At 40.9% G+C, this 144179-nt stretch overlaps 1 protein-coding gene across 1 annotated transcript; it reads right to left on the reverse strand.

Moving 5' to 3' along the window:
- Positions 1-34601: 34601 nt before the first annotated feature.
- On the reverse strand, positions 34602-116770 carry LOC136884838 (uncharacterized). Its single transcript, XM_068230151.1, has 6 exons — positions 116676-116770; positions 114419-114546; positions 86769-86849; positions 80906-80988; positions 55204-55310; positions 34602-34624 (listed from the first exon to the last, which is right to left on the reverse strand). Exons 2-6 carry the CDS (start codon positions 114482-114484, stop codon positions 34602-34604), a joined length of 360 nt encoding a protein of 119 aa, XP_068086252.1. The 5' UTR covers positions 114485-114546; positions 116676-116770.
- Between the last annotated feature and the right edge of the window lie 27409 nt (positions 116771-144179).

The raw sequence follows: 144179 nt of genomic DNA on the forward strand, positions 1-144179 counted from the left end.
GTGTCCTCTTCAGTGTTCTATGTGGCAGGTAATAGAACAAAAACCTAGTCCTATACAGCGTCCTCTTCAGTGTTGTATATGGCAGGTAATAGTACAAAAACCTAGTCCTATATCGTGTCCTCTTCAGTGTTCTATATGGCAGGTAATAGTACACAAACCTAGTCCTATATAGTGTCCTCTTCAGTGTTCTATGTGGCAGGTAGTACACAAACCTAGTCCTATATAGTGTCCTCTTCAGTGTTGTATATGGCAGGTAATAGTACAAAACCCTTGTCCTATATAGCGTGCTCTTCAGTGTTCAATGTGGCAGGTAATAGTACAAAAACCTAGTCCTATATCGTGTCCTCTTCAGTGTTCTATGTGGCAGGTAATAGTACAAAAAACTAGTCCTATATCGTGTCCTCTTCAGTGTTCTATGTGGCAGGTAATAGTACAAAAAACTAGTTCTATATCGTGTCCTCTTCAGTGTTCTATATGGCAGGTAATAGTACAAAAAGCCTAGTTCTATATCGTGTCCTCTTCAGTATTCTGTATGGCAGGTAATAGTAAAAAAAAACCTAGTTCTATATCGTGTCTTCTTCAGTGTTCTATGTGGCAGGTAATAGTACAAAAAACTAGTTCAATATAGCGTCCTCTTCAGTGTTCTATATGGCAGGTAGTACACAAACCTAGTCCTATATAGTGTCCTCTTCAGTGTTCTATATGGCAGGTAATAGTACAAAACCTAGTGCTATATAGTGTCCTCTTCAGTGTTCTATATGGCAGGTAATAGTACAAAACCTAGTCCTATATAGTGTCCTCTTCAGTGTTCTATATGGCAGGTAATAGTACAAAAAGCCTAGTTCTATATCGTTTCCTCTTCAGTGTTCTATATGGCAGGTAATAGTACAAAACCTAGTCCTATATAGTGTCCTCTTCAGTGTTCTATATGGCAGGTAATAGTACAAAACCTAGTGCTATATAGTGTCCTCTTCAGTGTTCTATATGGCAGGTAATAGTACAAAACCTAGTCCTATATAGTGTCCTCTTCAGTGTTCTATATGGCAGGTAATAGTACAAAAAGCCTAGTTCTATATCGTGTCCTCTTCAGTGTTCTATATGGCAGGTAATAGTACAAAACCTAGTCCTATATAGTGTCCTCTTCAGTGTTCTATATGGCAGGTAATAGTACAAAAAGCCTAGTTCTATATCGTGTCCTCTTCAGTGTTCTATATGGCAGGTAATAGTACAAAAAGCCTAGTTCTATATCGTGTCCTCTTCAGTATTCTGTATGGCAGGTAATAGTAAAAAAAACCTAGTTCTATATAGTGTCCTCTTCAGTGTTCTATATGGCAGGTATTAGTAAAAAAAAACCTAGTTCTATATCGTGTCTTCTTCAGTGTTCTATATGGCAGGTAATAGTAAAAAAGCCTAGTCCTATATAATGTCCCCTTCAGTGTTCTATATGACAAGTAATAGTACAAAAATCTCGTATATTCACACCTCTACTCCTTCCTTGTACTCTAGTGAACATATCTAATAGCATATGACGGCGCCTACAAGTGAACTGGAAATAGCGGGCTTGTGTACCGTAACCCTGATTAGCGCTTGTCTTCAAGGAAACTGACTTGAGTTTCACTCGCGATGTCTTTATTTGTTCGACATTTGTAGAAACATTAGGTTTGCTTTATTAAAACGTTACGAAGTCTTACTTGACATTTATGTAGAGGAGGATGCGATTTGATTGAGTCCATAGTACTCACTGGTCAAGCGAATTTATAGGTTAATATTACAGTTAACGAAAAATTCTTGAATTGCGACGACAATTGATGGTGTAGGGTTTTGAACTAGAATAGCTACAGTTGTTGGGACTTGTAGTTTTTGCGATTTGAGGTTGTGTAAAAATATTTTTCTATGTGGGGTGAAATGGTAACATTGAAAAATATATGATTGACGTCGGCCATGCTATTATTACATGAACACATGAGTGAATACGTCAGTTTCGATTTGAATTTATAAGCAAAGTTAAGAGCGTGATTAAATCTTAATCTTATGATAGTAGTATTCGTGATATTTTGTTTTAGAAAACCATGGGTGACTAGGAATGCTCGATTGAATTTGATAGAAATATTTTCCCTTTATTTTTGCCCGTTGTGTCGAGTTGTGCTGCCACTTTTAATAGCAAATTTATTATATCGTGGTGTAATCTCTGAAAGGGAGGGCAATTGAAGCGTTGATACCTGTTCCATATGCAGCTTTTTACCATTTTATCAGCCTGATCATTTCGGGTCTTGCTCGAATGGCCGTTCAATCAATCAATCAATCAATCAATCAATCAATCAATCAATCAATCAATCAATCAATCAATCAATCAATCAATCAATCAATCAATCAATCAATCAATCAATCAATCAATCAATCAATCAATCAATCAATCAATCAATCAATCAATCAATCAATCAATCAATCAATCAATCAATCAATCAATCAATCAATCAATCAATCAATCAATCAATCAATCAATCAATCAATCAATCAATCAATCAATCAATCAATCAATCAATCAATCAATCAATCAATCAATCAATCAATCAATCAATCAATCAATCAATCAATCAATCAATCAATCAATCAATCAATCAATCAATCAATCAATCAATCAATCAATCAATCAATCAATCAATCAATCAATCAATCAATCAATCAATCAATCAATCAATCAATCAATCAATCAATCAATCAATCAATCAATCAATCAATCAATCAATCAATCAATCAATCAATCAATCAATCAATCAATCAATCAATCAATCAATCAATCAATCAATCAATCAATCAATCAATCAATCAATCAATCAATCAATCAATCAATCAATCAATCAATCAATCAATCAATCAATCAATCAATCAATCAATCAATCAATCAATACTGATCTGCATTTAGGGCAGTCGCCCAGGTGGCAGATTGCCTATCTGTTGCTTTCCTAGCCTTTTCCTAAATGATTTCAAAGAAATTGGAAATTTATTGAACATCTCCCTTGGTAAGTTATTCCAATCCCTAACTCTTCTTCCTATAAATGAATATTTGCCCCAGTTTGTCCTCTTGAATTCCAACTTTATCTTCATATTGTGATCTTTCCTGCTTTTATAAACGCCATTCAAAATTATTCGTCTACTAATGTCATTCCACGCCATCTCTCTGCTGACAGCCGGGAACATACCACTTAGTCGAGCAGCTCTTCTTCTTTCTCTCAATTCTTCCCAACCCAAACATTGCAACATTTTCGTAACGCTACTCTTTTGTCGGAAATCACTCAGAACAAATCGAGCTGCTTTTCTTTGGATTTCTTCCAGTTCTCGAATCAGGTAATCCTGGTGGGGGTCCCATACACTGGAACCATACTCTAGTTGGGGTCTCCTTTACATCCTTACTACAACCCCTAAACACCCTCAAAACCATGTGCAGATCTGTACCCTTTATTTACAATCCCATTTATGTGATTACCCCAATGAAGATCTTTCCTTATATTAACACCTAGATACTTACAATGATCCCCAAAAGGAACTTTCACCCCATCAACGCAGTAATTAAAACTGAGAGGACTTTTCCTATTTGTGAAACTCACAACATGACTTTTAACCCCGTTTATCAACATACCATTGCCTGCTGTCCATCTCACAACATTTTCGAGTTGCAGTTGCTACGTGTCTACAAACAGTGGTGTACTGCACGTGGTTCAACGTGTCTACAAACAGTGGTGTACTGCACGTGGTTCAACGTGTCTACAAACAGTGGTGTACTGCACGTGGCCACGTGTCTACAAACAGTGGTGTACTGCACTTGGCCACGTGTCTACAAACAGTGGTGTACTGCACGTGGCTCACAGTGTCTACAAACAGTGGTGTACTGCACTTGGCCACGTGTCTACAAACAGTGGTGTATTGCACGTGGTTCAACGTGTCTACAAACAGTGGTGTACTGCACGTGGCCACGTGTCTACAAACAGTGGTGCACTGCACGTGGCTCAACGTGTCTACAAACAGTGGTGTACTGCACGTGGTTCAACGTGTCTACAAACAGTGGTGTACTGCACTTGGCCACGTGTCTACAAACAGTGGTGTACTGTACTTGGCCACGTGTCTACAAACAGTGGTGTACTGCACGTGGCCACGAGTCTACAAACAGTGGTGTACTGCACTTGGCCACGTGTCTACAAACAGTGGTGTACTGCACGTGGTTCAACGTGTCTACAAACAGTGGTGTACTGCACGTGGTTCAACGTGTCTACAAACAGTGGTGTACTGCACGTGGCCACGTGTCTACAAACAGTGGTGTACTGCACGTGGTTCAACGTGTCTACAAACAGTGGTGTACTGCACGTGGCCACGTGTCTACAAACAGTGGTGTACTGCACGTGGTTCAATGTGTCTACAAACAGTGGTGTACTGCACGTGGTTCAACGTGTCTACAAACAGTGGTGTACTGCACGTGGTTCAACGTGTCTACAAACAGTGGTGTACTGCACGTGGTTCAACGTGTCTACAAACAGTGGTGTACTGCACTTGGCCACGTGTCTACAAACAGTGGTGTACTGCACTTGGCCACGTGTCTACAAACAGTGGTGTACTGCACGTGGTTCAACGTGTCTACAAACAGTGGTGTACTGCACGTGGCCACGTGTCTACAAACAGTGGTGTACTGCACTTGGCCACGTGTCTACAAACAGTGGTGTACTGCACTTGGCCACGTGTCTACAAACAGTGGTGTACTGCACGTGGTTCAACGTGTCTACAAACAGTGGTGTACTGCACGTGGTTCAACGTGTCTACAAACAGTGGTGTACTGTACGTGGTTCAACGTGTCTACAAACAGTGGTGCACTGCCCGTGGCTCAACGTGTCTACAAACAGTGGTGTACTGTACTTGGCCACGTGTCTACAAACAGTGGTGTACTGCACTTGGCCACGTGTCTACAAACAGTGGTGTACTGCACTTGGCCACGTGTCTACAAACAGTGGTGTACTGCACTTGGCCACGTGTCTACAAACAGTGGTGTACTGCACTTGGCCACGTGTCTACAAACAGAGGTGCATTGCACTTGGCCACGTGTCTACAAACAGTGGTGTACTGCACTTGGCCACGTGTCTACAAACAGTGGTGTACTGCACTTGGCCACGTGTCTACAAACAGTGGTGTACTGCACGTGGCTCACCGTGTCTACAAACAGTGGTGTACTGCACTTGGCCACGTGTCTACAAACAGTGGTGTACTGCACGTGGTTCAACGTGTCTACAAACAGTGGTGTACTGCACGTGGCCACGTGTCTACAAACAGTGGTGTACTGCACTTGGCCACGTGTCTACAAACAGTGGTGTACTGCACTTGGCCACGTGTCTACAAACAGTGGTGTACTGCACTTGGCCACGTGTCTACAAACAGTGGTGTACTGCACTTGGCCACGTGTCTACAAACAGTGGTGTACTGCACTTGGCCACGTGTCTACAAACAGTGGTGTACTGCACTTGGCCACGTGTCTACAAACAGTGGTGTACTGCACTTGGCCACGTGTCTACAAACAGTGGTGTACTGCACGTGGCCACGTGTCTACAAACAGTGGTGGACTGCACTTGGCCACGTGTCTACAAACAGTGGTGCACTGCACTTGGCCACGTGTCTACAAACAGTGGTGTACTGCACTTGGCCACGTGTCTACAAACAGTGGTGTACTGCACTTGGCCACGTGTCTACAAACAGTGGTGTACTGCACTTGGCCACGTGTCTACAAACAGTGGTGTACTGCACTTGGCCACGTGTCTACAAACAGTGGTGTACTGCACTTGGCCACGTGTCTACAAACAGTGGTGTACTGCACTTGGCCACGTGTCTACAAACAGTGGTGTACTGCACGTGGCCACGTGTCTACAAACAGTGGTGGACTGCACTTGGCCACGTGTCTACAAACAGTGGTGCACTGCACTTGGCCACGTGTCTACAAACAGTGGTGTACTGCACTTGGCCACGTGTCTACAAACAGTGGTGTACTGCACTTGGCCACGTGTCTACAAACAGTGGTGCACTGCACTTGGCCACGTGTCTACAAACAGTGGTGTACTGCACGTGGTTCAACGTGTCTACAAACAGTGGTGCACTGCCCGTGGCTCAACGTGTCTACAAACAGTGGTGTACTGTACTTGGCCACGTGTCTACAAACAGTGGTGTACTGCACTTGGCCACGTGTCTACAAACAGTGGTGTACTGCACTTGGCCACGTGTCTACAAACAGTGGTGTACTGCACTTGGCCACGTGTCTACAAACAGTGGTGTACTGCACGTGGTTCAACGTGTCTACAAACAGTGGTGTACTGCACGTGGTTCAACGTGTCTACAAACAGTGGTGCACTGCCCGTGGCTCAACGTGTCTACAAACAGTGGTGTACTGTACTTGGCCACGTGTCTACAAACAGTGGTGTACTGCACTTGGCCACGTGTCTACAAACAGTGGTGTACTGCACTTGGCCACGTGTCTACAAACAGTGGTGTACTGCACTTGGCCACGTGTCTACAAACAGAGGTGCATTGCACTTGGCCACGTGTCTACAAACAGTGGTGTACTGCACTTGGCCACGTGTCTACAAACAGTGGTGTACTGCACTTGGCCACGTGTCTACAAACAGTGGTGTACTGCACGTGGTTCAACGTGTCTACAAACAGTGGTGTACTGCACGTGGCCACGTGTCTACAAACAGTGGTGGACTGCACGTGGCTCAACGTGTCACAAACAGTGGTGTACTGCACGTGGTTCAACGTGTCTACAAACAGTGGTGTACTGCACGTGGCTCAACGTGTCTACAAACAGTGGTGTACTGCACTTGGCCATGTGTCTACAAACAGTGGTGTACTGCACTTGGCCACGTGTCTACAAACAGTGGTGCACTGCACTTGGCCACGTGTCTACAAACAGTGGTGTACTGCACTTGGCCACGTGTCTACAAACAGTGGTGTACTGCACTTGGCCACGTGTCTACAAACAGTGGTGTACTGCACTTGGCCACGTGTCTACAAACAGTGGTGTACTGCACACGTGTCTACAAAGAGTGGTGCACTGCACTTGGCCACGTGTCTACAAACAGTGGTGTACTGCACTTGGCCACGTGTCTACAAACAGTGGTGTACTGCACTTGGCCACGTCTCTACAAACAGTGGTGTACTGCACGTGGCTCAACGTGTCTACAAACAGTGGTGTACTGCACCTGGCTCAACGTGTCTACAAACAGTGGTGTACTGCACTTGGCCACGTGTCTACAAACAGTGGTGCACTGTACTTGGCCACGTGTCTACAAACAGTGGTGTACTGCACGTTGCTCAACGTGTCTACAAACAGTGGTGTACTGTACTTGGCCACGTGTCTACAAACAGTGGTGTACTGCACGTTGCTCAACGTGTCTACAAAGAGTGGTGCACTGCACTTGGCCACGTGTCTACAAACAGTGGTGTACTGCACTTGGCCACGTGTCTACAAACAGTGGTGTACTGCACTTGGCCACGTCTCTACAAACAGTGGTGTACTGCACGTGGCTCAACGTGTCTACAAACAGTGGTGTACTGCACCTGGCTCAACGTGTCTACAAACAGTGGTGCACTGCCCGTGGCTCAACGTGTCTACAAACAGTGGTGTACTGTACTTGGCCACGTGTCTACAAACAGTGGTGTACTGCACTTGGCCACGTGTCTACAAACAGTGGTGTACTGCACTTGGCCACGTGTCTACAAACAGTGGTGTACTGCACTTGGCCACGTGTCTACAAACAGAGGTGCATTGCACTTGGCCACGTGTCTACAAACAGTGGTGTACTGCACTTGGCCACGTGTCTACAAACAGTGGTGTACTGCACTTGGCCACGTGTCTACAAACAGTGGTGTACTGCACGTGGTTCAACGTGTCTACAAACAGTGGTGTACTGCACGTGGCCACGTGTCTACAAACAGTGGTGTACTGCACTTGGCCACGTGTCTACAAACAGTGGTGTACTGCACGTGGCTCAACGTGTCACAAACAGTGGTGTACTGCACGTGGTTCAACGTGTCTACAAACAGTGGTGTACTGCACGTGGCTCAACGTGTCTACAAACAGTGGTGTACTGCACTTGGCCATGTGTCTACAAACAGTGGTGTACTGCACTTGGCCACGTGTCTACAAACAGTGGTGCACTGCACTTGGCCACGTGTCTACAAACAGTGGTGTACTGCACTTGGCCACGTGTCTACAAACAGTGGTGTACTGCACTTGGCCACGTGTCTACAAACAGTGGTGTACTGCACTTGGCCACGTGTCTACAAACAGTGGTGTACTGCACGTGGTTCAACGTGTCTACAAAGAGTGGTGCACTGCACTTGGCCACGTGTCTACAAACAGTGGTGTACTGCACTTGGCCACGTGTCTACAAACAGTGGTGTACTGCACTTGGCCACGTCTCTACAAACAGTGGTGTACTGCACGTGGCTCAACGTGTCTACAAACAGTGGTGTACTGCACCTGGCTCAACGTGTCTACAAACAGTGGTGTACTGCACGTTGCTCAACGTGTCTACAAACAGTGGTGTACTGTACTTGGCCACGTGTCTACAAACAGTGGTGTACTGCACGTGGTTCAACGTGTCTACAAACAGTGGTGTACTGCACGTGGCTCAACGTGTCTACAAACAGTGGTGTACTGCACTTGGCCACGTGTCTACAAACAGTGGTGTACTGCACGTGGCTCAACGTGTCTACAAACAGTGGTGTACTGCACTTGGCCACGTGTCTACAAACAGTGTTGTACTGCACTTGGTTCAACGTGTCTACAAACAGTGGTGTACTGCACGTGGCTCAACGTGTCTACAGACAGTGGTGTACTGCACTTGGCCACGTGTCTACAAACAGTGGTGTACTGCACTTGGCCACGTGTCTACAAACAGTGGTGTACTGCACGTGGCTCAACGTGTCTACAAACAGTGGTGCACTGCACTTGGCCACGTGTCTACAAACAGTGGTGTACTGCACTTGGCCACGTGTCTACAAACAGTGGTGCACTGCACTTGGCCACGTGTCTACAAACAGTGGTGTACTGCACTTGGCCACGTGTCTACAAACAGTGGTGTACTGCACTTGGCCACGTGTCTACAAACAGTGGTGTACTGCACTTGGCCACGTGTCTACAAACAGAGGTGCATTGCACTTGGCCACGTGTCTACATACAGTGGTGTACTGCACTTGGCCACGTGTCTACAAACAATGGTGTACTGCACTTGGCCACGTGTCTACAAACAGTGGTGTACTGCACGTGGTTCAACGTGTCTACAAACAGTGGTGTACTGCACGTGGCCACGTGTCTACAAACAGTGGTGGACTGCACGTGGCTCAACGTGTCACAAACAGTGGTGTACTGCACGTGGTTCAACGTGTCTACAAACAGTGGTGTACTGCACGTGGCTCAACGTGTCTACAAACAGTGGTGTACTGCACTTGGCCATGTGTCTACAAACAGTGGTGTACTGCACTTGGCCACGTGTCTACAAACAGTGGTGCACTGCACTTGGCCACGTGTCTACAAACAGTGGTGTACTGCACTTGGCCACGTGTCTACAAACAGTGGTGTACTGCACTTGGCCACGTGTCTACAAACAGTGGTGTACTGCACTTAGCCACGTGTCTACAAACAGTGGTGTACTGCACGTGGTTCAACGTGTCTACAAAGAGTGGTGCACTGCACTTGGCCACGTGTCTACAAACAGTGGTGTACTGCACTTGGCCACGTGTCTACAAACAGTGGTGTACTGCACTTGGCCACGTCTCTACAAACAGTGGTGTACTGCACGTGGCTCAACGTGTCTACAAACAGTGGTGTACTGCACCTGGCTCAACGTGTCTACAAACAGTGGTGTACTGCACGTGGCTCAACGTGTCTACAAACAGTGGTGTACTGCACTTGGCCACGTGTCTACAAACAGTGGTGTACTGCACGTGGCTCAACGTGTCTACAAACAGTGGTGCACTGCACTTGGCCACGTGTCTACAAACAGTGGTGTACTGCACGTGGTTCAACGTGTCTACAAACAGTGGTGTACTGTACTTGGCCACGTGTCTACAAACAGTGGTGTACTGTACTTGGCCACGTGTCTACAAACAGTGGTGTACTGCACTTGGCCACGTGTCTACAAACAGTGGTGCACTGCACTTGGCCACGTGTCTACAAACAGTGGTGTACTGCACTTGGCCACGTGTCTACAAACAGTGGTGCACTGCACTTGGGCACGTGTCTACAAACAGTGGTGTACTGCACTTGGCCACGTGTCTACAAACAGTGGTGCACTGCACTTGGCCACGTGTCTACAAACAGTGGTGTACTGCACGTGGCTCAACGTGTCTACAAACAGTGGTGCACTGCACTTGGCCACGTGTCTACAAACAGTGGTGTACTGCACTTGGCCACGTGTCTACAAACAGTGGTGCACTGCACTTGGCCACGTGTCTACAAACAGTGGTGTACTGCACGTGGCTCAACGTGTCTACAAACAGTGGTGTACTGTACTTGGCCACGTGTCTACAAACAGTGGTGTACTGCACGTGGTTCAACGTGTCTACAAACAGTGGTGTACTGCACGTGGCTCAACGTGTCTACAAACAGTGGTGTACTGCACTTGGCCACGTGTCTACAAACAGTGGTGTACTGCACTTGGTTCAACGTGTCTACAAACAGTGGTGTACTGCACGTGGCTCAACGTGTCTACAGACAGTGGTGTACTGCACTTGGCCACGTGTCTACAAACAGTGGTGTACTGCACTTGGCCACGTGTCTACAAACAGTGGTGTACTGCACGTGGCTCAACGTGTCTACAAACAGTGGTGCACTGCACTTGGCCACGTGTCTACAAACAGTGGTGTACTGCACTTGGCCACGTGTCTACAAACAGTGGTGCACTGCACTTGGCCACGTGTCTACAAACAGTGGTGTACTGCACTTAGCCACGTGTCTACAAACAGTGGTGTACTGTACTTGGCCACGTGTCTACAAACAGTGGTGTACTGCACGTGGCTCACCGTGTCTACAAACAGTGGTGTACTGCACGTGGCTCAACGTGTCTACAAACAGTGGTGCACTGCACTTGGCCACGTGTCTACAAACAGTGGTGTACTGCACTTGGCCACGTGTCTACAAACAGTGGTGTACTGCACGTGGCTCAACGTGTCTACAAACAGTGGTGTACTGCACTTGGTCACGTGTCTACAAACAGTGGTGTACTGCACGTGGCTCAACGTGTCTACAAACAGTGGTGTACTGCACTTGGCCACGTGTCTACAAACAGTGGTGCACTGCACTTGGCCACGTGTCTACAAACAGTGGTGTACTGCACGTGGCTCAACGTGTCTACAAACAGTGGTGCACTGCACTTGGCCACGTGTCTACAAACAGTGGTGTACTGCACTTGGCCACGTGTCTACAAACAGTGGTGCACTGCACTTGGCCACGTGTCTACAAACAGTGGTGTACTGCACGTGGTTCAACGTGTCTACAAACAGTGGTGCACTGCCCGTGGCTCAACGTGTCTACAAACAGTGGTGCACTGCCCGTAGCTAAACGTGTCTACAAACAGTGGTGTACTGCACGTGGTTCAACGTGTCTACAAACAGTGGTGCACTGCCCGTGGCTCAACGTGTCTACAAACAGTGGTGTACTGTACTTGGCCACGTGTCTACAAACAGTGGTGTACTGCACTTGGCCACGTGTCTACAAACAGTGGTGTACTGCACTTGGCCACGTGTCTACAAACAGTGGTGTACTGCACGTGGTTCAACGTGTCTACAAACAGTGGTGCACTGCCCGTGGCTCAACGTGTCTACAAACAGTGGTGTACTGTACTTGGCCACGTGTCTACAAACAGTGGTGCACTGCACTTGGCCACGTGTCTACAAACAGTGGTGTACTGCACTTGGCCACGTGTCTACAAACAGTGGTGTACTGCACTTGGCCACGTTCTACAAACAGTGGTGTACTGCACGTGGTTCAACGTGTCTACAAACAGTGGTGTACTGCACGTGGTTCAACGTGTCTACAAACAGTGGTGTACTGCACGTGGTTCAACGTGTCTACAAACAGTGGTGCACTGCCCGTGGCTCAACGTGTCTACAAACAGTGGTGTACTGTACTTGGCCACGTGTCTACAAACAGTGGTGTACTGCACTTGGCCACGTGTCTACAAACAGTGGTGTACTGCACTTGGCCACGTGTCTACAAACAGTGGTGTACTGCACTTGGCCACGTGTCTACAAACAGTGGTGTACTGCACTTGGCCACGGGTCTACAAACAGAGGTGCATTGCACTTGGCCACGTGTCTACAAACAGTGGTGTACCGCACTTGGCCACGTGTCTACAAACAGTGGTGTACTGCACTTGGCCACGTGTCTACAAACAGTGGTGTACTGCACGTGGTTCAACGTGTCTACAAACAGTGGTGTACTGCACGTGGCCACGTGTCTACAAACAGTGGTGGACTGCACGGTGCTCAACGTGTCACAAACAGTGTTGTACTGCACGTGGTTCAACGTGTCTACAAACAGTGGTGTACTGCACGTGGCTCAACGTGTCTACAAACAGTGGTGTACTGCACTTGGCCATGTGTCTACAAACAGTGTTGTACTGCACTTGGCCACGTGTCTACAAACAGTGGTGCACTGCACTTGGCCACGTGTCTACAAACAGTGGTGTACTGCACTTGGCCACGTGTCTACAAACAGTGGTGTACTGCACTTGGCCACGTGTCTACAAACAGTGGTGTACTGCACTTGGCCACGTGTCTACAAACAGTGGTGTACTGCACGTGGTTCAACGTGTCTACAAAGAGTGGTGCACTGCACTTGGCCACGTGTCTGCAAACAGTGGTGTACTGCACTTGGCCACGTGTCTACAAACAGTGGTGTACTGCACTTGGCCACGTCTCTACAAACAGTGGTATACTGCACGTGGTTCAACGTGTCTACAAACAGTGGTGTACTGCACGTGGTTCAACGTGTCTACAACCAGTGGTGCACTGCCCGTGGCTCAACGTGTCTACAAACAGTGGTGTACTGTACTTGGCCACGTGTCTACAAACAGTGGTGTACTGCACTTGGCCACGTGTCTACAAACAGTGGTGTACTGCACTTGGCCACGTGTCTACAAACAGTGGTGTACTGCACTTGGCCACGTGTCTACAAACAGAGGTGCATTGCACTTGGCCACGTGTCTACAAACAGTGGTGTACTGCACTTGGCCACGTGTCTACAAACAGTGGTGTACTGCACTTGGCCACGTGTCTACAAACAGTGGTGTACTGCACGTGGTTCAACGTGTCTACAAACAGTGGTGTACTGCACGTGGCCACGTGTCTACAAACAGTGGTGGACTGCACGTGGCTCAACGTGTCACAAACAGTGGTGTACTGCACGTGGTTCAACGTGTCTACAAACAGTGGTGTACTGCACGTGGCTCAACGTGTCTACAAACAGTGGTGTACTGCACTTGGCCATGTGTCTACAAACAGTGGTGTACTGCACTTGGCCACGTGTCTACAAACAGTGGTGCACTGCACTTGGCCACGTGTCTACAAACAGTGGTGTACTGCATTTGGCCACGTGTCTACAAACAGTGGTGTACTGCACTTGGCCACGTGTCTACAAACAGTGGTGTACTGCACTTGGCCACGTGTCTACAAACAGTGGTGTACTGCACGTGGTTCAACGTGTCTACAAAGAGTGGTGCACTGCACTTGGCCACGTGTCTACAAACAGTGGTGTACTGCACTTGGCCACGTGTCTACAAACAGTGGTGTACTGCACTTGGCCACGTCTCTACAAACAGTGGTGTACTGCACGTGGCTCAACGTGTCTACAAACAGTGGTGTACTGCACCTGGCTCAACGTGTCTACAAACAGTGGTGTACTGCACGTTGCTCAACGTGTCTACAAACAGTGGTGTACTGTACTTGGCCACGTGTCTACAAACAGTGGTGTACTGCACGTGGTTCAACGTGTCTACAAACAGTGGTGTACTGCACGTGGCTCAACGTGTCTACAAACAGTGGTGTACTGCACTTGGCCACGTGTCTACAAACAGTGGTGTACTGCACGTGGCTCAACGTGTCTACAAACAGTGGTGTACTGCACTTGGCCACGTGTCTACAAACAGTGGTGTACTGCACTTGGTTCAACGTGTCTACAAACAGTGGTGTACTGCACGTGGCTCAACGTGTCTACAAACAGTGGTGTACTGCACTTGGCCACGTGTCTACAAACAGTGGTGTACTGCACTTGGCCACGTGTCTACAAACAGTGGTGTACTGCACGTGGCTCAACGTGTCTACAAACAGTGGTGCACTGCACTTGGCCACGTGTCTACAAACAGTGGTGTACTGCACTTGGCCACGTGTCTACAAACAGTGGTGCACTGCACTTGGCCACGTGTCTACAAACAGTGGTGTACTGCACTTGGCCACGTGTCTACAAACAGTGGTGTACTGTACTTGGCCACGTGTCTACAAACAGTGGTGTACTGCACGTGGCTCACCGTGTCTACAAACAGTGGTGTACTGCACGTGGCTCAACGTGTCTACAAACAGTGGTGCACTGCACTTGGCCACGTGTCTACAAACAGTGGTGTACTGCACTTGGCCACGTGTCTACAAACAGTGGTGTACTGCACGTGGCTCAACGTGTCTACAAACAGTGGTGTACTGCACTTGGCCACGTGTCTACAAACAGTGGTGCACTGCCCGTAGCTAAACGTGCCTACAAACAGTGGTGCACTGCACTTGGCCACGTGTCTACAAACAGTGGTGTACTGCACTTGGCCACGTGTCTACAAACAGTGGTGTACTGCACTTGGCCACGTGTCTACAAACAGTGGTGTACTGCACGTGGCTCAACGTGTCTACAAACAGTGGTGTACTGCACTTGGCCACGTGTCTACAAACAGTGTTGTACTGCACTTGGCCACGTGTCTACAAACAGTGGTGTACTGCACGTGGCTCACCGTGTCTACAAACAGTGGTGTACTGCACGTGGTTCAACGTGTCTACAAACAGTGGTGTACTGCACTTGGCCACGTGTCTACAAACAGTGGTGTACTGCACTTGGCCACGTGTCTACAAACAGTGGTGTACTGCACGTGGCTCAACGTGTCTACAAACAGTGGTGTACTGCACTTGGCCACGTGTCTACAAACAGTGGTGTACTGCACTTGGCCACGTGTCTACAAACAGTAATGCACTGCACTTGGCCACGTGTCTACAAACAGTGGTGTACTGCACTTGGCCACGTGTCTACAAACAGTTGTGTACTGCACGTGGTTCAACGTGTCTACAAACAGTGGTGCACTGCCCGTGGCTCAACGTGTCTACAAACAGTGGTGCACTGCCCGTAGCTAAACGTGTCTACAAACAGTGGTGTACTGCACGTGGTTCAACGTGTCTACAAACAGTGGTGCACTGCCCGTGGCTCAACGTGTCTACAAACAGTGGTGTACTGTACTTGTCCACGTGTCTACAAACAGTGGTGTACTGCACTTGGCCACGTGTCTACAAACAGTGGTGTACTGCACTTGGCCACGTGTCTACAAACAGTGGTGTACTGCACGTGGTTCAACGTGTCTACAAACAGTGGTGCACTGCCCGTGGCTCAACGTGTCTACAAACAGTGGTGTACTGTTCTTGGCCACGTGTCTACAAACAGTGGTGCACTGCACTTGGCCACGTGTCTACAAACAGTGGTGTACTGCACTTGGCCACGTGTCTACAAACAGTGGTGTACTGCACGTGGTTCAACGTGTCTACAAACAGTGGTGTACTGCACTTGGCCACGTGTCTACAAACAGTGGTGTACTGCACGTGGTTCAACGTGTCTACAAACAGTGGTGCACTGCCCGTAGCTAAACGTGTCTACAAACAGTGGTGTACTGCACTTGGCCACGTCTCTACAAACAGTGGTGTACTGCACGTGGTTCAACGTGTCTACAAACAGTGGTGCACTGCCCGTGGCTCAACGTGTCTACAAACAGTGGTGTACTGCACGTGGTTCAACGTGTCTACAAACAGTGGTGCACTGCACGTGGCTCAACGTGTCTACAAACAGTGGTGTACTGCACGTAGTTCAACGTGTCTACAAACAGTGGTGCACTGCCCGTGGCTCAACGTGTCTACAAACAGTGGTGCACTGCACGTGGCTCAACGTGTCTACAAACAGTGGTGTACTGCACTTGGCCACGTGTCTACAAACACCCTACCAGACAAGGATCCTAGGACCTAATACAGAGTGCTTTTATCACACCGATTACGTTTAACGATCCGTGAACGAGTAGCCAACAACGAGGGAAGGCTTGGTTTGGTTTCTCAAGCGACGTAGACAAAAAGCAGAGAGAAACGCGCAAGCGAGACAGTCATAGAAATTTATCAACCAAAGCTTGTTCAAATTGTTCGGGGAAATACAATTACCAAAAGTGGGGGGGGGGGGAAATATGATATGCTTCAACGCTGGAAAACCCAACGAACTGATTTCTATGTACCACCGGTACCCGATAAGGGCGGAAAAAGGGCAAAACAGGCAAGTTATAATTACAGTGGTTGAGAACGAAAGAGTTTCAATTCAAACAATGAATTTTTGTGAATTTTCTGTGAATGTTTACCATATGCCGACCTATACAACCTCCGAAACGATAACAACGCAAAATCTTATGCATTCATTTTAGCAAACACTTCAAACAGTTTTCATTGTTCTGAAGTATGTCGCTTTTCTTACTTCAAGAGTCTAGCATTATGAGTTGTAACTCTTTTCCAGATTATAACAACCACGAAAGATCCGCGTACTCATCAGTTTTCTTAAAAAAAAAAAAAAAATTAACACTTAAAATTTTGAGCGGCATTGATGTAAACTGCTAAACTCTAAACTCTTCTCTTGGAAAGCATTGATTTTGAATTGTATCTCTTTCGTTCTGGGTCATCGAATTATACAGCCATGCCCAATCATGCATTAATTCGTCATTCTGGTAGAAGGTAGGATATTACAGCGAACCAATAACAGAAATTCGGTTGCCCAAAGAAAGAAATGTTTGTTAGACGGGCATATACCCCGCGTCGGTTGAGCGGGCCGTGACTTCAAAACATGAGGTTGCGTTGCTTCCCCTTTCTTGTGTCCAGAGCTGTTGCTAGAAGTGCGTGTCGCCTGTCGAGAAGTCCGAGCTGAAAACAAAGCTCTTTGTGTGTTGTACATTTTGCTCTTCGTTCAGAGTGCCTAGATAATAGAATCCAGTAATTAATGTGGAAAAATTTAAGAGGTGTGAACGGTGCATTTGTAAATAAATTCCTTAATAATTGCAACCGTTAATGTGGGCGCTGAACTTGATCAGCTTATAAAATTTGTACTAAAGAATATATACGTACGATTAGACGAACTAAGACCCTGATGATGATGATGATGATGATGATGATGATGATGATGATGATGATGATGATGTTCTTTAAAGGAGCTTAACATGTAATATAATCGGCCCCAACTAAGACCAACAGACTGGGGGGACGCGCATGAAATACATGTGCAAATAAAATAATTCACCAAACCACAATTTGTAAGGTACATAACTGAAATTTAGTACAGAGGTTAAGAATGGTTAAGTGGATCTCATCACTATTTTTGGTAACTTTAGAAAAGAAATTTAAGTGTTTTGCAATTTATTAATTTCATGGCCCCGTGATCAACAAAGGTACCAGTTCTCATAAACTTTTCAGCAAATTGTACAGTGTAACCTCAATAGGTATAGAAACAACTCCACAGAAGCATTTTAAGTACAATTATATTGAATTAATTTTATGTTTAATTATTTTGTAAACTGAAACGATATCCATAAAAATCTATATTATTTCTTGTATATCTCGGCGCACAGGAATGGTATTTAAATTTGGCCCTGTATATATGTTTGTTATACACACAGCAATGGGGATACCAAAAATAATGGCTCTGTCTTTTCCAGTTTCTGCGAAAGGTGTACTTTAATAATGAAAATGGTGATTCTGAGAAAAGGCAGTTTAAAGTTGAACTTACTTTTTCCGTGCAATTCTGGTTATTAAAAGGCTCCAACTCTGTAATGTGTCTCCTTCTTTCCTTGAAAACTTCTCTTTGGTCTTGTGTTCTTTAAAAGGTCCTCAATGGATTTCTTAGCTGCAGTTATACGTTGTGTGTCAATCCTTTTCAAGATGTCTCGAGTGGATGCTCCAATCTTGAAGCCCATTCTCTGCAAGGCCTTCATCCTTTCTGAGTTGCCACCATTAAACACAAGAACTGCTTCATAAACTGCAATTCTAAACAGTCGCTGTGGAAAATGTTGTTTTGGGGCAACGTTTCCATATAAGGGCATTCAGTAAATTCACTTATCATACTTCACACGCCATATAGAGGTGTGCCATCACATGAAACAACCAGGTCTGTTTTCACATCACTGTCATTATCATCATCTAAGGGATCATTCTATCTCACTGCCTCTAATGCTGCTGCAGACAAACATAATAAAGAATCTTCTCCAGCTCAGTATTTCTCTTTGTAAACCTAACACATTGTGCTGGCATATTAATCACCCCACACAGTAAATTTACTCTTTCCCTTCCTACACCAGTGCAACTTACACCATATGTAAACCTCATGTTAGCTTCATAATACCAATTATTTGATTTTGAATTTTGAAATGACGTATCAGCATCACAGTCCTTGCATAAAATGTGCAAATAACACACCACGCCTACTCTATTACCATCATCGAAGAATTCCAGATTCTTGCTGCCACATTTCTTACAGACACACGCCGAATTCTCTTCACTAGACTACAACTCAGTGTCAACCAACCTTTATCCAGTGCTATTCTCACATTCGTCAATATTATCCCTAATACATACACTTCTAATCTTCCGTCTTGAGCTTCTGGGTGGTGAGTGCACATGTTCAAAACACGTGGTCTCTTCAGACCTAACCCCGTTTCTATTACGGTACTGGTATTATTAGCGTGCCTAGAATGTATTAGATCACGCATACACTTACACAGCTTTTTATACACTTTTCGTGGTCATGGCATGATTTAAATAAATTGAAACAAACGGAATCAATACAACGAGAAGTTATTGAAAGAACTCGCGCAAATACAAGTAATCACACTTTGTAGACAAAGATTACGATTGTCTATTGTTTCCAAAGAGAGTATCCAGCAGTCACTGATGATACAAGTAGCAAAGAAAATGTACTTCATAGCCTTGCTGATGTTTCCACAGTGCGTTTGCTTGAAGGAAGTGCTCAGAAACACTGATTATATGATCAACACTGAAGGGTCTCTGGGCCAAGTGGGCGTGGAGGATGAACACGTTAGGGATCTAATGTTTTATGGCACTTGGATTATGAACCTATTGACAATGAGTTGTACCAATGAATAAAAAATAAATCGAAAAATGACAACTTCGGCCAATTTCATGTAACTCTTTTCCAGATTATAACAACCACGTAAGTTTCGCGTACACAACAATTTTCTCAAAAATTATTTAACACGTCAAATGTTTAAAAGGCAACGATGTAAACTGCTTAAACTCTTCTCTACAAACTCATAGATTTTGACCTCTAACTATTTCGTTCTTGGGCATCGATTTATACAGCTATGCCAAATCATACATTAATTCGTCATTCTAGTAGAAGCTAGGAAATTACAGCGAACCAATAATAGAAAGTCGGTTGACCAAAGAAAGAAATGTTTGTTAGCGGGGGATGTACCCCGCGTCGGTTGTGAGGACCGCGACTTCAAACATGAGGGTACGATGCTTCCCCTTTCTTGAGTCCAGAGCTGTTGCTAGAAGTGAATGTCGTCTGAAGAGAATTCGGAGCTGCAAACAAAGCTCTTTGTGAGTTGTACAGTTTGCTCTTCGTTCAGAGCGGTTAAATAATAAAATCCAGTAATTAATATGGAAAACTTAAAAACGTGCTAACAGTGCATTTGTAAATAGATTCAATAATAATTGCAACAGTTAATGTGGGCGCCGAACTAGACCAGCTTATAAGTACTAAGGAATATGTACCTACGATTTGACGAACTAAGACCATGATGATGATGATGATGATGATGGTAATTATTTAAAGGGGCTTAACATCTAAGATCATCGGCACCAACTAAGACCAATAGGTGTTATCTAATATCTGCTTAAGGATGGACGGACTAATATAAGACAGGCATGTAAGCACACCTAACACTTACTGGTACTTTTTCAAAGCTAGAGCCCTTGAGTTCGAGTTTCGCGCGTGGTAAACGCGTACCATAACTTTCGTGCGGCCCACTAGTCCGGAGAAGGGTCAAGTGAACAATTACTAAATAGCCCAATGTTTTATGTAGCAGTGACGCATTTTCCAACCCATCAAGAGTAATGCCTGGCTAGTTTCGTGGTGAATATCACGAAGGGACAAATGAACTTCCCTGAAGTCAAATTTATCGCCATGAAACACTAATCACTAATGGTGGACTCTACGAGGCTGATGTTCATCACAAGATCGAAACCAGGTAAGCAGCCACCATTTTCATTATTTTATTTAGTAGAGTAGCAACCGCACACGGTCATCTACATAAATATGTAAATATCATTCATTAACGACTATTTGTGGTGATTTTAATATCCCTAATCACTTTGGATATAATTGGCTTAATGCATTACTTTTTATGTTTGATGGATTGCCTAAAGGAGTATTAGTTAATGCCGTGTACATATTAGTAATCGCGAGTTTACAGATGTATTTTCTTAATATTCAGTCGACCGTAAATTACATTAGTTCAGAAAATATTATAACTAATGTAGAAAAATTCTGTTTATATTGTCATAGACTATTCATTGCCTGATCATAAACGTCTCTGGCTTCAACTATCATGGGAAAACTATCAGCATGGTAACACTAACCGAATCAAACATTCCATGATGATCAGGCAGAAAAATATAAGAGCTTTAAAGTATAATCTCAGTGGAAGAAGGAAACTCAGGAACACTTTAATATTTTAAGACTGAGTTATTTAAAGTTAATTTAAGCTCTTCCCCAAAGGAAAGCTGCCCAGAAAAACTAAGGTATTAAATATACCCATAGTAATAGAGTAAAAAAGCTAAATTCCTGATCTTGCAAGTAATCAGAAAGGAAACTGTTTAATTGCATAGCTAAGCAGGATATTTATGAAGGAAAAGGGCATTAGAAATCTAGCAAAATGTTATATGGACGGGAAATATAAAAATAAATGCCAACGACAAAATTACTCGAGATCTAAAATTAATGTAACACTGCTTGTGAAATAATAAATAATGAAACTGCTAGGAAGGTAATAAAAGGGTCAACAGCCATTCACCAGACATCCTGAATTACTTCTTTGTAAACAAGTTCAAACTGGAAAATAATTAGATATTCTTGAGGAGAATTACAATTTACCTCCTGATATTTTGAGTTACCATCAATTACAGATGTAATTATATACATTTTTTTGTGTAATGAAATTACATTTAAGATGCCTGTCCAGGATAACTGGTATATTCATGAATTGTGTAAGACTAGTGGCAAGTAAATATTAATAATATCCTTGTGTTTAATTTCTATTGCTCATTTAACTCAAGTTGACATCGCATTTGTGTTGCTTTTCTGCACATGAATTCCAATTCTCTAATATGATGAGACTTCAGACATGAACATATCTGCACATTGAATACAAGGGTGTAGGCATTCTATAAAATCCTTTCTATGATTTAGAATTCCAGAAAATAACGTTGAAAAATACCATATAACAACGTGGGCGTTACCGATAGTGTCTAAATATGTGTTCTTTACGACTGTACGTACAGAAAGTACAAATAACCAATGATACATAACATCAGTGTAGATGTTTAGTAAGGTGAGCTACCAGGTCTTGTGGGAAAACGTTTTCAATTCATTTATTAAAATGGCTTCATCGATCTGCAGTGATAGCGGGCGAGGAAACCTACTAGCGCACTTATTACACAGACGCAGCTATTCTGCAAACTAAGTGAGCGGGTGTTTGCAAAAATTACCACATAAGTCACATGACTGAGAGAGGTACCACAATATTCTTCAGAAGAACGTCCCAGTTCGACACCACAAGTCAGCACATATAGTTTGATTGCATGCTTGAGAAATTTTACAATCATATTGACATCAACAGTATGACCGTAGATTGGCAATATGTTTTCCAAGACTAGCCTTTTCCCTAAAGCTTTTATCTCATTAGTAATAACAGTGTGAACATTTTCCGTTATAAGTAACCTGGTGCATGCGAATATTCGATTTCTTGAATAACTTACTACCGCATTCTTTACAAATGTTTAGGCGCCCAGCAGTATGCATGGGCAGATGTGGTTGAAGAAGAGATATCAGAGGAAAAGCTCGCCACATATATCCGGAAACTCCACAATATCTTCAAGCGATCGCTCAATAAGCATGCACTTTTCACGAAACCTTTTACCACATTAGTTACGGGAGTATGGGCGAAATTTCAATATGGATGAGCAGGTGTTTCAGGAAACTATATTTGCAGAAAGCGCACTAAGACCGTCGAGGAAGGAGTTATATCAGGCGAAACGTTCACCACAGGACTACGGAGGCTTATAAATTTCTTTCAGTAGTTACCTATTAGGTGTGTTCTTTCCCCGGAACATTTTACCACATTACTTTCGACAGTTTGGGCGACAGATCTTTCCGAAAAACACATTGACGGAGAACGCACTACAACATTCAACACGGGAGTGTGACCAATATCCAGTGTGTGTGTTCGGTGATAGTACATATATCACACTCTCGCACTGTATTCAGAAGTCTGAGATATTATAATGTCAGTATTCGAATTATTATTATTTCACTTGCATATTTATTCCTAATATTTTAATTTGGAAGTTATCCATTTGTGATACGAGTAATTAGTTTTGTACAAACGGGTGGGAAACAGTGCTAATTACAACTTGGAAATTTGTATGAGTCATGCGGTCATCCCAGAGTCCGATGAGGTGGCCTTGTTGATGTGTAGTCGGAAAGTTTCTATGAGTCATGAGAATAGCCCAGAGTCTGATGAGGTGGCCTTCTTGATGTTGTCATGAGATCCGGAGGGGATTAAGGGCTTTGCGTTGACAGGATCTTCTACTCATGATTGGTTGGCCAGAATCAATCTAGACGGATCATGTAAGAAAACGGGGAAGCTGAGGTCTATATAAGCATGTTATTGTAATGGTATGACAACTGCCATCCATGACTGTTAATATGTGCGGAATTTAAAATGTATCATTTATCAATGCCCCATGAACTGCTAGACAGCAATTGGCTGCAATTTGTTGACTGTAGAACGTCTAATAACTTGATTGGACGACGTGGAGTAATTTCTACGCTTTTATTCCTTGAATCCGCTTCGCGTTTGTCAACTGTCGACCTGCCTAGACCTCTGTGAACAGGCGGTCGGAATCTGACCGTCCCAAGGTTGCTATATTTGAAGAGACACTCTGTCTAGCAATTATTGCTAAGGGAAATGATTACCGTCCACCCTAGTTAAGGGACTGAATTGGCTGTGGAGTCTCTTACTTATCAGATCCTATCATGATAATTCATCTGGTTGTTTCAATTTACTCATAAAATGGCTGACTAATGCTGTGTAACACAAATTCTTTCTGTAAACTAACAGTGTGTGGTAATACTATTTTATAATACGTGCCGAAGACGATTACTACCGACCTCTTTGTGGACAAGGTAGCTCGTCTACCGTGACTGTGTTAGCACAAGGAGTTTCCACATGTCTAACTGAAATATTTGCTATAAAGCGCAAAGGCGATGCGTTGATAGTTCCTGTAATATATTTTTGAAAATGCCTCAAATTTGGTATTCATCGGTCGAAATTATATTCGAAGCAGTTTAAATGTGTTCCCTCTAAATTTCAAGGTGATATCCGGTATGTAATTTGGTGGCCTTAAAACCAAAACGAGCCTGTGGTCTCCGTAATTAAATGTTCTAGTATTATATTTAGGCTCAGCTAAGGCCTAGTAGCATATTTTTATCATTGTTGATATTTAAATTTGTCGTTCGCAGATGTGTTCTACTTAACTTAATTTTCTTGATTTATTATTGTTATTATTATTATTATTATTATTATTTATATTAATAAGATTTCTGGGTAGCTAAGCCATTAATTTTCTATGTAATATTGAGGTATGTATTAACCTTTTTTGGAGTTACTCTTTTCTTAACGTTATAGTTTTATTCTGTTCCTTGTAACCTTAATTCTTGCTATTGTTGTTGATGTTCCATCTTACAACGGGTATGCCATTGTTTTGTACAGATCATAGGTATTGATGAGGGATGATATTATTTGATAAGAATTGCCTCACCGTCACGAGTTCATTCTTTCTCGAGTAGCGCTGAGGATCAGACGATTCTGTGGTGTAATGGTCAGTCAAGACCTGGTTGAAAATTACTGTATATTAAGTAACAGTGGCGATGAGATTTAAGGAATGTGAACGCTACGATATTTCTTCGATTTAACATGAGATGTGATTTTGTGAATTTAATTATTTTGGTGTGAATTTTTCGTGTTTTGACATGTCGCCGACTTGTAAATTTTACATCGCCTTCTACCACTTTTGGTATTTTGAATTTGTTGGATGGGATGTATTTTCATCCCCTCTAGTTTATCTTCTAAATTTTATTTCTTGTGTATTGATATTTTCAATGCTCTGGTAGAAAAAGTTTGTCCAGTAAAACGGGTACCCCGTTCTTTTAAAATAGGTTAATTAAGAGCTCTCAAACCTGTATAGTCATATGACCATTGATTTAAAGTGTTTCGTCTTACCATTCAAGGAACTATATTTCGCGTGCAAAATATTTTTTAAATTAAAAGAATTGTGATTTAATATGGTTCCAGTGAATGAATTGATACCTTCCTATATTTTATTTAACATATTATTCAAAATTTCTTGTTTTTAACATTTTAAGAATTATTTATGGGTGTTAGGCTACTCTCATTTTAAATTATTATTATTTATTAAATACGTTTGTGGTTAAAACGATTAAGTGTTTCATGATAATTCACATGAAGCGTTCTTGTCGATTCCCCTCGATCCACCCTCTGTTGAGGCTTTTTTTACTTTTGGTTATGCCCAGATTCCATCGTTTCCCAGTCCTGTGTCTTGTATTTTGATCGAGGCGTACCCTAAGTATTTGGCGTGATTTCGCGCTGAGATGGCCTCTTGTCTCTCTTGTGGTAGTACTGGCAATCGAACTGAGTTTTTGCGGTCTTATGCCGTCAGTTAATTCGCCGTTCTTGTGTTCGATTGTTGGTACGTCACAGAGAGTAGTTGTAAGCAGTGATAGCGTAATTTTGACTACGTTCGTTGCTATGACTACCAAAGATAACAATATATCAGTTGATAAATGAATATCACTAAAATTCCGTAAATGGTGGTATGCTCCTCATTCCTCTGTATCGTGTGATTTCCTCGCCCATATCCTTTGTAGAGAAATTTATTGTGGGTAAATATGTATATTTGTATAATATTCATTTACTGGCCATGTTCACTCATTTATATTCTGGTAACATATGTAGCGTATTCATCCACGATGCCTGCCAGACCAGTACCCGAACCTCGTATGCTGAGGCATGCTGAGCTCGATCACGAGCTGAAGATTCGCAATTTCAGCAGCACGGGTACCAATTCTTCTGATGTTGTATTGCTGCCCGGTGTCGGGCATACGCATATTGATATTACTTAACTTAGCCCCGAGGATAACATGAAGATGTTTTTAGATTCCCTAGTGTCTCTGTTGATTTAACTCGAACGGCCAGTGTGTTTGACATGGACCATAAGGGTACCTTGTATACAAATATTCTTGGTGCATTCAAACATGAAACTCAACTTCTACCAATAAATTTCACGATGTGATTCTGCGAAATTACATTCCAGTTGAGGCGTTAAGAACCTTGATTCCTAAGTACTGCTTCTGGTTCCAAGCGATAAATGAGACAATTTCAACCTATATCCCCGATTTGTGTTTTTATTGTGAAGTGTTCAAGGTGTATTTTCCGGAGTCTGCAATAGTTGATGTAATTTTAGAAGGTATATCTCCCCAATATAGGTCGTATTTGTCCGTCCTGAAACTATTGCTGAACGTAGAGCTTTGTGCATTAAGTGTGCAGACGCCTCACGTGTAATTTATGTACCACCTCCTACCCTTGCTGAAACCAGTCATGACCGTCTTCTGATTTTATTCCAGCCTAACCCTGCATATGAAGTGTTATGCATATGGTGCGCCGGGCAACTTGCGCAGTGATTGCTCTAATGATCGGCGACAATTCTAAAAGATATCATTGATGACATGCTCCGCGATGGCATTATTCGACCCTCCAATTTAACATGTGCCTCCCCAATATTTTTGGTACCGAAACCCTCTAGCGGTTTTCGCCCGATCATTGTTTATATACAGTTGAACAGAAAGGTAATGATTAATCTGTACCCCTTCTTGACCTACACTCATATTTCGCATGGTTTCATGGTGCTAAATTTTGAGCGCGTTTGATTTGAATAAAGCCTATCATCTGACTCTCCTCGACGAACAAAGCAAGCATCTCACAGCCTTCTGTGTGGATTGGAACTTGTATGAATTCAATCGTTTGCCCTTTGAGCAATGTTGAAAATGGCTTTGTCTAACGCTCCAGTTTTGGCTATTCCTGACATTTCCAAAACATATGTTATTCAAACTGATCCCTTTTCAGATAAAGTAGTTGCCGCTGTACTATCTGGATGATGTCATTATGTAGAGTGAAACCTTTGAAGATTATCTCTTACATATCAAAGAATGTTAGAGCGATTCACGAAGGCTGGATTAACTGTGAACATTTCCAAGGTTAACTTCTCTCGTAGTCAAATATCATCTCTAGGTCACATTGTATCACAAAACTGTGTTGTCAGTCGATCACTCTATAACAAAAGCTATTCAGTATTTCAAGCCTCGTAAAGATGCAAAAGGTGTAAGAAGATTTATTGGCATGGCTGGATTTTTCCGAAAGTTCACCCCTGAATTTGCGGATATTGTTGCAACCTTAAATTTACTTCGTAAGGAGAACCAAAAATTAATCTGGGAGGAACCCCATCATCTCGGACATCTCAAGGAAGTGTTACAGCGATTCAGCAAGGCTGGATTACCTGTCAAACTTTCCAAGATTAACTTCGCTCGTAGTCATACCTCATTTTAGGCCACAAAGTAACAAAAAACTGTGTCTCAATCGATCATGCTAGAACAATGTTGAAAATTGCTTTATCTAACGCTCCAGTTTTGGCTACTCCTGACTTTTCCAAAACATACATTATTCAAACTGATCTCTTTTCAGATAAAGTAGTTGCCGCTGTACTATTGCAAGACTCCGATCTCGGTGGTAGAGTAATCGCGTATGCTTCTCGATGCTTGTCATCGTTGGAAAGTAAATATTCCATCTATGAATTGGAGGGATGTGCAGTCCCTTTCGCCCTGGAATGTTTCGGATGTATGTCGAACAAGTCCACTTAGAGGTTGAAACCGACAGTATAGCATTTCATGGGTTCTCAGTCGACCACGTAGTTCCGGTAGGTTGATTCTATGGGCTATTAGGATCTCTTATTGTAAATTCACTGTCCGGCAAATCAGAGGATCATAAAGCATTGTTGCCGATGGCTTGAGCCGCATGTTTGTCGTTCATCGCGATAAACCTGATTCAATTCCAAGTTTCCTAAATTTTCCTCAAACTTGTGCAGGCACAACTGTCCCTATGAATGCCATTCTCACTGATTTTCCGGCTCTGTATCAGAACATTAGTAAGTGTCAGGCTAGTGATCCAGAGATCAAGAATATGATTGATCTAAATTCCACTGGTACTATCGTCAAACCCTATTCTCTTGCCAATGGTGTTCTGTTTTGCAAGTCACGTAGGGACATGAAGTTCAAAATTGTTGTTCCACCTGATCACATTCCAACTACCTTCAAATATTACCATGAATATGTTGGTGGAGGATACCTTGGTGTATTTAAAACCCGTCAAAGTACCAGATCCTGTTTCATTTGGTAGGGAATGGATGTTGAATTTCGTGAAAGGGTTAAATCTTGCAAAATTTGTGCAATAAGCAAACCTAATCTGAATATTCGTGTTGGTTTCCTGTCTTCTTCACCTGCTATACGCACTATATAGAGGTTATACATCGATTACGTGGGTCCATTCCCAAATTAAATATTGGGTCACCAGTACACTCTCGTGTGGGTAGACAGCTACACTCGCTTTTGCTGGATCTTCCCAACTCACCTTGCTAACGATCAGACCACTATATCTAAGTTGGCGTCCTTGTAAGTTCATTAATTCTGATAACGCTAGAGCCTTTCGGTGCAATACATGTAAGAAATTCTGTTTCGACCTGTCAATCTCCCACGTCACGACTACCGCCTACTAGCCTTGTCCCTCCCTTGCGGAGAGAGAGAATCACAATTTAAGGTCAGCACTCATTGTAAACTATCACTCCGATGAATCTAAGTTGGACACCATTCTTCACTGGTTGCAGTATGCCTTCAGCACCGCTGTTCATGAATCCCACATGCAATCTCCTGTTACCATGATGTTGAGTTACGAACCATATTCACCATTTTCCAAAGCATTGAAACTCGATGAGATTCTTCCAGAAAATATGTGCGCTCATAACATGCGCAAAGTGTGGGATAGTGCCAAGGCTAGATTAGCTGTGTCATATGAGAATGTGCGTAAATAATATGGTAAAGGTCGTAAGCCATGTGGTATATCCGTAAGTGATCAAGTCTTTGTTAAGGCTCATCCTTATAGCAAAAAAATTGAAAAGTTTCCGGCCAAATTAGCGCCTCGGTTCAACGGTCCTTGCACCGCGTTACAATTTTTGATCGCTGTCCCTTTGTCAGTGATCCTGTTGCTAGAAGAATAAAGACTGTTCATCTGAGCCAGGTGAGTACTATGTAAACTCATCAGCAGTTTAAACTTCATGTAACTTAAGTCATGTTATATTTCCCACTGTATAAGTGTCAGGGAATATCGGAACTACAGTGTTTTCAAAGATTCATTTCTCAAAGGTCTAATACTACAGTGGTGAAATGACATTAATGTAAAGTAACCGTATGGCACACATATCTTTTAACGGATTGATGTTCCCCAGTGCAAAGTACCCATGTTACCCCTGGTACTTCTGCTCTCATAAAAATGCTTCTGCAACGTGCGTACGTGACTCGATGGTTTCGAGGAAATCTCCATCATCTATGCTGTAATGTGAGCGAGGTAACCCTTCTACTGTGCTGTGTGATGATAGCCATTGTCTGTGCTCCCATCGACTAAGTGAGAACAGCATACGAATGGCAGTGTGAATACAATGCTGGCCACGCTGTGCCCCTACTACTTCTGTCGACGAAATTGACTCTGTGCTGTTGCCATTACATCATTAAGCAAAAGACTGTGAGAAACCTCCACCTCAATGAGTATTTGCCCTGTGACACTTTTATTCATTCTCGACAATATGTGTGAAATGCCATGCTTCGCCAGTAACTAACTGTATTAACCCATATACTCAAACTGTACTTATCGCGCTACCCTGGTGTGTTCTTTCGGAGGGTGAGGCTGTAGCGGTATAATTTCAAGGGGCTTTGTGTAACTACTGCCGTCTATAACTGTTAGTAGGTTGTAATTCAAAATGTATCATTTAAGAATGTCGCATGAACTGCTAGACAACAATTGGTTGATATTTGTTAATTTGGTATATCTTATACCTTGATTTGACGACATTCAGTAATTTCTACACTTTGTTCCTTGACACCGCTGCGCGTTTGTCAACTGTTGCCCTGCGCTGACTTGTGGTCCTACTCTGTGAACAGGGAGTCGGCATCTCATCGTCTCCAAGATGGCTGTATTTGAACAGACACTCTCTCTAGCCATTATGTCCAAGGGAAGTGATTACCATACACCCTAGTTAAGGGATTGAAGTGGCTGTGGGGCCTACCACATATAAGTATCTACCATGATACGTCATCTGGTGTTTTAAATTTACTCTTACAGTGTCTGACTAGTGCTGTGTAATATCGGTTCCTTCTTAAACTAAAAGTGTGTGGTAATACTATTATATAATATGTGCCGAAAACGATTATTACGGGCCTAATCTTCGGTAAGTTTCGTAAACTTCATACCTTGGACAAGGTAGCTCGTCTATCTTGGTTGTGTTAGAACAAGGAGTTTCAATGAATTCATGAATGTCTGAGTGAAATATTAGCTACAGAGCGCAGAGGCGATGCGTTGAAAATTTCTGACGTATTGCGTGAAAATGCCTCAAATTTGGTATTCATCAGTTTAAGAGTGTCCCCCTCTAAATTTCAAGGTGATATCCAGTGTGTAGTTTGACGGGCTTAAAACCAAAACAAACCTGTGGTGTCCGTAATAAACTGTTCGAGTATTATAGTTAGGCTCAGCTAAGGCCTAGTAGCATATTTTTATCACTGATGATATTTAAACTTGTTGTTCTCAAATGTGTTCTACCTAACTTAATTTTCTTGGATTATTATTATTATTATTATTATTATTATTATTATTATTATTATTATTATTATTATTAAGTTTTCTGGGCAGCTAACTGATTCGTTCTCTATGTAATATTGAGGTGCTCTTATTCTTTTGTGGAGTTCCTCTTTTCTTAACGTTATAGTTTTATTCTGTTTCTTGTAACCCTAATTCTTGCTATTCTTTACTTGTTCCATCTTACAACGGTTACGTCATTGTTACGTCAAGATGATGGATATTGATAAGATATAATTTGTTAAGCAATGCGTCACTGTTACGAGTTCATTGTGTCTCCGGTGACGCTGTGGATCAGACGCTTGTGTGGAGTAATGGTTAGTCAAGACCTGTTTGATAATGACTGTGGTTTACTCTACTCACATTGGCGACCAGATTTAAGGAATGTGACCGCTACGATATTTCTTCGGTTAAACGTGTGATGCGAATATGTTGTGTTTTAACATGTCGCCGACTTGTAGTTTCCTACTTCGCCTTGTATCACTTGTGGTATTTTGTATATGTTGGTTGGGATGTGTCTTCTTCCCTTCTGGTTTATCTTAATTATATTTCTCGTGTTACCTTTAAATAGTTTCGTTATTTTCAATAATCTTCAATATTCTAGAAGAAAACATTTCTCTACTGAACAGGGGTACCTCGTTCTTTTAAAAGTGGTTAATTGAGAGCGATCACTCTAGGATAATCATATAACCATTGATTTAAAGGGTTTCCTCTTATCACAAGGGAACTGCATTTCGCGCGCATGTTTTTTAAAATGAAATGATTTTTGTTTTAATAATGTTCCAATGAATGAGTTGATTTCTTCTTACTCTTAAATTTTGTTTTTAATGTTATGAATTATATATGGGTGTTACCCTCCATTCTTTTAATATTAATTTCTATAAAATGTTTACGTGGTTAAAAAGATGTAGCATCCCAAGGTATTTCACATGAATTGCTCTATCCTATTCCATCATCTGTTGGGGTTCTCTTTGAGCTTTGGTTCTGCCCAGATTCCATCGCTACCTAGTCCTGTGCCTTGTGTTTATATCGAGGCCTACCCTAAGTAGTTGGCGTGATTTCGCCTTGGGATGGCCTCTTTTTTCTCTTATGGTAGTACTGGTAATCGAACTGAGTTATTGCCCTCCTGTGCCGTCAGTTGTTTCGTCGTCCTTGCGTTCGATTTTCGGTAAGTCACATGATCAAACGGCGAGAAGTTTACGGGTCTTGGCTACATACTGGAATGGACTTAAAAGTTTGGTGGAGAAAACTTGACTTGATATAACAGAGAAGAAGTAATGTAATTATTGTGGAACCTGGTCTTATTGTGTTTGTGAAGTATTAACCTACAACAGAGAAGTGCTTAGACACATCGTCTTGTACCACTTGTGGCGGCTTGGTATTATATGTTGGTGAGGGCTACGGAGTGCTGTATTTCAGACTTTCCATAATTTATGTTCCAGAATAATAAGTGTGTGTTGCACGAGTAATGTACCTTTCAACCAAATGTTAGAGTCAAGTGTCAATAGTTAGAATAAGCTAGTTGTGTTGATACACAGTGACAATGAAGGGTACTTATCTGCATATATGTACCTTGATCACCAGGCTGAGAGCAAATGGTGGCTTTTGGTTTCCCACTGTTTTTGTTGTTGTCGATTATTGTGTAAATATGGATTCTTCCAGCAATATTTTGTGAGTATATTTTTATGCATATTTTGGTGTGTTGATTAGGTGCCAACGCACGGATATCGCTCGGAATACCGTTGATTATTTACAATCAGTGGGGTTATTGATGAACCTAGGTGCAATTCCTACCTATTTAGTCGTTTTCGGGTTAGGTAAGGTCTGATGATGTACAAGGACTCAAACGTTTTGTACACGCCTTGGGATAGAAAGAAGCATCACGCTTTACCCAAATTTGAGGGATCCCTTGTGGTGAACTCTGGAGTAGATACTACGGACATTTCGGAATTTTATTTTATTAGTTTATTTTTGTTAGTTATCCAAATAGATTTCATTTGACGCCAAAGCGTGAAGAGATTAGGTATTTTATTCATATTTGATAATACTTTCACCATATTGGAATTGTTAATTATTAACATTATGTTACAAATGGCGCACAGCGTGAGGCAATCAAGTATTTTTTATTCATATTTGTTTGTTTTAATCATATGGCAATGGTTATTAATTATTTTAATTGTTATTCACACATTTTACAGTCTGTAAGATTCTGTATATCCAGTTTATACCCTTCATGAAACTTCTTCTCACATTAATTACAACAATCCAGGCGGCATCCATTAATGGTAAAAATGTGTTGCCAAATATTAAATATTGAAATATTACCGCAGTGAACACAATGATGCGGAAGTGTCTAACAAGCGCTGTCTTTCTTCACACGCTACGATATATATCCAACTCAGACTTTTGAGCAACATTGTTACACACATCGATCTCAAAATGTGGGCGAGCTGAACAATATCTTACTTGTGTTCTCAAAGATTAGACTTGGTAAAATGCTAATTATCGCACTCATTACCGAAATGAAGACGTTCCCCTGTAACGGTAGCATGCGTTGTCGAAGAACTTCTTTCCCTATGAAATTCTACCCACAGTCATCAGAAGAATATCGACACTCACCAGCATGTGCAGCCAGGTGGTGAGAGAGACTGTACATATGAGATAAAGCTATAACCGCAATGATCAAACGAATGTATGTTGTCGAAGAACTTGTTCCTCAGAAGACTTCTACCCACAGTCATCACAAGAAAGTGGATGGGTACCAGTAGAAATAAGCAGCTGTTGCCGGATATTCGACTTACGAGAAAACTTAGTTCGACAGCGATCACAGGAATTGGGACGCACACCAGCATGTGAAAGCTGGTGTTGCCAGAGAAGCGACTTGTGAGAAAACTGTTTACCACATTGATCAACGTAATGTCGACGCCCTCCAGTATGCATACCAGGTGATGTTGAAGAGTGGATTAAAAGAAAAACAACCACAATAATCACAAGAATATGCACGCATACTAGTATGGGTAAGCAGGTGCCTCCGTAGATCAGACTTTTGAGGAAAGGAATTACCAAATTGAATGCCAGAATGAGTAGTATGCAGATGTTGCAGAAGATCCCACCTCGGGGAAAAATAATTATCACATTCATGTCAAGAACATGCAAGCTCGCCAGTATGTGTACGCAGGTGTCGCCGAAGTTGTGATCTGTTAAAAAACTTCTTACTACACTGATCACAGGAATGGCGACGCTCATCAGTATGTGTAAGAAGGTGTTGTCGAAGATTCGAATTCCGAGAAAATTTGTTACCACAACCAAGACAGGAATATGGGCGTTCGCCAGTATGTACAAGTAGGTGACGCCGAAGATGTGACCTGTTAACAAACTTCTTACCACATTGATCACAGGAAAAACGACGCTCATTAGTATGTGTAAGTAGGTGTTCTCGAAGATTCGACTCCCTAGAAAATGTATTACCACATTCATGACATGAAAATGGACGCTCACCAGAATGTATAAGTAGGTGTCGCCGAAGATCGGTCACTAAGGTAAACGTCATACCACATTGATCACACATATGTTGTCGATGACCAGTATGCGAAAGCAGGTGCCGTGTAAGATGCGACTTCTGGTAAAACTTCTTACCACATTGACCACAAGCATGTCTACGTTCACTGGTATGTGTAAGCATGTGTTGGCGATAATTCGATTTCCGAGAAAATTTTCTACCACATGTATGACAGGAATAGGGACGCTCACCAGTGTGTATACGGAGGTGTTCCTGAAGAGTCGACTTCCGAGAAAATTTATAACCACATTCATTACAACAGAGTGTTTGTTCTCTAATGTGATGGATTGGGCTTGCTTCAGAGTCAGAGAAAACTTGTATGTTGCATTCATTATGAGTGGGCAAAATGCACATTACGTCACTCCCTTTTTTCAATATCTTGCAATTACTGTTGCATGTACCTACCGGACCTCCCCTTAATAATGCAACGTTCCCAAACCTAGAAAACAGAATACAAAAGGTTATTAGTTTTTACGAGTAAACTAACGAAATCAAACACAATATCCAAAAGCAAACGCAATATATGTCCCAAAATTACTTCCTATCGCATTACGTTGCACTCCAAATCCCAATAATTTTATGAAAAGGATCTGACAAATAAGCCTATATAATTTCCAATTGCGACATAGAATACATGACAAGTTTACATTCAACAAGAGCACATTAAAGCAATTCAAGAGGAACCAATATGGAAACAATGATTGTGAATGCTTCCCTTAGTGATATCCTTATGTGCATTAATCACGTTTATTTGCAACTGAAACTCATCACATTTAGGATGCCGAATAATCTCTAATAGCTTCATCCTAAGTAGGTTACATGTTGACAAGGTTTCTCTGTCACCCATAGGGACTTTGGCAAGGGCTACCAGACAATTTGACGTCCTATTTCTGATACACATGTATGTTATAAAGCCGGGAAGTAATTCCTGACTGAAGCTATTGAGCTACTTCAGCTGAGCTAGTACATGTCATCTCGTCGTCCACATAAAAACAAGAAGACGCAATAGGGAGAGATTCTGTGTACTCGTCAGCAAGTTGAACTAAAAATCTCGGAGCAAGATATGGGCAGAACTTATAAGAGTAGTGGAGTGGCAGTCCTTGATCTCTTCATCAGAGGATTCATGCCTCCCAACATTCAGAAGACTCCTGTGGTCGAGATGTATTAATACACATTTTTACATCTTAGCAATATCAGCTAAAGGAGTAACAATATATGTTTTGAAACTTGAAAGAATAGACAGGAAGTCAGGTTGAATTTGAGAGTCAACCATTGACGAGTTCAAAGCTAACCCATTTCAAGATTCACATCTGTCAAACTGAATTCTTGGCTTGATTGTCATGCTAGAATCTTTGAACACACAATGATGGGGCATACAAAAGCGTAAAGAGTTAGAAGCCTCAAGGGGTGCAATTTTCATGTGTCCCATTCCATTGTATTCACGCATGAAAATTAGATACAGCTGTTTCCAGTCTGGAAATGTAGCGAACGTATTTTCAATGGGTTTAAGCGTTTTAACAGCATTATGCCTAGGCTGACCTACAGGTGACACTTCACGACGAATAAGAAATTTGTCAACAAACCTGTAAGAATCGTCCATCTGACCATTATTCAAGAAAATATTCTTCAAATGCTCTTTCTTCAGGAGTAAGAAATGGATGATAGAGTTCTTCGAGCTTTTTTGTGTAAAGAGAATCAAGATTTATAAGCCTCGCACACCGAACCTTAACAAAAATCTCCGGGATAGTGCCTGAGAATTCCCTAGCAAATTCAGTCACCTAAAAAGTTGGGATAACGGAGCTCGATAGCTGCAGTCGCATAAGTGCGGCCAGTATCCATTAATCTGGAGATAGTGGGTTCTTGGTAGACTTCAGCTATTTTTTTTTGCTAGGGGCTTTACGTCGCACCGACACAGATAGGTCTTATGGCGACGATGGGATAGGAAAGGCCTAGGAGTTGGAAGGAAGCGGCCGTGGCCTTAATTAAGGTACAGCCCCAGCATATGCCTGGTGCGAAAATGGGAAACCACGGAAAACCATTTTCAGGGCTGCCGATAGTGGGATTCGAACCTACTATCTCCCGGATGCAAGCTCACAGCCGCGCGCCTCTACGCGCACGGCCAACTCGCCCGGTAGACTTCAGCTATTAGCATGATACAAATAGAAGAATGCTGCTTAAATATACTAACACATAAAATGACGTCACAAGCAATATATCAACTGGGACAATCAATTTGGTGTCCAGGAAGTTACCTGGTGGTTGTATTCACGACTGAACAGTTCAACCTCAATGTACAATCTGACATTATAGCGTAAGAACCAAGGTTGCATTTGGATCTTCCAGGCGATACAACAGTATTGCCTATACCAAATATAGGTAGCGAACAAATCTTAGTACAAATGCCAAGATTCATGACAAAACTACAAGACACAAGACACTAAGAATAAATGATTCCCCCAGTTCAAAAAATCTTTATCCAGTACAATGACTCCGGAACTTCTTCAATGCTTCACAAGCTGTGCTTAGCTAAATATTTCAGTGGGTGACACAATTGCAGTACTTCTAACATTTATATCATTATTGAGAATTGCTTGTTCTTTACAAACCAAGAAGGTGTGGGGTCCAGTGAACCGGGGGCACTTGTGTCGCTTACACTATTGAGGTACATGAGAAGCAAAAATATAGACACCAAAGGTTACTTTCTCTCACAAACTTGGGCGATAAACAATGTTGTTTGTTTGTTTGTTCGCTTGAACTTAGTACAATCAGAATTGCTATGATTATCAAATTTGCAAGACAGTAGTATAATTGGACAGTTCTGCGGCACCTCCGCCGCCGCACGCCTCCGCCCGCCTCCTCCTCCGCCGCCTCCGCCGCCGCCTCCGCCGCCCGCGGGAAATTTGAATTTTGGCGGGAAATTTGAATTTTGGCGCGAGATTTGAATTTGTAAACAAAGCCACGTGCTTTTTGACAGCTGTCATCGACAACAACGCATCGCTAACCTCACTGCTGCCATCTTGACGGGCCTAAACCTCACTAGTGCCAACTTAACCTAACTAGCATGAGGTAAACAAAGCCACGTGTTTTCTGACAGCCACGTGCTTTTTGACAGACAACAACGCATCGCTAACCTCAGTACTGCCATCTTGACGGGCCTAAACCTCAGTAGTGCCAACTTAACCTAACTAGCGCGAGGTAAACAAAGCCACGTGCTTTTTGACAGCCACGTGCTTTTTGAGAGATTTATAAACAAAGCCACGTGCTTTTTGACAGACAACAACGCATCGCTAACCTCAGTACTGCCATCTTGACGGGCCTAAACCTTAGTGGTACCAACTTAACCTAACTAGCGCGTGGTAAACAAAGCCACGTGTTTTTTGACAGCCACGTGGTTTTTTGACAGCTGTCATCCGCCATCTTTGAGCACTGTGCTGCCCTCTATATCGCAGTAGCTGCAAAATTCGTCACCTGTCATCGGCAGTGCTGCCATCTTGACGGGTCTAAACCTTAGTGCTACCAACTTAACCTAACTAGCGCGAGGTAAACAAAGCCACGTGTTTTTTGACAGCTGCCATCCGCCATCTTTAATCTATTGAGCACAGTGCTGCCCTCTTTAGCTACTTACCTTTGAAATGTGGTGGCGGATAATTTGAAAAATGCTTTTTTGACAGCAGCCATCTTGCATCGCAAACCTCAGTGCTGCCCTCTTTAGCTAGATACCTGTGGTGGCAGACAATTCCACGTGACAGCAGCCATCAAAGCCACGTGTTTTTTGACAGCCACGTGCTTTTTTGACAGCTGTCATCCGCCATCTTTGAGCACTGTGCTGCCCTCTATATCGCAGTAGCTGCAAAATTCGTCACCTGTCATCGGCAGTGCTGCCATCTTGACGGGTCTAAACCTTAGTGCTACCAACTTAACCTAACTAGCGCGAGGTAAACAAAGCCACGTGTTTTTTGACAGCTGCCATCCGCCATCTTTAATCTATTGAGCACAGTGCTGCCCTCTTTAGCTACTTACCTTTGAAATGTGGTGGCGGATAATTTGAAAAATGCTTTTTTGACAGCAGCCATCTTGCATCGCAAACCTCAGTGCTGCCCTCTTTAGCTAGATACCTGTGGTGGCAGACAATTCCACGTGACAGCAGCCATCTTTAATCAAGAGAGCACCGTGCTGCCCTCTATGTGGTGGCGGTAAATTGAAAAATTCCACGTGCTCTTGTTTGGAAACAAACTCACGTGCTTTTTTGACAGCTGTCATCTGCCATCTTTAATCAACAGAGCTGCACTCTATGTGGTGGCGGCAATTTGAAAAATTCTATGTGCTCTTGTTGGGAAACAAAGCCACGTGCTTTTTTGACAGCTGTCATCCGCCATCTTTAACCAACAGAGCACTATGCTGCGGGCAATTTCGTCAGCTGTCATCCGCCATCTTTAATCCAGAGAGAACAGTGCTGCACTCTATGTGGTGGCGGTACATTCTACGTGCTTTACAAACCTATGCGCTTTTCTGTCATCCACCATCTTTAATCCAGAGAGAACAGTGCCGCACTCTATGTGGTGGCGGCAAATTCTACGTGGAAACAAATTCTACTCGCTCTTCAGCTATCATCCACCATCTTTAATCAAAAGAGCACCGTGCTGCCCTCTTTGTGGTGGCGGATAATTTGAAAAAAATTCAGCAGCCATCTTTAATCCAGAGAGAACAGTGCTGCCCTCTTTAGCTACTTACCTTTGAGGCGGTTAATTTGAAAAATTCTTTTCGACAAGCAGCCATCTTTAATCCAGAGAGAACAGTGCTGCCCTCTTTAGCTACTTGCCTTTGAGGCGGTTAATTTGAAAAAAATTCAGCAGCCATCTTTAATCCAGAGAGAACAGTGCTGCCCTCTTTAGCTACTTACCTTCGAGGCGGTTAATTTGAAAAATTCTAGCTGCCATCTTTCATGAAAAGAGCATCGTAGTGCTATCTTGCGAGTAATATTTTACGTCACAGCTGTCATCCACCATCTTGCATTGCTAACCTTAGTGCTGCCCTCTTTAGCTACTTACCTTTGACAAGCTGTCACCCGCCATCTTGCATCGCAAACCTCAGTGCTGCACTCTATGTGGTGGCGGATAATTTAAAAAAATCTTTTTGACAAGCAGCCATCTTTAATCAACAGAGCACCGTGCTGCCATCTTTAGCTACTGCCATCTTACATCGCTTACCTCGCTGCTGCACTCTATGTGGTGGCGGCTAATTCGAACAAGTTTAATCACGCATCGGGCAAGCTAGAGTAAGCACGTGCTGTTGTGATGACGTCATCATGCATGTTTAGACCTGATCGTTTTTCTTAAGAGTAAGTCGGAGTAAACCAATGCAATAAGTACAACATTTTTGAATGCGATCAAATATTTATTTACAAATGTACTACAACAGTGTTCGTTTTTTGCTGCTGACAAGGTTGGTGTGCTTCTTAACAACGTATGCTTCTGAAATGCCTCCTGCAACATTCAAATTAAACAAAGCATTTAGAAATATATTATACTAAGTATGTTATGCTTTACAGAGAAGATCATGTACTTCTTACCTTGCTGTTATCCCTTTTCGGAATCATCATCATCATCATCATGAAGTACTAGAGAAAGTTCATTCATACACTGTGTACAGTGTTCAATCCTCGGATTTGGTCCATCCCAATCATCATCACCATTTTCTCCTCGATGCTTGTTCACAAGTTCTGCATAAAGCTACTTCGATTGACATCTTACTGTGTAGAGGAAGGATGTCCCAAGAATTATGTACGTAAGAGGCAGCGTACGTATATAAAAATCCTGGTGGTAAGTATTGAATAAGATGTTTCGGCATCGACGATCTACGTTTATAGAACATCTTAATAGCCTCACTCACTCGTGAAACATAAATAAGATGTTGCGTATGAGCATGCAAACAGCATGCACATTTACAGTTTTGTTCCATAGCGTACGATGTCGAAGCACACACTAATGAAAATGATAAAGATCTATTCTTATTGATAGTCTCGTAACAATATTCGTTAGCGGATGGTAAGTAACATCGCTCATATGAATAATAAGACAATAGGCTGCTGTGTTAGCAGGAATGTTTTCAGATGTTTCAAATTCTAAACGAATATCAACTGGAGATTCTTTTATAGATTCTTCATGATAAGAGCAGTCTATAACTACAATCGGTGCTTTATTTTTAAATTCTTGAGGTGTAAATAGCGGACGATCTTCTTTCTGATAATACGATGATTGAAATTTACAAAACATGTCATAGAGCATCCCAAACTTATTTTTCTCAAAGTTAATGTCGATGTTTTCGTAGGGATACGTAATTCCATTGAGATATAGTCTAACGTGTCTTAATTTGCAGTGATCAAACAGTGAGCTATCTTTTTCGTGATTGAATTTACGATTAGTTTGAAATCCAAAAATAATGTACAAGGGCTTCTCAGTAAAACGTGATGTTTTAACAGCCCAGCTATGCTTGTTTGTAGGTGGTAACATAGGATATTCATGCAGCTCCCAACTTCTAAAACGTATAGGTAATGGTGTATCATTTTCTACAATCTTGAGCAATCGAAGTTTTTCACGATCAGATAAGGTTACATGTGGGATCCGCCACAGTATACGATGCAGTGTTATTTTCGATTCTACAGGTGTTTCTACTGCTTTAAGAGAATTGTAATCACTTCGATCACGGATTAGAATAAGCTCTTGTTTTACGTTGATTATAATACGTGTAAAGTCTTCTGCGAATCCAAAAATATGTTTCAGTGATAACATACCCGTAAAAGTTCCATCCTCATTAATCATCCAGTTGTTAGTAGCTTTTGGACACCATCCAGCCATCCGCAAAAGATTACTTTCTTCATCACAGAAAGAAGGGTAGAGTTTAATTGCGCTTGTAATACCAACATTCTTCGTTCGATCTATTTCAACATTCTTTACTTCATATCGCGCTTCAGAAAAGAGAAAAGCTAGAGCATGGTTGTTTAGTTGTGAAGTGCTTGGTCCACTTCCATCAGACTTTTCTAATCGTCCTTCAATATAGAGGTAGCTTTCGTGTGGTAAGGTGTAAACATCTTGTTGATTAATAATAAAATGAATTTCATCATTGTTATTTAATCCAAACGTAAAAGGTTGATAGGAATGAAGCTCACTTCGTACTACACCTTCACGACTTTCTACTGTATTCGTAATGTCTAGCATTTCTTCCATTCTGTTGTAGTAGTGTATATCCTAAATCTTGGAGTATCTGCTTATGGGTATCTGTTAACTCGATGAGTCTCTGCACACATGTAGTATGTCTTCGGAATGTACACCGTGTTTTATAGATGGTTTTCATACTGGTTTAAGATGTAGTTTGCAAGCTACGTACGCGTGCTGATCTAAATGAATAAGCTGATTATGTTTATTTACAAGTCTAAGAGTAATGTTGCTAATGTGTTTTACAGACACAGGATGATAAAGAACTACTGCTGGTTTCTCACAAATAGTATATCCACGTTCCTCTGTAACAATAAAGTCGTGCAGGACGTGCGAAGGTTGTAGATTACTATTCAAGTCTGTAATAATATTACAAGTAATGTTCACATTATAATCATCGAAGAGTTTTATAGGTTGATCAGACTCGTAACGTACCTTCGGTAGGAGCTCCCTCGATGAAAATCCAAGCAGTGATCCAATCGAATCAGGTTGTGATTTGAAGTCAATCTTAAATGATGATTCAATAACACATTTATGCGTAATGTTGCTTATAGTGATTGAGAACTTGTAATTATGATTACTAAAACTATCTTCCCCAAACTGATCAATTAACGTACTTTCAATATAGTCGTGAATATCATCTACTGTATAACTACCTGAGGGTAGTGTTAGCACATACTCATCGTAATAGAACTTGTTTAAACCATCACGCACATTATAGATTTTATTGTAGCTTTCAAACGATACTAGTCCAAGACTATGCGGCTGATAAGCAAGTTCGATTGGCGGATTAAAATAGATGGTTGTTTCAGGTCCTTCTCCACGTACAGCAAACGTTCTTTCACTGTTCGTCATCACGTAGATACTAATACACTTTCTCTACTGTCTGGGTTTGATATAAGAACATAAGACATAATCGTCCGCACATGCGTGTATTAAAGTTTTGCACACGGTTTTTATTGTAAACAATGTCTGCACTGCTTCCGAAATAACGTATGAGCTCAAAAGGAGGAGGTAAATCTCCACAGCTATCAAAATACCATACTTTAGATTTACGTTTTACATAAGCAACGTAATGAGTTCCAGGTCCACGACTGTCGTCCAAGTTAATTACGGCACTTTCACGTTCACGTGGACGTGCTGGTAGTTGATCGCGCATATACACTCCTCGAAAATAATGAATTCCTAGTTGTTTAGCAAACGTAAAAACTTCATCATGCGTTACAGCTCGATATGGCAGTGCATTCAGTAGACGTTTTTTGGAGAAATGTAGATACCAAGCCCTTTCTTGTATGGCGCTAGCTTCATGTTCACACCTTTGCCTCGTAACGCAATTGCCTCCATCGTCTTGTTATGACGTTCACTCTCTTTCAACTGTTGTTTCGCTTCTTCTACAGCTTTGACAGTTCTCGCTACAGCACTAGCACCACCTAGCAATGACCCTAAAGCTGCTAAGCCAGCAAACAGCGCAGGAAGAAATCCTCCTCGTTTTGGTACAGGAATAATTCGCGCACGTTTACTAAATATTGCTCTGCACTTTGGAGAAATTCTCGCTCTTGCTGCGCGTAACGCCTTAGTAATAGCTACACGAGGATTGTATTCCCCTCGAATAGCTTTTTGCGCAGCCTTTATAACATCTTTCCATCCAACAGTTTTTACTTTCTTCTTCTTCTTCATGTCGTTTGGATATCGTTGTTTCACCATGCTGGACACGACTTTACTAGTCAAGAGCAAATCATAAACTAACCGTTGCCTCTTGTTTCGTTTAATATATATATATATTACTATTACGTACTTTATGATTCAGTTATCATGAAGATTATAAAGCAGCAAGACACACTACCTGTTACCGACATTGTACCACATCTCTTACCTAGTTCTAGTACAACTACAAGAAAACGTCATGGAACGTTGTTTCCTTTTACTGTTCGATGTATTATATCAGGTCCGTCGGGATGCGGTAAAACAAATCTTTTACTCACACTTATTACTTCTGTAAATGGTGTACGCTTCGAGAATATTTACGTTTTCGCAAAGTCACTCTATCAGCCGCTATATACTATTCTACAAACTGTAATGCACGATCTAGTTAAAGATGGAATAAGATATTTTAAATTTAATTCACATGAGCAAGTACCATCACCAGACGATGTGCTTCCTAATTCTCTAATGATCTTTGATGATGTCGCAACAGAACAGCAAAACGTTATTCGTGCATTCTTTAGTATGGGTGGACATAAATATGTTGACTGCATCTATTTGTGCCAAACCTATTCTCGTGTGCCCAAGCAGTTGATACGCGACAACGCAAATGTTATTGTGCTTTTTCGGCAAGATGAGCGCAACATGCGACATGTGTATAACGATCATGTTAACACTGATATGACATTCGATGACTTTAAACGTATGTGTGCTAAATGTTGGTCATTACACCGTTACAGCTTTTTAGTTATTGATAAAGAAAGTGATGTACAGCATGGACGATATCGCATGGGTTTCGATCATTTTATATGCATTAACACAGAATTACAGTAACTACTTGATTAAAAACCACCATCATGTTAACATCTAGCAAGGAGATCACAAAACATATCATCCAAGCTCGAAACAATATTCGACGGAAATTTAAAGAGCTTAAACGTATTCAAGCAGACACGGATTTATTTTTAAAAACACAACTAAGTACACCCCTCAAAGAAATTTTTTATTCTACTTCATTACCGCAGTCTACTTCAAGTTTTGCTTCTATGCAAACATCATATCATAAAGAGAAGCATGAAGAAGAAAAGCATGAAGAAGATACGGAAGAGAAGAAGCAGGATGTAGATCAAGAAGAGGAAGATAAGGAAGAAGAAGAAGAAGAACTTAATGATGCATCACCATCTAAGCGTGTTGAGTTTTTAACTACAGATGTTATTGCAGAAACACCTACTACATCGACGCAAAATCTACCATCTTTGTCTGAGGTTATGATTACACCAGAGTATCGCAATCAGTTTAGAACTTTTATTCAAGATACCTATGGATCTCTCTTTGCACCTTATATAGAAAAACTTTTTACAGGACAAACTGACACTACCTATGGTATTCGCTACGAAGATGACTGTTTCCGGATAGGAAATTCAAATGTTAAGATTAATAGCAACAAACTCATTGTAAAAGGTGTCACCTATAAACCTACGAAAGGACTCTTAGAACTTCTTTTCTCACGAATACCTGACAAGGATATAATTTTACAAGATGATCTTAAAAAGTATAAAGCAATACTTTTTGCTACCGATGCAACACGACGTAATTACAAGAGAACAGAAGCTGTAAATGCGAATAAGAGTTACAAGTATCGTGAGTTTATTTCTAAGCTGTTTCCGACTGCACGTAGTCTAGACGTTATCTACAAGCCTTTGTTGCCGTATGTGGATGTAAGATACTGGAATGACCCAAACTTACTCGTTGAACGATTACAACTTTTAAGAGCATCGCAAGAGGCTGGTCACACTGGTCACGGATCAGAAATTCTAGAAATAGAAAGAGAACTACGTTATGCCGGTATTATTTTGTAATGGCTCGTCAAGAGAAGATCTCACCTGTAAAGGTAAACATCGCACATGAGTTACATAAACCAGCACGTCGCACCTACTGTCGCAGACGCGTTATTACACGAGGAAAAGATGATCTCTGGCAAGCAGACTTAGTAGAAATGATTCCATATGCTTCTAGTAATAAGGGCTATAAGTATCTACTTACTGTTATCGATGTGTACTCAAAGTTTGCTTTTGCACAACCCGTGCGTTCTAAAACAGCAGCTCAAGTTAAAGAAGCATTTAAACATATTGTTGAAGAATCGAAACGCTGCCCAAGGCTTCTTCAAACTGATCAAGGTAAAGAGTTTTACAACAAGGATTTTTCTTCTTACCTCAAGTTACTTGGCATTCAACACTACTCTACGTTCAGTAATCTCAAGGCAAGTGTTGTAGAACGCTTTAATCGTACACTCAAAACAATGATGTGGCAAGAATTTACAGCGCAAGGTTCATATCGTTGGATTGATCTGCTACCTAGACTTTTATCTACCTACAACGATACACCTCATCGCACTATCGGAACAAAGCCACGTCTTGTTACAAAGAATACACCTCGTCTAGATGCTATTCATCTTGTAATCAAAACAGCTGATCCACGTCGCTATCGCTTTAAAGAAGGTGATTTCGTTCGCATCAGCAAACACAAGTCTATCTTTGCAAAAGGATACACACCTAACTGGAGCACTGAAATTTTTCAAATCAGAAGTGTTAAGCTTACTAATCCAGTTACGTATTTACTTCGCGATCTCAGAGGACAGCCTATTGAAGGAGGATTCTACATCGAAGAACTGCAGAAAACAAAATATCCTGATCACTATTTAGTTGAACGTGTTATTCGACGTCGTGGTAATAAACTGTATGTTAAATGGCTTGGTTTTAATAACAGCTTTAATTCATGGATTAATAAAGAGGATGTACTTTAAATATTATGTGTGTTTTCTTTTAATCCTCTACGTTTCCTTTCTTCTAAGTCACTAGGACATGCTGTAGGATTAAACAACACCTGTAATATGTTTTGACAATTCATATTTATTTTAGAATATATATACATACATTTTTATCCTTTGTTTATGTTACGGTCTTTGACACTCAGTTTTCGTTTTATTGCACCAACAACGACAAGTGCTGCTATATTCTTCTGAGCAGCTAAAGCACTAGGTAATAACACACACACACACACACAGCATAACTTTACGAAGCAGATTTTAACAGCTACACTCTATGCAGGCAGCATGTAACTACGTATCAGGCGAATGTGTTCTAGGGCTGCAGGGGAGATGAAGCACGAAGAAAAGAAGATCAATCACTCTATTGATGAGTCCACGCCCAACATGCTTCCTCATCTTTCTCCCAGCACGTTTCTTCACCTTTTCCTTGTTTACTCTCTCCACAGCCATGATAAGTGTTTATAAGCGAAGACAACTCGTTAGTTTTAGGTCCGTGATACAGTTTAATTAGTTGACATGTACGGCACTGTCTCACAGAAGGTCTTCTAGCTAAACTCACGTGTTCATGATGTAAACTACACGTTTGAAGCTCTGACAAAACAGGATCTTGAGTCCACTCACGGGGCACCTTTTCCCAAATCTTCTTTACAGCATTCGCAGCTACATTAACCAAAAATGCCTTTGGTAATGCATTTAACTCTTCTTCAGTAAAAGTGTTTAGTTTCTTTTTGCATGCATAAAACTTTACGATCGCCTTTTCAACTGCGTTACACTTAGTATCTGTTAGAAATGACATGATGTCTTTACTCTACAAATGTTTCTTTTACACTAAGGTTATTTCGACACTGCACTTTACATATGTTGTTCACTTCCCGGCATGCACTGCGACACAACCAATCAAAGAGCATACCTACATGTTGTAAAGACTGTTTACTTGTTTCTCTGCTATGCTCTTTCGGAAGAGTTTTAAATGATGGGCACCCCAATTCATGCATGTCGATAACTTCACATGATGATGGTAGAAAATCACGCAATCATTCTTTCTTTTCACAACCCTTTAAAAGAACAAGATCTGCTCTTGACAAATGTGTATTCATCATTAAAGGTAGAAAACGATAAGGTATTCCTTTTTCTTCCCACTTCAAACCTAAATTGTTTTCAATCCACTGAGTCTGCTTTTTATCTTCATCTGTTTGCAAACAGTAAGGGAACGGTGGACTAAATACTAAACTAACAAGTTTTGGTGCCCACAACACACTGCAATCTAACACAGCCACCTCTTTAAACACAAATTTGTTTCCGTTTACTTTAAAGCCTTGCACATCAACTATTAATGTTTTCGTCATGTTTGCACTCTACACTCTATCACTGTTTCTCGAAGACTAAAGCTTTTAGTCAACGAACTGGTTTAAACATGCACAATGACGTCATCACAACAGCACGTGCTTACTCTAGCTTGCCCGATGCGTGATTAAACTTGTTCGAATTAGCCGCCACCACATAGAGTGCAGCAGCGAGGTAAGCGATGTAAGATGGCAGTAGCGAAAGATGGCAGCACGGTGCTCTGTTGATTAAAGATGGCTGCTTGTCAAAAAGATTTTTTAAATGATCCGCCACCACATAGAGTGCAGCACTGAGGTTTGCGATGCAAGATGGCGGGTGACAGCTTGTCAAAGGTAAGTAGCTAAAGAGGGCAGCACTAAGGTTAGCAATGCAAGATGGTGGATGACAGCTGTGACGTAAAATATTACTCGCAAGATAGCACCACGATGCTCTTTTCATTAAAGATGGCAGCTAGAATTTTTCAAATTAACCGCCTCGAAGGTAAGTAGCTAAAGAGGGCAGCACTGTTCTCTCTGGATTAAAGATGGCTGCTGAATTTTTTCAAATTAACCACCTCAAAGGCAAGTAGCTAAAGAGGGCAGCACTGTTCTCTCTGGATTAAAGATGGCTGCTTGTCGAAAAGAATTTTTCAAATTAACCGCCTCAAAGGTAAGTAGCTAAAGAGGGCAGCACTGTTCTCTCTGGATTAAAGATGGCTGCTGAATTTTTTTCAAATTATCCGCCACCACAAAGAGGGCAGCACGGTGCTCTTTTGATTAAAGATGGTGGATGACAGCTGAAGAGCGAGTAGAATTTGTTTCCACGTAGAATTTGCCACCACCACATAGAGTGCGGCACTGTTCTCTCTGGATTAAAGATGGTGGATGACAGAAAAGCGCATAGGTTTGTAAAGCACGTAGAATGTACCGCCACCACATAGAGTGCAGCACTGTTCTCTCTGGATTAAAGATGGCGGATGACAGCTGACGAAATTGCCCGCAGCATAGTGCTCTGTTGGTTAAAGATGGCGGATGACAGCTGTCAAAAAAGCACGTGGCTTTGTTTCCCAACAAGAGCACATAGAATTTTTCAAATTGCCGCCACCACATAGAGTGCAGCTCTGTTGATTAAAGATGGCAGATGACAGCTGTCAAAAAAGCACGTGAGTTTGTTTCCAAACAAGAGCACGTGGAATTTTTCAATTTACCGCCACCACATAGAGGGCAGCACGGTGCTCTCTTGATTAAAGATGGCTGCTGTCACGTGGAATTGTCTGCCACCACAGGTATCTAGCTAAAGAGGGCAGCACTGAGGTTTGCGATGCAAGATGGCTGCTGTCAAAAAAGCATTTTTCAAATTATCCGCCACCACATTTCAAAGGTAAGTAGCTAAAGAGGGCAGCACTGTGCTCAATAGATTAATGATGGCGGATGGCAGCTGTCAAAAAACACGTGGCTTTGTTTACCTCGCGCTAGTTAGGTTAAGTTGGTAGCACTAAGGTTTAGACCCGTCAAGATGGCAGCACTGCCGATGACAGGTGACGAATTTTGCAGCTACTGCGATATAGAGGGCAGCACAGTGCTCAAAGATGGCGGATGACAGCTGTCAAAAAAGCACGTGGCTGTCAAAAAACACGTGGCTTTGATGGCTGCTGTCACGTGGAATTGTCTGCCACCACAGGTATCTAGCTAAAGAGGGCAGCACTGAGGTTTGCGATGCAAGATGGCTGCTGTCAAAAAAGCATTTTTCAAATTATCCGCCACCACATTTCAAAGGTAAGTAGCTAAAGAGGGCAGCACTGTGCTCAATAGATTAAAGATGGCGGATGGCAGCTGTCAAAAAACACGTGGCTTTGTTTACCTCGCGCTAGTTAGGTTAAGTTGGTAGCACTAAGGTTTAGACCCGTCAAGATGGCAGCACTGCCGATGACAGGTGACGAATTTTGCAGCTACTGCGATATAGAGGGCAGCACAGTGCTCAAAGATGGCGGATGACAGCTGTCAAAAAAGCACGTGGCTGTCAAAAAACACGTGGCTTTGTTTACCACGCGCTAGTTAGGTTAAGTTGGTACCACTAAGGTTTAGGCCCGTCAAGATGGCAGTACTGAGGTTAGCGATGCGTTGTTGTCTGTCAAAAAGCACGTGGCTTTGTTTATAAATCTCTCAAAAAGCACTTGGCTGTCAAAAAGCACGTGGCTTTGTTTACCTCGCGCTAGTTAGGTTAAGTTGGCACTACTGAGGTTTAGGCCCGTCAAGATGGCAGTACTGAGGTTAGCGATGCGTTGTTGTCTGTCAAAAAGCACGTGGCTGTCAGAAAACACGTGGCTTTGTTTACCTCATGCTAGTTAGGTTAAGTTGGCACTAGTGAGGTTTAGGCCCGTCAAGATGGCAGCAGTGAGGTTAGCGATGCGTTGTTGTCGATGACAGCTGTCAAAAAGCACGTGGCTTTGTTTACAAATTCAAATCTCGCGCCAAAATTCAAATTTCCCGCCAAAATTCAAATTTCCCGCGGGCGGCGTCGGCGGAGGCGTGCGGCGGCGGAGGTGCCGCAGAACTGTCCAATTATACTACTCAAGACTTAAAATTAAAGGAAGTGCCCTTGTTGGTATTGTGAGGTAAAACCTAAAACGAATGACAGTGACAAAATGACCGTGAATCCAAAACAATCAGTGGATCCAATTCACAATGCCTTATTTTCTGAGATAATGCTCGTTGTTCGAAAGGGTCCAAAATCCATGTCACTCCCCCTTGCAATAGTACTAATTACTGGTAAAGCAGAACCATGGCAATCCTACACCGGTAATAATCACAGATATTATAGGCACATGGCATGTCACACATAATGGCACCAATCACAGGTGACACAGACCAATGGTGTTCTGCACATTAGAGTACTACTCACAAGCAATGCAGACTAATGGTGTTCGTGACACAGTGGGACTAAACACGGTCACCGACTACATGATATTTCTTGTTACAAAGGCTACTACCCGCTAGGTAACCAGACCCTATTGGTACGGGGTGCAACAAAATGAAATGATAATTAAAACTTCAACATGTATTCATTGACAAGAATCTAAAATGATTGATGATTACAATTTGTATGGGATCTGATTGACAATGCTTTAATGTCTTCACTAGGCAGGGTAAGATTTGAAAGAACTTTAGGATAAAACACACAACTTAGCTTGGAGTTCCAATGCTCGAAGCATCATCAGCCTGTGTGCATCCCGGAGTTGGCGTGCTTTCCTCCTCAACAGAGCGAATTTGCTGCATGGTTTTTAGTTCCTATGGCCAAGAACATCCACTTAAGGGATGGTATGTTTGAATCCGCAGCTTAGAGGATAGTTTTAAAGTGGTTTCACATTGCAATACATAGTTAACATAACTTTACTGCAATGCGAAACTCGTTCTCCTCAAAGACTTAGTAGCACATGACCTCCTCTTTATAGACAGAGTAGTTTATGACTTTCTTCCTACTCAGTACTCATTTCTGTTACAAAGTTGAGTAAACCTCAGATATATATCTCGGACCTCTTAGCAGACTATAACAATTACACCTGTATCGAATAGACCTAAATGAAATGCTGTTAAAATTTGTACGTCATCCATTCAGACTAAAATAAACGCCTTCCTCACCACCACCATTAAGAATTAAACCCTGAATCTCTCAGTTCTGAGATAGAGGCTTGAAACCAAAAAACTACAAATTTCATAGCAGATAAATGTGTTAACACCCGTATTCACGTAGCAAACTGGTATTCATATAATCTTTTGACCGGGAATCGGTTCATCACAAGATGTGACAATTGAGCGGTACGAATTAAAACCTCCAACCTGTTTTCCAGTCATTGACACGATCAGGAATGGAATGAATGAAGGCCCATCATGCGGCAAGGATAGGAATTGTGCCGCCTGCTGAGGCCTGTCGCACTCCTGTGGGGCAATGATTAATGACTGACAGGTGATATTAGTGAGTGTTGCTGGAATGTAAGATGACAGGGAAAACCTGACGCCCCTCCACGTTGTCCAGAACAAATCTCACATGAAATGACCGGGATCTGAACCACGGAACCCAGCGGTGAGGGGCAGACATGCTGCTGCCTGAGCCACAGAGGCTACTAATGAGTAGTATCACTCCTATAATTAAACTTATGTTTTAATGGTGCACCATTTGAATCCTATATTATGTAATGTGCATAGACTATATAGTATTGAAAAGGTGGACAATTAAAACATAAGTTTAATTATTATTGTAATCACAATTAAATACGGATCATAACCATGAATTTTCATCCTATGATATTGAGTAATATGGCAAGGCAACTATGAGCTGCGACATGACAACTTGAACAGAAACCAACAGAGAGCACCATCAGTAAGAAATATACCACCTGCACGAATAGCGTCTATGGTGTCTGGAAATTCTACACCACCACCTCCACCATGGGGACAACAAACTGCGATAGAGGAGAATGCAGCGAAGCAGGCTAGGAGCCTAGAAGACAGTGATTCTCCAAGCCCAAATCATTGCATGTAGCTTGCTGTTGCTCCTGAGGAATAAATCTCACTTGCATTGACTGGCAGAACACACACACACCACTCTCAATCAGGCGGCACATCACCTCTCAACATCAGAGTGATATTCTAGCACAGCTCCATTTACCAGCTGCGAACCGCTCGTTACATATCAGGAGCCAAGCAGTGGCACGGCAATAAACACTGGTCTTTCTTCCCGATTCTAGGTAGTGAAGATGAGAAACCTGAACCCGGATGTCAACAACTCGCTCCCAATCTACAATATAATTACCAAGCTTCTGCCCAATGCAACACGAGATTATCTCCTAGAAATTGAGTAGAGCCACATTATCACAACTTCTAGAAATGTTTACACAGATCTAGTCAACAAAATAAGACTGGCGCATTTTGAACACATGCCGCAGCACAGAACCTGGCTCAACAACGCAGCGCAACTAACCGCTTTTGCGTTCAGACTCAACCTGATCAGTGGTGGCACATGGAGTTGATAGCAGTACACGGAGGACGTTTTCGCTGGCCATCTTCAGAAACAAAGACATCAATTACTCCGGGCCATTCAGATTCGAATTACTAACGTACACACCTCGCTGATGCGTATCCTTTCCCGGAATATGGCAGCAATGAACCAGCTTCTGAGGGATGGCTTGATGATCTACGTGAAGCGACATCATGTGGAGGCCTCTTGGTCATCTTGACAACAACGCAGACACTGCGATCGCTACCAATTCTATGATCATCCTGCTATTGCTTCCTTCAAAATATATGTGCGATTTGTAGTGGTCAACACACCTCAAGTGCTTGCAGGAAAATGGAATCACACAAATGAAATACCTGCAGTGAAGATCATCCACATTTCTCAGTTAAATGCAAGGGCAAACGTCAACCTTCTCCCACCCAGCCAGAAAAAGTGTTACCTATCACACCAACTGACATCGCTACCCCACTGTCCCCTTCCACTCTACCACTCCAACTGAAAATATTCTGACAATCATCACTACTTAGCTCCAGAATATTCTCCCATTCCAACGTCCTGATGTTCTGTACCATATCTAGCTAGCGGCGCGGTTGATCATCCAGACTCACTTTGACGGAACGTTCTCTGGGATGTGAAAGGAGTGTGCATTATTTGTCCTTGATCCTAGTCTACTGTTGTAGTAAATGAAAGTTTATTACGATAATGTGTGCATTTTAAGGGTCAACAGATGTCGGGGAGGGTTAGCATTTAGTATTCATAAATCCACCCTTCCAGAACATTATCATTCTTTAAATGAATGTCTATCTGAAAACATAAAAATAGAAATTACAATTTGAAATAAAATAAGAGCTTTAGCAACTATTTATATACCTCAGAAATTTGTACAATATACCAATCATAAATACAGGACTTATATCATGATCTCAGATTTTTAAAATGACGTCATATACACAACAACAAGCTATTTACGATCAACTATCACATGATATCCAAAGTGTTGAATTATCCTTCCCTACCCCCAACCCGCCCCACATCAAATACGAGCCCTGAATTTCTGATCCTCAGCCTAACCTAGCAACGATCTGTGACACCACCATGCTACCTCCTATGGGAAATGACCATGTCCCTGCCCTACTAACCATAAACATGACCAACTTTCACCAACAGTCATACGGTATACACGAACCTATTGGGTAGCATACAAACCATATCAGACATAACAAGCAATACTGAACCACCTACATCACAGCAAGAATTACAAGATAAAGTTAAGAAACTAGAATTCCCACTAACTACTGTCAACCGACTCCATATTCCTCACCACACCTTCCATCCTCCAAAACCTCCCCAAACACCCTAGGCACTCCAAATATTCAAATATTCCCATGAACATTACAAGGCATACCTTCGAACCTGTGACCCAAAGAATTAGAAATACCGTTAGAGATGCTTGATCATTCATCAAGGGCATTAAAAGAAAAGCATGGGCAAATACCTGCGCTGAATTATCTAACACAACCGACTCTCGCAAATACCAGATCCAAGTTAAAGCAACTGGCAGACATAAAGCAATCTATCCCTATTATCTAATAATACATAACAAACCTGCACTCAGTGATAATAAAACAATGACTGACATTTCTGCAGATCATTATTAAGTAATTTTCTCACCATCTTCCGATCCCAATATCTACCATCCTGACCACGATGCAATATCGGAATATTTGGGTATCACGAAAAATCCTCTTTGCCCCACCTTTAAATCCACTCAAGCTCTTGACTCTCAACATCTCCTAAATGCTCCTCTTACAGTCTAACCGAGCTCGATAGCTGCAGTCGCTTAAGTGCGGCCAGTATGCAGTAATCAGGAGATGGTGGGTTGGTACCCCACTGTCGGCAGCCCTGAAGATGGTTTTCTGTGGTTTCCCATTTTCACGCCAGGCAAATGCCGGGGCTGTACCTTAATTAAAGCCGCGGTCACTTCTTTCCCATTCCTAGGCCTTTCCTTTCCCATCGTCGTCATACCACCTTTCTGTGTCGGTGCGACGTAAAGCAAATAACATTATAGTCTAAGATATAAAAGACACAATCAGGACTAAAACGAACACAGCACCTGGACTCGATCAAATGACTTATCGACACATAAAAGAAGCTCCATATCCCTTCCTACAACTCCGAACAAAGTGTAAACCATAATTCTCCATACTGGATTCTTCCCCTCCCCACACCCCAAACTGGGTACATGCCAAAATGTTATTTTGAAAACCCCCAAAACTACCATCCCATTTAACTTCATATCGTCCCCCACAAGTCTTCTAACAGAGTGTTCTAAAATCTTAGAAATCATCTTAGCTTACTGTATATTCACTTATCTCGACTACCTCCACCTCATGACACAGTAACACGCCAATTTTTGTCCTCAGCACTCCATTCATGACCATGTCTTTCATATCTCTGTATCCATCACAAAATATTTACCTACAAAAATATGTGCAGCCCTTACCAGTCTCAAATGTTGAGAATGCCTTTCAACGGACTCATATATAAACTACATCGCCTCCCAGTTCCAATGATAATCACACATTTCCTATCCAAAATCAGTATCCATCACACATTTACCTACACCTTTCCAAATAAAGTAGGAGTACCACAAGGTACCACCATTTTTGCATGTCCTGTTTAGTATCAATATCACCCAACCTATACCCCCACCCTGATTGTGTCAGTTTGCCAAACACACAGCAATACTGGCTGTGGATTTCAATACCCGAACCTTGAAATACAATCTCCAAACCAATTTAAATGAACTCGAACAATGACTCAATCTTTGACAAATCATTATTAATGTAAGCAAAACATTTTTCCTAATCGTATATGTAGACGCCGTCTCACGAACAAACTCTAAATAATCAACCACTTGCTGTAACGACCACACTTACCTACCTAGGCCTGATGTTTCAAAATATTTTTCAACGGAATGTACATTTGGACCAAATTTATAAAATGGCACCCCACAGGATTCACCTTCTCCCCTGGCTGTTAGTTCAAACCTGGGGATTAAAAGCCATACAAATCAAACCTCCTACAAAGCATCGCTTACAAATTTCAAGTCAGAGAATAAAGAAATTTAAACTCAAAATGGAATTAGAACAAATACAAAGCTCTCTGGGTGAGGTTCTTTTTCTTATTTTTCTTTTCCTCAGAAATTATGACAACTTGGCTTATTCACATGGACAAGAATTGCTTAATAATTTTATGTCATCAATTGTATACTTAAATTTTAAAAATATATAAATATACCTAAGTAAAAATATAAAACAAAAATACTTAACATGGTTTTACTTCGAGAAAAACAATATTTTCCGTTCTGTCATTATGTTTGTAGTGATACTTTAATAAGAAAGCTAGTTTAATTGCTGACAACGTGTTTCACAAAAAAGAAGATTTTTAAAATTTACTTCCACAAAACGTGCGAAATTGGTACAAAACCATAACTAAAACAACTACATCTACGTGTAATTGGCCAAAGAGTCCATTTGTTAGACTGATGGCTCATTCCCGTAGTGGGGAGAATTAAATAATTATTAAACTAAAGAGATTCATCTTCCCTCTTTGCCTCTCTCTGCTATTAGGAAAATATCTACCATGATACTACCTACCCCGAGTTCTATTTGCAAAGATTGTGGAAGAACCTTCCTCTGGGGATACAACAAACACGTCATAAGATATCGTGTAGTGCAATTTTTCGCTGCAAACAATGTAAGAGTCTGTTCAAGAACCCTTCCAATGGCAAACATCATGAAGAAGCTTGTAGTGCAGCTTCATCGAGAAAGAAGTTTAAAGAGCTCAAACGTAATCTACCAGATAATAATTTATTTATGAATAGTAAAGCTTTACAAAACATTTCAAACTCTACTTCACTGTCTAGATTTACAACAAGTTCTCTTCCTATGCTCACATCTCAAGAGAAAGAGAAGCAAGATAAAGAAGAGGAAGAAAAAGAAGATCTCAATTGTAATTACCATCACAGTTTTCAATTTTATTTCATTGCCTAAGCCTACTAAATGTTCTTTCGCAGTCCAAACATCTAAAGAAGAAGAGCAGCAAGATGAGGTACAAATTGAAGAAGGCGACGAAAAAGAAGACGACCGAGAAGGTCTCGACGCCCTTTTACCAACAAAGGAGGTTAAATACAGTTTTTACATATCAACTGTCTTATTGTAGCCCGAAATGTTAACAACAAGCCTTTTACCGTATGTAGATGTAAGAGCCCAACCTACTCACAGAACGCTTGTAACAGATAAGAGCCGATCAAGATTGTCGTTACACAAAGTATGAAGCAGAGATTCTAGAAATAGGCCATAACTAAAGATGTAAAACATGAGGTATCTAATAATTTTTGGCCAACTTGAGTTTTCGTACAGGCTATATTAACACAGATATTCATTAATATAAACTTAATTGAGTTCCATAAAATGTAAAAATAAATGATGTAATGCTCACCTCATTAATTCACACTAGTCACTGCTCATTAGCCCGCACTCATTAGTAACTGCTAATAAGCCCTTGCTCAATTGCCCCCTGATCGTTTGCAATTGCTTCTTATACATTGCTCATTAAGTCATGCTTAATTGACACTTGCTGATTACTGACTGCTCATTGCCGATGACAACACAGTTTTCAACAGTCTTACCCCTCATCTAGGCAGTTAACTAAACAGGGAAGATGGATGGGTGTTTGTATCATATTTAGAATTAGATGGCATCTTCTCTGCCTAAGTTAGTCTATATAAACTTCATATGCTACTAAGTTTTTAAATTCACTTCTATCATTCTTAGATCAGCCTTTGTAACCTGAGCTACTCAGCCTAAATTAGTCTACAAAGACGTGAAATGCTGCTATATTTCAACATCACCTCTGTCCAGTGATCCTTAGTTCAGCCTTTTAGGCTGACGACACTGCATATTCAAGACTCGAAAAGCTACACAGACATGGTAGCTATTTTCAACACAGTTCTGAACACGAAGCCTTAATCACTAAGTAATGTAAACATTATGGTATGCGATTAGAAGTCTCTAGAGTTCAAAACTGTAAGCTCAAAATGCTAAATCAACAAGCGAGTGACTCCGTACTCGCTCAGCTCTGCGACCCTGAGATCGACCTCCATTACGTCCATATAAGAATTTCAAATGTGTTAAGCCTTCCACCATCTCCTTAGCCCCATATAAAGAATGTATAATCACTATTTTATGTAGAACTACAAGTTCAACTACAAGTCCCTCAGGTCGCCTTCCATTACGCCGTTATCAGTATCAAAATTTACACCATCTCCCTAGTCCCATTAGCAAAATGCGTAGCCACTATCTTGTTCCAAGTCCAGCACAGAGTCCCGAATACACCCTCCAATATTTCCCCACTAAGAGTAAAGCATACGAATTGAGGCTTACACCATGTCCCTAGTCTCGTTAGTACAATGTGTAGGTGCCATTTTATTCCAAGGTCTGCTCCGAGGGAGCTAGAGCTTCTACACATTGCACAAAGATAACTGGAGGTATGTTGTCAAGGTCGGAAGCACCATCTGGTCGAATATTTTGAAGGCTGTTAATTAACTCGATCTCTGTGAAGAAAGGATGGAGGGGGAGAGTGGTAATGGCTTAGCTGTGTTTGGGTACATATTTGTACTTTTCCCTGGCTCATTATTGCCCCCTTTGAATTTCTCACTGAACGTCGAGGCAATGGCCTCGGGGGGGCAACTATTGTCATCAGAGTAGAATGCACTTTGTGCTGATTTCGCGTGTTTACTATCCAGGTATTAACACATGCCTTTGCTGTTGTTACTTGTCATGTTTATGTAGTATTGGTATGCTTCGTGGATGAGTTCCTTGGCATTCCCCACGCATTTTTATTTGCCTCACATAACATTGCTTTTATCCTGTTTCCGTTTCCTGTAAACCATATTCTTTTGGGTATCATTTGGACTATTTTTTGTGATCCATGGAGAGGTTTTCTTGGTGGTGATGGCTGTTTAGAAGTTATGATACCAGTTCCCAGCCAGATTTTTGTAGTAACAGACTTCTCTATTACTTTCCTTTACTGGTGGTTCCTTGTATTTTGTGGCTAGGTGTTTGGAGGAACCGAGGATTACTTTTCATTTCAGTACTGCGGATGGAGGGTTAGTAACGACAAGAGTTTCCATTATACGTGTTCAAGGAACAACAAATGTTGCTGCTGATGGGAAGGAGCAGGGTGTAAGGGCGAACATTTCCAAAATAAAATCAACAGCCTTCTACATAGTTTTCAATCAATGTTGTATATTTTGTACAAGGCTTAGAGACAGCAGTAATTCACCGGGGCGGGGAGGGTTGGAGCTCGCTACATGGATACCAAAAGGAACTTGCTTCCAGTGCATGTCAATTCCACCCACACAAATTGTCTTTGTTTCCAGCTGCGCAAAGCGCACAGTTGTTGAATTCGAGTTTCATTGCGATAAGTGTTCCTCCCCCGGAGGTTTCCTGAACACTGTGTATGACTGAGGTACCACTTGTGTCATAGAGTGACGAATTTACTCAGGATTCACTAGCTCACACAATTAGCAGCAAGAGTGGCCAAAACTGCCTGTTTACGCTTCACATATTTTAGGCTGTGAGCATTAAATCAATATAAAGTAAATGTTCTGTTATGTGCAGTCAAATATTCTGAATTGCTAACATCACTATTTGCACTACTTGATGTCATATTAAAAATGATTCTAAGACTGAGGACTACATTTCCAACACGACCATGTCTGCACCCCGAGTTAATTTTCTGCAGAAGAGATGCATTAATTATTGCGCATATTCTCAAGGACTGGTGAGAAAAAAATGTACACATCACAAATAGTTGATCCACATGATGTTTAGAAGTACACACGTTACACAGGCATTTGAATTAGACTTCAGAGTTTTGTGGTGGGTTCAATTCCACATCTCCACTAAGAGCAACTGAACACATCAAAAAGTGGAGAAATGATATGGGCGGTTTGGCAACCTTGCTCCCTCCAGCAACCTGCCAACCCCCAGACGTCCAATACCCATTCCTGCAGTAGACTGCAGACCTTCACTTCTATTGCATACCCAAGAATTAATCTCACATTTAGATACTCTAATAAGCGCTTATTAATTTCTAAATCTCCATACAATTCTCTGTTTGTCAATGAGTACTTTGATACTAATTTTTCAGATGTTACTACATTTTATACCATTAAAAACAAGACACAATCTCCGATAAATCGTATCACTAAGGAGATGCTTGCCACCATCATGAAGTATTTTCTGGTTATATTGTTGTGATGAGCTGCAGATTTAAATATTCGAGAATAGCAGTCTTGCAAAACCAAACCTATCATTCCTCCACTTTTATCCAACAATGCCAGACAAGAGGCAGTGTTGCCAAAAATTCCTATCACAGAATATACTTTCCACCTGCCTGAACACTGAGGATGCCAACGCCAAACTCTCGCTATGAATCAACCCCCACTTATACCTTTGTTTACTCAATTTAACCATACCAGGATGCATTTCTCAAATAGGTTGCTTACCAGTTGCTCATGACCATATTTCAGTTTTATTGATTTGATAGTACTCGGAATATTTTGATGAGTGAGTCAGTGGTGTTTTGCATTTCTACCATACATTGCCCGTGATCACCAGATTGTGAAGAAATCAGCTGCTACTTACGCTGTCAGATGTAAGAACAAAGATTGGGAAAGAGCAAGTTGAATGTCGGACCGCAATAAAGATTTGACGTTTAGGCAATTAAATTCTTGCAAATTGCATACAGCAGTGTTTATAATGAGGTGATAGAGGTGAAGAAGAATAAACGAAATACAGATGACGGAATATAACACACCAGCCCCTGTGGATCATTGCTGGATTTTCAGCCTGTCTGTCCCAAGATCAAATTTTCAAAGGAGAGAATAAATTCTGGTTATGGAAAGCAAATTGAGTACATCAGAACATGGTTATCTAACTGCAAATAATTAGGCCTTGAAATATTAAAAAAAAAATCCAGGCAAGTATCTGATGTTATTCTTCCATCTGGAACAACATTAAAAATATGTACCTAACAACAAGATAAAAATCTGCAATGCCATCATAGGAGCTAGAGTATTCTATGGCTTCAGCGACAGTAAATATATTGATATCACAGGAAGAAGGTATTTGCGAAGTGTCACTAATGAAAGAAATTGGGGTCTCGATAGAAGAATGCAAGGATGTACAGAGGTATGAAATGAGACTGTAACGATCTCCATTACATATTCTGCATTTTATCCTACCTTCAGCCGCCGTATATTTTTCGACTGCTTTGCTGCCATCGTCTCTCTTCAACATGTGACCATGACGTCATGTCCATCTGACGTTGCGACATTCGCCGCCTATTGCCATGCGTGCTGCACACATCTCTGCGGACACGTGATTGTGATGCGGCGCTTCTCGAACATGCTGGCATTTTATTCTTACAAACTTGTAGACTTTTCCTTGCTCCTTTATATACACAGGCTCCACCCCTCCCTTCTAGCATGGGAGTGGTGCAGCACCGTACACCTGCTGTGTCGTTGGTGATCATTAGGCTATCTAGCCTTCACTGGTCTTTATTCTTGCCACATTACACCAGACTCCACTCTTTTCTATGTTCAATATGGATTTTACCCAGGACTATGAGAACTGTCAACAGTCTTCTTTAAGTGTATTACTATTCCACGCCTCTGAGACTACCCCGGCGAAGGGAACCCATTTCCCTGCTCCCTCTTTGTTTTTATCCTTATCCTACATTAGTGTTCACACTGTACTGTTCAAGTTTCTCATTTTCATTTCGAAATATATATATTCCTTAATATTGCAAATGTGGGATATCTTTGCTCGCTTCTTCCTTTTACTATTCCTCTTATTGGATGTCCTGTATCTTATCACAGATGTCAAATAATTCCTCTTGTTGATTGTTAATATGTATTGCCTTTTTTATATTGGTTTCCATTTTCTTGCCCTTTTCACTCACTCTAGGTGATCTTTATTTACTTGCTGCGCGCTTCTTTTCTATGCACTCTGCGTTTCTATGTAATCACCTAATTGCTTATCTTCTGCTTTGCGTTGCACAGTGACGTGTCAAATAGTGCTGCTGACCCTTTTAATATTCGCTGATTACACTACTCTCTCGGCCCATTTTGAGTTTGGTGTGCAGTCCATTTCTTAGTTTGGCATTGGACCATTACAAGTTTGGTAGCAGACTATATATATTTATTATATATTTTTTGTTTATTCTTACTCCTTCGTTTGTCTCCATTTGCCTCTTCATCATGGCCTACTTTTCAGATAATTTTTCCCTTATCAGACTGATACTTTCCCTACATCTTTTTCACCAGCTTTCAATTTATCGGCCCCAAATCCGCGTTGTTATTATATTGTATTGTTCCGTACTTCTGCTATTGATTCTACTTTGTTTTCTGATCCGCCCTCTTATGTTACCTCTTCTCCGCAAATTGAACCCTCTTTTGCGTACACAACCTCACTTTCTGAGAGCAAACCAAATATATATGTCACTCTCCTCCTCCTTCGCTCAACCCTTTCAAACCCGCTTCTCAAGTTGATCCCACACCACCACCCACCCCTCCTCCACGATTTCTGTATGAATCTCCGATCGCTTCTCCCACTTCTTCCCATTCCCAAGCCATAAATTTTCATCTTATAAAAATGTTTAGATTTTGTTCCTCAACTTACTTCCTCCCATCCCAAAGATTTAACTCTTTGGTTGTTTGCCGCTCGTAAATTTCTCAAAACGAACTTAGCTCCATTTTCTCAACTACTCTTATATTCAAAAACTTCTGGCCATTTCAGTCATTTCCTTTTACAGCATATGTCTGAATTTCATGACTGGCTTCAGTTTCGTTCTGTTTTGCACAATTATTTTTTTACGATATGAACGCCGTCAGTAGTTAAGCTCGCTCTTCCATCGCCGCCATCGACGTTCTGATGAATCTACTTATGACATTTTAGATTGTCTCACTGGGTTTGCTGATGTTCTACCGATATCCGGACACCTCCAGGAACTTACCTCACTTGTTTGCTTTTATTCCGATCCCCCTTTCCACCAGTTAATTAATACTTTCTCTCCTCCCACCTCTACTTCACATTTATATCACATAACTCAAATGGACACTTTTAATTCTTACAGTAATGCTTCTTACGAGTATTGTGCCTCTATTCCCCCCTACTCCTACATTTTCTGTTTCTCCCCCTCGCTTTTCCCCTTGCCCTTCCCCTCAATCCCACTCCTTCCTTTCCTTCTTGTTTTCGCTGTTTAGGTCGTGGTCATATTGCCCGTAACTGTCCCATTCCACGCTTCTTCCCGCCGTATGTAGGCAGATTTCGGTCTGTTGTGCAAAATCTGCCAAATGAACCTTTCTTATTCATCATCTATCTCGCGTGTTCGAACTGCTTACCTTATTTCTACACACCAGAATGTCCCTACTCTTGCTTTATTGGACTCGGAAGCCTCTGTTTAACTCATTAGTCTTTCCTTTTTCAGGAATTACTACTTTTTCATCCAACCTTCAATTAAGATTTTCTAACTTATTAAGTACTTCAGTTTCCCGCCACCCTTTACATATCCTTGGTCTAATTACCCTTACTATAAAGATTTCTACATTTTCATGATCTATTCCCTTTTATTTTGCACAAGAACTGCCCATACCTCTTATTCTTGGATTCGATTTTTTCACACACTCGTTTAACTCTTCACGCTCAGACTTATTTTGTTTCTTTTTATTTTGAACTCACAGTTCAGATTCCTTTGATTAATCCTTCTGATTACCCTACTTCAAAACATCTTTCTGCGTCGCATATTTGCGTTATTACTTTTCAGATGTTGGCTTTGGATTCTATATGTCGGGATATTTGATGTTTTGATGTTGGTCATGTTTTAGTGAAGTGTAATTGTAACCTTAAAAACAAAAGAAGTGCAGGTCGACCATTCCTTGCAAAATTGTAGTATTCGCGAGTCTTAAGTACTGCATTAAATGGATTTAAGATACCTAATTATTACACAACATATGATATGATATGTACAAACATTAACATCTGGCGACCGTGGCAGGACAGTGCTGGCCGTGTAATAATCCTATGAAGGTAAAATAAGAGAAAAATTGCTTCACGGTACACCTTTCGATTTCGATCGACGTAAAGACATGGCTGCTTTAAATGTATTATAGGAAGAAAGAACACAGTTACGTCGATTATTTACAAGAGCGTTTAACATATTCCAGAACAAGATTGCTGAGGAAAATGTGACGCAGGAAGATTTTCACCAGTTTAAGGTACTCGAAGATAAGGCCGATCGACTGTTTACACTTGATGAGATAATCCATGAAGCTTGGCATACCAATGAAGGCACGGACGAAGATGTAGCTGCGGAATATGAAGAATTCGAATCAAATCGAGATAAGTGGACAACAATGAAATGTAAGTACGAGAAATTCAATGAATGTCAAATAACGTGTGATGCTTCTTCCATAAGCTTGAGTGTTTCTCAGAGTAGTAGATTGGTTAATAAATTGCCGAAGTTATCGCTTGTCAAGTTCTCAGGAAATATTAAGCAGTGGTTATCAATTTGGGCACAGTTCAAACGAATACACGAAAGTAGCGAACTGGATGATGCAGAAAAGATTCTCTATCTAAGAGAATCTATGTCTCCTGGGACAAGGGCTTATGTTTTCCACCTATTCCTGAAAATTATAGTAAAGCTGTTCAGTTGTTAAAAACACGTTATGGTCGAAAGGATTTATTAATAGAGCTTTACGTAAGAGACATTATAAATCTGGTGACTGAAAAACCTTCCCTGACACAGTAGTATGATCGAATTGAGGTTAATGTTGGGTCGCTAGAATTAATGGGTCTAACTACTGACAACTATGCTGCATTATTATTTCCTCTCGCGGAGTCTTGCTTGACTGATGAATTGATCCGTGTGTGGCAGAGGCGAGGAGATAATATGCAAGAAGCTGAGTCACAAGAAAAGCTCAAAGGACTGTTAGAATTTCTGAAATCTGAAGTAGAAAGTGAAGAATATTTGCAGCTAACTAGGAATATCAGTGATATTACTGTGGGTAAAGCTCAAACATCAAAACCTTTGAGAAAATCTGACGTTCCAACTGCTCAAGGTTTGGTTTACACTGGTGGTGTAGGTAATGCATGTGCTTTCTGTAAAGTAGAGACTCATGCATCATCGCAATGCCAGCAGGTAAAAAATATGACTCTCGAAGAAACGAAAGCTAGGCTCTCCCAGAACGGTGCATGCTTCAAGTGCTTCAAGGTTGGGCATGTTGCAAGAAAATGTTACGCTCGCCTCTCTTGCAATGTGTGCGAGCGGCAACATTACCCGGTCATGTGTGATCTTTCAGAAAGGAAAGTTGGGAAAGAGTCACAGGCTTCACCTCAGTCTAGGTCAGTAACTAATTTCTGCATTAATTCCTCGTGTGTCTATCCTCAAACTGTCTTGGTTAAAATAGTGCATGGATATAATCAGGAACTTGTGCGTGTCCTTCTGGACTCTGCTTCGCAGCGTTCTTACGTGAAAGAACTGGCAGAGAGATTAGGTCTTCAGGAGATTAGAAAAGTGACTATGAGCCATGCTGTGTTTGGTGGTATTACTGGGTCTCCTGTAGAACATCGTGTATTTGAACTTGATCTTCAGAATCTTGATAATTCTAATCAGTTGAAACTGACTGCTCTTAGCCAGCCTGTTATTTGCAGTCATGTTCCTCGCCTTACAGCAGAACACGTTATGCAACTGGGACTGTCACACCTAGATGTGGGGGGAGATAAAGAAATAAATATCCTTATCGGAGCAGATTTCCTAGGGTCAATTGAATGAGCGTAGAATATTGGGAGATTTGATGGCAATGTTGACCACATTAGGGTGGACGGTATTCGGTAGAAATTAGCGCTCATGTTGTGGTGAGAGGGAAGCGACACCTATTCTGCTGAATATAGAGAAAGTGAATGACCTGTGGGAACTGGACGTTTTGGGGATAAAAGATCCTATCTCTGAAAAGAAGAAATATGTTCGTCTAACCAATGTACTCCTTACGGCACAAGGCGTTCTGTTTCATTTCGCTCCTGCATGAGCTACAAGCTTCTAACCTATGCGAACAGACTTTAATGATATGTTTCCGAACCGATATTTCATGTTACATGTTTATGCGATAATTTGTTCGAATGGTAGGGGCTTAAATGTAAGCAATGTATTCCTTTTAGCGCTAAGCGAACTGTTTATTTCACCTTCCGCATGAGCTACATGCTTATATCCAACGCCAACAGTTTCAAATAGTATATTACAGAAACGAAATTTTAATTTACATGTTTATCCGACAATTTGATTGAATGCTAGGTGCTTAATTGTAGCCAATGTATTTCTTATGGCACAAGCCATTCTGTTTAATTTCGCTCCTGCATGAGCTACAAGCTTATAACCTATGCCTTGAGAGTGATATGATGTATTTCTGAACCGATATTTCATGTTACATATATACACGGTAATTTGTTCGATTGCTAGGGGCTTACATGTAAGCAATGTATTTCTTATAGAGCTACGCGAACTCTTTATTCCACTTTCTGCATAAGCTACATGATAATAACCCACGCAAAAAGATTCAAATAGTATATTTCCGAACTGGAATTTCAAGTTACATGTATATCGAGAATTTTTTCGACTGCTGGGTGCTTAAATGTAACCAATGAAACCGTTATAGGACTAGGCGTTCAGTTTCATTTCGCTCGTGCAGGAGCTACAAGGTTATAACCTATGCCGATAGATTGTAATGATATGTTTCCGAACAGAAATTTCAAGTTACATGTTTGTCCGACAATTGGTTCGACAGCTATGGGCTTAAATGAAACCAATGTATTCCTTACGGCACTAGGTGTTCTGTTTAATTTCGCTCCTGCATGATCTACAGGCTTATAACCTGTGCTAACAGACTGAAATGATATGTTTTCAACCGATATTTCATGTTACATGTTTCTGCGATAATTTGTTCAACTGCTAGGGGATTAAATGTCAGCAATATATTTCTTATAGCGCTATGCAAACTGTTTATTGTACTTTCCGCATGAACTACAACTTACAACCCATGCCAACAGATTCAAATAGTATATTTCCGAACCGAAATTTCAAGTTGCATGTTTATCAGTGGCGGCTGGTGGTATATGAAGCTGGGTGTTGCACCAAAATTTTCAATGTTGCAATTTTAAATGAGAATCTTACAGAAATAGCAAGAATCCCTAGTATGTAATGAACTGCATTCCTATTAAAACTGAAATATAACTAGCAATTAAAACACAGGAAATAATAGGCTATTTATACAGTATAACTACAGTTATTTTTACCTCACTTGAATTGAAAATTTGCCCTCCTGTTTTTCATGGATGCAAACTTGTCAGTCACCCGTTGATTGAAGTCTGCGATTTCTATCACCAGATCTCTTTCTATAGAAAGCATTGCCAAGGCCAACAATCTTTTCTGGGTAATAGAGTTCCTTAAGAAAGTTTTTATCCTATTCAAAGTAGAAAAACATCTTTCTGCTTCAACAGACGTCATAGGAATTGTAAGAACAGTTTCAAGCACTCGCTGAACGTTTTCTCTAGGTTGTTGGTTATCATAAACTCTACTAGACTAACAACACCCGACACTGATCTGCATTCTTGTGCTAAATAGATGGACGATAGTTCATGGAGTAGTTTTAGTTTGTCCAAAAACGTATACACTGAACACACTGCCTGTAAGGTACCTTCAGGGAACAAGGAGTTCTCTGGAAGAAACAACGATGAACCTACAAGATGACCTGAGAAGCTAAAATGATTTTTAGCCTGGGAAATTATCACATCGCACACTTCCTTTGCTTCTCTTTTCCATTCAGTCTTGTTCAATTTCTTTTTCTTCAATGAGTAATCGGTAGGTACATTACCGCTCGTGAGGTCAATTTCTTCTCGAATCTTGGAGATGATTACTTCAAATGCTGAAATGGCCTTATGTGCAGAACCCGCATCAGTGTCTCCATGTTGTAGCTGACCGAAGAGAACTTCGACTAGTGGCATAACTTTAAGGAAGAATTCCAGCCAAAAATTGAAACTTCAGTAGGAAAGAACTTTTTTATGACCAAGAGCCTGACAAATTGTAGTTTCACTCGTTAGAGAGTATATGTGGTTCATACACTCAATAAGGTCTTCCTTGCGGTCATACACATCGTGATTGAAAGTTCCACCTGGCAGGGAAGCCTCACTCCCTCATCCGCTGTGGGCTGTTGGAGAAGAATGCACAAATTCCTTGCCGCCTTGCTCATTACAAGATTAACTTGAATGGCATACCAATGCACATATTCTGCGTTGGGATAGGATTTTTTTACAATAGCTTGTACCCCACCAGAGGAACGAGCCATAACGGATTCCCCGTCATATGACTGTGCAATTAACTTTTGGGGAGTTTCATTTACTTTGTGCTTCTTTAATTCTTCCAATAAACACGCAGCTAATGTCTGTGCGTCATGTTTTGCAGGAAACAGGAAACTCCAGAACCTTTCTATTGGTTTGCCTCTTACTACGTAACGGTACACAACAGCCATCTGGAATATATTGGAAATGTCACTGGTTTCATCTGCTATAAGAGCTAAAAATTCTGATTCCCTTATTTGTTTTGATATTTCTTCCTGGAACCCCTCCAACATAATTTTTAAAAGTTCATTTTGAATTGTTTTGGATGTTCTTTTGAAAACAGTTGCCTTTTCCAAATGACCTTTTAGCACGGAATCCAATTCAGCGCTAAAATTAATTAGTCCTCTGAAAACACCTGGGTTTGATGATGATTCAGTTTCATCATGCCCCTTTAGGGCCAGTTCAAAAGAACCGCAAAAACGAATCCACTTTATTAAAATATTTAACACATATCTGTTATGCCTAAACTCCGCAATTTTCTTTCTATACGCGCTATCGAATTGTGCAGCTACCTTGACAGTTCCAGAAAGTGTCAGTCTTAAACAGTTCTGAATGTGAACAGCTGAAGATTCATGTTTAAACTATCTACAACCAAAACACTCAGTCACCTGAAAACACACCAAGACCTACAGAAACACCAACAACTCCATGTCGCAATAGTCCAGCCGTTTGCCAACATGTGACAATGTTGGCACAAAGCTCGTTTTACGGCTGACAAAAGTATAATATGAAGTTATGCTGATGAGAAAACGTTTCCACCGAAAGTATATCCTCAAAACAAATTTTGCGATTTAAAAAATAGTCATGATTGCCCATGAAATACAAATGTTGGTAACATTGTGAATGGTGCGGTACAGCTTACCCTAGTGGCGTGGGAAAGAAATTACCGTTGCGAGTTGAGAGAAAGCAGGGATGAAGTCATCTCTGCAGAGTGGGGCAATCTAACGGAGACATTTTCGTTAGGGGACTTGCTGTTCTCGTGCAACTCCCTAGGACCGATACTGGCGGGCTTGCTACCTGATGCTATGCTTAGGTTCGTCCCTGCTGTGCGCTAGGGACTTGCTGGTGTCGTGCAACTCCCTAGGACCGATACTGGCGGGCTTGTTACCCGCTCGTCCCTGCTGTGCGCTAGGGAGTTGCTGTTCTCGTGCAACTCCCTAGGACCGATACTGGCGGGCTTGCTACCTGCTCGTCCCTGCTGTGCGCTAGGGACTTGCTGGTGTCGTGCAACTCTCTAGGACCGATACTGGCGGGCTTGTTACCCGCTCGTCCCTGCTGTGCGCTAGGGACTTGCTGGTGTCGTGCAACTCCCTAGGACCGATACTGGCGGGCTTGTTACCCGCTCGTCCCTGCTGTGCGCTAGGGAGTTGCTGTTCTCGTGCAACTCCCTAGGACCGATACTGGCGGCCTTGCTACCTGCTCGTCCCTGCTGTGCGCTAGGGAGTTGCTGTTCTCGTGCAACTCCCTAGGACCGATACTGGCGGGCTTGTTACCTGCTCGTCCCTGCTGTGCGCTAGGGAGTTGCTGTTCTCGTGCAACTCCCTAGGACCGATACTGGCGGCCTTGCTACCTGCTCGTCCCTGCTGTGCGCTAGGGACTTGCTGGTGTCGTGCAACTCCCTAGGACCGATACTGGCGGGCTTGTTACCTGCTCGTCCCTGCTGTGCGCTAGGGAGTTGCTGTTCTCGTGCAACTCCCTAGGACCGATACTGGCGGGCTTGTTACCTGCTCGTCCCTGCTGTGCGCTAGGGACTTGCTGTTCTCGTGCAACTCCCTAGGACCGATACTGGCGGCCTTGCTACCTGCTCGTCCCTGCTGTGCGCTAGGGACTTGCTGGTGTCGTGCAACTCCCTAGGACCGATACTGGCGGGCTTGTTACCTGCTCGTCCCTGCTGTGCGCTAGGGAGTTGCTGTTCTCGTGCAACTCCCTAGGACCGATACTGGCGGGCTTGTTACCTGCTCGTCCCTGCTGTGCGCTAGGGACTTGCTGTTCTCGTGCAACTCCCTAGGACCGATACTGGCGGCCTTGCTACCTGCTCGTCCCTGCTGTGCGCTAGGGACTTGCTGGTGTCGTGCAACTCCCTAGGACCGATACTGGCGGGCTTGTTACCTGCTCGTCCCTGTTGTGCGCTAGGGAGTTGCTGTTCTCGTGCAACTCCCTAGGACCGATACTGGCGGGCTTGTTACCTGCTCGTCCCTGCTGTGCGCTAGGGACTTGCTGTTCTCGTGCAACTCCCTAGGACCGATACTGGCGGGCTTGTTACCTGCTCGTCCCTGCTGTGCGCTAGGGACTTGCTGGTGTCGTGCAACTCCCTAGGACCGATACTGGCGGGCTTGCTACTTGCTCGTCCCTGCTGTGCGCTAGGGACTTGCTGGTGTCGTGCAACTCCCTAGGACCGATACTGGCGGCCTTGCTACCTGCTCGTCCCTGCTGTGCGCTAGGGACTTGCTGTTCTCGTGCAACTCCCTAGGACCGATACTGGCGGGCTTGTTACCTGCTCGTCCCTGCTGTGCGCTAGGGACTTGCTGTTCTCGTGCAACTCCCTAGGACCGATACTGGCGGCCTTGCTACCTGCTCGTCCCTGCTGTGCGCTAGGGACTTGCTGTTCTCGTGCAACTCCCTAGGACCGATACTGGCGGGCTTGTTACCTGCTCGTCCCTGCTGTGCGCTAGGGAGTTGCTGTTCTCGTGCAACTCCCTAGGACCGATACTGGCGGGCTTGTTACCTGCTCGTCCCTGCTGTGCGCTAGGGAGTTTGGCGTAGGAAAGTCAACCCCCTGAGTTTGATTTGAAGACGGCGGAGTTTAATGGTCCGTTATGAAGCATTAGTACATCGAACGACAAAAGATGGTTACTTTTAACACATTTTAGAGTACATGTTAGGTTTATTAAACTGCAAAATAGGAAGAAAAGACGAACATTGAAGCGAAAATTATTGGGAGTTGTGCAACCCTGCAACAATACCACGCACCGCCCTTGATGTTTATCCGACAATTTTTTCGATTTAGTCGCTTAAATGTAACCAAACCATATCTTACGGGACTAGGCGTTCTGTTTAATTTCACTTTCCACATGAGCTACATGCTTATAACCCATTTGACGAATATAGGAAGTTACGAAACAAGCCAACACAACAAATAAGGAAAGCTAAACTGCGGCACGCTTACAGTTTCATTACGCCTAACGGTAGAACAGCGACAACATTGTTGAAATCTATTAATAACCTTGGACTTACGAAGAACAAAAACAAAGACGAAATTACAGTACCTCTCGAGGCTCTTAACGAGTACTTTATTGCTAGTTCCTCCGCAGTACGACCTGTCGACAAACAGAAACTTATGAACCATTACGATACACACCCCACCCCTGACAGAGATAAATTCTGTTAGAGTCACGTGACACCCCTCCAAGTCAAGAAAGCAGTCCTTCGGGTAAGCACAAAAGCGAAAGGAATTGATGAGATTGGGACTGACATGGTCAAACAAATTCTTGATTTTATATTACCAACCTTAACCCATATAATCAATTTCTCTCTTCTATACTCCACATATCCAACTCTCTGGAAGAAGGCTATTGTGCTACCTCTTCCGAAAAGTCAAACGCCTTCGAACGAGGAAGACTATCCTCCAATATGTATTTTATCAGCTCTATCTAAAATCTTAGAATATATAGTCCATAAACAAATGTCAAAGTACCTTCAAACGCACAATCTCCTTAATCCTTTCCAGTCCAGTTTCCGACAAGGACATAGTACAACTACAGCCTTACTCAAAGTGACTGAGGACGTTCGACAAGCAATAGATAGAGGACGAGTCACAGTTCTTCATACTACTAGGTTACAGTAAAGCTTTTGAGAGCATAGACATTGACATATTACTTTACATTTTTCTAAGAGTACTATTGCTTGGATGCATTCCTATCTTCACGGACGTCAACAATGTGTGAAAAGTAATAATGGAATTGTTTCATCGTGGCGCCTCGTGAATAGAGGATTCCCTCAAGGCTCTGTACTTGGACCTCCTCTTTTCGCACTCTTTGTGAATGACATATCATCGAATTTAAGACATTGCAAATACCACATGTACGCTGACGATCTTCAACTCTACACAGACTCTACAACACAAGACCTTCAGGAAAATATAGACTTACTAAACATTGACTTACAAACTGTTAGTGAATGGTCTGCTGCCCACGGCCTGCAACTGAACCCTACAAAGTCAGAAGTAATCCTTCTTGGAAATCAAAATCAAATGGCAAGTATTAATAAACGCCCATTGCCGAGAGCAATCCTTCAGAATGTTGCAGTTCCTTTTGTACCACAAGTGAAGAACCTCGGCGTTACCATAGATGAACGCATGACTTGGTCTGGACATATCTTACATGTCTGCCAAAAGGTTTCCTCTGCTCTTCATTCTTTATATAAATATAAATACAGATATCCAATAAAACTTAAGCAGAAATTAATCGAGGCTCTTCTAATGCCACATTTCCACTATTGCGATGTTGTTTTCAATGATGTGAGGCCACTGCTGTCCCTAAGGCTACAACGCGCTCAAAACGCATGTGTGAGGTATATATGCAATCTAAGAAAATATGACCACGTGTCATCATCTTTCCTAGAACTAGAGTGGTCGCGACTCCACGTTCGCCGTAATCATCATACTCTGTCTCTCCTCCACCAAGTCCTTACTACATCTTCCCCATCTTACCGTTCTTTGCATTTTCATTATTTCTCAAATGTGCATAAAAGAGATACAAGGGCTCAAACATCAAACCTGCTTGTCATTCCTCACCATCGAACTGCAACATATAATAACTCATTTTCTGTGTTTGCCGCCCGAGAATAGAATCGCTTACCGGATGACGTCAGAGGAATACCAACCACAAGGTCATTTAAAAGAGCGTTAAGAGGTACAGCAGGATATGAATGAACTGTGCATTTCTAGTACTTTACTGATGGTGTTAGTACATTATTACCACTAGCTATTATTATTATTATTATTATTATTATTATTATTATTATTATTATTATTATTATTATTAGACCTATTATTATTGTTGTTGATGTAAATGTGTATACCTCACTGGGGTGGAATTTTATTTCTGTTATAAAGTATTTAGATTGTCTTAAACTGTGCTATTCTTAGTATTAATTATGGTAGTGTTAATTTTGATTCTATGTACAATTGGTTTAGTGTAAGAGATGGCCTAATGGCCTTAACAACCCCAATAAAGACATTTATCTATCTATCTATCTATCTATCTATCTATCTATCTATCTATCTATCTATCTATCTATCTCTCTATCTATATTTACAAACCGAAATTACAAGGTACATGTTTATGCGATAATTTGTTTGACTGCTAGGGGCTTAAATGTAACCAATGTATTTCTTATGGCACTAGGCGTTTTGTTTAATTTCGCTCCTGCATAAGCAACAAGCTTATAATCTATGCCAACAGATTGTAATGATATGTTGCCAAACCGACATTTCATATTACATGTTTATACAATGATATGTTCGACTGCTAGTGTTTTAAATATAAGCAATGTATTTTTTATTTCACTTTCACATGGGCTACATGTTTGTAACCCATTCCAACAGATTCAAATAGTATGATTACGAACAGAAATTTCAAATTATATGTTTGTCAGATAATTGGTTCGACAGCTATGGGCTTAAATGAAACCAATGCATTTCTTATGGGACTAGGCATTCTGTTTAATTTCACTTTCCACATGAGGTACATGCTTACAACCCATGCCAAAATCTCAAATAGTACATTTCCGAACCGAAATTTCACGTTACATATTTATCTGATAATTTGTTCGACTGATAGGGGCTTAAATGTAACAAATCTATTTGTTACGGCATTAGGCGTTCTGTTTTATTTCGCTCCTGCATGAGCTACAGGCTTATAACCTGTGCCAACAGACTGAAATGATATGTTTCCAACCGATATTTCAAGTTACATGTTTCTGCGATAATTTGTTCAACTGCTAGGGGATTAAATGTAAGCAATGTATTTTTTATAGCGCTATGCGAACTGTTTATTTCACTTTCCGCATGAACTACATGCTTATAATTCATGCCAACAGATTCAAATAGTATATTTCCGAATTGAAATTTCAAGTTACATGTTTATCCGATAATTTGTTCCACTGCTAGGGGCTAAAAGGTAAACAATGTATTTCTTACGCGACCAGGCGTTCTGTTAATTTCATTTCCTACAGGACCTAATTGCTTATAATCCAAATCGAAATTACAAAATTGCAAAAGGATTCAAATAGTATATTTAGGAATCTAAATTTCAAGTTACATGTATATCGATAATTTTTTCGACTTCTAGGGGCTTATATGTAACCAATGTATCCCTTATACCACTAGGCGTTCTGTTTAATTTCGCTCATGCATCAGCTATAAGCTTATTACCTATGCCAACAGACTGTATTAATATGCTTCCGAACCGGTATTTCATGTTTATGCGATAATTTGTTCGACGGCTAGGGGATTAAATGTAAGCAATGCATTTCTTATAGCGCTACGAGAACTGTTCATTTCATTTTCTGCATGAGCTACATGCTTATAACACAAGCTAACAGATTCACATGGTATATTTACAAACCAAAATTACAACGTACATGATTATGCGATAATTTGTTTGACTGCTAGGGGTTAAATGTAACCAATGTATTTCTTATGGCACTAGGCGTTCTGTTTAATTTCGCTCCTGCATAAGCAACAAGCTTATAACCTATGCCAACAGGTTGTAATGATATGTTTCTGAACCGACATTTCATGTTACATGTTTATACGATGATATGTTCGACTGCTAGTGGTTTAAATGTAAGCAATTTATTTTTTATTTCACTTTCACGTGAGCTACATGTTTGTAACCCATGCCAACAGATTCAAATAGTATATTTCTGAACCGAAATTTCAAGTTACATGTTTATCCGATAATTTGTTCGTCTGCTAGGGGCTTAAATGTAACCAATGCATTTTTTATATCACTACGCTAACTGTTTATTTCAACTCCTGCATGAGCTACATGCTTATAACCCATGCCGCATGATTTAAATGGTATATTTCCGAACCGAAATTTCAAGTTACATGTTTATCTGATAATTTTTTCGACTGCTAGGGGCTTAAATGCAACCAATTTAATTTCTTATGGCACTAAACGTTCTGTCTAATTTTGCTCATGAATAAGCTATAAGCTTATAACCTATGCCAACAGATTGAAATGATATATTTATGAACCGATATTTGATGTTACATGTTTATACGATAATATATTCGACTGCTAGTGACCTAAATGAAAGCAATACATTGCTTACTTGACTTTCCCCATGAGCTACATACTTATAACCCATGCCAACAAATTTAAATAGTATATCCCCTAACCTAAATTTCAAGTTACACGTTTATCCAATAATTTGTTTGACTGCTAAGGGCTTAAATGTAAAAAATGTATTTCTTATAGCACTAGGCATTCTGATAAGAGCCCATGTAAAGCCGCCATCTTGAGCAATCACTCATAGTTGTCATATTTCTCTATAAGAGAGCATGTATAGCCACTATCTTGTACAATCGCCCATGGCCAGCATCATTCTCCATAAGAAGCCGTGCAAAGCCACCATTTTGTGCAAACGCCCATGGCCGTCATCTTTCTCCATAAGAGCCAATGTATAGCCGCCATCTTCTACAATCGCCCATGGCCCACATCTTTCTCTATAAGACGCCATGTATAGCCGCCATCTTGCACTATCACCCATGGCCGGCATTGTTTTCCATTAGAAGCCGTGTACAGGCGATATCTTGCATAATCGCCATGGCCGTCTCCTTACATACTGGTCTATGACTTAAAATAGCGTCGGGAAGGGCATCTAGCCGTTAAACTCCATCCTGTAAAGTTAGGCCCCTCCAAGATAGCAGCTGTGAGGTTAGGCTTGCTCTCTTGGGCGTTAAAGTGAGCTTAGACCCCTCAAGATAGCGACTGTGAAGTTAGAGTCACTCTCTTAGGCAAAATCCGCAAATCGACATTGCACACCGACTATACTAGGGGGTCAATGAACTTGCACTGCTACACTACTAGATCTCGGGTGCTGACTCAGCAAAAAAGTGCTGACTCAGCGATTTAGAATCTGCTTTGCCCCACTACTCAGCTCAAACCATTTTCATTGATCTGGTTGGACCTCTTGTTCGCTCACTGCATGGTAATACCTACATTTTCACCTTACTATAGGTGGGCCGGCACAAGGTTGCACTTGACGGTTGTAAGTCGTGTTGGCACCACTACAAAAATGAAATGAAGAATGTCACCCGTCAATCAGAATCACCAATCTACTACTTTTTATGTCGGACATAGTTACGCATTTTATTCATGTTAATTCATATTTATTTCCGCATAGTGCTTATAATCTTTTATTTGCTTACACAAATATGAGCATTTAAAAATATGTTATCAGGTTTAAGCGAGCCACAAAATAAATACGAACTATTTTCAGTTGATTGTTGTTGGCAATATGGGTAGTATAGTGGTGCCATCTATAACTAGCTTGACTACTGTATTGAAGTGTTGCCGTTTTGTCTGTCGCCGCTAGCACATGGTCAGGTGTGATTTGCGCGTTTATGAAAGTTTTGTTTTCCTTGTGAGATAATTGTGAAATTATATTTTAACGAATGCAGTGCGATGTATCGGAAACGACAACATAGTCATGAAGCGCGAAGTGATAATTCTTTGCGCCGCGGAGTGTCCCTTTATAGTCAGGCATTAGAATCAGTGCGGAGAACTCGTGAGTTTTACGAGAGGGAGAGGAAATTTTACGCTTGTATAGTCGTCTCTCTGTTCCTGCAGGCTCGTTGGAATTAATTGAAATAAATAAATGAATGAATGAATGAATGAACGTATATGTCAAACATTAGGGCTTTCAGAGCTACTGTTATTCAGGGAGGTGTTCGCCCCCGAGAACAGAAGTAAACAGGGACTGGAGTAAAAGCAATAGCGGAAACGGGGCTGATAGTCTGGACTCGTTTCACAGCACTTCGGGAAATAAACGACTTAAGCTATCTCCTATAACAGGAATTAATTATTTCCAGGCTGATGCAATACGAAGACACGGTACGATTATTACAGCTCAAAGTCCCTTCCGTCACTGTTATGGACAATGCACCTTACCGCTCTGTAATAATGGACAAGACCCCTACTTAGAGCGCCCGTAAAGAACTGTTAGTGGAATGGCTGCAGTAAAGAAATATCGCAGCGCACATGTGTATGACTAAATAAGTCGACGAGGTAGGGAAGGAACAAGGGCACGAGGTTATTAGGTTGCTGCCATACCACTGTCACTTCAACCTCATTGAGTTGGTACGGTACAGGGTGAAGTAAAACATTACGTACGCACTATTAATAATAACAAGTCCTGTACAATTACCGAAGTGGACGGACTGTTCCAGGAGATTATTGCTCGAATGGATGCGGCTTTGTGGATGAGGAAAGTTAGCCATGTCGCAACATTCATTAACTCGGCAATGGCAATACATGGCATCATCAGTAACTGTCAGGAATTGATTTTCTGCCTAGGCGATGATGACAATGACAACGAAGGCGACAGTAGTGATGGCAATGATCTGGAGGGTATCGAGCCTCTACCTTTGTGAATCAGGTATGAAAATAAGGTTTCTGAATTTTCGTAAATTTTATAGATTTTACTTGAAACCTTTTGTGTTAGCACCGGTGTATATTATTCTAACATTTATTGGTGTATTTAAAGTGAGATTTTTATCGGCCGATTTCTTCCGTATTTTCTAACATCGCAATAATAAGAACTTCATAGTATATTTATCTCATATGATTTTGTGTGATGAATAATCGGTGAGCTGAAAGATCAATTTTTGTCGGCAGATTTCATTTGTATTGTGTATCATCGCGATGACTTTAAAAACATTTCTCCCATGTTTTTAAAAACACATGTGTTGTGCAATCAGCTGTTGTTGCGGCGGCAACATCGCTTCGTGCGCCATTGCAGTGTGACCAAAATTGTGCGCAGCTGTCATGTGCAACCTTACGCCGGCCCACCTATAAGTGGTTTCTCTAAGCTATTGCTTCTTCATCCTTTACGTAAAATTTCTACCCACATTATTATTAATCTTCTCTCTACTACCGTATTTCCCCTTCTTGGACTACCTTTCAATTTGGTCTCGGATAACGCCTCCATTTAAACTTCTCCGTATTATCCCAGGCAAACAACGTTGAATGTTATCATCGTTCCCTTAATATTTCTCTTTCTATTTTCCATAAATCCTACCATAAACTTTGGGGTGTAAATCTATCTGCTCTCACCTTTTCTTTCTTCTCTAGCATTAATTGTGCTACTCGCCAAACTCCTGCTAAACTGTTTTTTGGCCCAGATCGTCTTCTCCTTTATCTCTAAATTGGGACCTTCACACCCTCTTTGAATCTGATGATTCTAACTCCATTTAATCTCTTTGGATTGAAGTCCTTTCGCATCTTCGCTCTGCTCAGCTTATTTCTTAGAAAGCACATGACTGTCATCATGTATCTTCTACTTTTAAATTGGGTGTCATGGTCCTTCTTCATAATCACCCACAAAGCTTTTCCACAGAACGGTTTTCTGCTAAGTTAGCTCCTCGTTGGATAGGCCCCTTTAGCATTATTTGTCTGCCTAACCGTACTAACTCCCTTTCACAACCCCCTTCTAATTTTCATGATGTTAAACGTGTTCATCTTTCTCAACTTGGGAAATTTCAGTTCCCTAATCCGGTTACCTAATCTGTTTCCCTTTCCCCCTCCTTTTTTAAATTTTTGTTTGTTTTCCATTCTGGGGAAAGATTTTCTTCCCGGGATAGTTGCCCTGCCCCATGAATAATTTCTAGTTCTCTTTCCTGTGTTTTTCTTCTACCAAAAGTTTAGTATTTACTTTTCTGGCTCACCATGTTCCCTCCACCACTTCGGTTCGTCACGGGCTCATAGCCTTTGTACTTTGCCTCATGGAATTTAATTTTTCAGACACTCTTTTATCGTTACTTTTTTATATATCTATGCAACATAATCTGTTCTCTATATTTTACATATATTATACTGTATTTGTACTTGTTTGTACAGTATTATCACTGAAATTTTGAAACTCCTCCCTTTCATTTGTATCTCCTTGTTTCTTGGACCGGTCCAGTTTTCTCCTACTTCCTCCATTTGTTCCATTTTGTTCACTTTACATTTCTTCCTTTTTTCTTCCCCCCTATTGTTTTGGGCACATCATCTCTCTTGTCCATCTGCTTTCTCCTTCCAGTTTGATCTTCGCTCTTCCAAGTTTGCACCTTTGAGAAAACAAGCGATCATCGCTGCACTTTCATCCATGCTTCCCTGTTTGCTGGCACGTGGGAATATTATAATGAACTCCACTACATGTTCTGCATGTAATCCCACCTTCGGCCGCCGTATTTTGATGATGATGATACTTGTTGTTTAAAAGGGGCCTAACATCGAAGGTCATCGGTCCCTATCCACCGTATTTTCTTCGACTGCTTCGCTGCCATCGTCTCTCTACACTGCCGCGTCCGCCTGCTGCCTTCAACATGTGACCATGACGTCATGTCCTTCTGATGTTGCAACATTCGCCGCCTATTACCATGCGTGCTGTACACATGATTGTGATGTGGCGCATCTCTAACATGCTGGCATTTTATTCTTACAAACTTCTAGACTTTTCCTTGCTCCTATATATTCACGGGCTCCACCACTCTCAATTTGAGTCTGTTCTCGCATCGGAGTGCTGCAGCACCGTACATCTGCGTAACATCTGCTGTGTCCTTGGTGATCAAGAACTATGAACTTATTACTTCATCTTTATATTCATTAGGCTATCTAGCCTTCACTGGTCTTTATTCTTGCCACATTACGCCAGTGTTTACATTACGCAAACAGACTCCACTCATTTCTATGTTAAATATGGATTTTACCCAGGACTATGAGAACTGATATCTGCATAGTTATACAGTCTTTTTGAAGTGTATTACTATTCCATGCATCTGAGACTTATACGACATACTACCCCAGCGAAGGGAATCTTTCCCACAGTTTATCCTTATATCCATTTCCCTGTCCCCTCTTTGTTTTTATTCTTATCCTACATTAGGGTTCATTCAATTTCACCATATTGTACTGTTCAAGTTTCTAATTTTCATTTTGACATATATATATTCCTTAATATTGTAAAATGTGGCATCTCCTTGCTTGCTTCTCGAGATTTTTCCTTTTACTATTCATAGGCAATACTCATATTGGGTGTCCTGTATCTTACACAGTTGTTAAAATATATCCTCTTGTTGATTGATAATATATATTTATTGCCTTGTTTATATTGATTTTCATTTTCTTGCCCTTTTCACTCCCTCTGGGTGATTCTTATTTACTTGCTGCGCGCTCCCTTTCTATAGACTCTGCGTTTCTATGTTATCACCGTTTATACATATAATGACTAAATGCTTATCTTCCGCTTTGCGTTGCTTAGTGACGTGCCAAATATTCTTACGTGGTGCTCACCCTTTGTAATATTTGCTATTTACACTACTATCTCGGCCCATTTTGAGTTTGGTGTGCAGTCCATTTCCTAGTTTGGCACTGGACCATTACAAGATAGATTCAAGTGCCTACTTCACACCAGGTTGATTCTCTGGACTGGTCTGAAGAATGCCAAACAGCAAGGTCATGCCAACCAGACACCCCAAGGAAACAACTATTACAATATGGAGAAAAGAACTGGGATGGTAATATTAATTACCATTTTACTGGCTCAGATACCGAGTGATGCCAAATAGGTGGCCTGCTGATCGCTAGAGCTATAGGCTGATTTATTTTAATTTTGTGGAATTTTCTCATGAGCCACAATCAAACCAACAGGTTCAGACCTTGAGTGAAATACAGGAGACAGAATTCGAGAATGATCTGAATGGACCTGTGATCGCACTGAACCCAATATACTGGGATATCGATGACTTCATTCCACCTCTTGTCTGCAGAGGGAGCTACTGAACACATAAATAGCAAATTCCAATTTGTCGAGGGTTAGGGGTGTAAAATCTAATTAAGCTAAAGAGTACTTACTTGTCGTCTTCTTTGAAACCATCGACCGACTGTCCAACTGTTTGTTCATCTATGCATATTTCATCCTTAATATCAGTGGAAGGCTGTAAGCAACAAATATGCAAAATAAAGTAAGAAATGTAGAGTAAACAAATAACTTTTTTTTTTGCTAGTTGTTTACGTCACACCGACACAGGTCTTATGGCGATGATGGGACAGGAAAGGGCTAGGAGTGGGAAGGAAGCGGCCGTGGCCTTAATTAAGGTACAGCCCCAGCATTTGCCTGGTGTGAAAATGGGAAACCACGGAAAACCATCTTCAAGGCTGCCGACAGTGGGGTTCGAACCTACTATCTCCTGAATACTGGATACTGGCCGCACTTAAGCGACTGCAGCTATCGAGCTCGGTAAACAAATGACTAGAGTAAAAGTTTATAAATAGACATGACATAGCTGACACAATAAACTGCATAGTTGCACAATAAAATATCAATTTATTCTCCCAATGTAAAAAGGAAACAAACAAACAACGGTCAAGTCAAAATGATATGAAGAACAGGAACATGAAAAGGAACTCATAATGGGATAAAGAGGACAGCACTGGGAAAGAGATCAAACGGAGAAGAAAAACATGAAGGATAACAATAATCTCTGAACTTTTTCTTCTCTTCCTACAACTCCCTGTCATCATATTCATCCTATTATGTGTTTTTAAATGACAGGTCAGTTGTTTGTTTGTCGTGTTCCCACAGATGACTCTGACATACATTGGATCAGTTCTTGGACTTTTCATAGACTCTCAACAATCTGTAGGCTTTATCGATATAGACTTACAACATTTACATTCAGAATTTGAAGAGCAATGCTGGGCAAGTTTTCTACAGATAGCAAGTACAATGCATTCCCGGAAGCCCCAGAATTGATTCTCGGATAAGTCAGAGATTTTTACCAGAATCTGACAGCTAGTTGATGGTCCAGTCACGCTATATGAGAACAATGAAGGTGTTAATTGACAGAGAGGTAGAGCCCTTACTCTTAAATTCAAGAATAATGGCCAAGTTAATTTGTTGTGCTCATCACTCATCAACTCATCAGGCTGAGCAGAGGAGGCTGTAGAGTGACGGGATTTGGTTTGGTCTTAAAAGGACTACGCAGTATGTTTTCTAGGCATGAGCAGTAGTAGCGGCAATTAGGGGGTTGGAGGGGGGCAGTCACTATCCCCACTTTGTGGAGAAAAAATTAATTTTTATTCCATTTTAGCCAACAGAAACTGGGAATTATTTAAAAAACTATTTGTATAAACCCTGTTGTTTTTCAGCTAATTCTTTCCTTTAATTCATTCAATTATTAAGAAAACTACTCGGTGATAATACGAAGAAAATGTCGTTCTTCGCAGCCCACCGAATTGTACAGCGTTACAGCAAGTAGTGAAGACCTGCGGAGCGAAGTGTAACATGTTCTGTGACGAAGGGTAGCAGGGGTATATTTTTGCCAAGGTCGCATGCTTGTTGTGCGCATTTGACACTGTGGCAATCTCACTCAATATGTCTGTGTAGTTCTACCTGGTGTCTTTTACCTTGTAAGTGTGTAGTCATACACTAAATTACTTTTAAATTGTATCATCAGGCCGTACTTCTATTTAATTGTAATACATACGTAACTATTGTTCATCTGGTGGAAGTTTTACTGTATAGTATGATTATTACCGCACTTAAGTTAGTTCACTGTCACTCTGAGTGGTGTCCTTTAAAAGTAGGAAAGATCATAATAAGACAATAAAGTTGGAATTCAAGAGGATAAATTGGGGCAAATATTTGTTTATAGGAAGGGGAGTTTAGGATTGGAATAACTTACCAAGGGAGATGTTCAATAAATTTCCAATTTCTTTGAAATCATGTAAGAAAAGGCTAGGAGAAAAAAAAGATAGAGAATCTGCCACCTGGGCAAAAGCCCTAAATGCAGATCAGTAGTGACTGATTGATTGATTTATTGTTTGATCGATTGAACCTTTACATCTCTATTGAAATTCACTCAGAAAGCAACAAAAGTCATTTTATAGCAATTTTTTCATTGTTGATGTCTAACCCTCCCCCAGGCTATATACATTGGAAACAGGTCTTTCGGTTTCCATACATTTTGCACTCCCCACTTTTAATTCCCAATCGCTGCTACTGATGAGCAGAACAGCCTAACATATTAAAAATTTTCATTCAACTGACGTAGCCTACATTTGACTTTGTATGCAATGTTAGATAAATGTTAACTCTCAATTCTTTGAAAGTGAGAAACCGTACACTTTGCTTCCTCACAAGTGTACTTCCCACTGTTCTAACAAAGGTGAAAATATTCAATTTAGTTAACTGTCATTGAGTATTTCATCAATAGAGCAGTATTCCAATGAATACATCAATCTAAAGCTCACTAATGAAAGTTGAAGGATCATAACAAACATCGTATAGTTTGAAAGTAACAACCAGCAAAAGAGAAGAACTCCCATTTTCTTGTGTAGCAAATGCTACAAAAAGAAATCAAGGATCCAAAGTACATGGGTAACACCGGCCTGGAAAATCTCAAGGCTCAATTCTTCTCAGATGAGTCTCTTCAGAATCAGTTGCATCTATGGATATGCCACGTAGCACATGCAGAATTATATTGACTTAATGTAAAATTTTATACCGGAAAGGCAACTCCATTTGTTCACAACAACAAAGCTTTAAACAACAATCTATATTAACTTCATGAGAATAAATATGATTGAAGGAGGCGATTCTCCAGATATATCCATAAAATATTTTCAATGGACTGGTCATATGATGATTAAGTAGGCCACAAGCAGATGAAAACAGAAATTATGTTCAATTAGGTCTAGAAAATGAAGGCAAACTGAAGTATGGGAGATAAGATCGTTGGAACTTTAACAGTGAAAACACTGATTCAGAGATGCCATAAAATGGAATCTAATAATGTCAGTGACAGCACACGTTAGTTGCATACCTACCGTATCACACGCATGCAAACTGGCATAATGAACACAGCCTCGGGGTGGCTGGCAATCTAGGACAGTGTTGTCACGATGTTTTTAAAACAGGAACAACGAAATTGGACGATGTTTGAACGTGCCAGATATCGTACAGCACGACAGTGTCCTCAAGGTCTTCGAGAAGCTTGCAGCGAAACTGCATAGCCTTACAGACAGTGGCACAGTGGGTAAAAGCTTCCAACGAGGAACGTCAATAAGTGGCAGAGGTCATCCTGGTGTTAGTGAAGGAGAAGTATTAACGGACACTGGTCGACGTCATATGATATGTGAGCTGGCCCCAGACACTGGGTTAGCAAATATGACTGTGCTTTATATTAGAAGAAACATCTGGGCATGAGAAAAACGGCATCAAAATGGGTTCAGCAAGATTAAATGGAAATTCAGAAATGATTATGGTATGATGGTGCTCGTAACAATTTGGAGTGCTGTCAGTGCTGGATGAGTACAAACCACAGCTGAAATGTTGATCAAAATAGCATCATTACAAAGATTGAGAGTTCATCAGAAGTTATTGTTATACTCAGGTATGACTGTGATGTTTTTATCTTAATGCACTATGTTTCTCCACAGCCACATACAGTGCAAACTTGGCTGATTTGTTCAGTTGATGGGGCTGGGAATTGCTGTACCATATCCTATAATCCACAGATTTAAGTCGTTGTGACTTTGACTTCATTCACAAAAAGGAACCACTTCGGGGCCTTTGCTCTATAACTGTTTCAGAGATGGTCAGGCAGTAAACTGCTCGAAGCAGGAAGCTACCCTACTTGCACATAGTCCAAGTGAGGATCTCTCCTCTAACGGGTTATCGACCACCGGTGAATTGTATAGTCCTAGCCTCCTGAGCACAAGGAGGGCCATGACTCAGAATATGTCCGAGATGCCAACTCCCATTCCATAGCAACTGGTATCCCGATTCTCAGGACCATTTACTAGGCCACTCAGCCGTTGCCCATGGTTCACGAACAAGGAATTGACTACAGTAACCCACAAACATGAACCATTAACATATTAATCAACATAAACAAGCCTGTCCAGTGCAGTTATTAAACAGACTGTATTTAAGCCAAACATGGTCATACTGTATTACACCTTCCTCCATATCATCCAGACTTGAATCCCATTAAGCTGATATGGGTATGTGTCAAGAATGGCATTTATGAACATAATGTGATGTTCAGAATGGAAGCATTACTATAATTTATGGTGACCAAATTGCTTCCATTACAAATGAGGACTGCAAGTAAAATTTGTGAGCATTTAAAGACATTTGAAGATCTATAATTTCAGGTGAAAGTTTATTGGACCACGGTAAACATAAATGTGGGAAGTGAAAAGGACTGAAATAGTGACAGTGACAGAAGCAATACTGAAACCGCAAGAGGAAGTGATAATAAAACCATAGACACTGCCAGCGGAAGTGAAATGGGCATGGATACAGAATATGATGAAACAGTGGGAAGGGCATTCTCTAAGAGATTTACTATGCCTAGCAATAGTAACAGTGAATGATCCATAGTCTTCTATCAAGTGATTAACGTACAGAGTTATGTGTAATGTGCATTTGTGTGTGTAATTATTGGAAGGATTTGTGAAGGTTTTCTTAACAGGAATACTAAAATTTACAATAAGATTGTATGTTTTATAAGGCATGCATTATACAGTATCCTCACTTATACACTCCTATGTATGCTCGAACCTAGTCCTCATCACATTCCACTATAGCCCTCTTCCTGTCCTGCACTTAAATGAGTATTCTCCACAATTAGCATAAGCTGTACCCAAAGATTGTGACTTTGTCCCCAACACAACCAAAGCAAAGTAAAAATGAATCCAACATGGCCTGAAATCTTTCCGATGTACAACATACAGGCAGACTGGGTAAGAAATATGGTATATCTAGGGAGTAACATAGGACCATTGTGCTGAAATCAAATGCTGGATAGAGAAAGCAGACTCCATCTTCATTAGCAGGTGGCAACTGCTATCATGAAAAAATCTCAAAATAAAGCTCAAAAAGAGAATAACAAAGTGCTGTGTCTTCTCCACCCTACTAAAGAGTGTAGAATCCTAGAGATTTTATTACCCACAGAAAAGAGAATCCAAAATTTTAAGATCTGGATATATAAAACAGCAAATTGTATAATTCCTGTGGGTTATTTTCATGTCATGAAAACAGAGTTAGGTCTTCTGCTGACAAAAGGAGTAGAAAGGAAGCAGCCATGGCCTTAATTAAGGTACAGCCCATGCATATTACTGATATGAAAATGGGAAACCACAAAAACCATCTTCAGGGCTGCCGACAGTGGGGTAACCAACACAATGAGCTGTTGACCTCAGCTTATTAGGACAATTAACTCAAGAGGCTGAAATACATGTATCACATTATGAGGACTCCTAAAAAGGACAGTCTGTTACAAGTAATATTTTTAGGAAAAAATTTAGGCAAAAGGATTCACAGAAGAAGACGATCATTTTGGATCAATATTTTGAAGAAATTGGTTGGAGCTCTTTGACACATGACAAAAGGGAGATAGACATACTCATGGCCTAAATCTGGTTAGGATAAGGTACCAGTAACAGTGAAGAAACCAGCCACCAGATGCCATGCATTGGAGGGACTTTGAACAGTAATAGCTGCTATATATTACCTAGCATAAAATTATGAACTATATGAAGAAAATATAAAAGTTGTTCCAAAATATTGGAAACATCTTTCCGAGGATCCTCAAAATGTGTGCTTTACAACGAGGAGTTGCTCAATGATGTCTATTCAGCAGTTTGTTACAATTTCCATTACCAGAAAAATGTCATGAAAATATTAGATTACTTCAAATGTGTTCACCTGTGTTTCTCTTGGCTCTGCCAACTCTGATTTTGGTTCTTCTTTCAAATGCATCTCTTCTGATATAATTTTGTAGTTGTCCTGTGGAAAAGTTAATATATTAGGCAAATTTTTCAGACACATCCGGAAATGTAGTTATATACAAGTAAGCTTAACAATTCAACATTTCCTAGTAAATGAGACAGTTTCAGTTTCAAATCTTCATTATCATTTGTAAGAAAATATCCATGTCAATTATCCATAAAAGCATGACAACTAAGGGACCTTCAGGAGTGGAGGAATGTCCTGTTTGAATGCTCAGAGATATTTTTGAAGAGTAAAACAATTATACAATATAAAACCTTCTAAAATAATACTGAATGATCAGGAAAATATAGACATATTTACAAATAATCTGCTCACTATAAACAAACCAATTCTGAAATATTGAGAACTTCACCATTTATCACTGTTATCTTTCACATCCTGTACCAGCAAATACAACTCAGGAGTAAATATGTATCTTCCATATTCCCTCTTGTATATGAAGTGCTCAGCCTGAAGATAGGGAGGATCCTCAACAGATTTACCATCAGCTGTTATAGAGAGCTAGGTGTCACTGAGGAGGCAAACTATGGAAATGAAGAGTAAAGTAGTTTTCATTGCTTTCCTCATCCAGCTAGACAGTGCTGTTACATACCAGTCTCTCACATTCACTGAACTGCACACACAGATCACCTATAAGAACGTCAATTTCATGCCTTTTCCTATAGGATCTGGCTCTATTATGAATGGTGTTACACATACTGCTCATATCTCAGTCACTTTCATATCTTAAGAGTCAAGGATGAGACCGAGACCCAAAATACATGAGACAAACTAGTTCTGGCAGAATCCAGAAGACAACAGGCATTGAGCACAAAGAATCTCATCAGTGATGGATTAGGGCAGGCCACCTCATATGAAATTTGGAAAGGAAGTCATCAAGGACATAGGCCCTAAACAACATGAAACATACAAACCATTATTCCTTATCTGCAATATCATAAGGGCCTATATGCCTGACATCAGTGCTCCTTGTGAAGGCATGAGTAGGCCTACATATGGTCAGATGACAGGGATACTGCAATTTGTTCCACGTTGCACCGACACAGATTGGTCTTTTGGCAACGATGGGATAGGAAAGGCCTAGGAGTGGAAAGGAAGTGACCGTGGCCTTAATTAAGGTACAGCCTGGCGTGAAAACAGGAAACCATAGAAAACCATCTTCAGGGCTTCCAACAGTAGGTTTGGCCCACTACTTCCCGAATACTAGCTCACAGCTGTATGACCCTAACCGCATGGCAAGTTGCTCAATACAGATATATTGTGCAATGTGACTGGACTTCATATATATTGAGAAGCAAAAGGTCAGATTGTTGTCTCAAGAATGCCAGCCCTATATTCAGCATATGGCTGCACTAATCAGTAGAACTAATCCAAGGATACATTTTGTTTTAACGAAGTGTTACTGAATTATAACTGACATTGCTTTTGTAATTCCTGTTTGATATTAAACCCATTTTAATGTTTAAACAGAGGAAGTACTGTGAGACACAGTTATTATTTATTTGATCATGTTTCTGATTTCCTTTTAAAAGACCAAGGAATTAACTCAACAATGGGTTGTGAGGATGAAAAGAGACAAATGGTATCCCAGCCCAAGACTATCATTTATGCTCTGCACTTCGAAGATAAGAACATGTATCAAATAACCAGTGGCTATTACTGCCAAAGATGGTTCTAAGCATTTTATTTTCGTTCACATTTACAAACAAATTTAGTAGAGTCCTCACTGCCAAGAAAACATAACAAAGAAAACCCACCAGAGGCAACCTGTTAAAATTATAGTATATAAAGTGGGGACTATAAAATAGTTTTGAATTTTTTTTTCCTAACATTTTCTGCTCCCATTTATCAATCAATTTAAAACTGTAGTAATTGGAAGGACATTGTTTTGAAATTGTTTTAATTTTATCTTTTAAATCACCAAAACTACAGCTTTTGTCTCATCTCTAAGAAATTAAAGCAGCAATTGGTACAGGCAACCAGAAAAATAAAACGGCTGAAATCATGGCAAAGCAAACAAAGAGAAATGGGAGGAAAGTCTTCCATCAGCAAGAAATCATTGAAGGTCTTCACAAGAAACATAATGATTCAGGTCTCAATAATCTGGGTAGCTATTTCCAAGAGGTGATCCAAGACCTTGTCAGGCTTCAGGCCAACCCAACTGTGCATCGATATCCCCAGTATCCCTATTGTTACCTTAGGGAATTTTTACACCACCACATCTTCAAAATCTTTGTCACTAGACAAAATCTATTGATGGCAGTCCAGGTTTTACAGAGGAGAGTTTAAAAGAAACAATAAGTTAGGGATATTTCACAATCAATCCTCGGAACATCGATGTTTTATGAAACAGCTCTTAAGAAGAACTTGGTGTGGGACAATAAACACTTTTGCATCTATGTTGACTTAGTTCAGGGATATTTAGACACTGGTGAGTATGAAGAAAGCAATAGACTTTATGGTGGCAGCACTGAATCATCATCGGTCTGTTTACTCATTGCTGAGCATCATGATCTCATTTCTTCACTTCATTAGTAACTGCATCCTTAACAAGGTTTTCCCATCCTGAGCAGACTTCAGGTCTTCTTAAGATATTGTACAGAGGTAGACCGGCGATCATCTTCGCTTGGTCTACTTGTTGTTTTGCCTCTTGGTCTGGTGCCTTCAGTTTTACCTTGCAGAATGGTATTTTCTAAACTCTCTCCCTCTGTCCTCAAAATGTGTCCCAGGAACTGGAGGAAACTTTCACTAATGCGGGAAGATAAACCTTTTGTGTTGCTCAGTTCTTCTATAATGGAGGCATTTGTTCCTCTTTCTGTCTATAGTATACAGAGGATTCTCCACCAACACAACACCTCAAAGGCATCCATTCGGTTGGTTCTTATCACCAGCCTTCACAGTCCAGGTCTCACAACCGTACTAGAAAACAGAGAACACCAGTGATTCAACCTATTGTACTTTCACTATTTTAGATAATGCCCGGTTCTGCCAGATCTTTGTAAGTTTAACCATTGCAGCACAACCTAGGGCAATCCGTCACTTTATCTCTTTATCACAATTTCCCGTGTTACTGATTATGGAGCCCAGATATACACAATCATTCACCAACTCCAGATCTTCCAGGCATCCTGTTATTTGGATTAGGATTTGACTTTGTCGGTTGATAACCATAAGTTTGGGCTTTTTCACGTTCATTTCCAGACCAAAATCTAAACTAAGATTGTCACGTTGCTAGTGGCTTTACATCTTATGGCAACAAACATATGTCTGGGGAGAGGATTCTGTACAATGATATCTCCTCACATGGAGGTTAAGCCACAATCACCTCAACTCAAAGTTGCATAGAGGAAGTGTATAATTTCTGATTTGTTAAGTGTGCAAGGTCTTGCAGAAACGTATGTCTGGGGAGAGGAATCTGTACCTCCTCACATGGAGGTTAAGCCACAATCACCTGGAACTCATCCCCTCATGTGTGAGGAACAGAGATGGAAATAAAATTCTGGTCAACTCAAAGCTGCATACAGGAAGTGTCTCACTGGTCAGATCGACCCATCATGTAATTCTCATATGTGTTTTTGAAAGGTACTGTTTTATTGAGCCCTGGTCTTGTACAGACAATTTAACAAGAAATTAATTTTGTCAGATTTGATCAAGTTTAAGTCACCAATTATGTAGTCCTTTCTCTATATTCCTTTCAGACCAAGAAGTTCAAGTTTTTTTTTTTTTTTTTAACTTTCAATGCTTTTCTCACTTTTGTTCAAACAAACAGTGAATGTTAGAGTACAAAACTCATGTGTTGTAATTTTCTATATACTAGTTGTCTATATACACAATTGTGTAGTCTAGGAATGACCAAAGGAAGAGGATTTTTTACCAGAATGGAAACCTTTCTTGAAAAATCTTAATTATTATGAATTTATATCAATGAGAACATTCAGCAAAATGTAAGGGCTACGTAAAGGAAAGAAGGTATATATAGTTTGTTTTCAATCTCGCTTTTGGTTATATCTCTCAAAATAAGTAAAAATTACACAATGTTTAACTTGAAAATTCTCTGGCTACTCTCATTGTTACGTGTGAAACACTCTAAAACAGTTTTTGTCCTTAGTTAAACACAAATACATGTTGCATTTTACACATCGCACTCTTGATCTCGAAGTACAACCTTTCACTTGGCAAGCCCTGGCTGTTGACAGGTAATCAACAAATGGTCAGTTCTTATAGCCATCTGTTCCTTTGTCCTCACCAGGTAAAGGTGCTTGCCAGTTTTGAGGTCTGCTTCGTGGAGACGAATTTGGGTTTCCTTCATCGTCCAAAATTTGTCTGGGATGATCAGTGCTGCAGAGGAGAGCATTAGCTAGGTCCACCCTGAATTTGAGCAAGTCAATGGTTCTGAAATTTGGAATACCACTTTTCTTGATATCTTCATGGTACTTCAAACAGCTGTTGACAACAAGATCAAGGTGGTGCAGTATGACTTTGAGTGCCCACTTTATTAGTTTTTATCCATGTTCTATAACATTCTAACAACTAATTGAAGAGATCCCATATACTTATTATATTTTGTTACAAGGGCAGGGTAGTTGACATCAACATAAGCACCTTGTAACCACACCAATTGGAGAACATCCAGTCACTGAGAATAGAAATAGAGAATAGAATACGATTAGGAAGAAAAGTAACCATGACGTCATGTCCACGCGCTCTTGTTTTAAACAAAGCCACGTGCTTTTTTGACAGCTGTCATGCGCCATCTTGCATCGCTAACCTCAGTGCTGCCCTCTTTACGGCACTAAACCTTACGGGCGGGACATATGAATTCCACGTGCTTTCTTGACAGGTGACAGCTGCCATCTTTAAACAACAACGCCTCGCTAACCTCAGTGCTGCCATCTTGACGGGACTAAACCTTATGGGTGCTACCTTATGCACGTAGTAGCGGGCAATTTGAAAATATCTGTCAGCTGTCATCCGCCATCTTGCATCGCTAACTTCAGTGCTGCCCTCTTTACGACACTAAACCTTACAGGCGGGAAAATTCCACGTGTTTTTGACAGCTATCATCTGCCATCTAACATCAGTGCGGGCATCTTAACAGAGCAAAATCCTCATGGTTGCCACCTTAGGCTAACCTAATTATGCTTTATTGACTTTGGGAGGGGGGTATAGGGCGTCCGCTTTCCACTACCTTCCCTTACCAAAGATGAGGGATGGGTGAGTGAGAGATGTGCTCTCTCTAGAAATCCACTGCCGTAGCGAAGGCTTCTGTACCAAAAATATTGCTCTGGGAAGGCCAGGGCACGGCCGCCTCTTACGAGGCAAGCGACGGATACACCGACTTACACTTGTATTTATACCTATTAACCATTGAAATTGATCTTGGTACTTCTGGAGTGAGAGAATAAGCTGTCTAGAAAACGTCCTAGTCCGTTGCCCAGGAGACAGCTGGATGTATAACAATACCACATGCAAATACACCCTACTAGGAGGTTTCTCTCGTGAACATCAGCCACCACCAGCTCGACTGAAATCCAGGAAGAGATTTCTACAGTCTTCTGCTCCACTTGATTCTGACCCAAAAAGGCCAGGGTTAAGCTATGGAAACAAAGGTACCAAGATCATCCGGAACGTATTGAAATTGAAGAAAAGCTGCCACCTGGTCACGAAGAGGGATGGTGTATATGGAAGTCGTTAAACAGACTGCGGACCGGCGTTGCAAGATCTAAGGACAATCTTGTGAAATGGGGCATCGTGCAAGGTGGGGACTCATTATGCGAATATGGAGAGGAACAGACCGCTACGCAGCTCTTGCACTGTCGTCTACGCCCAGACTCATGCACAGGGTTAGAAGTGGCACTGGCTGGAAACAATGCCATCAATGTAGCCAAATACTGGTCACAACTTGTGTAGATATTTTCATGTAATACTTCCTTTCTCCTTTTTTTATTCTTACAATTCATTTGTTCATATGTCTTTCATTTTGAGTGATTAACATACTTCATATATTTATTATTTAATTTTTGAATTGAATTTTTGAATCGATCTGCGCACACATGCGATTAACGCACGCTCTGGCGGAAGAATTTTAGTACGATAGTCGATGCAAGCATTATCGATAGGTGTGTGCGCAGACATGCGATTAACGCACGCTCTGGCGGGAGAATTCTAGTACGATAGTCGATGCAAGCATTATCGATATGTGCGCGTACACGCTCTAGCGGTAGAAAATAAAAACATACGTTTACATGATATCGCTTGCAGCTATCTCGACAGATTCTAACCTTATTGCTACAACACGTGTTTAGTTTACTGAATGAAACATAACAAGACAAGAATCGAACACTGTACTCGATGTCGAACGTGTGTTTAAGAATAGAATGGAACACGATACTCGGTGTCGTTACTTTCAACATGTTAAGGAAAATATATCGCTTACTGCAATATTAACAAGACTAGAAATCTGAACAGCTTGCGCAAGATAGCGGCTGTTGTAACCTCCTCCGCCGCCGCTACCTCTTCCCGCTCTGAGACATATCTCTATCGAACATACAACGCGATCTTATACATAAGGCAGTGCATATAATATTTCAATGATTTGGCTTATCTTGTGTGAAAATCAAAAAATGATACTGCGTAGCTAAATCGCTCAGTAAACGATAAAGCAAAATTACATCTTTCAATGATTTGCCTTGTTTTGTGTGAAAATAAAAAACATACCGCCTAGCCAACTCGCTCACCGCACAGCTAACACGCTTAGTGATTGCAAATACACGCCTTGCGAAAATCAAAAACCATAGTGCGTAGCTAACTCGCTCACCGCACAGCTAACACGCTTAGTGATTGCAAATACACGTCATGCGAAAATCAAAAACCATACTGCGTAGCTAACTCGCTCACCGCACAGCTAACATGCTTAGTGATTGCAAATACACGTCATGCGAAAATCAAAAACCATACTGCGTAGCTAACTCGCTCACCGCACAGCTAACATGCTTAGTGATTGCAAATACACGTCATGCGAAAATCAAAAACCATACTGCGTAGCTAACTCGCTCACCGCACAGCTAACATGCTTAGTGATTGCAAATACACGTCATGCGAAAATCAAAAACCATACTGCGTAGCCAACTCGCTCACCGCACAGCTAACACGCTTAGTGATTGCAAATACACGTCATGCGAAAATCAAAAACCATACTGCGTAGCTAACTCGCTCACCGCACAGCTAACATGCTTAGTGATTGCAAATACGTCATGCGAAAATCAAAAACCATACTGCGTAGCTAACTCGCTCACCGCACAGCTAACACGCTTAGTGATTGCAAATACACGTCATGCGAAAATCAAAAACCATACTGCGTAGCCAACTCGCTCACCGCACAGCTAACATGCTTAGTGATTGCAAATACACGTCATGCGAAAATCAAAAACCATACTGCGTAGCTAACTCGCTCACCGCACAGTAATTGCAACACGGGTTACTGATACACGTGAGTCTTGTTTTGAAACATGTTGCGAGGTAGCACTTACACACACACGTAACGGGGTTATTCAATTTATAATTGTTTGCATGTAAAGGCAAATGAGAAGAGTACTGCTACACATGATTGATACTGCAATTCAATATCCCGGTCCTAGCGTCAGGAAGGACATCCGGCCGTAAAACAGATTCTTGCTGAGCAGGAAAGGTAGCAGCCCCCCCAGCACTTGCCTGCAGAGCTGACAACCGTGTAGTTTGAACCCCGCTACTTTATAACGCTGTTTATCGTAATAGGCGTACACTGTTTGCAAATCCCGGCCTTGGCGTCAGGAAGGACATCCGGCCGTAAAACAGATTCTTGCTGAGCAGGAAAGGTAGCAGCCCCCCCCCCCAGCACTTGCCTGCAGAGCTGACAACCGTGTAGTTTGAACCCCGCTACTTTATAACGCTGTTTATCGTAATAGGCGTACACTGTTTGCAAATCCCGGCCTTGGCGTCAGGAAGGGTATCCGGCTGTAAAACGGATCTTGCGACTTAAAATCCCAGTCCTAGCGTCAGGAAGAGCAACCGACCGTAAAACAGATTCTTGCGATTTCAAATCCCCCGGTCTATAGACTTTTGGCGTTAAGAAGGGCATCCGGCCGTAAAACAGATTGTTAAGAAGAAAGGGCAGCGATCGTAGCCACCTCCCTAGCATTTACACTGTAGTTCGAACCCCGGTATTTAGGCTATGTGCCAGCACCGGGTTTCGAATAAGGAGTAGGCTATGTTCTAACACCGGGTTAGAGATGCGTAAATCCCCCTTGCCAAGAAATACCATAGGTGTGTGTTTTACAGAAAAGTTGTGAGCTTCAAGGTGGCAGCAAGAATCGGCTTAGCGCGGGCGCAGGAATGCGATGAACTAGCAACTCTCTTCCGGTACAATGTCTAACCCGCTCGCTTGCTAACTGTACCATAAGTTAATTACACGCACACAGCTCTAAAGTGTTGTTTTCGGGCCAGTCTGAGTAGCCCAGAGGCGCTGCCCTTTTATCATAACGGGTTAAATCGCGGCACAAATACGTCCACCTCGTTTCTACTGGCAGAACTTCTAAATTGCGGCACCTCGGCGTCTCGTGTTGTTCTTACCCTAGCTCAAAGCTCGCTAACAGGCAGGGGATACCGTAGATGTGGGCTTAGCTCAGTGCCCGAGAATCGCTTCTACATAAAACTCAGCTCAGCGCCCCTGTCTACCTACCGGCAAGGGATACCGTAGGTAATGACTCCCTCTCATTTTGCTCAACTCAGCGCCCCGCTAAGCTCAGGCAGGGTATACCGTAGATGTGGGCTTAGCTCAGTGCCCGAGGATCGCTTCTACATAACACTCAGCTCAGCGCCCCTGTCTACCTACATCCAAGGGATACCGTAGATGATGACTCTCTCTCTCTTTTTGCTCAGCTCAGTGCCCCGTCTAAGTTCACAGGTCGAGGATCGCGCGCTGGCCTTCTAACCCCAGGTTCGATCCGCTAGTATAATACATTAGCCTGCAGAACTCCTAAATTCGACGTCTCTGAAAACAGCAGGTTCGATCCTGGCTCACTTTGGTGGTGCTCAAATACGTTAGCTTCGTGTTGGTGGCAGTATTCCTAAATTCCGGCACCTTGGCATCTCCAAGTTCGATCATAGCTCAGTCTAAAGGTACACGGTAAATTTACAGAGAACTCTTGATGCATAAACGTTTTGTTACAACTGTAGTGCACACGTCTGCACCTTCCATAGCCCGCCTAGTAACAAGTCTGTGCGAAGCGCAGGCAGTTCTCCGTGTGTGTGCATGTACAATTCCTCTACTTTATCGCCTACCGTCTAGTGTAAAACAAAAGGTAAGATTAATTATCTGATTATTATTATTATTATTATTATTATTATTTACGATTTCTTTTTCCTTTGTTTTTAGAAAATCACCGTCTGCAGTGAATATTATTCCAGTAACCATTCTTCAGTTTGCAAGCCTTCAACTTTAGGTAGGCCTAAACTGTTGGTTAGTGTTTGGATTTTTGTTCGAAAGCAACTTCTACGCTAGGCAATAAAGATCTGTGTAAAGATAGCTAGGCTAGCTGTTGACCAACGGACTTTCCCTTTCATATCCTATCATCACTATGTGCGATGCAAGTGCTTCGACGCTAGGTAATAAAAATCTTCGAGTTGCATGTTTGTAAAGATAGCTAGGCTAGCCAACTTGCCCTTTCATATCCTATTATTAATATGTATGAGGCAAGTGCTGTGTATGAAAACATAACAATGTGCCAACGCTACTTTCAGACAGACGATATTTATAACAGGTTAGCTGTTAACAAACCAAGTGACTTTTGTAGCCCTTTCCTATCCTATCAACACAAGTGCTTCTATGCTAGGCAATAAAAATCTTCGTGTTACATGTTTTTAAAGATAGCTAGGCTAGCTGTTGACCAACCGACTTGCCCTTTCATATCCCATCATCACAGTGTGCGACGTAAGTGCTTCTACGCTAGGCAAAAAATCTTCGTGTTGCATGTTTGTAAAGATGGCAAGGCTAGCCGACTTGCCCTTTCATATCCTATCATCACTATGTGCGATGCAAGTGCTTCTACGCTAGGTAACAAAAATCTTCGAGTTGCATGTTTTAGCACAGTAAAGAAGGCTAGGCTAGCTCTTAACAAACCAACTTACCCTTTCATATCCTATCATCACTATGTGTGATGCAAGTGCTGTGTATGTAAATATGAGAATGTGCTAACGCTACTTTTAGGCAGTTAGATGATATTCATAACAGGCTAGCTGTTGACAAATCGACTTACTCTTTCGTATCCTATCATCACTATGTGCGATGCAAGTGCTGTGTGTGCAAACATAAGTATGTGCTAACGCTACTCTTAGGCAGTTAGACGATATTCATAACAGGCTAGCTGTTGACAAACCGACTTACCCTTTCCTATTACTATGTGCGATACAAGTGCTAACGCTACATTCATTTTTTTCTAGGTACATCAAGAATTATCGTTACAGGGAATTCAAGAAGATTTAGGGTTTTACCAAGAAACTGAGGATGTAAGTGTGTAGTAATGAGGTAGCATTTAAGAATAAAACTGTAAATAGTTTGTTATTCTAAAGCTGCACAATCGTAAAAGACTACTAAAAAGTCCAGGGAGGGCTCTAAACTTGGGTGCACAGACGAGGACGTTAGCTGAAAGTTGTACTGTTGCAATGTCTGTGTAATAATGCTACAGCTAATGCTACATCTAGAGCTGTAGAATGTTTTATAGCTAATATTAAAAACTACGCATGCAGGAAAAAAAGCGTAAGTTAGCTAAAGTCGTGGCATTTAATAAAAATAAATAATGTACATTCTTTTATTTTAGATTGGGTATTACATTCTCCTCCTCCCGCTCCTTATTTGCAAGATAAAGTTTTGTTCAATACTATATCACTCGAAGAAGAAGAGTAAATATGTCAAGAAAGAAGGTATTGAGCAGATTCGTAAGTATGATATCGTCTTAGAAGAGCAGCTCAGTAAGTACGTTGAGAAGAAATTTTTTTGAACAGTATTTGATTCTAGTCTTGCAATGCAGTGTTCTACATCAACGAACTATAGTATGTGATTCTAGTTGTAATATGTTTCGAACAGCAGTATGAGTTCAAGTCTAAACATGCACAATGATGTTATCGCTGCAGCACGTGCACACTCTTGCTTTTGCAATGCATGTTCGATAGATATGTACCTTGACAGAGGAGGAGGAAGAAGAGCAGCTTAGAAAGTATGTTGAGAAGGATTTTTTTCTAAACAGTAGTCGATTCTAGTCTTGCAATGCAGTGTTCTACAACATCAAACTATAATATGCGATTCTAGTTGTAATATGTTTTAAACAGCAGTATGTGTTCAAGTCTAAATATACATCGCTGCAGTTACGCGATATGCATAAAGGTATCTTCAGACATGTTGTATCGTGTTCTAATCTAGTCTTAATTACTTATTTAGTGTTTTGAACACATCAGTTAATGTTCTAATTACATGTTGAAGTTAACGATACCAAGTACAGTGTTCGATTCTAGCCGTGTTATGTTTTAATCTGATCTTCTTAGAACAAAGGTATCCCCTGACATTTTCTAAACACACGTTGTATTGAGAACACTGTTCTATTCTAGTCATGATTACTTATTTAGTGTTCTTAACACACCAATCAATGTTCTAATCACATGTTAAAGTTAGGAACATCAAATGTAGTGTTCGATTCTAGTCTTGTTATGTTTTAATCTAACCTTCTTAGAACAAAGGTATCCCCTGTCATGTTCTAAACACATGCTGTATCGAGCACAGTGTTCGATTCTAGTCTTAGTAACTTATGTAGTGTTCTAAACACATCAATGTTCTAATCACATGTTGAAGTTAACGACAACGAGTACAGTGTTCGAGTCTAGTCTTGTTATGTTTTAATCTGATCTTCTTCAAAGATATCCCCTAACATGTTCTAAACACATGTTGTATCGAGTACAGCGTTCGTTTCTAGTCTTGATCACTTATTTAGTGATCTGAACACACCAATCAATGTTCTAATCACATGTTGAAGTTAACAACAACCATTACAGTGTTCAATTCTAGTCTTGTTATGTTTCAATCTGATCTTCTTAGAACAAAGGTATCCCCTGTCATGTTCTAAACACGTGTTGTATCGAGTACTGTTCGATTCTAGTAATGATTACTTATTTAGTGTTCTCAACACATCAGTCAATGTTCTAATCACATGTTGAAGTTAACAACATCGATTTTAGTCTTGTTATGTTTCTTTTGTAATCCGGAAGTCCAATCATACACGATGATGTTATCGCTGCACACTCTTGCCTTCGCGATGCGTGTTCAATAAAGCTATGCCTTGACAGAGGAGGAGGTGGAGGGAGAGAAGGCGGAGGAGGTAGGGGAGGAGGAGGAGGTAGAGGAGGTAGCCATAACAGCTACCGCTATCTTGCGCTAATTAGCGTCGGGAAGGCCATCTTGTCGTAAACTAAGGATAGTCTCCTTCAAGATGGTAGATGAGATGTTAGGTTCGCAAATGCATTAAAGTTGATGATAGCTGACGGATTTTTATTTTAAAATTATCCGCCACCACATTTCAAAGGTTTGTACCTAAAGATAGCAGCACGGTGCTCTGTTGATTAAAGATGGCAGCTTCTCCAAAAGCACATTTCCCTCTACCACATGATAAAAATATGTAGCTAAATATAACAGCACGATCCTTTGCTGATTAAAGATGGTCGCAGCTGCACGTAGAATTGTCCACTACTGCAATAAAGATAGCAGCACGGTGCTCTGTTGATTAAAGATGGCAGCTTGTAAAAAAAGCACATAGAATTTGTTAAATTGCCGCCACCACATTTCAAAGATATGTAGCTAAAGATAGCAGCACGGTGCTCCCTTGATTACAGATGGCGGATGACAGCTGTCAAAGAAGCATGTGGATTCTAAATTACCAGCAGTAGCGTAAAGTGGGCAGCACTAAGGCTAGCGAAGCAAGATGGCGGATGACAGCTGTCAACAAAGCACGTGGCTTTGTTTACCATTTCAAATCTCACGCTAGTAATAATTAGTACCGTAAAGAGGGCAGCACTGAGGTTTGCGATGCAAGATGGCGGATGACAGCTGTTAAAAAAGCACGTGGCTTGGTTTACCAATTCAAACCTCGCACTAGTGAGGATTAGTGCCGTCAAGAGGGCAGCACTAAGGTTAGCGATGCAAGATGGCGGATGATAGCTGTCAGAAAGCACGTGGCTTTGTTTACCAATTCAAATCTCGCGCCAGTAAGGTTTAGTGCTGTAGCGAGGGCAGCACTAAAGTTAGCGGTGCATGATGGCGGATGAAAGCTGTTAAAAAAGCACATGACTTTGTTTACCAATTCAAATTCTCGCGCTAGTAAGGATTAGTGCCGTAAGGAGCACTGAGGTTAGCGATGCGTTGTTGTCGATGTCAGCAGTCAAAAAGGCACGTGGCTTTGTTTACCAATTCAAATCTCGCGCTAGTGAGGTTTAGTTGGCAGCATTGAGGTTTAGGCCCGTCAAGATGGCAGCAGTGAGGTTAGCGATGCGTTGTTGTCGATGACAGCTGTCAAAAAGCACCTGACTTTGTTTACAAACAAGAGCACGTGGCTTTGTTTACAAGCAATAACAGGTGGTGATGACGTCTCGGTCACGTGGTCATGACGTCATGGGGTCAATCACCTTGGCCGGGGTCAGTGACTTCGGGTGCTAACTCAGCAAAGAAATGCTGACGAGGTGGTTCAGAATGCCCACTGTCCCACTACTCGAGTTATTCCTCGTAAAGTAATATTGATAAATGCACAAATACGGTATTTAAGGTTATGCATCATAATTTGGAAGAGAATTGTTCAATGTAAAGGAGCATTTACTTACAGAAGAATGTTATGTCTCAGTAGTTGCAAATAATATGAAGATGGTTAAGAGTGATGATAATAGATATTGAGAAAGTTGAAATGGAATGAATTGAAAGTTAAATAAGATAGGAAGAAGTTATATGAGTTGATTTGAGTATAATAATGTGCGTCTTGGTAATTTCGAGACATATATATGAATGATAGACGTTAAATATGAATCAGTTAGACGATGCAAGTACTGGAAAAGAAATACGCCGCGGGAGTGACTGAAATACGGTATGGATGGTGAATATTCGTATGTAGTTGAGATTTGAGAGGTGAAGTAGTAACAAGTACGAATTCTCAAAATAGGCGAAATGTGAGGTAGGCAAGAAGACGTATAAACATAGTACCGAGATATCATACCGCAGATACTTGTTGAATTACTTGCACACGCGATATATTTCAGTTAAACTTAACGGATAAATGCATATCGAGCCGAATTGCAATAAATTAAGAATTATGTAGATAGAATAGGGAGATAGATTATTTTATATTATGAATATTGTTTTATTATTTATGCTAGAATTTTAATTGAGAAGATATTAGATTTGGAGATGTGATTTAAGAGGCAGTAGGGATGGAAACCTTAGCACGTCAGTCGTCGTAATACAGTTCTTCAGAATGATATTCTACATTAACGAATTCAGATTTATGAATTAACGATATATAAATTATGAGAAGGAATTCCAAATTTTCCTAATGCTAATGTAATTGTGTCACATTGATGCATGTGAATGATTAATTTAATTTTTCAAGGATGATTATGGATAATTTGACTTCATTTCAGAAATATTAAATTCATAATATCATGTTATTTTATTAATAAGCCAGCGCTGACTTAAACATTGAATTTCACGGATTATTATTTATTTAAAACAACAATTATGGAAGTTCATAATGATACTAGTTCTCATTTCTTTCGAGTTTTTCTTAATTTAATAAATATGTTCCTTCATTATTTTTTAATTCAGTGAGTGATAATTTATAGTGGTAGTTAAAAACTGACTTAGTTTGTAGGTGATTTTCATGTGGGTTGCATTAAGAAATTGTGATCGATGATGAATTTACTATTTTATGCGGTAAGATGGAGACGTTCATTGGAAATTATCGCGTACGGTCGCTACGCCTTTCTCGGAATTCACGTAATGCCTACCTATAGAAAAATTAAATATTTTCCTTATTCGATGAGGTACCCTGAGATTACATACGACTGTCGGAAAATAATAGCTGTGTCGTACCTGGACGCGGGAAGGGCTCATAACTGATGATCGTATGTAAGAAACACATTTAGTATTTTGTACTGCATGAAGAATAGAGGAGAGGAATCTTCCGTTAAACTTCAGACCATGCTGCCAATAGCGGCAACCACGGACACTGTGCTAATGCAAATGTTATCAATGAGCACATTATGAAATGTCCTGTTAAAGGAATGGATACATACATACATACATCTCCATTATAGACCGTTATTCCTTTTGGTGTTCAGTCTGCAAGCTTCTGTGAATGTACTAATCACCACAACAATCCCCTATTTCAAACTAGTTCTACATCTCTTATCTTTAAATCATTAGAAACTGAGTCTTATCATCATTGTCTTTGCCTCCCCGTATCCATTACCCTCCATGACTGACTCCATATCTCTCCTAGGTAACATCTCCTGCTCCATTTGCCTCACAAGACCCCACCACGAAATGCTTCATGACTACAGCTCCACCCATTGAGTTCAATCCTAACTTAGCCTTTATCTCTTCATATAAAATACCCTCCCGCCATTGTTCCCACATGCTCTTACCAGCAATCATTCTTGATACTTTCATGTCTGTAACATCTAAGTTGTGAATACGTTATCCTGAGTCCACCGAACTTTCACTCCCGTAAAGCAAAGTTGGTCTGAAAACAGGAAGAGAAAGTTCGGAAGGAAATTGCACAGGATAGTATAATCGGTCCGCTACTTTTCTTAATACACGCAAATGATTTTGGGAACAATATAACATCAAAAATAAGATTGTATGGAGATAACGTAATTGTTTATAGGGAAATAAATAACACTGAGGATTGTTCAAAATTACAAAGGGAACTTGACCGTAACCAACAATAGGTTGAAGAAAACAATAAGAACCATAATGGAGGCAAATCAACTGTTACAACATTTACAAACAGGAGCTTTAAAACTGAATTTGAATATACTTTGGATGAGGTAGTTATCCCAAAAGATGGCAAGTGCAAATACTTAGGTGTGAGATTTGAAAGTAATTTGCACTGGAAGGGTCATGTTGATGACATTGTTGGGAAAGCATACAGATCGTTACATGTCATAATGAGGCTACTTAATGGATGTAACAAAGAATTAAAAGAGAAAAGTTACTTAAGTATGGTTTGTCCGTTATTGGAATATGCAAACAGTGTTTGGGATCCTCACCAAGAATATCTAATACAGGAAATAGATAGTGTGCAGAGGAAAGCAGCAAAATTTGTAACAGGGGGTTTCAGGAGAAAAGTAGTGTATCAGAAATGTTAGAGGAACTTGGGTGGGGAACTTTAAGTAAGAGAATGGAGAAAACTAGACTTATAGGATTATATAGAGCCTATACAGGGGAACAAGCATGGGGAGAAATCCGCAAGAGGCTCCAGTTGGAAAATAATTGTATCGGCAGAACTGACCACAAGTATAAAATTAGAAGGAATCTTAGCAGATGCGACTGAGGTAAATTTTCATTCATTGGGAAGGGCGTGAAGGAGTGGAACAGCTTACCAGGGGTAGTGTTTGATCATTTTCCAAAATCTGTACAGATATAAGAGAATAAACAGCAACAGAGAATATAAATGAAATGTTAGAGGGCATTCGACCAGTGCAGGTTATTGTAAATAAAAAATGTGTGTGAATAAATTAATTCCATCCCCTGGTCTATGGATTTGGACAGCTGAAGTAGGGGACTGACTGTAAGGGTGAAGTACAGTGGGGATTTCGATGGCCCTGGGACCGCTACGGTAGCTGTGAAGGCCCTTCAGGAACACTGAAAATCGGTGGCAAAAGGGGCTCTGGTTAAGACGCAGCAGGTCGTTATGCTACTTAGGTTACAAAATGGGTAAAATATATATAAGTAAATAAATGCAATGTAAATTTTAACCTTATTCCAGTTGTATATTATTATTAGAACTAATTCCACATACTGTGTATGAGTTGACTATGTTTGTAAGTACAGGATATATTATAAGTATAATTTTGTAAACAATATATATTTATTAAGGATGAGCCATGTGATTAATAGAAAAAAATGTTAGCGTAAATCGTATAATATTGTATTCTAGGAAAATTTTCTTCTTCTCTTGTTAATTTAATATTTAGTGCTTGACAATAATGTATATTAGTGTACCATTTGCCACCGAGGTAGACACCTCATTTGCAAATAAAGAGATTTTGATTTGATTTGATTTGAAACACGCCTATGTAAAGATAGTTTCATCCAGGAGCTGACTTCATTCTTCCAGAATACTGCTGATAGCAACTGTTAGCAGACTGCATTAGCTTGATTCAAGTTCACATAACTTATTGCCATCCTGGGAGTATATACATACTAAATATTTGAAATTATCTACCTGTTCCAACTTCATATACCTTCTGTTTTGCTAGTGGCTTTACGTCGCACCAACACAGATAGGTCTTATGGCGACGATGGGATAGGAAAGACCTAGCAGTTGGAGGGAAGTGACCGTGGCCTTAATTAAGGTACAGACCCAGCATTTGCCTGGTGTGAAAATGGGAAACCACGGAAAACTATCTTCAGGGCTGCCGACAGTGGGATTCGAACCCTCTCTCTCCTGGATGCAAGCTCACAAACGCGCGCCTCTAACCGCTCAGCCAACTCACCCACTCATCCCTCATCTGACATTCAATTATTAGAAAGGCTAATTTTTCATACCATACTCATTGCACCTTTTTTCAAGTTCCAAGATAGTAGACTGCAGGCTTTTGGCAAAATCTGCCATTAAGATCAAGTTGTCAGCATACCCCAGATTGCTTACTAAACTTCCACCTTACTGAATCACTTCCTGCCACTTTATACCTTTTAGCAGATGATGTATGTAAACTACAAACAAAAAAGGTTTTTTCAAAATTCTGATGAATACAGAAAACACGATCCTGACAGCCCCTTTATGCTCTCAAACCACACTGCTTTTCATCCTACTTCCTCTGAACCACTGATCTCACCCTGCCTTTCAAGTTGCCAGTGAACACCTTGCCTGGTATATTGATAATTAAGATACCTTGATAATTGTTGTAATACTTCCACTTTGCTTGCTTATAGGTAGGTGCGATTACAGCTTTCATCCAATCGGAAGGTACCTTACTAACACTCCATGATAATTGTATTTTATTGAAGACATTTCAACCCTTCCTTCCCAATATCCTTCACCACTTCAGGTCTAATTTCATTTTTTCCTGCTGCTTTATGACAATTGAATTCATCTACCATTCTTTCCAATTTCTTAAGAGTAATTTCACCAACACCATTGCCCTCCTGACCCAAGAGTTGAGAAACAATAGGCATTGCAAGTAATATATGACACAGTGATGTTGTAGAAAAAAGACTATGTTCTATAACTGAGAAAAATTATTCGTGGGAATGAATTTGAAGATTATGATTCTGTACTGCTAGATTGGCCTAAAGGTGGTATTGCTGAAGAAAGACATTATGAAGGGGCTAGAGGTAAAGGCTACATCCTACCTCATCGGGGTGTATTTAAAGAACACAACACAAAAATCAAGTTGCCTCAGAATCAAAGAGTGTATCGGACAGTGTTCAACTATATATTTGCATTTGCTGTGCGCCGCTCCGCAGGCCGGTGAACTAAGGAAACACGAGTAGCTGTGATGTCACTGCGCTGTAAGTGCTGAGTAAGCCATCCAGTTGATTACTGCAGTATGTGCCCAGCCGCTCTTCCGTTTACTTGAAGTGTTGTTTATTATAATAGTGCAGTGACTGTTTGTCGAAACGCCTTCCTGTAGTGTGTACGGCTGTAACAACACAACAAGTAGAAACTGAAAGTGTAGAGAGAAAGAAATACATTTCCGTAGGTTTCCAAATCGAAGTAAGTTGCCTTGAAGGTTTAGCAGTTGGGTACAATTTTGCAAGAGGAAACAATTTTCTCGCGGCAAGGGAGCTACTGTGTGCTCAGTGCATTGGAAAATACAGACTATGATGAAGCGGAACTTTTGACAATGAAGGTGATGCCTGAGGAAAAGCTGCAAGGTCCGAAACTGAAGCCAGGGTCTGTTCCTTCAATAAGATATCTGGCATCGACAGATTGAGATACTTCTCAGGCATGAATGTTAATTCACACGGAAGCCGCTTCACAATATACACTGTGGGAGTACTCATCAGAAACTAAAAAGAGCAGGACGGAAAGGTATGAGGCTAAAAGACGAAGGGAGTTTGTTGACACATTATTAAACGAAAGTGATAATGTTCAGAATGATATGCGTGAAAATATTTTACCAGACAGGCACGAATGTAGTGTAGAAATACAGTGTGAGTTAGGAAGTGAAATAGCTAGAAAATACTTCGACGTTGCAACTTCCGACATAGCCTTGAACAGTGACGTAATGGGAGAACAGTTTCTATGTACCAGATGAAAGTGACAGTGAAAGTTATATTAGTGATACTGATAGGACGATGTACATATTACTTTGTAGCAGGGACAAGTGTGCTCACACTCTTTGAAATTTGTTCCATTTGTAAAAAGTGAAAAACATTTCACATTACATCAAAGGGACTATGTTGTGCATAAAATCACTTTGCGATTGTGGTAATAAAGTCCGTCGGTATTCTCAACCTATGGAGTGAAAGAAACCGGAAGCAAATGCCCTAATATCATCGGCATTATTGTTGTCAGGCATTCTGCTTGAACCTTTTTGGTCATTCTGCAAGTCCATTAACTTACATATGATGTCACGAACTGTATATGATAGAATTATTTATAGAGTAACTGGTCCGATAGTGGAGGGTGCTTGGGATCAAGAAAGGACTGATGTTATTCATTGTTTGAAAAGCAGTGCCAAACCCATTTGGTTGGCCAGAGATGGCCAGTACGATTCTCCCGGCTTCTCAGCCAAATATTTAGTGTACTCACTAATGGATATAAATACAGGCCGCATAGCTCATTTGGAACTTGTTCAGAGAGTGATGTTGAAAGGTGATCTTGAAAGGGCTGCGTGTGAAATCGCGGTGAGAAAGATTGTACAGGAAGAAAATTGTAATATAAAACTCTTCCTTTCCGATAGACACAAAGGAGTACGGTATTTACTGAGAACGCAGTATCCTGATGTTGAACATGAATTTGATGTTTGGCACATATCAAAAAGTCTAATGAAAAAGATGAAAGCTCTCGATAAAAATCATCCAGAAGTTCAAGCGTGGAAGGCGAGTATAAATAATCATTTATGGTGGGCAACACAAACATATAATGGAAACAGTTCTGTGTTAATCGATAAATTTACGTCAATTTTGCACCACGTAAAAAATGAGCATAAGTGGTTAGAAAGCGGTGAATGGAAATCCTCTGAGCACGATACATTAACGGAGCAGGAAGAGAGAAAGAACATTTGGATCAAAGGAAATTCAAGTTCACACCGGAAGCCTAGAAAGTTATCACAACCTTCGTTTGAAATACGCTCCTTAAAGAGTTTGTTTCTTGTACAGAGGCTAGCTCAGGTAAGTGATTGCTGCATTGGACTATAATTGGAACATCAAAAAATTGAAAGCTGGTATCAAAACTCAGTACTCAAAATCAACAGGAACCTGGGTGATAAAACAGAAATATGAGGCGTCAAGCAATGGATGGAAGAAGGCAATAATGAACAAAATAAATCTCTTGAAAACTAACTATAGTAGAGCCTCACCTGAAGATCAAGCAATGGATCTGTCACTGCCTAAAAACATCGCTCCAATATCTCGACCTTCCAATGACGATCTGATCAAGAAGCACTTCTCACGATTTCACTCGCAACAATAAATGAGGTACCGTACTTCATGTCAAAATAATACACTATCTATATCATACAAACAAGCTTAGGAAACTCTTACACAATTCTACTGTTTTAATTTCATCTTTTCATTTACAACTTGAAGCCCACATAGGTGCAATTGGGTTCCGGAAACGTGTTCCCTATAGTGGTGACAACACATGATGTTCCTTTTACCAATCGCAGTCCATGAATTTACCTATGAAGTGAACTGTTTGTAATAAATAAAACGGCAAGTTCTATTTGATGGATTTAAAGCTGTCAGTAAACGTTTCCTTGCCATGTTCTTTCTTATTAAGCTTATGTTATGCCTTGTCATTGTCAATACCTCACGGTCTAATATAAGCCTTGTAAATGATTGATTTCTCGTTATATACATACATTTCTCAGATTTCACTGCTTTAACAATGTCTAATTCACAACAGCATACACTTTCTTCATCTGTATCCATGATGGTACACTCATTACATTTACATCAAATTCGCGTGCCGGCACGGCCTGTAGTGTTTAGCATATCCATGTCAAGATTGCTATCTGAATGGACATCAGCAAACGTTGTTCGTTCTGGCTCATGCAGATACAGACGAATGATATTTTATCCATTATACATAAAAATAAGCCCACTAACACTGGCAACAGAAGAACACGGCAGTAGCAGATGGAGTCCGGGATAAGACTGCGCGAGTTTACTCCCAGCGTCAAGCGTGTGAGGTAGACTCAACAGCGCAGTGACGTCACGACCAGTTACTAATTACGCACATAACTTGAGAATGGCTGGACACAGAGACACCGGATTAACGGCATGTTTATTACATTCCCAAGATACATATTTCACAATGAATAACGAAATATGTGTTTTTGTGTTGTGTTCTCCTTTAAGGACAGTGCAACTATGTGAATTAGGCCCATAATCGATGCATCCGTAAGAGGAAGAGGGAGTTGTCACTGAATGACTGTATGACAAAGGTCCGAACTTAATCGAACTTATTCTCCCTGTTCTGTTCAGATTTACAGACAGGCCAGTGGGTGTGATCTTGGACATAAGAAAGACATTCTTACAAGTGTAAGTAAAGAGGGTTGATCAATTTCTGTGATCGGAAGATCATACTCATACGAGCTTCAAGGTTATTCGTCATTATCAAGTGGATGGGAAAGTAGCACGCATTGTTCAGGGACAGAAGACTCAGTCTCTCCAGTACTGGGACTGCTACGTCTTGTCACAAAAAGATGCAAAATTTATAACAAATCTGTAACAACATGAAGTATTTTATCTATCTCTGTCCCCATTGGTTTCCACTGTCCTGTGTCTCCGATGCTGAAGGTTCGGTTGCAAGACAGTTGATATCAGAAAATATGTTGGGACACAGAGGTACTATCAGAAACAAAAGACATCTTCATAAAGTGGAATGAACAATTGACTGGATAAGCTTGTATCGCTATAATGAGACGATTTACCTCATATATTCTGTGATGCAAGTAAATATACTAATTTTACAGTTGTATCGTCAACAAGCAAGCATCACGATGAAATCAGTCTGCAGCTAATATTTGCAAAAGGGAGGGTGCACCATTTAAGAGAACTACAACACCTCAACTAGAATTACTTTCCTGCCATATTGGTGTTTGAATGTTAGAAACAATAAAAGACAGTCTGATGTTCACTGCTATCTTTGGACACTGCATTGATATGGATAAAGAAGAGTGTCTTTGTACAAAACAGAGTGAAGGAAATATTGACTTTCTCCCACAGAGCAGAGTGGCAGCATTTATGGGGAAGAATTTATCCAGCTTATTTGCCTTCACGAGGATGCAACTTGGATGAGTTTCTTGAGGAATCCAAGTCGAGGAAAGGTCCTGATAAAGCTGGGAGAAGAAAAGCGGTGAAGCTGCCATGTAAGAAGAGGAAATTGATCATAAAAAAGATAAGGAAACTGTGACTTATGCTGTCCCCTCTGTGGAGCCTCCACGATACCTGGAATATTCTTCTTCTATATCAAGACTGCCAGAATGTTCACATGGATGTTGCAAAAGAAGGAATGCAAGAGAAACACACATGGGTGAGACAACGATGGATGAAATAAAGGAATCAGGAAGGTTACTCATTTGATTAGTTCAAGAAGAAGTTTCTGGGGGAGAGGGGATTTCCAGCTGGAATTCACTTTGCACAATCTAAAATTTTAAGACATTTGTGAGTAAAACAAAGGTCATTGAAAGGAAAGATAGTGAGGACTTCAGAAGCCCTACAGTAATAACAAATAAACATCATCTGGTGCAACTTCTAATCCATGAGGAACATGTTAGAATATTACACGTTACCACTCGCATGTTACTGTTGCACTTGCGAGAAAGAGTTTTGGTTATACAAGGATGAAGGAGCAGCCAGGCCATTCTGTCAGGATGCGTGAGATGGAAAATGGCAAGAAGCTAAGAAGGCGTATGCTGATTCCGAAACCGCATCTGAAAACAGAATAAAAGATGCTGCGGTATTTGAGGTGACAGGTGTAGACCTTGCTGTGCTCTTGATACTGAAAGTAAAAAGGAAGGGATGAATTATGCTCTTTACATCTGCCTTGTATAGGGCAGTGCATTTGGAACTGGTCAGCAATTTTATAACAACTGGACTGTTACTGACTTTTCGAATGTTCATCACTCGACGGGAAAGACCAAGAGTGTCTACAACAATGGAACATATTTCACTGGTACAGATTTGTTTTGAACCACCCAGAAATGGACTCCACAATGCAGCAAATACAGTAGAGGATTAACTGTGCCACAGCAGGCTGGTGGGGTGGTTGGTGGCAAAATCTGATTCAGATAGTAAAGAGAAATTTGAGATGTGTCATCGAGAGAGCTTTACCGTGTTATAAAAAGATTATAACACTAGTGTGTGAGTGTGAATCCATACTTAATTCCTGCCCTCTTACCTAATTGCCTGAGAAGCCTGAAGACCTCAACCAAATTTCACGTTCAAGTATTTTGCAAGGCAATATTGCATGGGAATACTAGATTTAGATCAACAGGATTCTGTGAACATATCAAGGAGATTTTGATTTCTACTACAGTTACAACAAGAATTTGAGAAGAGTGCCTAAGTCACTTGATCCAGAAGCTTGTTCCAGCTGATAGGAAGAAATGGATTGACTGGCCATTAACACAGGTGCTGGAAGTGTATCATGGGAAAGAGTTAGACGAGTTCTGAGGTTGAAAACATTGTCAGGTGTCGTGACTAGCCCACATCAGTGACTTCTGAAACTGTGAAGGAGCTATCCCAGTAGCTTTCACTCTCATGAAGAGTCTGACTCATCAGACTCCTCAAAGTGGTATTATGACAGCACATCTACTGTTTCATGTAAATAAAAAACTACTAAATGTAAGTGATTTATAATATGTGAATTTCCCTTCAGCTAGAACGAAAGTTTCTCACAGGCTATGTGCTTTAGGAATTAAGACTGTAAGACATTCTTAAAAGAAATCTCCCTCATTGATCCTCCTATCAGAATAGTATTCATGAGCAGAAAGTTTTAAAAATAGATTTCCAGAAATGTTGTTGGATTTCAAATAAGGTTGGCCATGTATATTTTTTGGGAGACTAAAATCACTGTTTCAGTTTTTACATAAATCCCCAGTCAATTCATGGATGTAGAAATGATATTGAACCTAAAAACTATCCATAGGCAAGAGGATTCTTAATGTGGGTTCAAATATATCGAGTAGTTTTTCAGTTACAAGAACTCAAACAACCAAAAGAAAGGCAAGGCCACTAAGCTAAAGAATATTTAGGTATCATTATTACACACAAAATTGATAATTATAAGAAAATGCTGCCAAAATAATCAATATATAGATACAAAGTTGTTAAAATTTTATTTATATAAATTACAGTCATTATTAATATGCATGGCTTATCAATCCATGGACTAGAATGATGTAGCTTTCCATGTCAATTTATCCTGTCCTACCAGCTTCTTCTCTAACTAGTTCAGTGTTATCCCCAGAAATTTTGTCAGCCGGGTATCAGGAATGAGTGGCCAGGTGGAGAATACTAAGTACTAAGACGGATATGAAAAAATTTCAATTTATTCCCAACAGGGCATTCATATTAACAGACACGTAACAATAACTGCAAACTTGAGCTATTTTAGTATTATTACCATGAACAAGACAACAGAGGATTTTGAACTTCTACTGTTGTACTGCTCATTCATAATCATTCAATAATGGGGATTACTATTCCATTGCTGTGGCTTGTGACATCATGCAAAACTGCTAAACATTTAAACTCTGATGTAATTATGCTGAAAATAATGATTGATCATTTAACTAAACAGTTTTAGAGTATGTAATTAGTGCATATCTAGGTTGTGTTAGCTAGGTGGTCTGTAAACATGTAGGGCACTGCATCTATTAAAGAGGGAGAGCACTGTGGTTGAATTTATATTTACTATAATTATTTTATCACATTAACATCATGGCCTGTCCTATCACTCTAAACCTCTACACTTGTTCTTAAACTAAATTAATGAAATCCAGCAGGAATTTGTTTCTAAAAACATAACAATAATAAGGTTGGTGTAACTTTCCTTCATTTGTGGTAGATTTCATAGAACATTAATACAGTTGTTGCAGTACCTTCAGCCACACAATCAGGTCAGGTGACACCAGTGTTGTAATATCATGGTGGAAAAAGAGGTGGTCAACTGTTTTGCCATGAACTGGTTTTTAAATGTAGTTTAAGGTGACTTCTCATTTCAGTGGAGTACTTAACCATCTCACTCTCCACATGAGCCCTACAAGTTCCTCACCCAAACAGGGAATAAGTATAGTACGCCCTTAGATTTATCCATCTGTGCAATCTCAAAAGCAACACTTTAGGAGGCCTTATGAGTATTGTGACAATGGAAAATTCAATTATCAAAGTTGATCATCAATATTATAAAATATCTTCAATCAGGAGAAAAGATGAGTAGAAATCAATAAAGAGCAAGCTCCCCACATAAATATTAATTTAAATATGTTGATATCAAAGAGGATAATATAAATTATCAATACTGCATTAATGGACTTGATCACCTCATGATTTTAGGTGAAGGAACCAACCAGTCACAATCCAGTAATTTTATCATGAACAGTAACCTAAATGACACTGTAGCAGTTTTACCTAATGAAGGGAAAGTCCATAGCACTGATGGGATCCCGAATCAGGACTAAGTTTCAGGTACTGATATCTCAAACTCATTGGAAATCTTACTGGGACTTTTAGGTAAGATCAAGGTGCTCATTCCCTAAAGAATATCGCCTGCTCAGTTAATTTACACTGAAAATACTTAGTGTTAAGTAACCAATTGTTAAACTATCCATGGGGAAAAATAATGAATACAAGGTTCCAATGCCAACAACTATCCACTATTTCCAATAACAATGAATGACATCCAGCATATAATATACTACGGGTGATGGTTTGGTCCACCCTGTCAATATATTATCACTTTCCAATTTTGGACAATTATTTCACCCCAAATCCCTTCATCAGCGAGTTCTACATCACAACTCAATATTCCCCATATCTTTAGATCTAACATTATTCAGCTATACATAAGACATCATCAATGTATAACATTATTTTTAACACATACACACATAAAGACCATTTCTTGATAATGTCTGTTGTAATGGAACACTTCAAAACATAATGGAATACTTTAGAACATTTATAAAAAGTTCAACTGATTAATTTTATGTAACACATTAAAATGTTTATTGCTATGTCAGATTATTTCCTTAGTAAAATCAATCAAGGATAAAATGTTTCTTTCTACTGCTTGTTCTGTTGTAGCCCACTTAAGTGTAGACCTATAAAAAATTAAATATTATACTAGAAAATTTAATATTTTTGCCTTGATATTGTTAGAACACTTTCTAGAATGATCTGGTTTACCACTGAATTATTTGTCTCGTTAAGATCTAAACATGTAATTCATTACATCATGTCAGATGCAATCTCGAAATCTTCGTGTTGGGCAGGAATTTTGACATAGTGGATCAAAACTCTCATCATGTCCTTGATTTTGTGGATGTTATTTGCTCTTCTTACTGTAAATGATCAAAGCGGAGGAAGACTACCCACACACCAGCCTAACACTTATTGATTCTATGTTGTGCAAACTAGCTTTAATGATTTTGAAACACATATTACAGAAATCGTTCCCGCAAGAAGCTAATGTATTCAAGCACCTTTAATACCATCAAGGTGATAAAGGATTTAATATGCCAACTTGAAACCAGAAGGCAAGCCCTCCACCACCTGAGCTACTTAGATTGCCATTTTCCCGGACAAGAGCTACAAAGCAAAGACAGATGAAGAGAAACCCACTTCTTCAAAACCTAAAGAATGAACTCAGATTTCTGACATGCTGTGCTATATAAAAGGTGCATACCTTTTTAAATTCTGCATTCATGTAATCTTAATATATATAGTCAATTTGATATTAGTACACAAATATATATGTGCCTTAAGAATAGAAAGCAAGATGCTCATCAAATAACAGTTATGTAACCATTCAAACTCAGGCAACTACTAAAGGTTTAACTGTAATCACTATAAAGTTACCTGGAATGATACTTACACATGAAGTATTTGAGGTTTCCTTAAAACAGATTGGCTCCTGCTTGATCATTACTTCTGATTCCATTTTACATAGTGTGTGAAGGTATAGACAGTTTTGGAATGTAGATTACTTCCACAGACCTTGCACTGAAACATGAGCAACAAACACAATTATTGCTGTTTTATAGTCAAGTCTGTAGTTTCAGGTAACAGCTGGTATTGTGCTAAAAGCCACAGGACCTCCAGTTTTGCCGGGAAACTGAAACACAAGGATAAACATTTTCAATGAAAGAACATCCCACATACACAGACTGAGATTAATTTGCACATCCCTTGTGAAAAGCCTAAGACTACCCTGGGAGTCTAATGACTCCTTTAATGTACCTCCCCATACAACCCTATCCGGTGCTATGTTGTAGATGTACTCTAATCTGTTCATAACATTTTGTACTTTATACTACAACTGATCTCCGTTTCTTTTTTTACAATTAGTTCTACATCACACTGACACAGGGAAGTAAGTGACTGTGGCCTTGAGTAAGGTAAAGTCCGGACGGCCCCGCGGTGTATGGAGCAACGTGTCCGCCTGTCACCCGGCAGCCCCGAGTTCGTTTCCCGGCCGGGTCAGGGGTTTTTAATTGTAAATGATTAATATCCCTGGCCTGGGGACTGGGTGTTTGAGTTTTCCTTCACGTTCCTTTCCTCACATTCAACACTTTACTTCCACAATTTCCAAATACATGCAGGTTCTTAACATATGGTTCAATGTGTGGGCAAAAGATCTTCTTAGGTCGATGGCCTGAATAAAGAGCATTAAAAAAAGAACAGTCCAGTTATTTCTTTGGTGTGAAAATGGGAAAACACAGAAATCTGTCTTTAAGGCTGCGAGTCCATTACCATTCCTAGCCCTTTCCTATTCTATCGTTACCATAAGTCCTATCTGTGTCAGTCTGATGTACAGCTAATTCCCAAAAAAAAAAAAAAAAAATTTCTACAACCAAACCTTCAAAACTATTCATATCTTGCTCAGCTTGCAGGGCAAATTATCCGCTTTTAACCACCATGAAAACACTATAGCCTATCCATGCCTTATCTCTCTGCTAGCTCTATTGCTTGTGAATATTTTGTACTGCTCAATATAAACCTCACTGTGTTTACACTAGAGTCTGGCAGTGATTCAGAAATAATATAAAATTGAAAAGTCACTACTAGGAATGTTCTTGTAAAGTTCATTCAGTTTTGTTTCCAATCCACAAACCTTTGGATGGTAAGTGAAGAGCCCAGTCTTATTCATCACACTTACAAATAAAACATCCTGGATGGTAATGAAAATTGTGGGCAAGCCCTGTGCCTTACGTATTTTAATAAGCCAGGTTCTTACAGAGATATATCCATACCTCTTCTCTCAATGCACTGTCCTCACCTCGGCTAGCAGCCCTTTTAAGAGCTACCATGCAATACGTTGAATTCAGTAGCAGTTTAGCTAGATTTCTTATTGATCAAACAAATTATTTGATGGAGGATAGCCAGGTACACATGGGCAACTTTATCCAAAAAGTTGAATCCATTACTGATTATGTTACAATATATACTGGATGTTTGTTACAACAATCGGTTCAGAACCGGCTACGGACTCCCTTGTTACAACAAAGAATTCCGAATTTGCCATGAACTATTTCGTTACAACAAACAGTTCCGAATTGGCACGAACTCCTCCAAAATTATCTTAATGAGCATACCAGAATCAGAATGCTTCTAGAACTGATTGTTTGTTGGATTTAGTAAATAGCATTTGTGAACTGTACGGATTGTTACAAAACATTCAACGATAGAAGGCCTCTCTATTCCAATGAGTAGTACTGCATGTAGTCACGCCATTCACTGCAGTCCCTGGTATTGAACGCGAACTGCCCTGAAATGGTTTTGAATGTAGTTAGAACAGCATGAATTCAGAACTCGCAGTTCAGAACCAGTTCTAAATTTCTGTTGGAACAGCATGTATACTACTGCGTATGAGCAGGCTATTCAGAATCAATTCGCTACCATGTTGGAACAAACTTGCACGTATTATTACTAAGAATAGTAGCTGGGCTATATTTAAGGTAGACAGCCTACAGTCGGCTGAAAACATAAATATCTGCCGCTGATCTTTAATGTTTAAATACGAACTGAACGATAAAGCTTACCTTATTTACTATCACGTAACGTACGATATAAAGCTCCTTATGGAGATGTACAAGACTGAGACTCTTTTGGACGTAAGAAACTGCAATTACCTGATTTAGAAAATCTCAAGAGATACAGCACAATCCACAGAATTAACCTGCACAAGATGCACAGTACAAAACAAATTCATTCGAACATTAAATAACGACAAGCCAACCACTTCGAAAGTAAAGCGAAAATAGCGAATACGGCTTCTCACGAATTTATAACCAGTGCGTCATTCCTCAACAGTATACATACACACCCGGTATAATTTACTTATCTCCAGCTAACTACTGCACATGGATAGAAGTCAAAAGTCATCTGGAACAACCAAGACCAACCATTAAACTCAGACCACAGGACAGAAAATACATGGCCTGCGTACCTACGAGAGACAGGAGACGAACGGGAATCAAAAGCGTACATCACCTATTACCACCATGCTCATAGGCTGTCTAGCATACAAGTTAGCCGTTACGCCTCCTTATCTTCGATATGTAGATTGTGAATCAATCAATCACTACTTATCTGCAGTTAGGCAGATTCGCTATCTGTTATGTTCCTAGCCTTTTCTCAAAATATTTGCAAAGAAACTGGAAATTTATTGAACATCTTCCTAGGTAAGTTCTTCCAATCCGAAACTCCGCTTGCTATAAACGAATATTTGGCCCAATTTGTCCTCCAGAACTCCAACTTTATCTTTCCTACTGATACCTCCGAACATACCACTTAATCGATCAACTCGTCTCCTTTCTCCCAAGTCTTCCCAGCCCAAACTTTGCAACATTGTATATTATGATTGATATTATGATTTTGTCATTGATATTTCACGGCCCGTACTTATAGACAGTTCAGAACCAGTTCTGAATTTTTGTTGGAACAGCATGTATACTACTGCGCATGAGCAGGCTATTCAGAAACAATTCGGTACCATGTTGGAACAAACTTGCACTTTGGGTAATGCCCTATTTCCTAGACACAGCATGAACATAAAAAAATACCAACATAGTTGATCCGTCATTGGGCATTATGAATTTTCCAGCTAACTCATTCCTTCTTGCCAGCGTTTCGCCCTAGTTTGCTAAGTTAGGCTCATCAGTTGGTAAATAGCACATACACACCAAGATGCATGGCTAGTGCATACCGTGAAGCCTTCTTTTTCTTATTCTTCTTCTTCTCCTTCGCTTCTCCTCCCTCCTTCAAGGTAACGCCTTCACTCTGGCCAGGAGTTTCGGCTGGTTGGGGAAGAAGCATTCGTGTAAAGAGGAGGGTAAGTTGAAGTGATGAATGAGGAGGTTTGCGCTGATGTGAAGGATAGAGAACGTCCTCTAGGAGTGAAGTTTAGAGAAGGGTACCAGGATGGAGATGGTGGGTTAGGAGGTGCAGGGTCTTAGTGATATGACAGAGGGAAGGTGTTATGAAACGTATGATTTCGTACGTCGGAGGCGGGGAGGAGAAGAAACTAGTTAAGGGAGGTGGTGGACAGGCAGGTTGACCAGGTTGAAAAGGAGTGGTAGGCCGGGTGCGACGATGAGGATGGTGGGTAGGATGGCAAACAGGATGTGGTAGGGAGATTGATGGCTCCACTTTATGGCGGTTACGATAGATGTATACTCCGTTGTTGATAAGGTGCAGTCGGGAGGTGTATGCGAACCATGTACGTTGGGCCCGTGGAGTTCTGGATTCGGAAGACGCGACGAACTGGTACGCCTTCAGCTTGGAGAATGGTGCGGTTCGATAGTGGAGGATCCACACCGCGGACGACACAGTTGTACATGTTGTGGAGAGTGGGTGGTGGCTGCGTAGTAGACGGTTCGGCGGCTGCTGTTTCGTCGGCAGGTGAAGATGGCGAAGGCGGTTGTGCGGCTGTAGACTCGGATGTGTCGTCAGGCAGGGACTGGAGTGGTGGCTGTTCAGGGGTGGAGGAAGGAGGTCATGAGTGTTGAAGGATGGCGCGTTACTACAGTCGTAATGGGAACCTGAGAAAAAGTAGACGTCGTGACGGTCTTAGTGACCATGGTGGTGGGGTATTGGTGATGGGGGTAGGGTAGAAATGAGACGAAAACTGTTGTTGTGGTATCCACTGTTCTGGTTCGGCTGCTGCGGCGTCGAAGTACGGAGGACTGGGTTCCACACGGTGTCGCTGACCGTTAGGGTAGACTCCGTTGTTGATGATTCGCAGAAGGGCGCCTGGCCGATACAGGCGAACAAGGACTCGACGTGTAAGAACGAAGTCCTGCAGTATCCTGGATACGCTGTCAGCTGGGATGCCTTTCCGTTGGAGTTGAGTGAGAATAGCGTGGTCGGAGAGAGCGGGATCAACGTCATGGAGCACGCAGCTGGACATGATGGGGGCTGACTTCCCACTAGGTGTCAGGCTGTGTGCTTCGTTGCAGTCGGCAAGGTAGCAGATTTTAAAGATGGCGAGCACACGGCCGAGAAAATCTAAAGGAGGTGCTTCGGAGAAATGCAGCCCTGCTTAGAGAGGTCGATATCGATCTGTCCCGCTGTGGAGGCCACTGCGTAGGCTAATTGGAGCCACCGGCAGTGCCAATGCACTATGAGAGGCTTTGTCTCATTTTCAAAAATTGATGCCTCCCTGGCCAACATTCGGGACAAATATTTCAGATTCCATATGGGAGTCAACATGTTTATCATAAGCCCAAAAATCTATATCATGTCGATATTACAATTGATGGTCTTTGAAAGACTTATTTCTTTGAAGAACATTATCTTCCTTCCATCTGATGCAGACTTACAAACCGTAGGTCGCGGTATCGCGTAGTTGGGTATCGGAGGCCTGTGTGTTACATTTATGTGACACTTCTCACTTCGTGTCCATTGCTGCGCCCAGTGATGTGGTGGCATCTTCAATATCTCCATCTTCCACATGACGAATGCAGTGCACCTCTAAATTACTTCACCTCGAATATTCATTCGTCCGCCTCTGTGTTGTAATTAGCTGCCACCCCCGGAGGCCCGGATGTTCCACGAAATTTGAAAATTGGTACGAGAACTGGAACGGGATCCACTCAGCCTCGGAAGGTCATTTGAGTAGAGAGGGTCCGATTCCCACCTCGTCCTTCCTCGAAGTGGTTTTCCGTGGCTTCCGACTTCGTCTCAAGACCACGGCCGCTTCTTTCCCTCCCCCTTGCCGTTCTATTCCATTCCCCACAAGGCCCCTGGTCAGCATTGCAGGATGGCCGCCTACTACCCTGTCAAGCGCGCCGACTTCTGGTAGGCTAGGTGTTGGAGGGGGGGCATAATTACCTTGAATGATGAATAACTATTAATGAAAACATTTCTATATAACAATATTTCAAACTAAGAGAAAACAGACCAGTAGTAGCAGCCGTTCCTCAAATAGATTTTTTGAACAATTCTTATATTTTCAATGATATTCACAAGTAAGCAGAAAGTAAACAGAAACAATTTATTTGGTTCCTAAATACATACCAGTGTCTTATGTAGGTTTGCAGAAGGACCAATTAATATAATATCTGCTGTCCATTTGTTGAACGCAAAGAATTCTGCATACCTTTAAGTCCTGAGGAGGAGCCTTCAGCAGCTGAAGTTGTCACGGAAATTGTCACCACTATTTTCAGAAAGTAGAACACTTTTCTGGAAAAATCATTAAGGACGAAATACTTCTTGAAGTGGCCTCTAACAATTAATCTTCCTTCGTTCGGCAGCGACCCATGGAACGTTTCTATGAGAAGCAAAGGACGATTAGAGCCTATAAAATTGTATTTTTGTTTGTATCACTACCAAGTAGAAACTCCTCGACTTCAAGCAAGAAATTGTAAGATGTGTCAAAGCGGTCTTGTCTGCAAGGACGAAAATCTTTTTTTTTGCTACTTGCTTTACGTCGCACCGGCAGCCCTGAAAATGGTTTTCCGTGGTTTCCCATTTTCACAGCAGGCAAATGCTGGGGCTGTACCTTAATTAAGGCCACGGCCGCTTCCTTCCCACTCCTAGGCCTTTCCTATCCCATCGTCGCTATAAGACCTATCTGTGTCGGTGCGACGTAAAGCAACTAGCAAAAAAATCCTACAACTGTGGAATACCTAGGCACTTGGTATTGTCTAACTTGTGGCGGCTTGGTATTTATGTTGGAAAGAGCTATGGAATGCGTTATTTCAGACTTTCCATAATTGATGTACTAGAACAACAAGCGTGTGTTGCTCGAGTGATGCATCCTTAAACCAAGTGGTAGAGTCCGGGAACACAGTATTATAAATGTACAGTATCTGTGTTGTATAACAAGTGCCAATAATAAAAATGTGCAAGTTGTAGTGATACACAGAGACAGTGAAGGGTAAATACCTACACACCTATATATGTGTGCTTTTTACAACGGATTGACTGCGGATGGTGGCTTGGTCCTCGCTTTTGGTTTCCGATTTTTATGTAGTAGTTGATTATTGTGTAAATGTGGAGACTTCCAGTGATATTTTGCGAGTTTATTTTATGTATATTTTGGTGTGTTGTTGAGGTGTCCGTTCACTGAAATTGCACGGAATGCAGTTAATTATTTTAGAGTCAGAGGAGTTATTGTCAAACCTGGGTGAAGTCCGTACCTATTTAGCCATTTTCAAGAGGTTAGTTAAGGCCTGCCGAATATATACTAGTACGTAACATAGTGTACACGCCCTGGGAAAGAAAGTATTATCCTGCTCTACAAACATTCAAGGGATTCATTCCGGTTAACACTGGCGCCCTTACCACGTTACACTTCGAAATATTATTTTATAAAGTATTTTGTTTAATTATGTTCGTATTTTATTCAGATAGATTTCTTTTGACGCCCAAGCGTGAGGCGAATAAGTATCTTATTCATATTTGATATTACTTTAAACGTATTGCGATGGTAAATTATTAACATATTAACAATGGCTCCCAGTGTGGGACGATTAAGTATCTTGCTTTATTCACATTTGATTAGTTAATCATGTGGCAATGGTTATTAATGATTGTGTGTCTAAGATACTGTATATCCAGTTCGTACTCTTCATGAGACTTCATAACACATACATTGGACACTATCCAATAATCGGAAAAATCGAATATTAGGTTTGGTTGAAATATACCACATTGCAACAATGATGTGGACGTGTCTAGAAATGGCTGTCTTTTTTCACGCAACTACGATGTATGTAAGCAAGTGCACATTCGACCAAAACTGTTACACACATCGTTTTCAACAATGTGGGCCTGCTGCAAAATAACTTATATTCTGTTTTCGAAGGTTAGACACGGTAAAATTAATTATAGCATTGATCACATGAATTTAGACGCTCCGCAGTATGGGAAGGCATATGCTGACGGGTGACATCATTCTTGGAAAATTTCCTCACAGTGTCATCGCAGAAATGTGCACGCTCAGACGTCTGAGAAAACTTATTACCGCATTAAATACATGAGTATGTCGACACACCAGTAACCTTTACCAGGTAACTCGAAGATTAGCCTTCTGTGGGAACTTTTTACTATATTGATCACAAGAATTTAGACACTAACCAGTATGGGTAAGCAGATGACGCCGAAGATGCGACTTGTGTGAAAACTTACTATTACATAGATCACAAAAAGGGAGACGGTCTCCTGTATGGGTGAGCTGTTGTTGCGGAATATTCCACTTGTCAGAAAACTTTCTATTACACTGATTACAGGAATGTGGACGCACTTGAGAATGTGTAACTAGTTTGTTGCCGGAGGCTCCACTTCCGGGAAAATTTACTACCACATTCATAACAGAAATATGGACGTACGCCTGTATGAGTGAACAGTTGTTGACGAAGAGCAGATTTGTGAGTAAACTTATTATCACACACCTGTCGACGGTAGCATTATGTGTAAGCACGTGATCCCGAAGAGCCCACTTGTTTGCAAACTTATTACCACATTCTTCACAGGAAATTGGACCCTTTCTAGTATGTGTAAGCAGGTGTCGTCGAACATGAGACTTCCGAGAAAACTTGGAACCGCATTCATTACAACAAAGTGCCCATTGTGTTACGGGATGGATTGGCCTTTGATCAGTCACAGAACACGTGTAGGTTGCATGCATTATTAGTGGGCAAAATGCGTATTTCCTCACTTCCTTCAATATTTTGCAGGTACTGTTACATGTACCCGCTGGACTTTCAGTCAACAATGCAGCATTCCCAAATCTACAAAACAGAAAAAAGTTATTACATGTTACAAGTAAGATAAAAAATCAAATACAATATCCAAAAGCATATGCTATATATGTACCAAAATTGCTTCTTATCACATCACATAGCACTCCAAACATCAATAATTTTAGATAAAGCCTCTAACAGATAAGCCCATATAATTTCCAATTGACAAATAGAATACAGTATATGATAAGATTGTACTTAACGAAACGATTCACGGAAGTCCAATATGGAAGCAATGATTGTAAGAATGCTTCTCCTTGTGAATTATTTACGTGCATTTATCGAAGTTTATTTGTAACTGAAACTCATCACATGTAGTATGCCAAATAATAACTAATGTTTAATAGCTGCATACTTAGTGAGGTTACAGCTTGACAAGTTTTATCTATCATCTACAGGGACATTGGCGAGGGCTTCTGGACAATTTGACGTCCAATTTCTGAGATCACATGTGTACAATAAAGTCAGGAAGAAATTTCTGACTGAATTTCCTCAGCTACTGTACTTCAACTGAGCAAGTATCTGTCAACAAGTCGTCGAGGTATAAACAAGAAGATGCAACAGGGTGAGATTCTATGTGTCCGTCTGCAAGTTGAACTGGAAAAATCGGAGCGAGGAATGGAGCAGACGTTGTAACAGTAGTAAGGTGGTAAACCTTCATCTCTTCACCATAGGAATCATGCACTGCAATAATCTGAAGACTCCTGTGGTCGGGATGTATGAACACAAATTTGTACGTCTTAGCAATATCTGCTGAAACAGTGTAACAAAGTAGGTTCTGAACCTTAAAACAATAGACAGGAAATCAGGCTGAATTTCAGGGTCAACCATTTGCAAAGTGTTCAAAGCCATCCCATTTCAAGATTCACAACATCTGTCAAACTGAACTCTTTGGTTGGTTATCATGCTACAATCTTTAAGCACATAATGATGCGGCATCTAAAAGCTTAATGAGTTAGAAGTCTCAAGGGGTGTATTTTCCATGTGGCCCATTTCACTGCATTCACGCATGAAAATTTCATACAGCTGTTTCAAGTTCGGAAACATAGCAAGCTTATTTTCTTTGTGTTTGAGTGTGTTAACAGCATTATGCTTAGACTGAGCTACAGGTGACACTTCAGGACGAGTAGGAAATCTGCCAACAAACCTGGCAGAATCATCCATTTGATCATTGTTCAAGAAAATGTTCTTCACATGCCCTTTCTTCAGGAGTCAGTAATGGTTGATGGACTTCTTCAAACTTTCAAAATCTTTGCAAATTTTTGTAAAGAGAATCAAGATTTACAAGCCTGGCACATCGAACCTTGGCATTATTCTTAACACAAACTCAGGAATGGTGCGATATATGAGTACTGCCTCTACCAAATACAGGTAGCCAAGAAATCTTAGTACAAATGCCAAGCTTCGTGACAAGACTACAAGAAACTAAGGATAAATGACTCCCAAAACAAAAAACTTAAGTAGTACAATCCTCCTGAATTATTCTTCACTGCTCCACAAGCTGTGCTTAGGTGAATATTTGAGTTGGGGACACAATTGCAGAACTTATAACATTTATACCATCATTGGGAATTGTTTGTTCTTTACAAACTTATAAGGTGAGGGGTTCGTTGTATCGGGGTCACGTGTGTCGCTTACACTGCTTAGATACATGAGAAGGAAAAACATAGATACCAAAGGTTGTTTTCCCTCGCAAACTTTCGGCGATAATCAATGTTTTTTTGTTTGAACTTTCCACAATTAGGATTGCTATCATTATCAAGTTTTCAATACTTACAATTGTATTGTAAGTAATTGTATTGTAAGTATTGTGAAATAAAATCCAAAATGAATGACAATGACAAAATGACTATGAATCCAAAACAATCAGTGGATCCAATTCGCAATGCCTTATTTTCAGAGATAATGCTTCTTGTCCATAAGGGTCCAAATCAAAGTCACTGCCCCATGCAACAGTACTAATTACTGGTAAAGCAGAACCATGGCAGTCTTGCTACAATGGTAATAATCACTGGTATCATACTCATGGCATTTCTTGGATGGTGGTACTAATCACAAGTAATATAGACATATGGGACATATGGCATGTCACACATAATGGCACCTCTCACAGAGAACAGAGTCCAATGGTGTTCCCCGTATTAGGGTACTAGTCGCAGGCAATGTAGACCGATGATGTTCATCACATAGTGGTACTAAACACGGGCACCGACTAGATCAATGATGATGAGCATGCTGTGGACTTATGTTCATGTTGCAAACCCGACGGGGCCTACCCGCTAGGTAACCAGGCCCTTTGTGTACGAGGTGCAAAAAGATGAAACGATAATTAAGACTTCAACATGTATTAATTGACAAGAATCTAATATGAATAATGATGACAAATTAGCACAAAATCAAAACAATAAGCGGATCCGATTGGCAATGCTTTAATGACGCCACTATGCAGGGTAAGATTAGAAAAACTTCAGGATAAAAGTTACAACTTAACCTGGAGTCCCAACGCCCGATGCTGCATCAGGTTGTTTGCATCCCGGAGTCGGCGTGCTTTCCTCCTCCACAGAGCAAGTTTGCTACATGGTTTTTAGGTCCTATAGCCAAGAACGTGCACTCGATGGATGGTAAGTTCGAATCTGAAGCCCTAAGGTAGTTTTTAAGTGGTTTCACATTTTCATACCAAGCCGGTTAACATAACGTCACTGTAGTGTGAAACTCCTCCTCAAAGACTTAGTAGCACTTGACCTCCTCCTTATAGACAGAGTAGTGTATGACCTCTTCTTACTCGATACTCATTTCCGTTACAAAGTAGAGTAAACCTCCGATATCCTTCGGACCTCTCAACAGACAATTAATCTTACAACTTTATTAAATAGATCTGCAAGAAATGGCTGTTAAAATTATACTTCATCCATTCAGATTAAAATAAATGCCTTCTTCTTCACCACCATTAAGAAACAAACCCTGAATCTGTACGTTCTGAGGCAGAGATTTGAACCCCAAGAGCTGCAAATTCCATAGCAGATAAACGTGTTAACACTTAGCAAACTGGTATTCATATAATATTTTGACAGATAATCGGTTCATCACGAGATTCGACTATTGAATAGTATCACTAATATAATTAAACTTATGTTCTAATGGTCAAAATTTTCAATTCTATAGTATGCAATATGTATAGACTATGTAGCATTGATAAGGTGGACCATTAAAATGTAAGATTAATTATTAATTTGACCACAATTCAATACGGATCAAAACCATGTTTACATCCTATGGTATTGAGTAGTATGGCAAGGCAACAATGAGCTGCGACATAACGACTTCAACAGAAAAAACAGAAAGCACCATCAGTAAGAAATACACCAGCTGTGGGGAAACTTCATCCATTAAGCCTGGGAATTCTACACAACCATGAATACAAGAAACTGCGATGGAGAAGAATGCAGGAAAGCAGGGTAGGAGCCTGGAAAACAGTGATTCTCAAAGCCAAAATCATTGCATGTAGCTTGTTGTTGCTCCAGAGGAATAAATCTCACTTGCATTGACTGGAAGAACACACACACCACTCTCAGTCAGGCGGCACATCACATCTCAACACCAGAGTGATATTCTGGCAGAGTTTTATTTACCAACTGCGAACCGCTTATTGGTATTTATGTCATTAAATATCAGGAGCTAAGCAAAGGAAGCAAAGAACCAGCACTGATCACACAAGGTACACCAACGCAGTGTCAGAACAACAAACACTTGTCTCCCTGGCCCATACTACATAGTGAAGACGAGCAATCTGAACCCAGATATCAAACACTCGCTCCCAATCTACAATACCATCACCAAGATTCTGCCCAACGCCACGCGAGATTATCTTCTAGAAATTCAGTAGAGCAAAGACGGCCACGCCATCAAAACTTCTAGAAACTTTTACACAGTCCTAGTCAACAAAATAGGACAGGCGCATTTTGGACACATCCTGCCGCACAGAACCAGGTTCAACAACGCGGCGCAACTAACCACCATTGCGTCCAGCCTCCACCTGGTAATTTGTGGCACATGGGGTTGATAGCAGCAACACAGGACGTTATCTCAGGCCATCTTCAGAAACAGGGACATCTAATATTCCGGGCCATTCTGAGCCGGTATTCTAACGTACAGACCCCGCTGATGCGCATCCTGTCCTGGAATATGGCAACAATAAACCAGCTCATGAGGGATTTGATGATCTACGTGAAGCGACATCATGTGGAAGCCTCTTGGTCATCTTCACCACAGCGCGAACACTGCGATCGCTGCCAATTCTATGATCATCCTACTATTGCTTTCTTTAAAATGTATGTGCGACTAGTAGTGGTCAACACACCTCAAGTTCTTGCACGAAAAGGGATCACTCAAATGCAGCACTTGCAGTGAAGATCATACACGATTCTCAGTTACATGCAAGGGTAAACGCCAACCTTTTCCCAATTTGCCAGAAAAAGTATTACCTATCACACCAACTGACACACCTATCCCACCCTCCCATTCCACTCGTCCGCTCCTTCCACGGAGAGCATTCTACAATCCACCATTATGGAGTTCCAGAATATTCTCCCATTCCAATGTCCTGATGTTCTGTATCAGATCCAGCTAGCGGCACGATTGATGTTCCAGACTCACGCTGACGGAACGTTCTCTGGGGCGTGAATGCACTGCGCATTATTCTTCCTTGATTCTAGTCCACTGTTGTAGTAAATGAAAGTGTGTTCTTTAAGCGTCAAGTGACTGCTGCCCCAACAGATGTCGCGGAGGGGTAGCAATTAGTGTTCATAAATCCATCCCTTCTGAACAACAATATTATTCTATAAATGAATATGTATCTGAAAACTTAAGAATAAACATCAAAATTGGAAATCCGATAATAGCACTAACAATAATTTATATACGTCTTGGCTTCTCCCACACCCCAGAAATTTGTAGAAAATACCGATTGCTAATACACTACTTTGATCACGATCATAGATTTTAATATTAGCCATATACATAACAACAAAAAGAAGATATTTACGATTAACTATTAAATAATATCGAGGGTGTTGACTTAATCTTCCCATACCCCAACCCGCCCTACATCAAATAAGAGCCCTGATTTTCCGATCCTCAGCCCTAACCTAGCAACGAACTCTGACATCATCATCACCTTCAATGGGTATGAACATGTTCATGCCCTACTAACAATAACAAATGTACTAAAAACCCATAGCAACATAACGAACGTTCCCCAAAAGTCATACGGTACACGCGAACCTACAGGGTAGCATACAAACAATATCAGACATAATATGCAATAATGAACCACCTACTTCACAACAGGAATTACAAGATACAGTTAAGAAATTAGAATCCCCAATAAATATTGTCAACCGACTCCACATTCCTCACCACACCTCGCATCCTTCTAAACCACCCCTCCCAACCGAAGCACTCCAAATAATGAAATGTTCCCATGAACTTTACAAGGCATACCTTCGAACCTTTGATCAAGATATTCGGAAACACTCCTAAGAGATACTTGGCCATTCGTCAAGGCTATTAAAATAAAAGCGTGGGCAAATGCACTGAATTATCCAACACAAATGACACACGCAAATACCAAAAAAGTTCAAACAACTGACAAACATAAAACAGTCCTACCCCTATTATCTAATCATACATTAAAAAACTGCACTCAGTGATAATAAAACAATGGCTGACATGTTTGCAGATCATTGTAATGTAATTTTTTCACCATCATCCGATCCCAATATCTACCATCTTGACCGGGATGCAATATCAGAATATTCGGTATCACAAAAAATTATCTTTGCCCTACATTCGAATATCCTCCTGCTCTTAACCTTCAACGTCCCACAGATACTTCTATTGCAGTCTAAGATATAAAAGACGCACTCAGGACTAAAAGGAACACTGCCAATGGACTAGATCAAATTACTTACCGCCACACATCCCTTCCTACAACTCCCAATTAAAGTGTACACTATAATTCTCCATACTGGATTCTTCTGCTCCCCTCCCCCGAATTGGGTACATGCTAAAATTTTGTCACTTTGAAAACCCCCGAAACTACCATCCCAATAAAATTCATATTGTCCCATGAGTTTTCTAACAGAGTGTTCCAAAATCTTAGAAATCATCTTAGCTCACTGTATATACACCTATCTCGACTGCCTCCATCTCACACCTCAGTAGCACTCCAGTTTCTGTCCTTAGCACTACATATATGACCATGTCTTTCATATTTCTGTATCTGTCACAAAATATTTACCCACAAAAATATGCGCACCGCTTACCAGTCTTGATGTTCAGAATGCATTTCAACAGACTTATATATAAACTCCATCACCTTCCAGTTCCAATGACAATCAACCATTTCCTTGCCAAAATCAATATCCATAACACATTATCTCACACCTTTCTAAATAAAGCAGGAGTACCACAAGGTTTCCCTCTGACACCACTTTTGTATGTCCTATTTTGTACCAATATTACCCAACCTATACCCCACCTTAATTGTGTCAGTTTGCTGAACAAACAACAATACTGTCTGTGAAATCCAATAGCTGATCCTTGTAATCCTGTCTCCAAATATATTTAAATTAACTCGAAGAATGGCTCAATCTCTGATAAAGCAAAATTAATGTAATCATCATAAATATAATCATAAATATAGATGCTGTCCGACTAACAAATTCTTTCTAACCTTAAATAATCAACCCCCTGCTGTTACGACCACACTTAACTACCTATCTAGGCATAACGTTTCAAAATCATCTTCAATGGAACGTACATTCGGACCAAACTTATAAAAAGGCATCCCACAAGTTTCACCTCCTCCCCTGGCGGTTAGGTCAAACCTGGGGATTAAAAGCCATAAAAATCACACCTCCTGTCAAACACCACTTCTAAGTCAGACCATAGATAAATTTAAACCCAATATGGAATTATAGATACCGTAAATACAGATAACATATGTCTGGGCGAAGCTCTTCTTGTTATTTTTCATTCCCTCAGGAATTATGACAATTTAGCTTAACACATGAAGAAGAATTGGTTAATAATTTTATGTCATCGATTGTATACTTATATTTAAAATCTAAGTAATCTAAGTAAAAATATAAGATATATATTTAACATTGCTTCACTATGAGAAAAACAATGTTTTTGTTCTGTTATTCTGTAGTGTTTCAATACTTTAATAAGAAAACGATTTTTATTTCTGACAATGTGTTTCACAAAATTAGAATAAAACATTTTTTAATTCACTTCCAAAAAACGTGTGCAATTAGCACACAACCATAACTAAAACAAATATCTGTAAATGTAATTGGCCAAAGAGTCCATTTGTTAGAGTGATGACTCGCTCCTCTGGTGGGGAGTATGATATAACTATTAAACTAAAAACATTGGTTCACCCCTCTTTGCCTCTCGTCGTCATTAGGAAACTATCTACCATGAAACAACATACCCAGGTTATATTTGCAAAGATTGTGGAAGAACCTTCCTCTAGGGTAGAACAAAAGTCTCATAAGATGATGTGTAGTGCAAACACTGTAAACGTCTGTTCTAGAACACTTCCAATGTCAAACATCATGAAGGAGCTTCTAGTGTAGTTTCATTGAGAAAGAAGTTTAAAGAGCTGAAAAAAATTCTACCATATAATTTAACTTATTTATTTCTTTACTTATGAATAGTAACCCTTTACAAAATATTTCAAACTCTCCTTCATTGTCTAGATTTACAACAAGTTCTGTTTCTATGCTCACATCTCAAGAGGAAGAAAAGCAAGATAAATAAGAGGAAGAAAAAGATCTCAATGGTATTTACCAAAAGAGTTTTAGATTTTATTCCATTGCCTAAGCCTATTAAAACATCTATCGCAGTGCAAACATCTAAAGAAGGAGAGAAGCAGGATGGGGTATATAATGAAGGGAGGCGATTATAAAGAGTACAGCTGAGAAGCTCTCAACGCCCTTTTACCCACAAAGCAGGTTGAATACACTTTTCTACATATCAAGAGTCTGCACTTAGTCCGAAATGTTAACAACAAGCCTTTTACCGTATGTGGATGTAAGAGCCCAACCTACTGGTAGAACGCTTTTAACAGATAAGATCCGATCAAGATTGTCGTTACACAAAGTATGAAGCAGAGATTCTAGAACTAGAGCAAGAATTAACACTGTGTGGGTATTACAGAGTAACAGCTTTTACAGTACTGTCAGTAAAGTACCTTCCTTTCTTCCTAGTAAACAGTTGCCTACATCCCTTACGGTGTTATCCCTAGAGCAGGTCTCAAGCAAGAAAGACGCCCGAAGTAGCAGGCTAGCAGTGTTAGTAGTCGTTCTATTGATAAATGCTACATAACATTTCTAATCATTTTTGGCCGAACCTGAGTTTTTGTACAAGCTATATTACCACAGATATTCATGAATTAAAACTTAACTGAGTTGTAAGAAAATGGTTGGATTAAGATGTAAAAACAAACTTGTAATGCACATCTCACTAATCCACACATTTTAGTCACTGCTCATTAGCCTGCAATCATTAGTAACTGCTAATAAGCCCTTGCTCAATTTCCTCCTATCATTTGCAATTACTTATTAGACCCTGCTCATTAAGTCATGCTTAACTGACCCTTGCTCATTAGCGACTGCTCATTGCTGATGACCACACAGTTTTCAACAATCTTACCCCTCACCTAGGCAGTTTACCAAATTTAGAATATGGATGGGTGTTTGTACCATATTTAGAATTAATAACAATAAAAATGTTATTGGCTTTAAATCCTACTCTTACGGCTTTTGAGATGCCAAAGTGCCGGAATTTAGTCCTGCAGATCTTTTATGTGCCAGTTAATTTACTGACTCAAGGCTGACATATTTGAGCACCTTCAAACACCACCACCAAGTTGGGGTCAGAAGGCCAGCACCTCAACCATGTTAACCACTCAGTATTTAGAATTAGATGACATCTTCTGAGCCTAAGTTAGTCTATATAAACTTGATATTCCACAAAGTTTTTATGACCACTTCTATCATTCCTAAATCAGCCTTTTAGGCTGATGGCAGTGCAGTTTTCAAGACTCGAAAAGCTAGCAATCAACTCCTAAGTTAGTTTTAATAAGTATACATAGACTTGATAGCTATCTTTCAACACATTATTTAAGTTCTGATCCCAAAGCTTTAATGTCTAACTGATGTAAACATTATCGTATGCAATTAAAAGTCTCTAAAGTCAAATCTATAAGGTCAAAAACTTAAAACCAACAAATGAGAGGCTCCGTGGTCACTAATCTCTGTGACCCTGAGATCGACCTCCACCACGTCCATGCAAGCAATTAAATTTTTTAGATCTTACACCCCCTCCGCAGTCCCATATAAACAATGTATAATTACTATCTTGTACACAAGTACAACACTCGAGTCCCTCAGGTTGCCTTCCATTACGCCCCTATCAGTATTAAACCTTATACCATCCTCCTAGTCTCACTAGCACAATGCGTAGCCGCCATTATGTTCCAAGGTCCACGCCGAGGGAGCTAATGCTTCTGCAAATTGTAGAAAAATAATTGGAGTAATGTTATCAAGGCCGAAAGCAGCATGTGGTCGAGTATTTTGTAGGCTCTTAATTACCTCGATCTCTGTGAAGTAAAGGATTGACAGGGAGAGTGGTAATGGCTTGGCTGTGTCGGGGTACATATTTGTACGTTTCCCTGCCTCATTATTGCCCCCTTTAAATTTCTCACTGAACGATGAGGCAATGGCCTTGAGGGAGGCAACTATTTGTAATTAGAGTAGAATGCACTTTGTGCTGATTTGGTGTGTTTGCTATTAAGGTATTAAAACATGTCTTTGCTGTTACTTATCTTGTTAATGTCGTTTTTGTGTGCTATTTTGTTTTATGTCGCACCGACAGAGATAGGTTTTTTGGTGACGATAGGACAGGATAGGCCTGGAAAGGAAGTGGCCGTGGTCTTAATTAAGGTCCAGCCCCAGCATTTGCCTGGTGTGAAAGTGAGAAACCGCGGAAAACCATGTTCAGGGCTGCCGACAGTATGTTTCGAACCCACTACCTCCCGGATTCTAGTTCAGAGCTTCGCGCCCCTAACCGCACGGCGAACTCGTCCGGTCGTTTCTGTATGCTTTGTGGATGAGTTCCTTGGTGGTATTCCTCACGCATTTATATTTGTCCCACATAAAATTGCTTTTATCCTGTTTCCGTTTCCTCTAAAGCATATTCATTTTGCACATCATTTTAACTATTGCTTATGTGATATGGAGAGTTTTTCTTGGTTATGATGGATAGATGCCTTCTTAGAAGTTATGATAGCAGTTCCCAGCCAGCTTTCTTGAATTCTATTACATTCTTCTTTGCTGGTGGTTTCTTGTGTTTTTTGGTAGCTGTAACTGCCAGGTGTACGGAGGAACAGAGGGTTACTTCTGTTTTCAGTACTGAGGATGGAGGGTAGGCAAGGACAAGTGTTTTCATTATACGGGTTGGGTCAGTAATTAATTGTTCAAGGAACAGATAGATTTCTACAATGAATGTTGTTGCTAATGGTCCGATGGGAAGAGGCAGGAGGTGAGGGCGATCATGCTGCCAGAACATTTCCAACTTAAAATCACCAGCCTTTTAAATACTTGTGAATCAATGTTGTATATTTTGTACAGGGCATAGGGACAGTAGTAACTCCTTCCAGCGCATGTGAATTCACACCAAAGAAATACTTTCTTCGTTTCCAGTTGCTCATAGTGCACAGGGTTGAGTTCGGGTTGCATGGTAATAAGTGTCCCTCCCCCTGAGGCTTCCTAAATACTGTGTATGACTGAGGTACCCCTTCTATCTCATAGATTGATGAATTTAGTGAGGATTCACTAACACACACATTGGTGGGTCTAAAGCAGCAAGAGTGGCCAGAACTGCCTGCTTACGCTTCACGTATTTCAGGTTGTGAGCATTAAATCAAAAGACAGTAACTGTCCTGTTATGTGCAGTCCAATATTCTGAGTTGCTAACATCACTATTTACACTGCTTGATGTTTCAGAGATTGAGGAGAATTACATTTCAAACAAGACCATGTCTCCACCTCCGAGTTAATTTTCTACAGTAGAGATGAAGTAATCATTGCACGTGTTCTCTGGACTGCACACGTCACAAAGAGCTGATTCACATGATGTTTAGAATTGCACATGTTACACAGGCATTTGAATGAGATTTCCAAGTTAGGTTCTGGGTTCAATTCCACATTTCCGCGAAATGCAACTGAACACACCACAAGGTGGGCAAATGATAAGGGCATTTCGGCAAGTTTGCTCCCTCCAGCAACCCTCCAATCCCCAAGACGTCTGATACCCATTCCTGTGGTGGACTGCAGACCTTCACTTCTATACCATGCCCAAGAATTAATCTCACATTTAGATAGGCCCTACTACTAATATGCGCTTATTAATTTTTAAATCTGTATACAATTCTCTGTTTGTCAAGGAGTAAATAATAAAGATAATAATCGTATGGCCTCAGCTACCGTGTGCAGACATTTCAATTTGACGCGCTCTGGTTGTCTGCTCGTCAATTTCGACGTTCCGTTTCACTCTAGGCCCCCACTAGATGGCAGACCGAGTAAACCGTAACTCTCTTGGGCGTCTATGGCTGAGATTTAATTAATTTTGTCGGGTAAACACCAAATGTGTCACCAGAGGTCTTTTACATGCCGACATCGTACGTCATGGAGTGTCGAATGGACTTTTTTCCGCCCTTCAAAAGTCCGACTACCTCTCCCGGGTTTGAACCCGCTGTCTTGGGATCCGGAAGCCGACACTCTACCGCTGATCCACAGAGGCAGCTTGTCAAGGAGTATTTTCATACTATTTATGCAGATGTTAGTACACTTCGTACCATTGAAACACGACGGAGCGCGCGGCTGTGAGCTTGCATCCGGGAGATAGTAGGTTCGAATCCCACTATCGGCAGCCCTGAAAATGGTTTTCCGTGGTTTCCCATTTTCACACCAGGAAAATGCTGGGGCTGTACCTTAATTAAGGCCACGGCCGCTTCCTTCCAACTCCTAGGCCTTTCCTATCCCATCGTCGCCATAAGACCTATCTGTGTCGGTGCGACGTACAGCCCCTAGCAAAAAAAAAACACGACGGAAACTCGGAGAAATCGTATCACTACGGCAACGCTTGAACTATTTTCTGGTTATTTTGTTGTGATGAGCTGCAGATTTAAATTTTTCAAGAATAACATTCTTGCAAAACCAAACATTTGATTCCTTCACTTTCATCCAACAGAGCCAGACAAGAGGCAGTGTTGCTAACATTTCTATCACAGAATATACTTTCCACCTGCCTGAACACTGAGGCCAACCTCTCGCTCTCAAACAACCCCCAACTTTGCTTTTGCTTATTCAGTTAATTTATCTGTACAAGGACGCATTTCTCAAACAGGTTGCTTACCTGTCACTGATGACCGTATTTAAGTTTTATTGATTTTATAGTCCTTAGGATGTTGTCATGAGTGAGTGAGTGGTGTTTTGCATTTCTACCATACATTGCCTGTGATCGCCGGATTGTGCAGAAATCAGCTACTACTTACAATGTCAGACGTAAGAACAAGGACTGTGAAGCTGCAAGAAGAATAGGCTAAATTAAATGTCACAGAACAATTAAGACTTGGCACGTAGACAATTAAATATCTCCAAACTGCATGGTGCAGTGTTTATAATGAGGTGCTGGGGTGAAGAAGAATAAACAAAATTCAGATAATGTAACACAACACACCAGCCTCTGTGGATCATTGCTGAATTTTCAGCCACTGGATCACAGGATCAAATTTCCAAAGGTCAGAATAAATTCTGAGTATGGAAATCAAACTGAGTACATCAGAACATAGTCATCCAGCTGCAAATAATTAGGCCTTGAAATATAAGAAAGATTCCAGGAAGCAGTGGCGGCCCGTGGCGGGGCACAACAACAAACAGTCAAGTAGAAAGTTAAGGTGTCGGTTTAACACTAGTGCGCACTAACAACTGACTTGTAGATCAGCTTATCCTGTTTACAGTTAGATATTAACACCAAGGAAAAAGACAGTGAAAGGTGGGGTTAAAGGATCAGGGACACGAACCCGTGACCTCTCCATTTCCGGTCAAGTGTTATTTCACTGAGCTAAATGGCCAGGGATAAGCAGATCCACATTTCATGTGTAACCTTTTCCCTACAAGTCAAGTAATAATGAATACACTAACCTTCTTATTTATAGATGAAGTCCATTCTTCGATCCTTTGCTTGAGCAAATACTTCGATAACTCGCTGGTTGAAGTCGGGAATCGAACGTGCCATTTTACTTTCAATTGAAAGCATCGCCAGGGCCGTTAGTCATCGTATTCCTCAAGAAAGTCTTTATTCGATTTAGAGTAGAGAAACGCCTTTCACATTCCACTGTCGACATCGGGATTGTAACAATGATGCTAACGCAATCATTGAACGTGTCTTGCATGGCGCCGCAGCACCATCTGCCGCACGCACGTCTACCCTGGAATATAACACTTGAAGTTCGGTCCTGAGCCTGGCTTTGTTCACTTTCGGGTACGTGATTACGGTTGGCGCGAAATCTTTTTCCGCAAAGCGAGTACAAAATTCTCCAAAACTTGATACCCCAAAAAGGTTGGCAGCTGCTAAATGGCCTGTGAAACGAAATATTTCTTCCTCATGTAGTAAAATAGTATCACATGTTTCCAAAGCAGCGATTCGTTTTCGTTGCTGGAAAGTTCGCTGCCGCATAGGAGGAACTGGAGCTTCGCAGTCATCAGTTTCCTCTAAATCAGAGCGAATGCTTCTGTTGCAAACAAAGTTCGCTGGGAATTCAGATACCAAGACAGGGTCAATATTACCCATCTGAATTAGGGACAACAGTATATCAACATGAGGCATAACTCCATGGAAGAAATTCAGCCAATATATGAAGTCAGCGTCAGTAGTATAATTGGATGGTTCTGCGGCCTCCTCCCGCGGGAAATTTGAATTCTGGCGGGATATTTGAATTCTGGCGGGAAATTTGAATTCTGGCGGGAAATTTGAATTGGGCGCGAGATTTGAATTTGTAAACAAAGCCACGTACTTTTTGACAGCTGTCATCGACAACAACGCATCGCTAACCTCACTGCTGCCATCTTGACGGGCCTAAACCTCAGTAGTGCCAACTTAACCTAACTAGCGCGAGGTAAACAAAGCCACGTGTTTTTTGACAGCCAAGTGCTTATTGACAGACAATAACGCATCGCTAACCTCAGTACTGCCATCTTGACGGGCCTAAACCTCAGTAGTACCAACTTAACCTCACTAGCGCGAGATAAACAAAGCCACGTGCTTTTTGACAGCCACGTGCTTTTTTTGACAGCTGTCATCCGCCATCTTTAAACCACAGAGCACTGTGCTGCCCTCTTTATCGTAGTAGATGTAAATTCGTCACCTGTCATCGGCAGTGCTGCCATCTTGGCGGGCCTAAACCTTAGTGCTACAACTTAATCTCACTAGCGTGAGATAAACAAAGCCACGTGAATTTTTTGACAGCTGTCATCTGCCATCTTTAATCCATAGAGCGCAGTGCTGCCCTCTTTAGCTATTTACCTTTGAAATGTGGTACGTCACAGCTGTCATCCGCCATCTTGCATCGCAAACCTCAGTGCTGCACTCTTTAGCTAGATACCTTTGAAATGTAGTGGCGGTAATTTGAAAAAATTCTTTATGCTCTTGTTTGTAAACAAATCCACGTGCAGCTGCCATCCGCCATCTTTAATCCAGAGAGCACCGTGCTGCCCTCTTTAGCTACTTACCTTTGAAATGTGGTACGTCACAGCTGTCATCCGCCATCTTGCATCCGAAACCTCAGTGGTGCACTCTTTAGCTAGATACCTTTGAAATGTAGTGGTGGCCATTTGAAAAAATCTTTATGCTCTTGTTTGGAAACAAAGCCACGTGCAGCTGTCATCCGCCATCTTTAATCCAGAGAGCATCGTGCCGCCCTCTTTAGCTACTTACCTTTGAAATGTGGTACGTCACAGCTATCATCCGCCATCTTGCATCGCAAACCTCAGTGGTGCACTCTTTAGCTAGATACCTTTGAAATGTAGTGGCGGCAATTTGAAAAATTCTTTATGCTCTTGTTTGGAAACAAACCTATGCGCTTTTCTTGACAGCTATCATCCGCCATCTTTAATCCAGAGAGCACCGTGCTGGCCTCTATGTGGGGGGGGGGTAAATTCTACGCGCTCTTGTCTGGAAACAAACCCATGTGCTTTTCTGACAGCTGTCAACCGCCAGAGAGAACCGTGCTGCCCCTACTTGTGCCGGTGGCAAATTCCACGTGCTTTTCGACAGCTGTCATCCGCCATCTTGCATCACAAACCTCAGTGCTGCACTCTTTAACTGAAATGTGGTGGCGGCAAATTCTATGTGCTCTTGTTTGGAAACAAAGCCACGTGCTTTTTTGACAGCTGTCGTCCGCCATCTTTAATCAATAGAGCACTGCACTGCTATCATGCGGGTAATTTCGTCAGCTGTCATCCGCCATCTTTAATCCACAGAGCACCGTGCTGCTCTCTGTAGTAGGGGGTAATTTGAAAAGTTCTGTTAGCTGTCATCCGCCATCTTTAATCAAGAGAGCACCGTGCTGCTACCTTTAGCTAGATACCTTTGAACTGTGGCGGCGGCAAATTCCACGTGCTCTTTTTCAGTAAACAAACTCACGCGCTTTTTGTCAGCTGTCATCCGCCATCTTACATCGCAAACCTCAGTGCTACACTCTTTAGTTGAAAAATGGTGGCGGATAATTTAAAAAGAAAAATTCTACAGCAGCCATCTCTCGACGCTAATTGCACAAGATGGTGGCTATACATGACTCCTTAAAGGTGCTTATGCAAGATGATCGCTATACATAGTTTCTTATGAGACGCCCTTGGGATGCTTGCGCAAGATGGCGGTTGCTCTTACGAGGCGGCTTAAGGATCCTTGCACAAGATGGCTAGAGACGACCCCCTAAGGATGCTTGTGCAAGATGGCGGCTATACATAGCTCCTTATGAGACAGCCTAGGGGGTGCTCGCACAAGATGGCGGCTACTCTTATGAAGAAAGCTAGCTGAGAGGCTACTGCACAAGATAACGGTTGCTGTTATGCATGCGGTGGAGACCAAATTGAATTTCTATGTGCTTAATCAACAGAGCACCCTGCTACCCTCTTTAGCTGAAATGTGGTGGTGGATAATTTGAAAAATTCTTTTGACAGGTGTCATCTTTAAACAATGACGGCTATACATAGGCTGTTAAGACCTTATGATTCTCCTCCTCCTCCTTCTCTACCTCCGCCTCTTATGTCAAGGCATAGCTTTATATCGAGCAAGTTTAAACCTGCATCGCGAAGGCAAGCGTGTGCAGCGATAACATTATTGTACATGTTTAGACTTGCGAAACATAAGAAGAGTAGAATCAAACGCTGTACTCGATACAACATGTGATCAGAACATTGATTGATGTGTTCAGAACACAAAATAAGTGATCAAGACTAGAATCGAACACTGTACTCGATGTCGTTAACTTCAACATGTGATTAAAACATTGTTTGGTGTGTTCAGAACAGTACATAAGTAGAATCGAACGCTGTACAACATGTTAGGGGATACCTTTGTTCTAAGAAAATTAGATTGAAACATAACAAGACTAGAATTGAACACTGCACTCGATGTCGTTAACCTTAACATGTGATCAGAACATTGATTGATGTGTTCAGATCACTAAACAAGTAGAACCGAACACTGTACAACATGTTAGGGGATAGCTTTGTTCTAAGAAAATTAGATTGCAAAATAACAAGACTAGAATCGAACACTACACTCGATGTCGTTAACCTTAACATGTGATCAGAACATTGATTGATGTGTTCAGATCACTAAACAAGTAGAACCGAACACTGTACAACAAGTCAGGGGATACCTTTGTTCTAAGAAAATTAGATTGAAACATAATAAGACTAGAACCGAACACTGTACTCGATACAACATGTTAGGGGATACCTTTGTTCTAAGAAGATCAGATTGAAACATAACAAGACTAGAATTGAACACTGCACTCGTTGTCGTTAACCTTAACATGTGATCAGAACATTGATTGATGTGTTCAGATCACTAAACAAGCAGAACCGAACACTGTACAACATGTTAGGGGATACCTTTGTTCTAAGAAAATTAGATTGAAACATAACAAGACTAGAATCGAACACTGCACTCGATGTCGTTAACCTTAACATGTGATCCGATACAACATGTTAGGGGATACCTTTGTTCTAAGAAAATTAGATTGAAACATAGCAAGACTAGAATCGAACACTGTAAGAACATTGTTTGATGTGTTCAGAGCTAAAGTACAACTTCAATGATTTACCTAGTGTAAAAATCAAAAACACACACTGTGCGCATATCGCATAGCTATCTCGCCTATCACTTGCCTAGTATGAAAATCAAAAACACACTGTGCACATATCGCATAGCTAACTCGGCAACACTTCAAAATGATTTGCTTAGTACGAAAATAAAAAAATCTATACCGCGTAGCTAACTCGTTCATCGCACTGCTAAAACGCTTAGTAATTGCAAATACACTGATATATGTCATACGAAAATCAAGAAAGCATACTGCGTAGCCAACTCGCTCGGGTCACTCGCTTAGTAATTGCAACACGACTAGAACACTGATACACGTTACTCTTTTTTCTCGAAACTCACACACACACACGCGGATAAGAATGTTATGAGATTCTACATACTTACATGTTTTTTTAAAAAAATAGGGGGATGAAAGTACATAAATTATATGTACACAAGTTGTCTCCTCCAAGTTGTAAGACGAAATAGACGCAGTACTGCGAGTTTCCGCTCTAGCTGGCGAATGGAAGTAGCATGATATCTCAGCCAAAAAAAAAAATACGCGTGAGCTTGCATACACGCAAGTCAGACACAATGATGGATACCGCGATGCAAATCCTGGCAACTTATGCCGTCAGGAAGGGCATCCGGGGAGCATCTAGCTGTAAATCCCCGATTCTCATGTTAGAAAGGGCAACTTGTTGAAAACATTCTTAATCCCAGTTCTTTGACGTCAGGAAGGGCAACCGGTCGAAAACAATAGTGTATGATGTAAGAGGCTAGATACTGCCAGTTTTGCGTCAGGAACGGCAACTAGTCTTAAAATAAATTCTTGCGATTTAAAATATTAGTTTTGCGTCAGGAAGGGCATCCGGCTGTAAAACAATAGTTCATGATACAGCGATTTAAAATCTAAGAAGAGCATCTAGCTGTAAATCCCCGATTCTCGTGTTAGAAGTTGTAAAACAGTTTCTTAATCCGAGTTCTTTGACGTCAGGAAGGGCAACTGGTCGAAAACAATAGTGTATGATGTAAGAGGCTAGATACTGCCAGTTTTGCGTCAGGAACGGCAACTAGTCTTAAAACAAATTCTTGCGATTTAAAATCTTAGTTTTGCGTCAGGAAGGGCATCCGGCTGTAAAACAATAGTTCGTGATACAGCGATGTAAAATCTAAGAAGAGCATCTAGCTGTAAATTCCCGATTCTCGTGTTAGAAGTTGTAAAACAGATTCTTAATCCGAGTTCTTTGACGTCAGGAAGGGCAACCGGTCGAAAACAATAGTGTATGATGTAAGAGGCTAGATACTGCTATTTAAAATCCTAGTTGGGTATCCTGTTGTAAAACGGATTCTTGTGATTTAAAATCTCGCGTCAGGAAGGGCAACCGGTCGTAAAACAAATTCTTGCGTTTTAAACTCCTGCGTCAGGAGGAGGCACTCGGCTTTAAAACATATTTTTAATCCCGGCCCTGCTACGTTAGGAATCACATCCAACTGTAAAAACAGGAGCTTCAAACATGTACAGTTTTAAGCTTTAGGAACGGGTTATGGGTTACATTTTCTGTTCTACTACATAGAACACTATCTTTAAAGTTGTATCGGCGCACTCATTCAGAGCGAGTTGCGGAATGTATGTGTTGGCTGAAATTGTACACTCGGCTTCCGGCTGCACTAACCTTGAACGAAGACACTGCATGCTGATAAGCAACTTGTAACTCATAGAACGTCTTATTGCTAGATTATAAGCGTATTAAGGTTGTAAAATATTCTGTTCTGTAAGACTGAAATAGTCCTCCTCTGTGGTGTAGTAGTTAGTGTGATTAGCTGCTACCCCCGGAGGCCCGAGTTCGATTCCCGGCTCTGCTACGGAATGTGTAGCATTTAGCCCATGTAAGTTCCTAACATAAAATATCAAGATTGTACGGAGAGGTTAAAACACAGTGCCAGCATATAGCCCACTCCTATCGAAAGAGCCTGCACGGCGCCGGCATGTAGGCTTCTCCTGTTGAAGGAGCCTGTACAAGGTTTAACACCTGCCATCAACAGCCCTTACTTAATACTGGCTTTTTTGCACACCCTCGAAACTGCCTAAGAATGTAATATACTACCGTAGGGAGAGGGTAAAACCCGGTGCCGGCACATAGCCTACACCTACCGAAGAAGCCTTCACACAGCTTAACGCCTCCATCCGACAAATGAATCACCCTCAACACTCTTGTACTCACAATCATTTTCGAATGAATCTGCATAAGGTTTAACGTCCCCATCAACAACCCTTACTTAATGCTAGCTTTTTTGCACACCCCGCCTCTTAGATCATACACCATAGTTTTACGACCGGTTGCCCTTCCTGACTAGGATTTTAAATCGCAGTATACGCTATAAATTTGTTATAGCGGGTTTTATAACTAGATATCCCGGTACCGGCACATAGCCTACTCCTACCGAAGAAGCCTGCACACAGTTTAACGCCTCCATCCGACAGATGTAGGCTTCTCCTGTTGAAGGAGCCTGTACAAGGTTTAACACCTGCCATCAACAGCCCTTACTTAATACTGGCTTTTTTCACACCCTCGAAACTGCCTAAGAATGTAATATACTACCGTAGGGAGAGGGTAAAACCCAGTGCTGGTACATAGCCTACTCCTACCAAAGAAGCCTGCACAGCTTAACGCCTCCATCCGGCAAATGAATCACCCTCAACACTCTTGTACTCACAATCATTTTCGAAGGAGTCTGCATAAGGTTTAACGCCCCCATCAACAGCCCTTACTTAATGCTAGCTCTTTTGCACAGCCCGCCTCTTAGATCATACACCATAGTTTTACGACCGGTTACCCTTCCTGACTAGGATTTTAAATCGCAGTTTACGCGATAAATTTGTTATAGCGGGTTTTATAACTAGATATCCCGGTACCGGCACATAGTCTACTCCTACCGAAGAAGCCTGCACAAGGCTTATTGCCTCCATCCGACAGATGAATCACCATCAACGTCTTGTACTCAAAATCATTTTCGAAGGAGTCTGCACAAGGTTTAACGCTCCCTATCAACAGCCCTTACTTAATACTGGCTTTTTTGCACACCCCGCCTCTTAGATCATACACCATAGTTTTACGACCGGCTACCCTTCCTGACTAGGATTTTAAATCGCAGTATACGCGATAAATTTGTTGTAGCGGGTTTTATAACTAGATATCCTAGTACCGGCACATAGCCTACTCCTACTGAAGAAGCCTGTACACAGCTTAACGCCTCCATCCGACAAATGAATCACTCTCAACACTCTTCAATCATTCCCGCTACTTCGGGAGATAGCAGGTTCGAACTCCTACTGTCGGAAGCCGTAAAAAATAGCAAATGCTAGGCGAGGGACCTGCGCGATCGTCATAACATGATCTAGCCGGATGCCCTTCCTGACGGCATAAGTTGCCAGGATTTGAATCGCGGTATCCATCATTGTGTCTGACTTGCATGTATGCAAGCTCACGTGTATTTTTTTTTTGCTGAGATATCATGCTACTTCCGTTCGCCAGCTAGAGCGGAAACTCGCAGTACTGCGTCTATTTCGTCTTAAAACTTGGAGGAGACAACCTGTGTACATATAATTTATGATCTTTCATCCCCCTATTTTTTTAACATGTATGTAGTATCTCGGAAAATTCTTATCCATGTGTGTGTGTGTGTGTTTTTCGAGAAAAAAAGTAACGTGTATCAGTGTTCTAGTCGTGTTGCAATTACTAAGCGAGTGACCCGAGCGAGTTGGCTACGCAGTATGCTTTCTTGATTTTCGTATGACATATATCAGTGTATTTGCAATTACTAAGCGTTTTGGCAGTGCGATGAACGAGTTAGCTACGCGGTATAGATTTTTTTTATTTTCGTACTAAGGAAATCATTTTGAAGTGTTGCCGAGTTAGCTATGCGATATGTGCACAGTGTGTT

Source organism: Anabrus simplex, chromosome 13 (genome assembly GCF_040414725.1).
Source record: "Anabrus simplex isolate iqAnaSimp1 chromosome 13, ASM4041472v1, whole genome shotgun sequence".
NCBI classification, from domain to species: Eukaryota; Metazoa; Arthropoda; class Insecta; order Orthoptera; family Tettigoniidae; genus Anabrus; species Anabrus simplex.

Excerpts from the sequence above, each read along its gene's own strand:
- LOC136884838 (XM_068230151.1), bottom strand. The coding sequence starts at position 114,484 with ATGGAATCAGAAGTAATGATCAAGCAGGAGCCAATCTGTTTTAAGGAA. Across the intron at positions 80,989-86,768 it reads CAGAGCCAAGAGAAACACAG|CCTTCCACTGATATTAAGGA; the intron begins GTGAACACATTT and ends TGTTGCTTACAG. Across the intron at positions 34,625-55,203 it reads TTTTGAAACATCAGGCCTAG|GTTTGGGAACGTTGCATTAT; the intron begins GTAGGTAAGTGT and ends TCTGTTTTCTAG.